This window comes from Rattus rattus, chromosome X, assembly GCF_011064425.1.
Source record: "Rattus rattus isolate New Zealand chromosome X, Rrattus_CSIRO_v1, whole genome shotgun sequence".
Taxonomy (NCBI): Eukaryota; Metazoa; Chordata; class Mammalia; order Rodentia; family Muridae; genus Rattus; species Rattus rattus.
This window is the reverse complement of record NC_046172.1, coordinates 51560432-51681656: the sequence shown is the minus strand read 5'-3', so window position 1 is coordinate 51681656 and position 121225 is coordinate 51560432. Positions and strand designations below refer to the sequence as shown.

Sequence of the window (121225 nt, the reverse complement as noted above, 5' to 3'; positions counted from 1 at the left end):
CAAACCTTTGAATGGTCTGAGAGACACAAGTTATTTCTGGCCCTTGTTTCTCCAAATGGGATGGAGACTTTCAGATGACTGGAGAACTATGTGGGGCCACTGTTCCCTAATCATATGCAGGGAATGAGCAGGTCCAGTCAAGGGTTTAGAGCTAATCTCTTAGGTACAAATAGAATTTCCTGATTATCGTAGTAAAGACAGACAGACAGACAGACAGCACGGCGGCTTGACTGAATGAAGGCCTTAACATGTAACTGGTGGGCAAAGCCCAGCACCTCCAGTGACAGAAACATCCTCTGTTTTCAGAGGTTTTGGGAACAAGCATTATGGAGGGTGGCAGGGGACAACTGATGAAGAAAGGTACCCATCTTTCCCCTTTGTGTCGGGGTCAAACTACCTCCCTGCTCGCCTGAAGATCATTGGTGACTATTGCAAACCAAAACTGTGAGGCTAAGCCAACTTGGAGCCTCCTTGTTCCTGGCAGAAGTCTGTAAAGTGCTCATGAAAGACGGGGTTGCTGGGAACCCAGCCTGGGAGAAAGAAAGTTTTTTTTTTCGTAGTCAAGATCCTCCCGGAGCATCACTCTCCAGAGGCCAGGGCTACCATTCTTCTACTCTATTGGTTTGATCTCAGCCTCCCACCATACACCCAGGACAAATTGTGTATGTATGCCTTCCACTTAAGCCAGTTGACACTTGTGGCAGTGCAGGGACAAGGAGAGCAACTGAGCAAATGAAGAAGAGGAGGAGAGGGTCATAGAGAGAAGAAAGAAAGCTAAAAACATCTACTGTCTTAAGCCACTTCAGGTTGTGAGTGTGGAGACTCTGTGTTGAAGTCTTTTTAGAAAGTTCTGACTCCACGATCCAGGGCAAATCAGATAGGTCCACTTTTACCTAAGTCTTGCTCTGAGGCAGAGAGTGTAGAGTTAATGTATCAGGTGAATATAATTTTGCAGGCCCTATACACCTTCCTGACAGGTGCCACATATATGACTCATCAGAGAGTGCCACCTTCGCAGCTGTGAATGATGGAAAATGACCAACATCAGAACCATCCCAGGTACAAACAACACTTAAGTGGTTTTAAATCTTCTCAGTTTCCAAGGGCACCTCCTTACCTTCCCAAAGCCATGAGTTTTCCACAAAGAAATGGGGCAGACTCTGCTTTGGCCTTTCTTGACCAAGTTCTTCCCAGCCCTGACCCGGGTTTTACCTCCCCGCCCCCACATACCTGGGAGGAGCCATGACTACTCTTTGTGTGAGTTCTTCAGGCAATTCTCACAGTCAAGGGCGAGTTAGGGATCAAATGACAGCATAAAGTGTGCTACAAGCTTGGAGAAGTAAGAAGAAAAGGAACAAAAGCAAGGGAAAGGGTTCTTTTCCCTCCAGGAAGGGAAAGAAGAAAAATAGGGAACCCATTCCCTAAGGTTGGTAATGGGAAGCTGGAAAAAAATGACACTAGAGTTGGTGAGTACGGGAGGACCGGTATTAGCAATTCTCATATTCCCCCACCCCGGGAAACCAAGTGCAGACTCTTCACATAAATAAAAGGGGTGTAGTTGTAATGTGGTAGTAACACTGTATGGCCCATGTCTGCCAAGAAACTTCATTGCCAGGATAACCCAGAGGCAAAGGTAAACCAGCCCTGTGAGGGACACAGTGTGGCTTCGAACATGCGGTGGGTGCGGAAGTCGCCATTCTATGACCTAGGCAACAACGTTACACTGGTGGATTGTGGCTACAGGAAGAACATGGCTTATTTCCCCTCAGTCTTCAGGACTTATTTTAATGCCCAGTCCTACTGCACAGATGAGACTGGTTTTCAAGCAGCAGCTCCAGTCCTGTCCTAACCACCTGATGGATGGATGGAAGGAAGGAAGGAAGGAAGGAAGGAAGGAAGGAAGGAAGGAAGGAAGGAAATGATAAGCAAGCCCATTAGGCACTTTTAAAAACTTCTCCTCTTCTCTAGTTTTCTGTTGTGTCACTGCAGTGTGTCTGGGGACAAAGCCATAAGAACAGCCTATCTACTTAAAATTCTGTTGTACATATAAGACGAAGGCTCGTCTGGATTCAAGAATGACCTTATGCCCAAGCATTTGCTCTGGTGCTGAATAGTGCAAACTACTGGAATCACCCCACCCCCACCACGGAAACTCCGAAACCCTCTTCCCCTGATCCAAATGGACCACAGTATTCCCAACTTGTTTATAAATAAAGGGACGCAGAGTCACACTTTGGTCGCCTTGTTTATTGTGTGTTGCTGTATTCCTACCTAGGGGTTCAAGCTGAATGTGCAGAATGCATTCGTTGTAGCAGTTGTCCTGGGCCACTGCCTGCCCAGCTGTGGCTTCAGCACTTGGAAGGCTCACCCCTTGCTTTCTGCTGAATGGAGCCAAGTCTTGGAGTTGCCAAAGGACTGGCATCTTTATTTACAAGATAGGGACAGACCCACGTGAGGGAAGGTCAGGGCTGAGTGTAGGTCTCAGCACTCATTGGCCTTGTGATCTTGATCAAACCACACTTTACTTCTCTAGCCTTGGTGTTTGTTCAAAATGAGGTGGGGATGAGGCAGTAACTTCTGTGGTCTCCCTTACCAATAAAGCACTGTGGATTTCTGAGGCAGCCTACACTGTCCCGCAGCTTCTCCAAGCTACCATGCTGATCAGGAGAAAAGGCTCACTTCTCACAAAGTAGAAAGCCTCCTGGGACCCCCATAATCTATAGCGTTGGTTGATGATCTCGCCTCCACATTTGCAGCATGGAGATAAAAGGCTCTCAGGTTCCATCTACTGTTATTATCTTGCTATTTTTCTTTAATTTTTAAAATTAGCATAAAATGGGTTTCATTATAGCACTTCTTATTTTGTGTGGATGTGTATGTTCACACACACACACACACACACACACACACACACACACACACACACACACGCATGCATGCAAGTGGATGCCTGCGGTTAACCGGTGTTTCTCAGGCACCATCCACATTGTTTTAGAGGCAGGGTCTCTCAATGCTCTGGACCACACCAGTAGACGTAGGCTGCCTGCCTTTGCTTCCCCAGTGCTGGGGTTACGAGTACCACATGTGTTCTTTGTTGTTCTACTGTCCCGTCTTCCCAGCTCCTCACATGGCAATTTTATACATATATGCAATTATATGTTGTCCTTACTGTCCCCAACCCTGCCCTCCTAATGTCCCTCCCACTCTTACCAGGTCCCTTCTTCCAACTCCTGTGCTCAAATCAGCTCTCATTCCCATGCACTCCACTGCCCTTTCTTATCTCTTCTCCCTTTTCTAGCTTTTACCCCGTGTGAGCTCCATGATCAATGAGAGATCCTGCCTCAAAAAAAGAAGGTGGAGAGCAAGCAACTGAGGGAGACACCCAATGCCAACCTTTGGTCTCCATACACATGCTACACACACACACACACATAGATGTACATTTAAATATAGACTCTGTATATGAAAAGGAACACATGATGTTTGGGAGAGAACTTAAAAAATATCAAACACCAAACTCCTAGTCATTCAACCGATTAATGGGCTAATGAATTAACTGGACAGTTCCCGAAAAAAAAAACGTAAGTAGCCATGAAGTGTTTGAAAAAGTGTCCAATGTCTTTGGCCACAGGTGACACGCAAATGAAAACTTCTTTGAGATACCATTTCACTTCAATAGGAATGGCTACCGTTAAGAAAAACAACCAATGCTGGTGACGGTGTGGGGAGATGAGAACCTTCCCTCACTGTTGGTACAAGCACTATGGGAATCAGTATGGCGGCCTCTTGGAAACTCAAAGTAGAATGCTTCTCAAGGACTGCTAGGCTTTGGCAAGTGGCCAATTCAACTCTTTTCTATCTTTATTCAACTGGGAGCACATAGATGGAGGCAGAGACACTGAATCACGATTCCAAGTGTCAACACTGAAGGGAGTTTTCATGCACGCAGTTGCCCTGCCCAATTCAGGAGCTCTGATTAACTCCATCTAGAACTGGTTAGCTCTCCGAAATGACTGTGGTGCTGGGACTAAGGGTGTGCACCACCACCAGGACCATCCAGTGACACTCTTCAAACTCTACCACAATTCACATACATCAAAGTATACCCAGTGAACAGATTCCTCAAGAAACCACCTAACACTAGAAAGTGGTCGCCCTGAATCTTCCCACCTCCATCAAGAGTTAGGATCACAAACATGCACTGCTATGCTAACCCCTGCATCTTTTGTCTGGTTAGAAACAATAAGCAGAGTGATTTTCTTTTTAACATTTGCTACTAGTGACGACCTTGCTTAATTAAATGTCTCTTGAGTCTTGATGTCCACAATGACGAGTGAATGAACCAGGTATAAAGGGAGATGTCTTGGCCCAATGAGTTGCCCGTAAACATTTAGGTGGATCACTACATTTTGGGGTCACAAAAGTTCAAAGGCATACAGTCTTTGCTTGTGGTTTGTCAACTTGTTTCTCCTGTCCATCCTTACCTTTAAGTATTAATGCAGTCTGAGAGAAAAGTCCATGCTTGGAGCTACAGAAGCCTTTGATTTATGCACTCCTGTCATCCTCAAACACGAGAGCCTAGCAGAAGGCCTGCTACAAATTTGAGGCCAGCCTGAGCTAGCAAGCAGGCACCAGGCCAGCCTGGGCTGCATGGCGTGAACCTATCTCCAAAGGAACCTATGAAAATCCGTTCTGATTCTGCTGAGTAACAGCTTAGAATTACCTTGCCCGTACTGACTGTAACCGTGTCCTTGGGATAGAGTACTCTACCTGGACATGGCCAGAAGTTCCAATTCTCACTCAGAGTGGGGAAAATGAAAAAACTAACATTTCAAAACACTTCCTATTTGAACCCATTTTTAAAGAATGTTGAAAAGAAGAGACTGGCAATATTACAGCTAGTCCCATAAATAGTAGAAAGGGCAGAATGAGCTCCTGAACTTTTTGTTGACATACACTCTTTCCTCGAAGACCTTGGCAAGTAGGCCTAGGCTTCTCTGAGAATAGATCAAACTCTCTTATGGATGAAATGCCCATCCTAGGTCTTACCCTAGATTTTTTTAATCACAGAGTGTCTAAAAGGCTCCCCTCAACTGAATAACAGGGCATTCATTTACCTTTACAAATTGTTATTTCATTACCAGTTTTAGGAAGAGCAGTTTTCATATGGAAGCTCCACTCCAATTGTGCTAAGGTAACAATAATTATCCCTAACTTTAGAAAACATGACAGCAGCTTATTAAGCTGTTAAAAGAATTGTTAAGAAGCCGGAGAGAGGGCTCAGTACTTAATTGCACTTGGTGCTCTTCCAAAGGACTGAAGTTTGGTTCCCAGCAACCATGTTAGGTGGCTCAGGGCCACCTGTAACTGCAGCTAAAGGGGGTGTTGATGCCCTCTTCTGGCCTCCCCAGGAACCTGCTCACATATGGCGCACACTCACTCACACATGCGTACATTTAAAAAGTAAACATTTTAAAAATGTCCAACATCTAGTACAGCTGTTGAGATTATTAATGAGTTTATTTTTATTGAGGACCAACAAATTCTGCTTGGATAAAATGTCAGGGAATAGTGACTGAGTAATGTTAGCCTTCCTTAGAGTTCTATGCACAGAACGAAGCTACAAAGCCACAGAGTCCCAAACCCAAGTAGACAACACCTTTTCTCTCTTTTAGTTTTTCAATCACCTGTTAAACAGAGCATCAGTAAAGTTGCTGTGCCCGGGAGGTGGGTTTGCCGCAAACATTCTAGCCACTCTCAAAGGCCACTCTATAATCTGCACTGTCAGCAGTGTGTAATGCTTGAGACTCACCTTGGGGAACTGGCCCAGTGAGTCTGGAGGAAAGGCTAGGCCTCAGAGATTCTGACACGGAACCAGGTCAGGGAATCCCAGGAACCTGGACAGAGCTGCTTTACACGGGTGCCTGCTCTGTGGCACAGGTAGCAGGGCTGAGACTTGTTCTGTTGCAAGGTGACAACAGGAAAAAAAATTGAGTATTATTTTGCTATTTCCCTATCTAAAGAGAGCCTGTTATTCTGATGATGCCATCAGTTCTCAGAGAGGGAAAGAACAGACCAGCATTTGGAAATGACGGTTGCCATCAAGCACCTAGGCCAGTGACAGGGTAAAGTAGGTGCTTAATATTGTTTCTTCAAATTCAATAGAAGAAAAAAGCTGTAGACGGTTATTTGTCGCCACTAGCCACAGGCGGCTACATTTTAAAGGTAGTTAAAATTTAAAAATGCTTGTCAGTTGCTCTAGCCATATTTGAACTGTTGAGGTGTCCAGTGTCGACCGCAGCTGACAGCACAGGCGTAGAACGAGAACCACATCAATGCGCTGTTTGAGTGGTGGGGCACTGTTCCCAGAGGGCAGCCCCTTCTACACAATGCTTTATGATTTATTCATGTGATCAAAGTGTTGATCTATGTGTTGTTATGAAGTGAGTATCTGAAAACATTTCCAGCAGATAATCACTTGCGAGCATGCATTATGAAGTCATTTGAAGGATTTGGAAATGAAGGACAAGGAATTAAAAACCCAGCCACTGTGGCATACAGCCCTGCAGCAGCTTCATGGAGGACACAACTCACGGAAGGACACAACCTCGTGTGGTAGAGTCTCTGCGAGTCTGAACTCTACTCACTTTTATGAATGCCAAACGAAGACAGTAGCGGCTACCACAAGGATGTAGTTCCCAAGCCATGAATGACTCCTAGTACAATGGCTGACTGCTTGGTAAAATACAGATGGAAAATTCTGAAACCAAAACTCACTTCTAAGGCAGAACAGGTAGCATGAGAGTAGTTGGTTTTTATTTGGTGTTTGTTTTTATTTGGTGTTTGGAGACAGGATCCCTTATAGCTCAGGCTGACTGAATTCCCTATGCCGTTGAGGATTACCTTCGACTCTCGCCTTTACCCACCAAGTGCTGGGATTACAGAGGTGTGCCACCATTCCTGGCTTAAGTAACGGATTATTGATCGCTTGGCCTTTTTTTTTTTTAAAGTACCATAAAACATCAGACTTGGTAAGGGCCTAAGAACCCCTGTAGTCCATAATTGTATAGAGAGAAAACAATAGCTCAGTTTACAGGACTAACTGGGAACATCATGAGTCAGCTACAAGGTTTGTCCCAAATCCTCAGGACTGTTGGTTTCTAGCAATTAGCACACTACAGTGGCTTATGTGCCCTTCGTGTTACATCTGAACACAGCATCCCTTCACTACTGACTCCTTAGTATGCGTGACACACTGTTAAGTAAAATAAAGGTTCCATTTTTTTTTCTCTAGGAAGCACACAGTTGCACCTAAATCTATTTGGGGGCAACAGTGTCGCTGCTTCCACAGAAAAATGGCCCTTTAATTGAAGTCTCCGAGTCATCTTCAGACACTCCCAAGTTTACACTCTGAAAAATCACACTCCTGAAGCATTTATTAATATTCTGAGCCTTTAACCCCAGGAGATCTGAGTCAAGAGAACTGAGGGAAAACTCGGGGCTGCATATTTAATCATTTCAGGTAGTTCTGGGGCAGGTGGTTTGCCCAGAACAATCAAGTTTATACCTGTTTACATAGTCCACAGCATAATAGTGTGCCTTTCAGCCAAAAGTGTCCTGACTGGACATTATATGGCCCACTGAACTCCAAACATTAACTATTTAGAAAGATGTCACAGAATCAATTTACTGCTATGCATTTCCGGTATTTTACTCATAGGATGGATATTCCCTAAAATGTGATCTCAATGTTCTCTGCTCCAGGGAACCCAAATAATTGATGTTCCCCCCTCTAATCAATCAAAAGACCTTGTCAGGGCCCTTGTGCATCCCAGGCAACTTGCAAAAGAGCATGCTGCGGCTCATGGGTTCAATTTGAGAAACAGAAGGCAAAGTTTATCTACGCGACGGTGATGAGAACACAGACCAGAGAGCACAGAAAACAGCACACTAATGAGCTGTGAAGAAGAACTGCCATTTTATTGTTCTGGTTACTAGGGTACAGAAGTGCCTGTGTGCGGCAGGATCGGGCTGCTTATGACAAACAACAGATTGCTTAGCAACTCATGAGGAGCACGGTCCGAGCCACACACGTCTCAGTGGTGTTTTTCCAACAGTCACAACACACCTCTCTCCGTAGAACGCAGAGTGACAAATGACCCCATCTAGTCATTCTTCATTCATGACAGCATAACGTAACGGGGCTGAACTTCATTTTACAAACTCCAAGGTTGCTCGGGAACTGTGAATGTGTGTGTACATTCATCACTATAATTTAAGTCAACAGAGGCACAGAGTGAATCAGCTCAGACTTGTACTTATGGGTACAAACTCTGAAACTAACATTCATTTCATGTGTAAGTTAATATTTGTTTCTTATCAAAGCAGCAATTATTCCATGTAGACAACCCTAATAAGTCAAGGAGTTACAAAGAGAACTTGGCAAAGCACTGAAGTTTTTACTCACACCTCTCTTGCATAGCCCAAGTGCCTTCTAGGCACTCCGAAGTTGTGCTCTAAGCATGGGAAACGGTTCCATTTCAAGCACTTGGGTGGGAACTTGTAAGAGCAAATGCTCTGCTTATAAACCTTAAGCAGCAATGATGACTTCAAATCATGTTAAAGCACAAAGTCAGCAGAGACTGGGGCTAGTCATCCCTTTCTTCTAATAGTATCATTGTCCAGGACTGACTCAGGCACAACTTGAGAGAAGCATCTGGAACAATGAACAGAAGGAACAAGGTGGAGACAATAGGACCTAATTCCTGTAACAATTCACAGCAAGTTGTTTCCTGTTTTCAACACTAGGGGTAGGAACTAGGCCTCCACACAGGCCAGAAAAGTGCTCGGCCACTGAGCTACATCCCCAGCCCAGTTCCTCGAACATCTGAAATCACTGTTTTATAGATTAGAGTCAAGATACACTTATTTGTCTCACAAATGTCTATCAGTCTAAATAATGTCTCAGCTCTAAGAGGAACGTTTGTTTTTTTGCAATTGATTTTTGTGTATAGCCATGGCTGTCCTGGATCTCACTTTGTAGACCAGGCTGGCCTCGAACTCAGAGATCCACCTGCCTGTCTCCCAAGTGCTGGGATTAAAGGTGTGACAACCCCCCCTCACCCTCTCCCACCCCCAGCATAAGAGGAGCTTTTTGATATGAAAAGAAACCAATTGACTTGGTGATGTTTCCCTGGGAAGTTATATAAACTGGGTGCAGCAAGAAAGGGAACAGACATTGTTGGCCCTTCTATTTTCCTTTTCATGCGGGATAAACAGTTGGGAAAACTCTGCCTTCTGAAAGGACTTGCCAAGCAAGGCAGCAAGAGCCAGCCTGGTCCCTTTAGAGTAGCAGGAGTCTCAAGTCTTCATAGCCTTGTAAGTTACAGGCTTCAGTTGCCAATACATTCAAAAATCCTAATTAACACGTGGGATATTAAGCTCAACATTTAAGATACAAGTCATACGGCAGTTCTTCCTTTAATTAAAATAAAGGTTAAAGCTTCTCAAAATGGCTCAAATGACAAAAAAGAAAATAGAAGTTATGTGAAAGGGTTCCACAATGTAAACAATATCACATTGGAATCTTGCCCTGAGTTCACAAACACTGGACACGACATTTCAGCATGGCTAAATGGTGACTGTCACTGATGCTGTCATGGTTAACTTTCACAATCTCCTTGTGACTAGCATGCCTCAATACCTGAGAGATGCTCACACTGAATGCTAAGGTTGATCTTTTTTTTTTTTTTCTCTCTCTCTCTCAAGAAGAATCCGAAGGTGAGATCACTTTAAACATGAGGCTGTTCTGGTAATATGAATTCTATTGGAATTGTGTCAATTTCAATCAATTTGTGGTGTCAGGCTGAGCTGGAGTGCAATTAGACCAGTCCCACCCGCCAGACTCCGGCACCATTTACTGAACAAACTGCAGGGCAGCATTGTTCAGTTAGCGTACATATGGATCTTTGCCGTTTGCAAAAGTTATCCAGAGCATTTACATTAATAGGCCACTTTTAAAGGAAGTCAGGATTGCTTAAATGGGATGTTCTTCTGGGTGAAAGTTCACATCTCAAAAGGAGCCAGTTCCGATCACCGAAAAGCCACTAAATGGTCAAACAGAACCCAACTGAAGGGGGTCTCTCTGAAAATCTCAGGGGGCTTTAGACCTCTGTCTCTGTCCCACACAAAGGAAATCTGGGCATCAATTCTTGTGAAAAGGACAGGTTCAGGTTTCCTGGGTAAGCTTACACCGCTGAGATGGCAATGCCTTTGAAAGTCTCACTGTAAAACTTAGGCAAGTACCAAATCTGAGCATAACAGTTCCAGATCTTATCAGAGCCCATTCCCTGAGACAGGCAAGGGGAGAGAAAAGTCTCCACTCAAGAAGAAATAGCATCTAAAATCAATTTGATCTATGTTTTATCTTTTTTTTCCTCTTAAGTGAACACTTGCTGCAAAGGCACGCCTGGGTTGAATGCTTTCATACACTCGTTCCCCTGATACTTCACTTAAAGCCACCGTTTGGTAAAGAAATAAAAACATTAGCTCTCATCACTTCCACAAACGAGGTGGAATCCTAAGAGAATTCGTTGGAAGGAAACTGTAATTCAGTTTTGCAAACTATAATAGGCAGAAGTTAGAGCAAGCCTAATGGAAGCCTGGAGTGATTAGAACTTTTAAAGAATGCAAGTATAATTTGGTACTTTTGAAAATCAGAACGTAAAAAACAAATCCAAGATACCTCTCTATGTAAATTAAAGCTCAAGCCATGGTATTCAAAAGGAAAATGATTTACATAATCTACTATACTCCATTTTTTTTTAGTAATTAACCTTCCTGAGGCTGATTTTGTTCTCCTGTTTGCTTAGCTAAAATGCTTAATAAAATTTCTACAGAATATATTACCCTCTCCATAGATGAATATTATTTTGAACTACAATCTGACAAAAACCTAACTACGTTTAATTATGCTTGATTAATCCAAATGTCACTGAGAGATTTATATAAGTATTTTTCAGGTGAAGTTCATACTCCTTTCTTTACTGTACTCATCCCTGTCTGCTCTTCCACAGGTTAACTATCTCAACTCTCTAGTCAGTTTGAAAAGCCTCAGCTAAAACCCAACAGTCCTAACTGGATCAGAGACTGCACACATAGCTTTATTTCTTTTCACTTCCACGGGATTTGAGGACAGACCTCCATCCAAGGCTGTCACCACTTTGAATTGGTTGGTACTGTGCCTGTAGTCACCCACACTTAAGGAGCAAGCATGTTGAGAACTGACGTCAGTTCTGCACCTTGGGTAAAATTGTTTTTGTACAGTAAAATGCACATACAGGAGATCTTGACCTAGTTAAAATACCAAAGGATATTGGGAGACAAGGAGTGCACTTCTTTAATATAGGTATGTACCTGTCAAATGTTGGGAGACTTTCAGTACTGACATTCCAAGGTTTACGTTTATGTAAAAGCAGGCAGTTTAAAGGGCGAGAAGTTGGGTCTACCTATGGACACTATTAAACACGTTCCATGCCCTTCTCCAACCAGTTAAAGCTCCTACTCAGATCTGCTCCAAGGAGTCAGGGGGATGGGTCTGGAGAAGGGTAAGTGCAGCCTGTGGCTTTTCCCTTTGAGGGAGAGTGAATCCCTGTCAGGGAGCCGAGGGTGGCACACAGGAAGTAACAGCCCATGTTCTGGCCACTTCAAACTGTGTCATGTGGATAATGGGTAATCCATGCCCCTTCTTCAGAGAAAGATGGAAACAGAGGAGGGCAGTTTTCTCCAGACTTCTGTGGCTGGGGCACTGCCTTCATTGTGTTAAGTGACTACAGCTGGTATCAACTGGTAGACTTCGGAGGGAAGACCTGTTGGTCTTCCACTAAAAGGAGCTCAAGTGTTAAATAGGGTCTCCTGATAGGCAGCAACTTCAACTCTAGCCTCACTACCCCGGTACTTCTAAACTGTGGATTAAAACATTACTTAGATGTGCGTGTGCATATGTCACAGCATATGAGCAGAGGTTAGCTGACCACACGCAGAAATTGGCTCATTCCTTCCAATGTGGGCCATGGAGACTGAGCTCCATTGTCAGTCTCTGGGCCTTTACCAGCTCAGCCATCTCACTGGCCCTTAAATGATTGTTTCTGAAGTCCTAAAAAGATGTATCAGAATCCATGCTGACTTTCTGTTACAAAGAATCCCTTTTTATTCCATGAGATTTGACTGTGAAAGCTGGCCCCTCTAAGCAGACCACTGCTCCCTGTTAGCCAGGGAGACAATGGCTGGAATGGGCCCAGTCCTGTTACCTATGGAAGCTATAGAACAAGGGACCCTGCAGAATCCAGTGAGGAGCCCAGCACAAAAGACAGACTTTCACAATTCACACTGATAGATTAAAAGGAGAAACCTGGGAAATCCTCAGTATGTCCCTCTCTGAAGAAATTTAAACCTCTCATGTCCCCTGACAGTACCTGTTTCCCAAGTGAACCACAAAGTTACTCTATCTTGTCCCCATTAGAAGGGAAGCTCATGAGGCAGGGATTTCACTCTACTTTGGTCACTGTCACATGTCCAGCAGTGAGTATAGTTTCTAGCAAGTGGTAACATAACTGAAATCAAAGATTGGACTTCATTTTCCTTCCCATGACTCCTGTCTGCCACCTTCACTTGCAGTCTTCCTCAGTTGAGGACACCTGTGCTCCATCATCTACTTCATACCACACAACCCAAGGCAAAGGCTGGCCTTGGGGAAATGCCCTGCTGTACGCACAGTTCGGTGGATCCTGCAAAGCTACCATTTGTGGTCCTTGGTCATTGAATGGGAACTCTACAAGTGATGAAGTTCACTGCTGGCTGTCAACTAGAATGTTCCAGCTACCGAGGGAAGGAAGTTTTAATCCTATAAGCATTCCAAATAAGCCTTTGCCTCATGATCTACCTGCAAATACTCTTTCAAAACAGTATCCCAAGTTCTTCTATGGTAGGCCGTGGACCTACAAACTATTTGGATGTGTATTCATATTTACCAGGCATGAGGCACGACAAAGACTCCACACCCCTTTCCTTATATCCCTCACCCTTTGTTCTTCTTTCCCTCCGTTTTCTTCTCCGCTACTGTCCTTTCACATGCGCTCTCACTTCCTACTCTAGACTAGCCTCACAGTTGTTCCCGCTCTCACCTCCTGCATGCTGGGGTTACAGGGGCACATCATCAGGACCAACAGAGTTAGAATATTGCTTAATGAACCACATTTAAAATTGTTGGTTGAACAGAAAACACGTCACAGCGAAGCTCGTAAAGTGGCCAACACCAGACATCAGCAAGACTGTCTGCAAACTGCTAATAAAACAGGCTTAGACTTCCTGATAACTGATTGTGTCCACCTAGTTTGAAGTATTCTACCATATTTAATTAACTAATTAATCACTGTCAGTGGCTGATAACTTCTCAAGTTCATTAAAATTTCACATGCCCCCTGTTTTCAAGCCAGGAGGTACTGATATCTCTAATCAGTGTGACAGGAACTGGAGTTAAAAGTTATCTTTTCACCCAGAACAGCAAACAAAAATCCTGCATTGATTAAATAGTTAATGGCGCTTTCCTGCTGTCAATATTGGTTCCTTCTGTTTGCTAACATATAGATTATGAAGGACATTATCTTTAAAGTCAATGTTTAAGCATCTGGACAACCGGGAAAGGCGGCAGAATAAACGTATGTTTGTATAAGTGTTCTCTCCCTCCTGGCCAGCACACATGTCTGAAAAATAAGCAAAAAGTCATCTATGATGAAATTAATAAAAGCCAGAATCCCATACCATGGACTCCAGGAGTGTGCCTGACACATTAAGCAAAAGATACACAAATCCATTCTGGAAAAAGAATGATTTCAGAGACCATAAATTTAGACCAAAAGGCTTAGTCCTCAAAGAAATATGGCATCAGAGAGTAATAACATAATGAGCCAAGAGAAGTAATTACAAAATAAGGTCATGACAGAAGTGAAAGCAAGCCACAAGGCCTAGGAGAAACAGTAGGGAAAACCAGTTGGTGAAATGGGGGAAAAGACTCAAGGGTGGAAAAATCACCCACAAAGGAAGACATGGAGATGGAAACCATGAAGGGAGAGAAATGTGAAAGACTGATAATACAACTCGGGTAGCAGTGCAAAATGATCCAAAATGTAATAAGGCCTGATATGAGACTAGCTAAGGCTTACTATGTGCCAGGAAAGGCCGTGGGCAACTGCCAACTAAAATGAAATTACAAAATACCAAGAACAAACATGAGACCATGCCAGGCAAGCAGGTTGTCTGCAAAACCAAAGGAAAAGCATCCGTCTGTACTCATGGACCTCAGAGCCCAGCTACAGACCATAAAATCCCCAAAGATCCAAGGCTCTGACAGCTTGCCCGGCTGTTAGAAGTAATGGCAAAAGAAAGAACGTGCAAGAGCATGTAATCGAAGCTGTAACTGAGTCTACACAAACCCATCAACTTCCAAACGTACAAGTTTATACAAAAAGGCTGGCAACGAGCTCTGAACTCATTCAAATATAAACTCGAGTCATGGACCCACACTGGTGTAAAGTTCTGTTTCATGAGGCAAAAGCTGCCTGGTCCACTTGTCTCCTCTAAATAAGCCAGAATGGAAAAACACCAAAGAAAATCGTTCCTGAGTTAACGGTCTTGCATACAGAAAACTTTAGACTTTGAGATTATCTTTGAGGATTAATATGCCCAAGAAGTTCCTCTTAAGAGATCACCCTAAGCACTTGACATATTGTTCAGAGCACTGGTCCAGGAACAGGAAGACCCAAGCCACAGAACACAGTTCTGCTACTCCGTGGCTCCTCAGAAAGCCACTTAACTGCTTTGGAATTCACATGAAAAATAAAAGCTACTTTGCACAGTCCACCTCCTGGCATTGTAAGGATCACATGGGGTGCTGAATGTTGAGTTCTTTGGAAACCCTAAGGAAGCTGTAAAACCATGTCACAAGATAGAAAGAAGCCCTTGTATAATGAATCTGAAACCAGATATTCATAGACAAAGAATCAGATGGCTCTGGGAGATCCATTGCTGATTCCTGTCACTTCTCCACATTTTTTAAAGCTATCTCTTAGCACTATAAAAAGAAATTCAGTACTGCTACAGCTCTTGAAGTGAATCATTACCAATTTCAAGTCAGGAATATCTGAAGAACTCAGAAAGATGTTTCCATACCAGCAATTGTAAATTAGTTTTCACCCTTTGACGGAACACATACATATTAAGTACCTACTGTGTGCCAGGTACTGTTTCAAATAGTACACACGGCTCCCAAAATACTTAAGATAGAAGGGAAGTATAAACAGAGGGGCATTACAGAGAGATGGAGAAGAATGCAGCTGAAAGGTAGTCAATATCAATTTGTAATATATGCAGAAATTCATAAAGAGCTCAAAGCTCATGTGATGCCAGCAGAGACGATACATAAGTTAGTCAAGGGGAGAATAAACATTGAGAATGCAGGATGTTCCTGAAACTCTATGACTGCTTTGGGGCTGAGGTTAAATTATTGATGACACGAAGACAGGAATGGCTGGAATGCATCAGGCTTAGATGGACATGAGTTAAGCCCAAGAATATTAGAGAAGGACTGTAGATTAAATCCTTAAGACCTTTAAACAGAAGCTGGCTTTTCAAAAGGACACAGAATATAACAAGGTTTTTCTACACCATGCCCAACCCTTCTGTGGCATCTGTTGTGGAAGAATGGCAATCAATAGTCAATCCTTAAACAATAAAAACGGTGCTGAAGCCAGGCAACAAATGCCGTAATATGAATCTGCTGTCTCCTTTGTCCCATAGTCAAACTTGCAAGGGTAAAGGAAGATGGTTGGAAACTGAAACTCAGGAAGATATGGACATACCATCTAGTATTTACAAGGTATCCAAGGTCTTTAAACTGGAAGTCTTTTCACAGCTTTTCCATCATAGGAAATGGTCACAGAGCTTAACCTTCATTCAAGACACCGACTTAGACGACTTAGACTTGTGACCCATGAGTCTCTCCTTGAAGTTTATCAACATTTTTTTGGTTTGGCTCATTATGTGCCAGCTTTGCACTGAGGTCTTTAGAAAGAGCCACCAGGGACTGAGGTAATACAAGGAAATGGAAGAAAATCAGATGCTGTGTGATTCAAAGACACCTACAACTGAGCCAAGTGTGGCTAAGTCAGTGCAAACTCCGAGGCAAAAGCCTTCACTGTGGAGGCCGTGGGTAGGGGGACTACATTGCTGCGGCAGTAAAGATAAAGGAGTAATGATAAACACATGTTCAAACTTTCCTGAGAAGAGTCTTGGTACATAGCCCAGGCTATGATCATGATCCTCCTGTCTCAACACCTGGAGAACTGAGATCGCAGGTATGTGCTACCATCTGGCTACAAACTAAATCTAGGTTCAACATTGAGAAACTGGACATAAACATTCATGCATGTAGTAAATGATACCAATAGTCAGCATAGGTGACATACATATATGGGGAAAATAGAGCAAAGAGAGAAACACACAGCAGGGAGCTGATAAGCTAGGTTTGAATCCAGACTCTCAGACAGTATTAGGGATAAATATCACAGCAGGTCTCTTCTCTTACCAGAAGACCTCTGCTAACAACTTTTAACAAAAGCAATTATAAAAATCAGATTGAAAGCCAGATGGTAGTGGAGCATGCATTTAATCCCAGCAGTCAGGAGGCAGAAGCCTCTGTGTTCAAGGCCAACCTGGTCTACAGAGTGAGTTACAGGACAGCCAGGGCTACACAGGCAAAACAAATGAAGAAAAAGTCAGACTGAGTGGATAGTTCTAAAACTGGTGAAAAGTGATGACGATGAAAATTAAGGTTTATAACATTTTTGAAAATAATGGGACAATCTCTGTTACAGCGATTCGAGTCCATGACACAGGGACTTGTAGTTCCTAAGATGACTACAAGAGAAATTTCACATGGCAAACGAACATGGCGGAGCTTTCATGGGAACATGACCTGCACTGCCCTCGTTCTTTACAAGGCTGAACAGGTTAGCAGGTGCGTTTTCACTTCAAATCTTTCAATCCAAGGTGTTAAGTGAGAAATTCCAAGACAACGTTTAGAGTGCTTTAATCAATGGAAAAGAAGTAAGCCAATGAATGGTAAAGTAAAATTCATACAGATGAATAGGTTCTAACACCCAAGTACCACACCTCCCAATGAGAATCCGGTCAGACGGAAGGGGGCAAAGGTCCAAATCAGAGAATGAAGGGAGATGTCTATGGGACAGGAAGAACCCTGGGACTGAATTGTGAAGATGAGCTCCACTGATACCTCCCACTTTTAGATTCCTCAAGCCCTAGCTGGAGATTTGGTCATGAACAGCAACAGTAGGACCTGCTGGATCTGGAATGAGGAAGGAGCTCAGAATCCTGGGAAGACTTCAGACACTAAACTCCATAACAAGATACAGAGTATAGGGTACAAGAGCGCTAGGAGGCTCTGTGCTGTGTTGTGATGGGTGCTAATGATGCCACAGCATGAAAAATTGCTCAAGCTACACCTCTAGTGGAAGATACAATGGGACTAACTATAGGGAGGGCTCCATGGACATACTCAGCCAATATACAGGAAGCAACTAAGCATTGGGAATAACAATAGTGCCACAGTTAAGAGTTGGTAGAAATACGGGTCTCTGGTTGACTTGCAGAAGGTAATCTTTCTTCAGAGATGACCACAGCACTCAGTTTTCTAGAAAGTTTTATTACTCTTGATCTTGTCCCTATAAAGAAAAGAATCCAGAGAGCTCATGAGTATAGTCTCCTTTATTTTAACCAAAACTTAGACATTTACAGTAATAATTCTAAAACCTTTGCCTTAACTCAGAATTATTTTCTATAGCTACTACAGAAAAAGTAGCATTCTATTATTTATGTAAACTTTACAACAGTTTTTTACTCTCAATTAAGAACCAGAAGTCAGGTGTGGTGGCATATGCCTTTAATCCCAGCATGCAGGAGGCAGAGACAGCTGGATCTTTGTTGAGTTAGAGGCCATCCTGGAATAACATAGTGAGATTCAGACAGCCAGGAATACATAGAGAAACCATGTTTCAAAACACAAAAGAAAAACTTCCTTCGAACTATAAACTGGCTACTAATGCATACGGGCTTTCTTCTTTGCCTGACAAAGTCCCAGTTTGGAACAGTGGTGAGAGTTGTAAACGTTGACTATACCCCAACAACTTATCTGTGTGCTTCAAAAGAGCAAACTGTGTGCTATGAGAATCATATCTCAATAAAACCGATGCTTTAAAAACTAGCTAAAGAATCCATCTTTTACACCTCCTTACATACAAGCCCCAACTCTGTCCCATTTGTGTGCCTTTCCTGAGCCATTCCCCAGGCATTCAACTGTTATTCTATTTATAGAACTTAACAATTTTAAATTGCCAATCTAACTACTTGAGGGTTTGATTTTTGTGAAATTTGTTTGAAAACAACATGCTGGAAATGAGGACTGATCTTTAATTAGCATCCAATACATTAAGCTGTTTACTATGGGTCTCACTATGTAACTCTACTTGTCCTGGAACTTGCTAAGTAGAGCAGGGTAGCCTAAAAGTCACAGATCCATCTGCCTCTGACTCCCACTGATATCCAACAAGATATTTGGCTTACATACAGACTGAAAATGGGATTGGAGTAAACTGATCTGATACAGGCTTTCAAGCTAACCACCGGCTGAGAATGGGGTGTGTGTGTGTGTGTGTGTGTGTGTGTGTGTGTGTGTGTGTGTCCTCAGGAGAAAGAGACACAATCAAGCCTTGTGTAGCTGGTCAGAGCACATCTCTTCCTTGGGAAAAAATATTTACCCACTGTGGGGACAGCAGGGATAACTCTCCTGATACTATCAGATGACTGAGGGTGAATGACTTAATCCCTTTAAATTTCCTGTTCTGAGATGAGCTGCATGGAGATCCACCATGTATTTCTACAGGAATTATTAAACAGCAGCACTGATACCTTTTACTCTTTATGCCACTCATTAGAAAACACCAGCATTTACTATAATGGTATAAAATTGCAAGGGCATATTAAGTACATTTGCCCATAAATGTTTCTGTTCCGTTCTGTTAAAAGATTTTTAAGAATCAAGGTGTTTATGTTAAGAAGTATATAAAAAACTGTATATACATAGAAAAATATATATGTATATAAGAAAAACATTACAGAGAAATAATCAATGTTAAAAATAGAATGAAACTATTAATATGAACTTAGGTATATGCATATACACATGTATGTGTGTGTTCAGAACCTCTGTCCAAAAAGGGGGCTTAGAAGAGGTGTAATGAGCACCCTTACCCTATAAGATTAGGCTCTCAAATATCAGTTAAAAAGAACTCTAAAACGACTGAGTCCAGGATAGGAGCACAGAAGATGACCTTTGGAGGATGGATATGCATTTTTAAAGTAGGACAACTTTAAAAATTAACACACCTTGGTCAGTGGAATGCAGAAAATCAAGTTCAAAACAACTCCCACTATCTAAAAGTGTGCCATTTTAAGCAACAAAAAGGACAGTGACAGCCACATGCAATAACATGAATGGATTTCACAGTGGGCAAAGATGACAAGGGGACATATTTACATGTGGTTTTGTTCTATGTTTCACAAACTACCTCTAGTGATGGTCAGAAAACATCTTCTATGGTAGAGAAAAGAGGACAACAATCTGGCTAGAAATGAGTCTTCCAGGGTATCAGAAATAGAGATGTAAAAGTGTGTCGATCCAGAGACTTAAGATTTGTAGACATTCCTACTATATATTATGTACTTCAATAAAAAAGTGCTGAGTATAATGTATAAAATAATAAAACACTTTTAAATCTACAATGCTTAAAAACACAAGGCAAGAAACTTATGTCCCATCCTTTAAGGCAGAGGTTCTCAAGCCATAGGTTACAACCCCCAGGGTATTAAATGACCCTTTCACAGGGGTCACCTAAGATCATCAAAAAACACAGATATTTATGTTTCATAAAACTAGCAAAATACAGTTATGAAATATAAACAAATGTCATTTTACGGGTTGAGGTCACCAAACACGAGGAACTATATTAAAGGGTTACAGAACTAGGAAAGTTGAGAACCACTGCCTTAGAGGGACCAGCCATCACCTAAATTATGAGCCACTCATAGCATCATCACTAATGGACCAAGCAGAAATCATGACTCTACACATATAATTCTGCAAGAGTACTGAGAGAGTATTCCAGAAAAAAAATACAAAAAAGCTCCACTGAGAGCCTTTGTAACAACATCTTAATTCTACCAAATATGGTAATAAGGAATAAACTAAATGATGTTTCAGAAAAAAAATAACTAAACAAATCAAGGTGGGGATGTTTTCTGACATGGTCTTCCAATCACAGCACTTTCTATATTGAAAGCAACTTGAGAGATGGCTCAGCGGTTAAGAGGACTGACTGCTCTTCCAGAGGTCCTGAGTTCAATTCCCAGCAACCACATAGTGGCTCACAACCATCTGTAATGAGATCTGATGCCCTCTTCTGGTGTGTCTGAAGACAGCTACATTCTACTAATATATAGTAAATAAAGAAATCTTTTTTTAAAAAAACAAAAAAAAGAAAGTGACCTCAAGATTCTCATTTTTAAAGACTGAATAATGTTTCACTGTGTGAATTAACTACAATTTGATTAATTTTAGCTTCACTTTCAGTTTTAACCCACAAAAATTCTCACCATATTTCGGTCGATTTCTAAGACTGCCAATAAACTGAAAACTTATTGTTTTTAAAACAACATTCACAGTAGAATAAGCCCTTCTTCACTGTCAATACCTCGGAAGTGCAAGGATTCCTAGGACCTAGGGAATTCCATTTAAATGATGATTCTAGCTACCCAATTCTTGTTCTCCTTTTCAGCATAAAAGTCTTTCTCCAAGCTTTCTTTTTGCTAAGGATCACTTTGCTTTTCCAATGATAAAACCACAGAGAATGTGTGGTGTAAAATACTGTTCAATTGTCTGCCTGGTACTTTCTGGAGACAAATCAGATATTTTATAATGGAAATCGAAGTGGTTTCTTACTGTTTAGCCTTGTATTTTGATGCATCCCTTGGTTCGCTGCTGGGATTGCTCCAGTCATCAGCTTCAGGAGTGGTCTTGTAATGGCGCCATGCAGACTTATTGAAAACTGGCAGCCTCTCAAAGGATTCACTTGAAAGGGCCTATTACAAAAAATACATACACCAAAGATCTAGTAACTATTTTTCTTACATGAAACTCATGAATTTTACTCCTTTAAACACCAGTAGTTATATGTTTATTTTTGAAATATTAACATTTATTTTATAGATTTACTTAGACTAGCCAGGAAAAATATCCTGAACCCTTTGTAAATGAGTGAAATCATTTGCTCACTTGCTCAAAATCAATACTGAAACAATATGACAGGAACAAAATATATTGTAGTTCAGTTAATACTGCTTTGAGATACTCAATACTGTTGACAGTATGTGTTAAGATCAATCATTTGTTCAAGAGGCATTTGCTGCCCAAAAAAAGAGCCCAAGAAGAAATAAAGTCTTCTTCATAAGACTTATAAACATTTGCCATCAAGTGACATTAAACAACACATCACTTATAGGCTGGGAATGTAGCTCAGTGGTAGAGAGCAAGCCTAGGAACACGCAGGAGGCTCTGCTTCATCTTCAACGCCAAAGCAAGCAAGCAAACTCCATCATTGAGATATACATCAAAATGCCTAGTCTAACTATGATCTCATTTCCAGTAATCAACTGTGCTCAGATAAAAAGAATGAGCCAGTTCTACATGACTCAATGTGGAAAGTTCTGCAGGAAACATTCCAAACTTAGGAAACAAAACTAAGCTGCTGAAATGTCGTCTCTCACATTAGATTTCAAATCTATTTTATAAGTGCAGAATGAACTCTATCAGATTTTTGATGTTGTTAAGTTTTTGAGACAGGGACTCACTATGTATCCCTGGCTAGCCTGGAACTTTCTACACAGACCAGGCTAGCCTGCCTGTCTGTCCTCCAAGTGCTGAGCTTAAGGGTGTGCGCTGGCATGCTCAGCTCCTATATTAGATTTCTGTTTGTTTGTTTTGCCTTTGTGATACTAGGAATGGAACCCAAAGCCTTGCATATGTTAGGCACGATCTATATGACTGAGTTACATCCCTAGCCCCTATAAATATAGAATCAACTCTAGGAGGATCCATAAGAAACAAAACCCAGTACCTCTTGAAGAGAAGTATGGCTTAGTGCCAGCACTGAAAACATTTAATTTTCCCTCTGAAGCGTTTAAATGTTACTGTATGCCTCTATTACCTATTAAAATAATATAGCAAGATTCTAGAATTCAGAAATAAAGTCTAACACCAACAAATGAGAAAAACTGAGTTATACAGACCTTAGTTACTAGATAAACATTTTAAATGGATATTATGATTTTATTGATTTAAAAATTAATGTACATGGTCCCATTAAGGATACATATATATATATATATATATATATATATATGGCGTGTTTTTTGCTGATTCCCCTCCCCTCCAGATCTTCTCTTCCATCCCCACATCTGTCCCCCTGCATATCCTCCTTTCAACTCTAGTAGTTTCTGCTTTTACGTGCTATTCTCTCATCTTCCTCCTCCATACGCAAAAATCTTTCTTTTATCTCATGGAACTCTATATAGTTTTGTGACCTGTCTTGATGCTCATTTCCACATATGTTCATATATACACAAATTAAAAGCTAAGGTCTGATTCTCCCCCCCCACCTCTGTCAAACCTGAGGATCCTGAACCATACAGACAAGCTTCCCTTCTTTACCTGTCTCCGCTGAGCCCTCTGAGACACCCAAGCTGCCCTGAACAGGCTACTAAACCCAGCGGACCTCCATTCTCCCACCACCTTCACCATACCTGTGAACCATACGGACTTGCTGATCCAGAACCAGGCAGCCCAAGGATACCCATCAGAGGCCTGCCACACAAGGACTAATTTTTGTACCTACTATGACCATCCAGGGACCAAAATTATCCAGATGGCTACAGGCCCTCGATAGAACACAATTAACAAAAGCCAGGGCAATATGACACCTCCAAAGCACAGCTATCCTACTACAGCAAACCCTGGATATCCTACCACAACCAAAGCACAAGAAATGACCTTACATCCAATCATATAAAGACAATACAGGCCTTCAAAGAGGGAACAAATAAATCCCTTAAGGAAATACAGGAAAATACAATAAAAAGATAGAGGTCTTTAAAGAAACAAATAAATTCCTTAGAGACATACAGGAAAACACAATTAAACAGGTGAAGGAAATAAATATAACTGGGAAAGACCTGAAAGTGGAAATAGAAGTAATAAAGAAAACACAAACCGAGGGAACCCTGGAGAATCTAGGTAAGCGAACAGGAACTACAGGTGCAAGCATCACCGACAGAATACAAGAAATGGAAGAGAGAATGTCAGGTGTGGAAGATACAATAGAAGAAACTGATATATCAGCCAAGGAAAATGTTAAAGCTAAAAGAGTCCTGACACAAAACATCAGGGAAATCTGGGACACTATAAAAAGACCCAACTTAAGAATAAAAGTAATAGAAGGTTAAGAGTCCCAGATCCAAGGGCCAGAAAATATTCTCAACAAAATCATAAAAGAAAATGTTCCCAACCTAGAGAAAGAGATGCCTATAAACATACAAGGAGCTTACAGAACACCAGTCAGACTGGACCAGAAAAGAAAATCCTCCTTGCACATAATAATTAAAACAGACTATTATGTTTTCTATAGGACAAAGAAAAAAATATTAAAAGCTACAAGGGAAAGAGGCCAGGTAACATACAAAGGAAGACCTATTAGAATTACACCTGATTTCTCAACAGAGACTCTAAAAGGTAGAAGAACCTGGTTAAATACCATGTAACCTCTAAAAAAAATAAAAACCACCAACCTAGACTACTATACACAACAAAATTCTAAATATTCATAGATGGAGAAAACAAGATATGTCAAGACAAATCCAAATTCAAACAATATCTATCCACAAATCCAGCCCCACTTAAAATACAAGAAGGAAAACTCCAACCCAAGAAGGATAACTACATCCAAGAAATACAAGAAATAAGTAATTACCTCCCACTAAAAACAAGGGAAGCATGTGTGCGAGCATCCCCACCCCCACACCTGCAAAACACGGCACCAAAATAACAATAACAGGAAATAACAACCACTGGTCATTAATATCTCTCAACATCAATGGAGTCAATTTCCCAATAAAAAGACACAGGCTAACAGAAAACAGAATGGATGCAAAAATAGGATCCATCATCCTGCTGCATACAAGATACACACTTCAACAATAAACGTAGGCATTACCCCAGAGTAAAAGGCTGGAAAAAAGTTTTCTAAGCAAACAAGCTGGAGTAGCCATTCTAATATCGAATAAAATACACTTCCAACCAAAATTAATCCAAATAGACAGGGAAGGACACTTCATACTCAAAGAACCCCACACATTAATATTGGGAAACTAGACTTCAACACCCAACTCTCACCAACTGACAGGTCATCTAGACAAAACCTAAACAGAGAAATAATGAAACTAACAGAAGTTATGAAGCAAATGGACCTAACAGACATCTATAGACTATTTCACCCAGACACAAAATAATATAACTTCTTCTCAGCACCTCATGGATCCTTCTCCAAAATTGACCATATAGTTTGTCACAAAACAGGCCTCAACAGATACAAGAAAATTGAAATAATGCCTTGTATCTTATCAGACCACTATATATTAAAGATGGACTTCAACAACAGCAGAAATACCAGAAAGTCTACAGACTCATGGAAACTGAACAACTCTCTACTCAGTGATCTCTGGGTCAGGGAAGAAATAAAGAAATTAAAGACTTTCTAGAACTTAATGAAAATGAAGGACAACATACCCAAATTTATGGGACACAATGAAAGCAGTGCTAAGAGGAAAGCGCCTCTATAAAGAGATTAGAAAGTTCTCATACCAATTTAAAAGCACACCTGAAAGCTCTAGAGGAAAAAAAAAGAAGCAAGCACACCAAAAAGGAGTACAAGGCAGAAATAATCAAAATTATGGCTAAAATCAATCAGTTGGAAACAAAGAAAACAATACAAAGAATCAACTAAACCAAGACTTGGTTCTTAAGAGAAAATCAACAAGAGACAAACCCTTAGTCAAACTAAACAAAAGGCAGAGAGACAGTATCCAAATAAACAAAATCAGAAATGAAAAGGGAGACACAACAGACACTGAGGAAACTCAAAGTATCATTAGGTCTTATTTCAAAAGCTTCTACTCCACAAAATTTGGAAATCTTAATGAAATGAACAATTTTCTAGACAGGTTCCATTTACCAAAGTTAAATAAAGATAAGGTAAATTGTATAAACAGCCTAAAGAAATGAAAGCATCAAAAGTTTCACACCAAAAAAAGCTCAGGGCCAGATGGTTTTGGTATAGAATTCTACCAGACTTTCAAAGAAGAGCCAATTTCCCTCAAACTATTCCACAAAACAGAAACAGAAGGAATATTACCAAACTCATTCTATGAGGCCATACTATATCTGATAACTATATCACACAGAGACTCAGACTGAAAGAGAACTTCAGACCAATTTCCCTTGTGAACATTGATACAAAAACTTTCTTGGTATAACTCTAACTGAACAAGTGAAAAATCCATATGACAAGACCAAGTACCTGAAGAAAGGAACTGAAGATCTCAGAAGTTGGAAAGATCTCCCATGCTCATGGATTGGCAGGATTAATATAGTAAAAATGGCCATCTTACCAAAAGCAATTTACAGATTCAATGCAATTCCCATTAAATTCCAACACAATTCTTCATAGCGTTAGAAAGAACAATTTGCAAATTTATTTGGAATAACAAAAAACCCAAGATAGTGAAAACTATCCTCAACGATAAAAGAACATCTGGGAACTATCACTGAACTCAAGCAGTATTACAGAGCAATAGTGATAAAAACTGCACGGTATTGGCACAGAGACAGGCAGGTGGATCAGTAGAATAGAATTGAAGACCCAAGAATGAACCTACACACCTATGGTCAGTTAATCCTTGACAAAGGAGCTAAAACCATACAGTGGAAAAAAGAGAGCATTTTCAATGTGCTGATTTGACTGGCGGTCAGCATGTAGAAGAAAGAAAATCGATCCATTCTTATCTCCTTGTACAAAGCTTTAGTCCAAGTGGATCAAGGACCTCGACATAAAACTAGATACACTCAAACTAATAGAACAAAAAGTGGAGAAGAGCCTCAAACACATGGGCACTGGGGAAAATTTCCTGAACAGAACACTAATAGCTCAGGCTCTAAGATCAAGGATTGATAAATGGGACCCCATGAAACTGTAAAGCTTCTATAAGGTAAAGGACACTGTCAATAGGACAAAACAGCAGCCTACAAATTGGGACAGGATCTTCACCAACCTGACATCTGACAGAGAGATAATATCCAAAAAATACAATAAACTCAAGAAGTTAGATTCCAATAAAGAGAGAATTCTCAACAGAGGAATCTCAAATAACCAAGAAGCACTTAAAGAATTGTCCAAAGGCCTTCGTCATCAGAGAAATACAAATGGAAACAACTGTGAGACTCCATCTTATACCCGTCAGAAAGGCTAAGATCAAAACTCAAGTGACAGCACCTGCTGATAAGGATGGAGAAGTAAGGAAACACTCTTTCACTGCAGGTTGGAATGCAAACTTGTACAACCACTTTGGAAATCAATTTGGTAGTTACTCTGTAAACTGGGAATACCTCTACGTCAAGACTCAGCTATACAACTCCTGGATATATACATAAAAGATGCCCCACTATACCACAGGGACACTTGCTCAACTATGTTCATAGGAGCTTTATTTGTAATAGCCAGAAACCAGAAACCACCTAGATGTCTCTCAACTCTGAAGAATGGATAAAGAAAATGTGGTACACCTACAAAATGGGATACTACTCAGCTATTAAGAAAGAGGACACCCCGAATTTTGCAGGCAAATGGATGGAACTACAAAATATCATCCTGAGTGAGGTAACTCAGACCCAAAAGGACATGCATGGTATGTACTCATTTATAAGTGGATATTAGCCATAAAGTACAGGATACTCACTCCACAGACCCAAAGAAGCTAAACAAGAAGGAAACACAAGCAAAGATGCTTGAATCTCACTTAGAAGGGGGAATAAAATAGTCAGAAGAGGCAGATGGAGGGACAGGGGATGGGGAGGGGAATGGAGGTTTCAGGATCAGCTGTGGGGAGGGACAGGAGTGATGGCCAGATGGCCATGAGAATGAATGGTAATCTGCAACTGGCATGGGTTGGGGGAGGTTAGGGTGCATATAGAATAAGTGCCAGAGACTTTGCATAGGGGAGGCTCCTCAGAATTAATGAGGGTAACCTTACCTGAGATTCACAGCAGTTGGGAGGTAGAACCTGAAGAGGCCACTTCCTATAGCCAGGCAGGAACCTCAGTAAGGGATAGGGGCACCCACCTAACCACAAAACTTTTGACCTAAAATTCACACTGCCTACAAGAAATGCAGGCATGGGGGATGGAACAGAGACTGAAGGAAAGACCAACTAATAACCGGCCCAATTACATACCCATCCCATGGGCAAGCACCAATCTCTGACACTATTAATGATGCTCTGTTATACTTGCAGACAGGAGTATAGAATGGCTGTCTTCTGAGCGGTTCTACTCACCAACTGACTCAGACAGGGGCAGACACCAATAGCTAGTGCACAGAACTTGTGGGGACTCTTATAGAAGACTAGAGGGAAGGATTTCAGGTCCCAAAGGGGACAGGAACTCCACAGGAAGACCAACAGAGTCAAGTAACCTGGATTCCTGGGGCTCTGAGACTGAACCAACAACCAAAGAGCATACACAGCCTAGACCTAGGTCTCACCGCACATACGTAGCAGATGTACAGCTCTGTCTTCATGTGGGTCCCAAACAACTGGAGCAGGGGCTATCCCAAAAGCTACTGTGTACCTGTAGGGTATGTTCTTCTAGCTGGGCTGCCTGTCTGCCCTCAGCTGGAGAAGACGTGTGTAGCCCTGCAGAGAGCTGACGGTGGGAGGGAACCTGGGGGCCCCACCCTTTCAGAGGAGACTGGGACACGGGTGAGTGAATTTAAGAAAAAGCTAAGATCTGCATGAGAGCAAGCATTTGGTATTTGTCTGATCCTGGATTACCTCATTTGGTTTAAGATCTATGGATAATTTTATATAAGCATATTATCATTACTGAAGTCTTACAACTTAAGAAAATAAAGCAAAAGACAAGAAGACTTTAGATTATTGGTAGTCTATCTCCCTTTAAACTAGGTTTTTTAGTGGATATATAATTTTGAAAAACTAGATTTATGGTTGTAAAAATAAAAAGTTTAAGTTTATATTTCCATGCTACCTATTTTGTTATGTCTAGTCATAAAATCAGGGTGAGGCATACTATGGTTTCATAAGTGTGATGTCAAGGTGAGAGAGGATACAGTGCTCTTCTTGACTGCTTATGGGTACTTCCAGTCTTATAAAGTCAAGAGGCCTTTACACTAACAGAAACAAAACATAGTACCTTCAAATAAATGACAGCATCGGTACCCACTCCTTCCATGGAATACAGTTTTAGATCTCCCTGAAAATATCTGGCATACAGTCGAGAAATTGGCAAGCCATAACCAAATCCAGCCTATTAAGAAAAGAAAATTAATAGAATAAGACCAGTACAAATGCTTCATAGGGGACCACTTACAGAAGATTAAAATGAATTCCTGATTTGAATTTAAATCAAATGAATTAGTAACTCAATGTTTATAATGCCACATCTATAGTCTATAACCAAAATTCCCTATTTTCCCCCTTCCAAAAACAAAACAAACAAACAAACAAACAAACCAAAAAAAAAAACCCAAAAACCCAACAACAGAAAACAAAAAACACTTGTCAAGTTTAGACACAAGAAATCAACGGCCATTTTAAAATATTTAGCATTTTAAATTAAAAGTTTAGCTATGTATGAGCATAAAACCAGGCTAACTTTTTTTTGAGACAGTTTCATGTACCTAGGCTGGCCCTGAACTAACTCGTTATGTATCTAAGATTGACCTTGAGCTCCTGATCTTCTTGTGTCCACCTCCTAAGTACTGGGATTCCAGGCCTAGAACCACCATGCCTGGTTTATGCAATGCTGGGGATTAGAATCCAGAGCTTAAAGCACGCCAGGCAAAGACTCCACCAGCTGAACAATACCCTGAGTTCCAAGTGTTACTTTTTAAGTGTATACTTCTATCTGCAGATAAATGCAGCTCTCGCCCCCTAAAAAGAGACTTCCTTTTGCGGCACAGACCATTATGGGAAGCTACACTGGTCAAGATACAGAGAACAATTGCCCATAGTGTGCCTGTCCTCAGTTGACACACCTGTAACAACATTCCTATACTTAAGGCTCAGGGAGCATCTTGGAAAGTGGGCAGAAGGACTGTTGAGAGATCAGGATGCCTGCTGCAAGACAGTAGCTTTCTTTTTCTTAAAAAAAAGGGATATAAAATGGGAAGTGAAGGGGAAGTGAATAAATAGGAGGTAGATCTGTGGGGAGCAGTGGTGAGTGAATATGATCAAACTACAAAGTATGTTGAATCGAATTCTCAAAGACTAAAAATAGTATATTAAAAAGCAAACATTCATCAAGTGGAATTTGATCTGATGACAACACAAAACCACATGCACTTTCAAGTTTCATTATCAGATTTCCCTCATGTCTGAAGTAAGAATTAATAGCACAGAAGTTGAAATTTTTTGCAAGACAGGGTCTCTCTGTGTAGCCCTGGCTGTCCTCAAATTCACAAAGATTTACCTGCCTTTGCATCCTGAGTGCTGGGATTAAAGGTGTGCCAGGCAAGAGTTGAAATTTACCAATAACAAGACTAAACCACTGAAAAAGTTTCTTAGAGGTTCTTCCTAAGGATCTGGAAAAGCTACAGTATATTGATATAGTGAATGGGTATTTTTAGAAACAAATGAATACCTTCCTATATTTCAATGTTATCAAACTGACAGACAATAAATATTTTTTAAAGATTTATTTATTTATTTATTTATTTATTCATTTATTATATATAAGTACACTGTAGCTGTCTTCAGACACACCAGAAGAGGGCATCAGATCTCATTACAGATGGTTGTGAGCCACCATGTGGTTGCTGGGAATTGAACTCAGGACCTCTGGAAGAGCTGTCAGTCCTCTTAACCACTCAGCCATCTCTCCAGCCCAACAAAAAATATTTTTAAAGAGATATTTTTAAAGACAAGAATAAAACAATGGTACTAAAGTCAGTGACTTTGTGGTTGGCCACAGGTGGTTATGGAGAGAGATGCTATCCAGTAAGTTTTAGCACTTTGGATTAAATCTGAACCAGTAATAGGGCCTTAAGGAAAGAGGGCCATAGTTGCATAGGCCTTTGACTCTGAAGTCTATATTTTTGTGTGACTAAGCAGGTCATTCAACTTCTTTAAGACTTTTCTCACCATGAAATGGAAAGCTCACCTGTGAGCTGATAAAAATTTCATGATATCATAGTAAATGCCATGTCTATGCAGTATCTACAATGCAGTCAAACTTAGTAGGATGGTTCGATTTGCTGACAAACAGAAGACCTGAGGTCAATATCTGAGGTGCACATAATGAAGAAGTGATAATTGACTCCGCAGAGTTGTCTTCTGACCGTCTAAAGTATGCGTTAACAGGCATAGTAGATACCCCCCCCCAAAAAAAAAGGAAATTTGGATATATGGAGATGAGGCTGAGCCTCATCTAAGTAATTTCCTACTGTGTAAAACAGTGGCTTTCAGGCTGTACCTCGTCATGGAAAAGTATCATTTGGTTCTACTGCATAGATATAGAGGCCGGCTGGATGGCTGCTTACCTTAGAGTGCACACAGACATCATATGTCCAGTATCATGAATAGGACAGACTAGTACTTTTTACATTTCAATGTAAAAAGGTACCAGCTATCAACTAAGTAAACTGGGGGCATATAACTCCATGGGTATATTAAGATCATTTCAGATACTGGGGATATAGCTTGGTGGGTAGAGTGCCAGCTGAGCACACCAGAGATCCTCAATTTGATTCCCCAGCACCTCCTAAACAGAGGAGGCACACGTCTATTCTCCAAGCAGGAAGATCAAGAGTTCAAGGTCATCCATCGTAGCTTCAGCCAGCCATCAGCCTACCCAGATGACATCAGACTCTGTCTCAAAGCCACCACCACAGAATAGATCTTGTGCTGGTGAGATGGTGGAGTGGGTCAAAATACTTGGTTCAATCCTTGGACCAACAAAAAGGTAAAGAGACAGGATTCAACTTCATAAAACTGTGCATGCGCACACACGCATGCATACATACACACACATACACACGCATACACACACACACAGACACACACACACACACACACTCACTCTCCTCTCACACAAATAGTTAAAATTGTTTAAATCTGTCATTAGGGCTAGAAAGATGGCTTAGCCGTTAAGTGCACTTGTTGCTCTTGCAGAAGACCCAGGTTCAGTTCCCAGCACCCATGTGATCACAGCCATGTGTAACTCCTGTTGCTCTCCACTGGGACTAGGCATGCAATGATGTGCAAACATACATAGAGGCACACAAAATACTTATACATGTAAAACAGTTTAAAATTTGTTCAATAAAAATGTATGAAGGAAGGCCCAGATTTGTAAAACTTTAAGCCATTTGCAAAGGAAACTGTTTCTGGTCCTGCACAGCTGTGTACCCACTTTAAAGTTGAGGACAGTTTATTAAATGGGAGCGATGTGGAGGGAAGCATTTCTTCAAAAGCAGCCATAATAGCATACCAGAAAGCTCACAGACTGCTTTACCATTCATTTACTTTGACCCCTTTTTCCTCATGGGAAGGCGGATAAATACCAGTCTCTTGGAGTCCTATGTTCCACAGAGAAAAACATGGCAGAAAGAGCTACCCTCAGGATGCTCTTTGAAAAAGACATGCCACAGACAATCCATACTCTTTTAAACAACTGAGGAAGATGCAAATTTGTACCAGACCCCGGTCAAGGTAATACTATTCCAAATTGATCTTCTATGAATTTTCTTGAATCCTGTATAAATGACTTCCTCAGTTTTCCACATGCTGAGTTAACAAACTCTGCCTCAAATAACAATGTAAAGTGTTTGATTTTATTCATACAAATAAAATATAATCTTATGTGCTTATCAGTCAGGTAGGACTTTAAAATGAAACTTAATTTATACCCTGAGCCATTTTGCAGACTGGTAGATACATTGCTGTGTTTAATAACAAAGGGTTCAATTGTTGTTTGTCAATTAGAAACACTCAGCAGGGGAAGAAAGTGTGGCCCTACCAGGAATAAATGCTACCATGGTAACCAGAGGCTTTTCTCACTGCCTGAATTAAGGCCCAAGGTTATTTCTAGAGCGCTACAGAGAGACCTCTGAAAATACATACATCATCTATATATTTTGTGCTTACATTATTCAATATGAAAATTCCAATGTTTTTATAATTAAATATTTTAATTATATAAACAAATTTGACAGTGGTGACCCAAAAGCTGTAAGTGACTCAGGCCTATAAGGGAGGGCAGCACTAAAATCTCTCCCACAAAGTTGAAGCCACACGTTCTATACCGTCCCTTTGCTCACCCATGGGTAATGTCCAGCTCTCTGAGGGAGGTGCATAATGTAAGTGGCTCTCCAGCAGCAGTCTTACCACAGAGAAAAGCTTTTTCACACTGTATCTGGGAGTGAAACACTCAGCTTGGAGTGTTTCTTGGATAAATTAGAAAAACACTCTCAGTCCAAAAAACTCGCAGATTAAATAGCTAAGGCAGAAAGGTGCCTCTGCTCCCAACTACGCCAGAAACATCCTCATTTAGGCAAGGCTAGTACAACCACCTGAGGAGATGGGCAGTTCCTGTGCCGGTATTAAAGACCATTTCTTCTGCAGCCGTTCGTTCGCCATGCTTACCAAGGGAGCAGCTCTTGTGGGCTCCAGGCTGGGACGAGGAGCAGTTGAGTACATGTAGTTAAAAAGACGGTCTATTTTTCGAAGTGGGACTCCACCACCTAGGTCACTTATCTGCAGTGCACAACATGTTAAAAATAAAAAGGGAATCAATCTGTGCTTAAGAAGGAGAGAGATCATTAAATAAAGTACATGCTTAGAAGGCTCTAAAATGAGTAAGGGCTTTGAACTCCCACTGAAAAGTGGTTCCTTTGGGGCCATCGTAAACAAAGAAGACAGAGTAGTACAGCAAAATTTGATAGGCTTGGGACTGAAGTCCTACTCATGAATATACAATGAAGTAACTTCAGCCAAAAATCCAGCACAATATAGTCATGTTTCCATAAATGACAGTGACACTCTGAGAAATGTGCCATTAGGCAGTCATCACAAAAATATCATAGAAGGTGCTTATACAGAACAAGACAAGCACAATGTCACTAGACAATAGCATCTTATGGGACCGCCACTATATATGTGGTCAGTTCATTGCTGAGGAAGCACTAATATGAAGCTTTACTTACAAATAACACTCAAGAAGTGCCAGTTTCCTTTCTTCCCCTCTCGTACTATTAAATCAACTGATGATTAAGGTAAAAACGCAAAAGATTACCTTAATGGACAAGTCTTCTTTACCCAGAGTAACAAGAGTTTTAACAGCTGGGTAGCCTTCTTTTTTATCTTCATATAGTTCAACTGTTGCTCTCATCGAGTTCTAAAACAACAAGTCCTTTCTGAAAAACCATGCTGCTGACTTGCAAAGTATAATTGCATTAAAGGTACTGATTCTTTCTGGTGCTGCGAGTGGAACCTAGAGCCACACACAGGCTAAGCATCATCTACGCCACCGCTGCGCTACACCCCTAGCCCTGAAAACCACAATTTCAAAAAAGAAACAAGCACGAGATTACTTATATATAATAATTGCTTTGCATAGCTACTATTAATGAGATTTCTGTGTATTTTTCCTCTATCTATGGATTCCTATCAAAGAAAAATTTCCTGATGTTCTATTTTGCATTTAATTGTAGCCCCATCCCACATGTTAACTAGATTTCTGTCCTTTGCGGGGGGAGGGTTTAGGGAATTGTTTTGTGTGAGGAGGAGAGTAGTTGGGACAGGGTCTTACTATGAAGATTGGGCTGGCCTTGAATTCATAGGGATACAGCTGTCTTTACCTGCCCACTGGTGGGATTAAAGGCATGTGCCATCATGCCAGGTGGCTTTAAGGTTTTAAAACTATTCATCTCAACCCAGAAGAATGTTTTTATCACATGTAATGTGGAGACAGAAGGTGGTTTGTGCATTTTAAATGCTATTTACCACTTGCATTTATGAAGCACCTATCCTTTAATATGTAGGCAGAAAAGCTGAAGGGATTCATATTTCTCATAAAAATTAATCACTGGACTGAAAAAAAGGATAACATCCATCAGAAAGAAATTCTGGAAAGTTCTACCTGACAATGAGAGCTCCCACAACTGCATGCCCAGCCTAGTGTTATACCAGTAGGATATTCTTGGGAAGAAACCAGCATAACTGGTTCTTTAGATGTTCAATTTAGTGTTTTATACATTAAAGGGATGAAATGTTAGCTCAAATATCCTGTACTTATAACACTGCTACTGGAAATATCACTGGCGACTGGGTAACAAAAGCAACAGCTTAGGCTATAGAGAGTCTGAAAAAGGTTTTGTTTTCTTTCCTTTTATGCCCAGATTCCACAGTTTTCCTCCCCTGTCTCTATCAGGTCTTCTGAAATGATGCAAATTATAAAATGGTTACAGGATCTCTCAGGACCAGACCGACTAATGCATTAGCACAGTTAATGCTCCAGAATCATAGCTATACAGAAACAGGGTTTTATTTTGGTCTGGTAATCACCAATAAAACCTCTGCTAGGTTTGAAAATCTAAAAAGCATCTCTAACCTCCTAACTGAAAGAAAAACAGTATGGATTTGATGTGAAGTCGCCAAAGTATAATTAAGTTTCGAAATCAATATGTACTAATATTCACAGAACTATACTGTACACAGCAATTTTTCATCTCACAGTGTACAGATTATAAAGCCCACAGGATATCAGAAATAGACTTTTTAAAATGGTTATGCAAAATCTTTTTCTTATGCTAATCTAATGAATCCATTATGCCCAGAATCAAAGCCATTTAAAATGAAGACTTCTTCCCATGTTTTAAAATTCCACTTACCTTGAACAACTCAAATAGCATGTGAAACAGATGTGACGGCACATAAACTACCTGAATAGGTTTGTTTGGTGCTTTGGCTGAAAACAGAGACAAAACCATCAATGAATAAGGACCTAAAGTAGGAGAAAGTCAAAAAATGATGCTTCTATTCTATTTTCCAAGTACATCAAACAAATCTCCATAAAACACAAATAATACAGATTCCCATATGAACAACAACATAACTGAGCCAAGCTTTTGCAGTGACTAACTCCACTTCCTTCACTGCAGCTTTGGACCCTGAGTAAATAGGCCAAACTCTTTCAAACTTTGTTGATCAAATGCTATCACCTGTGCCATGGTATTCTGAGTAGCACACAAGGACCTACAAACATCACTTGGAATTTTTCAAATTAGGAGGCTAGATCTGCCATCAACCGCAGTAGTCATTTGTGAGAGGAGAGCCAAATGAAAGGGGTGGTAAATTTGGACTCAATAGCACTACTGTTTGAATCTCAACTATTCACTGAAATCCTCATGTTAAAGGCTCGACTAGCTGCCAGATGCTAGGCTCCAGGGAAATGAATGAAACAAGAAGCCTCTGACACATGAATGTTTAATCCACAGACAGATTCATAATTTAACAACAATATTGAGAAATGGTAGAAAATATCAGGTGGGGCCTGCTTGGAGTAGGTTCTTGGAGCATGTCCTTGAAGAAGGTATCTTGACACTGGCCTGTTCCTTGTTCTTTCCTGGCTGCTGTGAGGGGAACAGCTTCATCTGCCACATTCTCCTGCTGCCATGACGGCTTGCCTTGCCTCAAGTCCAAAGCAATGGAACCCTTTCAAATTGTGAGCCTAAAGCAACCCTTATTACAGAGACAAAAGTAATTATCATGTGTTATATTATGATAAACAGGACATGGTGTAGACTAGACTATGAGGTTCATGAAACTTTTTACTACAATGAAACCTTTGAGTATCTATAGTATTCTCCTTGAACCAGGGATATTCTCAGGAACATCAAAGAAACTGAACCTCGTGCAAAGCACGAAGCACAGTATGTGGAAGAGAGACGTTAGGCAGGGAAAGCCCTTCTTCCTCAGGCCATGCAATCAGTTAACAACAAACTTGCTCAACTAGAACAGACACCTTATAACTTAGTATTGCCTCTAATAAAGTAATTAACAATAATATAAATTAGAGGTAATAATCATTGGTTCTAAGTAACTTATTATGAGCTTCTCTATTCACCATGAAATTGTATCTGTATGATAATCGATAGTAATCATGGAATAGGTGCTATCAGTTACAGATAAGCAAACAAGCTTTGGACAGCTGATATGACCATGGTAACAGAAGTGATGCTGAAATCGAACACGCAGTGCTGTTGGTTTGCATCTCATGTGTCACCAAAGGCCATATGTTAAAGACATGGTTGCCAGTCTATGGTACTAATAGGAGGTGTTAGAACCATGAGGAGGTAAAGCCTAGTGTGGAGAAGACAGGTCAGGGAAGGCATGCCTCCAAAAATCAATCTTGGTTGACTCCAGCTCTTTGTTTCTCTTGCTTCCTGGTTCCCATGAGGTAAACAACTTTAGCTCATCATGTTCTCCCTGCCATGATGCTGCATCCTGCAGCAGGTCCTACAGACATGTCCAACAGTTTGACAATGTAGCACCTACAAATATTAGGTGACTTAACCAACACACAGACACAGACACACATACACAAACACACACACACATACACAAACACACACACTAAATGTTTTAAGCAGTTTATGGTTTTGCATTGAGCTACACACATAGCTACTCTAAATTGTGGTCAGACTCACATCTGTAACAATGGAGCCAAACTATCAAGGATGTAAACCTCTAAAGCCATTTATTAAAGCAAATCTCTCCTCTTTTAGGGTGTTATCTCAGATATTTTATCATGGCAACATACTGTAGCGAATTGGCCTAAGAACATGTTTGGCACGTAGGGGGATCAGACCTAGAGCCTCGTGGACCTTAAAAAAGTACTCTACCAAGGAGTTATGCTTCCAGATCCCAATTCCTTTGATGATATTTGAAATATTTAGTGATATATCTAAAAGGCTGAAAATCTTCTAAAAACAGAAAGCCAAAGTCCTTTTACCCTTTCCCGTCTCTGCCCTCTGCATTTCTGCTGTGGTCTTTTAAAGGATATTTGCATTCTGTTCTGTAAATTTAATTAACCATTTTATCTGCTCCCTATAGACTCTGTGAAGAAAGTTAAAAATCAGTAATGCTGGTATGTAAGAACTGCAGAACAGCCACCAAAGTGCTATTTCCTTCCCCATGAGTAATGGCATGTTTCATGTGTTACTTGGAGGATACTTTTAGTCTTACAGTGAAATGGATTCTGTATAATCTTCCACCTTCTCATCATCACATCATCCCTTTTAGAAGGTATCGCATACAGTCTGGAGGTTTGAATCAGAAACATTCCCTAAAAGCTCATGCATTTGGACACTTGGTCCTCCACTGGCGACACTATTTACGGAGGCTATGGGATATTTAAGAGGTGAAGCTTTGCTGGAGAAGTATTTTATTTTATTTATTTTATTTTTATTTTTATTTTATTTCCTGCTGGCTTTTATCCTTCTTGCTCTATCTCTTCTCCACGTGCTAATGAAAATGTGATCTGCCAGTTTCCTTCTCTTGCTGCCATGACATACCTTCCCCACCATGAAGGACACTATTCTTCTGGAACTATAAGCCCAAGCGAAGTCTTTCCTCCTTAAGTTGCTTTTGGTCATGGTATCTTATGACACAGAGGTAACCACTGCACAGTGCATGTCTGTCTCACATGCTATGCATTTTCCTCTCATGTCTAGTTATATATATTTACATCTCTATTATACAGCCCATTGACCTAGTTATATAACCTACCTTACAAAAGTGCACAAGGGAGGACACATCTCTCAATCCTGATAACCCTGTCTCAGTTGAGGATTTGGCTAGACACAGAAACTGGAGTTTAAAATCATTCTTCCTCAGAGTTTAATAAAGACAGGCATGTTCTCGCAGCAACAGAGCAGCAGAGAAGTCCAATGGCAGTTCGGTGTTATTCATGCTACTGACTTTTGCCAAAGTCTCACCTACCATGGTTGGGATTCTGTTTAGGAATTCAGTTTAGAACGAAGTTTATCGCTTGAGGTAGCTAGTGTTCCTTTCCCTCTGGACATTGCCCATAGGGAAAAGGTTGACTTGGAGTTTTAGAAATCGAATCAAGACTCCATTGGCTTTAGAATAAGCTTTCAGTAAGTCTGGGATGATAACCCAGAGAGCACTTCAAATGTTAAAATGATGGTTTTACTTTGCAGTAACGTTATTCACATATCCCATCTGACTGACAAGTTGCTCTTGGACAGCATACACTCATGTTACCGTTGGTAGCAGAGCCCAGACAGTGTAAATCTACTCTGTGCTGCCATCTCTCCAGGCTTCCCTTAGACCAGCTTTCAGCAAACTAATCCCAATCCTCTGGCTTCCCTCCTGTACCACTCAGCTTTGCTCCCACGGTCCCTCTCCTGGATAACTAGAAACGACGGTTGCCATGTCTGCAGCAGCCTACTCCTTTTTGTCCTGCCCTGGTCTATCACTCGGCACACTTCTGTCTGGCTGTAGTCTTCTACAAGTTGGTCCTAATGAGTTGCCATGTGCTCTGTGTCTGTGTCCTCAATTCATACCTCGAAACTTAATTTCTAAAATGATGGAGTTCATTAGTTCATGAGAGTGGCATCTTACGAATTGGATTAGCACTCTTATAAAAGACACCCCAACCCCAGAGAGCTCCTTGACCCTTGACTACATGTGAGAAAATGGGCCCTCACCAGACACCGAATCTGTTAGCACCATGATTCCTCAGCTTCTAGACCCATGAGAAACAAATGTCCGTTATTTAATCCTCCCAGTCTTTGATAGTTTTGTTTAGCAGTCTGAAGGGACTAATACAGTGGTCCACTTATAAGCCTCCTTGGCTTCCTTTGCTGTTTTTATGGGATTCTTTTATTGTGGCTGTAATGGGGCCTGAGAAGCAAGCTGAGTGCTTAGTTTATCTTGTGGCAAACAGCATCATTAGTTATATAAACAGCCTCAGAATTCAATTCAACCTTTTCAGTCCAAATTTCAAGGAAATGAAAAACATTTTACAGTTTGTTTTCTTCTTTTAAGTTTAAACAACATTCTCTAGGAGTCATCTAAAGGCTTGCTCAATTATGTGTACTTTTCTTTGGGAATATTACAGTTGACATTTCTTTTCTTCCTTTTAGAACCATGTAAAATGTGTTTGGCTATGATTCTTCCCTTATCCTGGGCCTAGTGGCTCTAGTGGATGATTACTAGATGCTTGTTGGCTTTCTAAAATAAGATGAACAGAATATGAATATTCCCTCTAATAGTACATTTTTAAAAGTCAATGAAAAATAGTGGTCTGGGTTTTTTATGCTTGAGATTCAAGAAATAATAAAGTCTATTTTGCACAGTCATTGCCTGAAACACCATTAGTTGAAGCAGCACTTAATAAATGTCAACAGAATTCTATACAGACATAAGGAATTTTACTTTCAGATAGCTTTCCTGTAAAGACGAAAAGCAGAAACTGGAGGCTAAGCAGAAAAAAACACATATAAACGGAAAGGAGGCAACATAAGATTAACCCCCAGTGTGAGTGGAAAAGGCTACTAATGAGCACAGGGTACACTGCACATTCCTTTTCAAAAGAGACATTACATTCCCAGGTGACTAAGTGTATATGAACCACTTTGAAATGACATAAAGAGAGCAAGGCAGCCCCAATTTAGGATCTCTCAGAAAGACAGCTTGGATATCATTAGTATTTAAGTCCCCTTTGTACTTAACACTAAAATCCTTTTTCTGGCTATGGCTATACCACCCTGACCCAGCCTGATCTCATCTACACAGCTTTGTCTTTTACCATTGAATTCTTCAACCTCCAGTTCTGGAGCTACCAGGTAATACTGTTCACAAAGCATCTTGGCTGTTTCATATGCATCTGTTAAGAAAGAAAAATTTAATTGTTGCATTAATGACAGATATAAACAAGTGGATGTATACACAGAAATAAAGAATTTCTCTGAAGGGACTTCAAATGAATCAAATACTATCTTTTTTTTTTTTTTTTTTTTTTTTTTTTTCGGAGCTGGGGACCGAACCCAGGGCCTTGTTGCTTCCTAGGCAAGCGCTCTACCCCTGAGCTAAATCCCCAACCCCAAATACTATCTTTTAAAACAATCCTTTGGTTTCAATACATTACTATGACTAAAAAATTTCTTTTTTCTATGTGTTTTTTTCTATCTTTATGTTTTAACAACCATAGCCATATCAGAATCATAAATTAGTAATAATAAAGTTAGGTTTATGCCAAGCACACAACTGTTTGAACTTTTAAATACTGGTAAAAGATACTTTTCATGGAAATTTATAAACCCATGACTATACTTCTATACACTACAGAATCTGATTAAATTGTAGCAAAACAATACTTTCTGTAATTTAGAATATCGACAGCCGCCAGCCAGACCCCGAGAGCCGGCTCAGCAGTTTAGAGTCCTGTTTTCTCTTGGGAGGTTCCAGGTTCAATTTCCAGCATCCATACAGTGGCTCACAGCCACCATAACTGAAGTTCCGGGAGATTTGATGCCCTCTATGGCCTCTGTGGGCACTAGGCATATATATGGTATACATATATACATGAAGGCAAAATATTCATACACATAAATTAATTTAAAAATTGGCAACAGTTGTGATCTTTCAGTTACTAGCAAATGAAACCCCAATAATAACTTTAGTAAACAGGTTTTCATGAAGTGCAGAATTTACATTATTGAACCACCCATTGTCTTTAAACTGTTAAGCTGGTTAAGAATAACAGCTTACAAGCTTATATAAAGTTTAAGGTATAAGAGCCTGCTTTTCAATGGGGGAAAATAGACATCAAGTAAAAAAATCAAGGCCATTACAAAAATAGCTAGAAGACAACTGTAGAAAGTTTAAAAGGTGGGGAATAAATTAAGAAAGTAAAGATGACTCATGACATATTAACTTTTCTCTTGAACCGTAAACCATTTTTAAAAAAGAAAAGAACACTGAAAAGCAATCTGAAGAAAGCATCTGCAGCATCCATTTACTTTATAATGTTATATAGAACGTAGTTTAGTGCCTGTCTAGGTGGCCAACTGCTATTCCTTGGCTTGATATCATAGGCCTTTTGGTAAGTCACTTTAAAGACTTTACTGACACATAATTTTCATCCAAGTCACCCATTTAGAGTGAACATGCAATTCAGTGGTATCCCTGCCATGATGGAATCTAACCTGGAATTTAGAGACAAAAACCCTTTCTCCCCGAGTTGTCTTGTGGGGACATTTTATTGTAGCAATAGTAAAAGAAACTAAACAGTGTTTTCAAGGGTCATCTGTGTTGTAACCAGTAGTCATTCCATATATTTAAGTTTCATAGTATAAAAACATTTTTAAGTAATAGCCACTGTAAAAGCATATATCACATTTTCTTCATCCAGTTATTAGCTGATGGACATTTGAATTGTTTCTATTGTTTGGTTATTATGAATAATACTGCTATGAATAATCATGATTAAGCTTTTGTGTGAACATACTTTTGTTTCTTATATACCTAGGAACACAATGAACTATAAGGTAATTCCATGTAAACACATGAGAACTACAAGATTATTTATCAGAAGACGACTTTTCAGTTTCACCTTTACAATTTCAAATTATGTTTTAAGCGTTTCACGGGCAGGTGCAATGTCTTCAGGTTTGCATCGGGTTTATGATGAATCAACACTGTGTATGGAGAATGTACCTACTTAAGATTCGAGGTGACAGAAGGAAAGATAGAAAGGAAGAGAAATAAGCTCCGGAGAATTTAAATGTTAAAATTTGACAGTAAACACCTTAAAATAATACAAAGGTAAGAGCAGGGTATGTTCAGACTCTTAAGTTCATTTACCTTGCATTGCTACCAAATTAGCATTTCATATTCTAATCCTCTAATATTATCTGTCCACACATTAAAAAAAATCACATCTCTTTAAACCTTTAGAATTAAGTACCAGAGACATCAGACTAATTCAGAGAATATACAACAAACAGAAAACAAAAAGCAAATAGCAGTAAGAACGGAAAATAACTTTAAAAATTAGAAGTGTGAAAACAGACATTAAAGTAGGGTTGAATTTTTACTCTAAAAAAAGAATTTTAAACTACACTAAATTTACAAATTTTCCCTAGGACATAATTAACCTCAATTACATGTAAAAATTCTTATGTCTTGAGAGAGAGAGAGAGAGAGAGAGAGAGAGAGAGAGAGAGAGAGAATGAGAGCAGACATCAGCTCTTTCGCTTTGGCTAGTCCACCAAACAATGCTACATCTCCACCTAGTGACGTGATAGCACAAAAGCTGACCATGAACTTTTAAGACCCCAAATACTGAAATTTATAATGCTTCACTATCTATATACAAAGTAAGCAAGCCACAACTCCTCCAGATATATAATAGTGTTTAAGTATTGAACTTCTTTTAGTATAAAATAGTGACAGAAACTAAACCTGGTAAGTGTTAGAATTATCCACAGCATTAGCTCTGCCATTACTATGGGTATAGTACAGACACACTGAAAACATGCTAGGCATATACAGTGTGTGGAGGACAGCCAACTTCAAACTTAATATGGCTCCTAAGACCATATATGAAAGAAAATACTTTTAGTTTCATTATACTATGTAGTGGATCAGTGCTTAATTAAGCATCATTTCACTATTCTTGTAAATCTCAAGACATTGCAATGTAGACTCACACATCAGCCAATCAACAGATATTGGGAGTATTACTAATAAAAATGTATATTAATATGCATAAATTCTAATAGGATACTAAAAGCTTTGGATAAAATACATACATAATAAGCATCTGACAAACACTACAAAAGCAAAAAATAAAGCATGTGCTAAATGGAACAATCCCCTGGCCAATGATACAGTTTTCACTATTCGGTCAATTATGCTAACAGAAGGCATTTCTTTAGTTAGACTGGAGGTTAGAGTCCGAGACTAGTAACAAAGGATTAGCAAAGTGATTACCTATTAGCCTTTTGGGTGAGGCCAAGTGTAAAAAGAGTTCAGGTTGTAAAATAAACCCCTGGCAATTCCAAAGTGATATTTCTGTTTTGAGGTCTAGGGACAGACTCAAAAAGAATCAGCAAGTACACCACCATATGGCTTTAATCTCAGTACTCAGGAGTAGAAGGCGGAAACAGGTGGATCCATCTCTGAGTTTGGGGCCAGCCTGGTCTACATAGTGAGTTCCAGACTAGCCATGTAATTATGGAGAAAATCTAGATTTAGTGACCCCTTGCTTGAAAATTCAAGGCTATGTTAGACATTTCTGCACTCTCTCCCGTGACATAAATGAACATGGAACTACTAGATGTTCGGCAGCATTGAAACGGCACATTCTTTTCCTAAGTAAAGTGATTTAACATAAATTACAACCACTTTAAAAAAATCCCAACAACCAAAACACAGCTCTTGGTCTGGACATGTTGGTTACACCTACAGTTTTGGTAAGCTCACTTTATAGTAAGTTCTCTAATAAAAACTTTCTATTTTAAAAATAGAAATCAGATTTTGAAAAGCTATTGCCAAACTGTTTTTACCTATACTATATTTCAGTCAGTATTCATAGCTAATCTTGAAAAGAAAACATGGGGAATTATTATTATTGCCAGTAAGCATAAGTGATAGTCTCTGCATTACAAACGGTTGCAATGGTAATAGGTATTTTCAGAAGATCCATCTTTAGCCATGAAGTCGTTTTCAGAAATATCGTACAGGAATGTTAACAGATTATGGAGGTTATTTGATTAGACTTCTCTACTCCAAATCTATCATAGCAGTCTCCCAGATTTTATGCCTAACCCAATCATTTACAGACATAAGGAGCTAGAACTGGAGTACTGGAAATTTTTAAATAAACATGTCAGAGACAATAACTTTAAGTTTTACAGAATAAAGAAAAATCTTAGAAACTCAAGTTTAAAACTCCTGTCAGAACAAAGTACACATGAATAGCCATAAAAGATTACAAAGTCATGAAAAGACATTTTTATTCATCTTTTACGTGTGGTTGTTCAAGTGTGTGTGCATGCTTCTGTGTGTGAGAGCAAACACACATGCCTCACTACACAGTAAAGTCTGAGGACAATCTCACGGGTCAGTCCTTGCCTTCCACCTTGTTTGAGACAGATGCTTTACATAGGATCTGGGAACAGTGAACTTAGGGTCTTCAATACTTATATGGCAAGCACTTTTATAACTGCAATCTCTCGAGCTCTGCCTTTTTATTTATTATTTTATGTGAATGGGTGTTTTGCATGTGTACTGTTTGCCTGCAGTGCCCACAGGAGCCAGAAGAGGGCATCAGCTCCCCGAAACTGGCTTTATAAATGGTTGTTGCTACCATGTGGGTGCTGGCTGAATCCAGCGGGACCTCTGGAAGAGCACTTGGTGCTTTAAAATTGCTGAGCCACCTCTCCAGACTCAAGATTTCTTTTTCTTTTTCTTTCTTTTTAACAAAACAACACCACACCATTATTTCTGTGTGATAATAATATAAGGGTAAGTAAAACAACAAAAGCAGGTGTTTTCAAACTACCCTGACAAACCAAAGACACCTAAAACGTCCAATTTCCTTGTTAACTGCTGCTCTTCTAGAATTCCTAGCACCCACATAGCAGCTCATCACCATCTGTAACTTCAGTTCTAGGAGATCTAACTCTCTCTTCTGGTCTCTGTGGGTACCAGGCACAGAAATATAAAATATACCCACACACATAAAAGAAAATAATAATTTACACATTTAAAATGAATTTGCTCTCTATGCTCCCATATGAGGAGTGGTGGGCTATAGCTGGAATCCCAGCATTTAGAAAGTGAAGAAAAAGGGATCAGGAGTTGAAGATTATCCTAGGCTATATGAAATTTAAGGCTAGCCTGGGCTACATGAGATCCTTTCTTGAAAATCCTAAATAAAGAACAAAATAAACACAATTTGGCCCTCCTCCTGCATATACGCACTTGTTCACTGAGCCACACCTGAGCTAGAACCTACTTTGTAGTAACTTAGGATGAGGCTGATGTGTTAGCTATACCCTCACCACCTGTACTTTTTTGATCCTGGCCACCTATGGTGAATGTTTACAATAAATCACAATGACCCATGTGCCCCCTTAGAAAGCAATTTCCAGAACCAATATGCTACTTTTTAGAAACCCCTTAAATTACAAAGAAATATAAAGCAATACTACTCAAAATCCATCCTAAATGGAATCCACTAGTTTTCCAAAGCAGTAGATCCTCCAACCTTATAAACAGTGAGCTGGGGAAGTACAGACAAAACATCTAACAGAATGAATCCCCAGGCTACCCTCAGCCAGAGTATTAAAACTTGTCACAAGTAAAAAAAAAAAAAAGATGAACTGAAGTTAAGAAAATCTACTTTTTGGAAACTCAAGATGACACATTCAGGATGACCATAAGTCAAAAGGGCACCGAGAAGTATCATGATGTAGGAAGGCTTAGTGTGCTTGGCATTGTCTTAAGTGGGTTCAAGTTAACCAGAGCATACAAAAAAAGGGGGAGGCAAGACAGAGGCCATCATTTAATTTGGCAACTTCAGTTTCAAGATACCTAAGAAAAGAATCTGGTATTTTTGTTTCCCAGTCCCAGTATCTGTATCTCTGACCATAAAGTGTTTCATGTCCTAACCAAAGGACCTACTCAGTTATTTTAATAAACTATTTCTGGAACTAGAGTGAGTCTGTTACTTGCAATCTAAGGAGGCCAAATTGAGAGCATAGGATATTATTTCTAATCTATAATAATAGCATGCACTCAGGAGGTCATTTGTATGCTATCATGCTAAGCAATGATGACATATAAAATGACACAGAAAACTTAGCAAGACTGCAAAAGTCAACTTTTGTACCAAAGCAAAGCTTTAAGTTGGCATCTTTAAAATACTCTCGTCATAGGACTGCCCATTAGATTGTCTGCTTTCTTACAACAAAAGGACAAAGAAGGAACAACGCAGAAGGTCCCCTCCAAAGGATGACAGGAGTTGCCTTACAATACTAACTCTAGCATTCACTCCTGGTGGTGTAATTTACAGATCTTTAAAGGTAGAAATCAATGTGCTGACTAAGTGATGAGGAGGCATACACAGAGAGGTCTGAATATTCGGTTGAGATTTTGCTGGGTGAACCCCTACTTCTATATTTATACAACTGTCCAGTCAAAAATAAAAATTGTGTTCCTATCCTTCTACATAAAAATTTTCTGTACTCTGTCTCAAAGGGCTTAAGTATGGAATTGGTTTTTATAGACTTGTGAAGGCTATAAAACACATGTGTGCACACAGGAGGACATGAATATACATGTACACAGGGTCATTTGGGATGGACATTTCATTATGCTTAAACCATGCAAACTCTTCACAGCTAAGGAAGCAAAAAAAAAAGTATTTTGGTGGTGCAGGCTTCCAATACCAGCTACTCTGGAGGCACAGGCAGAAGGTCAAGTTCAAGCTCCGCCTGGGCTACAGAGTTGAGTGCAGAGCAAGTCTGGCAACTTAACAAGACCTTGTTCTAAAATAAAAAATGAAAAGAGGATCAGAAGATAGTTCACTTGTGGAGCGTTTGCACGTGAGACTCTGGGTTCAATCTCCAGTATTATAAAAACAAAGTTGTATAAATGTAGACCCTTGTAAAGCACTTTGATCTGAAGGGAGGTTGCCATACAGTTCATTGTGTAGACTTGGCTTTGCAGCAATGTACCCTCTGGGATCTGAAATCGCCCTCTAATGCCATTTAACTTAAGAGACTACTAAAAGAGGAATACTACTGAAAGATACACAGAACAGAGACTGCCAGTCTCCCTGCCTCTCCTCATAAGTATGGTGGTAGGGTGTGTGGGGGGGGGGTGTGCGCGCGCGCACGCTTTACTGGGGAAAGTAGAATGACAAAGGAGTATAGGGAGTCACAGTCACAACATAGACCTTCACCAAGGATCTAGGCTTTAGTTATGCTTCTTCCCAAATCACACAATTGAATATAGTAAACTTATTTGCAATATACTAGGCAGAAAGTTAAAGGGAGTGGCAGATGTCCTGGATGGACAGGAACCCAAGGTTAGATAGCTTAGAGACCTAAAACTGACTGGCAAAACAAAACAAAACAAAACAAAAACAATGAAATTACTCCTAATGATATTGTTATATCCATAGATCGATGCCTAGAGACCCACAGCCAAATACTAGGTGGAGCTGGCATGATTCTGTGGAAGAGCAGGGAGAAACTGTAAAAGCCAGAGAGGTCGGGGACACCATGAGAACAAGTCCCACAGAATCATCTAAGCAGGGCTCACAGAGGCTCAGAGCCTGCATGGGTCTGACCTAGGTCTTCTGCATATATGCGATGGTTCTACAGCTTGCTGTTTTAGGGGGCTCCTTATAGTGGGAGTAGATGCTGTCTCTGACTCCTTGTGGGTTGCTTTATCCAGCCTTGATAAGGATTTGTGCCTAGTCCCATTGTAACCTGATAGCCATGTTCCCTTGATAACTCTGGGAGGGCTGCTCTTTTCTAAAGGGCAATGGAGGAGGACAGGATCTGGGGGAGAGAGGAGGTGTGGGATCACTGGGAGGAGTGGAAGGAGGGGAAACTGAGGTCGGGATGTGAGAAAAGAATTCTTTTTGAAAAGAGCAAAGATCTTAAAGCTCTGAGTGGGCTGTGCATGGTGGTGTAGGCCTATAATCTCAGCTACTAAGAAAGCCAAGGCAGAAGGAATGCAACAAGTTCTGTAGTCCATGTAGAGTGAGTTCAAGGCCAGCCTGGTAGACGTGGTGAAACCCTGTATTGAAATAAAAAGTATAAAGAAGGCTGGGAATGATGCTCAAGGGTAAGGTGCTTGCCCTCCGTGTCTAAGGCCCCACAGTTCTACCCTAGCATAACAAAGATAAGCTGTGAGTACTGGAACAATGAAGAAAAAGAGACGGGAGCTATAAATAAAATAAAGAAAACTGATAGTTTACATTGTCGAATCCTAAACGTCCCCTGAAGGACATTAAATGGCCTCTCGCTTGTGGTGCTATTGGAAAGAACCTAGGAGGGAAAAGAGAGTGAGGAAGTTAGGTCATATTGGGACTCTGGCCCCTTTCTCGTTTTGTTTTCCAGCTTTGCTCTGGTAAACATTCACAGCCATGATATTACACATTGTCACAGGCCCACAATGATGGGGCCAAGCAAGAGTGCACTGAAACTTTGGGAACTGAACCAACACAAATATTTTCTCCTATAAGTGGATTGATTTCCTCAAGTATTTTCTTCACAGCAATAGAAAGCTGGCTGGCAGAGTGAGACTAGGAGACTCAGGAATAAACTTTCAGGCCTTTCACTTCCCTTCAAACATGTGTTGCACTATTCTGAAAATTCTTCCAGTTAGTTTTTGGCATAAAAGTCACTAGGAATAATGCAGTTTGTGGCATAGATTGATTAGAGATCATATAACAATAGTAATAGTTAATACATATTAAATAACGGAAAAATGTTGACGGTAACAGTCATAGAACACAAGTTCTTTCAACTTTAAGCAACAAGTCACAGGAGAAGTCCTCCTTGAATGACACAAGCACTTTAACAATGCTTAATCTTTCTGTATGGTACAAATTGTTAAGTTTCATAAAACTCCTAATACTTATCAAATTCCACTGGTCCTCACATATATCCTCCCTAAAGCTTAGTCAAAGACTTTAGATTGTAAAGAAAAGCATGAGATAATAAAAATGAGTGCTTTTCAAAACTCTATCATGAAGAATTTCAAATGTATCAAAGTGCAAACCACAGTATATAATGAGCCACCACATTCTTCACATAGGCCCAGTCTTTTCTCTTCCCCATCTTCTCTCATGGTATTCCATACATGTACATCCATGTACAGACATTTGAAAGTATCCCTTGAAGCTCTAGCTCTAAAGCTATGACTAAAATATCACCACCATATCAATATCACACCTATGAAAGTAGACTTTGGGGCTAGTTAATTCCAGTGTGTACTATTTTTTTATTTAAAATTATCTTTATTTTTAAAAATTTATTTATTCTTATTCCATGTGCATTGCTGTTTTGTCTGCATGTATGTCTGTGCAAGGATGTTGGATCCCTGGAACTGGAGTTATAGCTTGTGAGCTGACATGTGGTTGCTAGGAATTGAACCTGGGTCCTCTGGAAGACTGAATGCTCTGAACCACTGAGCCATCTCTCCAGCCCCCTACATATTCTTAAATATTTTTTACCTGTAGTTCATGTGTGAGTGTTTTGCCTGCATGGATGTCTATGCACATACATACTTATGGTCAGAAGAGGAAGTCAGAAAAAGGCACTGAAACTAGACAGTTGTGAGCTACTATGTGGGTGCTGGGAAGAAAAATCTGGGTCCTCTGCAAGAACAGTAAATACTCTTAACAGCTGAGCTGTCTCTTCAGCCAACTTTTGGTTTGTTTGGGCTTTTTGTTGTGGTGGTGATGGTAGTGTTTGTTTGTTTGTTTGTTTGGTTGGTTGGTTGGTTATTCCAGTCAGGGTTTCTTTGTGTAACTTTGTCTGTCCTGGAACTCTGCAGACCAGGCTGACCTCAAACTCAAAGAGATCCATCTGCCTCTGCCTCCCTGAGTGCTGGGATTAAAGATGTGTGCCACCATAACCAAGCACCCAAATTTTTAATAATAAAATTTATTTAACAACTTTGAATGTCTAAAATTTATCAAGCCACAGAATATTTACAGATTTTCTATTTCTACAGATACTCCAAGGTTCTATAAAAGTTATCAAACAAGACATATCCCCTGGCCTTGCATCAATTACAGCTCAAGAGAAAAGGCACATATGTATCAGCTGGACCTAGTTGCCTTAAAACGGAAATGATGTAAGGAAATGTCTTCTGGCTGAACACAGACGCAGGCAGCACCTGGAAAATATACTGCACGGGCTGTCCTAGCAATGCTTGCTACAGAACAACCCCGGTCCCTGATGAAAAGCAGGACGAAGGATGAGCATGCCAACGTGCCACCTGAGGGGTTAAGGCCTGATGAGAGCAGAGGAGGAAATGCAATCTGGGGAAGGAGACAGGTTGGGAACATGAGTCTGCACAGTCTAAACTGACAAGTGCTGGAACCTGCTGGGTCACGGGCAGCCGAGCTTTCCTGACACAGCATTCAGCATTTATTTTAAATGAATGATGAGAACTGGATACTCAAACTCAAAGTCCCCAGTGTACCAGGGATTTATGAGTACTTGGCCTCTTGTACCCTGGGGATCCTGACATAGTGTCCATCCAGGTCAGCCCACTTGCTGTACAGATTATAAGACCAGGAGTATGTAAGAGAAAGACACGTACATGTGGCAAATATAAATGCAGACTCATTTTAGAACAAGAGAATAATTAAAATGGTGGCAAGTCAAATCTAGAACTTCCTGAAATGCTTATTATTTAAGAAATACAAGTACAACCCTGACCAATGAAATAAAAACTGGTGCATGAGCATTAGAAATTATTTGTTCTTCCCTGATCTAGAAATATTTCATATTTGGATTAACTGGTTTAGGCCTAATATGGTCTGACAAATCACAGAGTACACAGCAACATGACCCCACAACTGAGCTGCCTCAAATAAACCCCAATGGTATTTCTGCCATGGTCAGTGCCACTGGGCTGGCTCCTTACCTTTCACCACGTCAGCTACATTACAAGTGGGATCGATACTCCCTATATGTTTCGGATGAGCGGGGTTAGTGTCACCACCAAACAGAAGGGCTAAATCAACACAAAAGAGAAGGAAAGGGATTAATACACGGCAAGCTGATATGGTCAAGCACAGAAATAAGTTTCCGTCACAATGATCCTCTTAGAATCATTTTGGCACCCACAATGACTTGGAGTAATGCAATACAGCTGATTGGGGGGGGGATACATCAGGGAAAAGGGGGAAGGGATGTACTTTAAGTCCCATCAGTCATGGGTAGTAGATCCTATAGCAGCAGGGCATGTCAGGGGCCCAATCCTTTCTTCTTCTGCCGATGATAACTAGATCAAGACACTTCCATGCTTGGCCAGTTACCTCCCTGGGGGCTCAACCCTTGCAGCCATTTATTGCATCACTAAATATTTCCAACATGCAGCGTGGGCCATTTGCGAGGGAGCCTGACTGGCAGCACTGCCTGTGATGCCTCCATCACAGAGGATCTTTTTCAATTCTGTGTACACAAACAGTATTTGTGCAAATAGTTTTAGAAAAATATTCCATTTTACTCTACGCAATAGCTACAGAGTTTTATTCCCCAATAAAAGCCTAAAGAAGCTGAAAGGAATAAAAGCGACACAAGCCAACATTTTATAGGTATACTTTATATTAAATCAATCAAAACTTGGGAATAACTTAGACTCCACAAAAGGAGAATAAATACCTAAACAAAATAGGAATGACTTGAGATTATGAAAAATGGTAAATACTGGTGTGTGCCAGTACATAAAGTTCAAACTTACTAAAAATAGGGAAAAGAGAAATGCGTGAGTTTGACCAACAATAAAACATATGCATTACTGATGTGAACTCAAATATGCTTTGATAAGGAAACTGCCACTATCTAGTAAACTAGCTGGCTTGGATTTAGTTTTTTTTCTATAAATTGTCATACATGTTTCTAAAAATATATATAAATATGTTCTTTGGTTTTGTTTTTTTAAGACAGGGTTTCCCTGTGTATTGACATGGCTCTTTTGAAACTTACTCTCTAGACCTAGGGCTCGCCTGTCTCTTGCCACTCGAGTACTCAGATTAAGATATGTGCTGCCACTGCCTGGCTATAAGTACGTATTAATAGTTCTATAACATTTGCTTATCTAAATAAGTCAAATGAATTAAAAATGCTTTGTCCACTCTGATTTAGCAAGGATAACTCCAAATATGTGCATGCTTTTTCTTAGAATTAAGAAAATCAACCAAGGTGAAAGTACTGGAAATTAGTCAGGAAGTTTGTTGTGCCAAAGAATTTTAGATATTCTCCCTGACCCCACATCTATATTCTCCCTGACCCCACATCTATTACCATGGAGAGTATACTAAAACTCTCAGTGTGGCATCATGGACTAATTAAAAATCAAGAGTTTACCTATCACTGTGGAATAAAAGAAAAATACTCCCATACAAATTAAATTATTGAGAAATTAATGTGGCTACATTCAAGCCAGTCCCTTGACTCCATAGAAATGTAACAGCAGAGCCTTTGAAAGGCAGCCGGTGGCCCCACCTATAATATAAGCATCATAAATGCCTTCCAAGGACAACTTTGAATCAAGAATATTGACTAACAGATTTTTGTAATAGGAAGGATTCACTTAAGAAAAACTGAACTAGAAATGAAATTTCTACAGCCAAAAGTCTAAGTCAGTAAACTAAAAGTGAAGCAAAAGGAAGTTTTCAGAAAAATCAATATGGTTACCTATTCAAAACTAGACCCAAAACAACCCAACTTACTGTGCTGGTTAATAAGCATGCGGAAAGAAATGCGGTTGGTATAAAACCGATCCAGGAAATATTGAATGTTACTGCTAATGAATGGATCAAACCCGAACTTTTCCTTGTACTCAATCACGCCTTGGGCCATTGTAGGAACAACATCATTGTGTCTGTTTCTGATATTTATCAAAACGTGGAGAAAGCTGTGTGGGAAGGAAATACAATATGGTTAAGTTCATATTCCATGGGCTGGAACCCACCCCCCCACCTCTGTCTAGTTACCTGCTGGTACTCTATAAGTAGAAACATTCCTCTCACTAGATAGTAAAAGGAAGTAACCATAAATGCTAAAACCTAGCCCAAGCTTTAAGCTTGAAATTTACAACTGAAATTAAGAGCTAGATGAAGTAAAAGGTTCTAGTAAAGTTTAAAAAACAAGTTCAAATACATTTTTAGGAATGTACTGACATTTGGGGGTTCTATAAATTTTTTTGACTAAAAAAATGTAAATCAGTAAGGAAATAATTGAACTGATTGGGCCAGAGGGCTAACAATTTAAACCATATATACCAATTTCAAGCCTTAAGCTCCAAGAGAATGAGAAATGTAAGAATAGTGAGGAGCTGATTGGGGAATGGTGAAGTGGTGAAGATCTGTAGCCACATATAAGCCAGGTCTGGCAGCTCATCTTTATAACCCCGGAGCCAGGGGAGTAGACATCGGTGGATCCCAGGGGACTGCTGGTTAGCCAGTCTGGTCAAAACAGCAAGTTCCCTGCTTAGTGAGAGAGCCTATCTGAAAAAATCAGGTGAGAGTGATCCAGGAAAATACCCGGTGTCAACCTCTGACTTCTACATGAAAATGCACACACACGCATCCACATCCACATCAATGCACACAGTACAGACACATGTACACATAAGCCATTTAAACCATACACAAGGGGCAGGGAGAAAAAAATAAACCATACACAAAAATTAATTTCTTTTTAAAAATGTAAAAATGTTAAGAGTGAAATCACAGAAATAATAAAAGAAAATCAGCTGAATTAAGTATATAACTTTGGGATAAAGGACGCTGTTCTCAGCTTATTACCAAGGACAGAAACACACAATGAAAAGAAACAAAGAACATAACTGCAGAATTGCAGAAGCCTACATTATGAGTAAAAGAAGAAATCAAAGTCCATATACTTAGTTAAGATGAACATCCTATTGGAAAACTAGGAAAAGGATCTTAGTGGGAAAAATCTATGAAAAAGCATGCACAGTGCCAATCAATTTACCAGCACAAAAGCAAAGTAAAACATTCTTTATTAGAATGGCAAATAACAACCAGTGAAGGCTGTGTGTGGGCGCTGAATGGAACATTTTCTCAGGGCAATTTAACCAAATACATCTGAAGTCCAAAGAAGATAATTCCACTTCTAAGATCAACACTAGGGAAACAACTGGACAAGGTAAATAGCTGTTTTTAAAAACTGCTTTTCACACACGTATACTCATATACACAGAGAATTGGGGGGGGGGTGCGAGAAAGAGAAAACAAATGCTGTTTTTAGAGCAATTTGTGCCAGCAAGATGATTTGGTGCATAAACGCACATGCTGTGTGAGCTTGCTGACCAGAGTTTGGATCCCTGGAACCCGGTACATGGAAGGCAAAGACCAGCACCCAAGGCTGTCATCTGATCTCCTCATCCACGACATGACACACACATATTCTCAGATACAAATACCTATGCAATGTATCATATTCGCATACACATGAGAAGGTATTAAAAACTACAAAGCAGGATAAAACCCAACATTAGTGGGTCAAATGGTGTGACCTATCTGTAGAAGAATTAATAGTATAGGTAAATGCCAGGTGGTGGTGGCACATGCCTTTAATCCCAGCACTCAGGAGGCAGAGGCAGGTAGTTCTGAGTTTGAGGCCAGCCTGGTTTACAGAGTGAGTTCCAAGAGACCCAGGGCTACACAGAAACCCTGTATTGAAATCAAACAAGGCAATTTGCGTGTGTGTGTTTGTGTGTGTGTGTGTGTGTGTGTGTGTGTGTGTGTGTGTGTGTGTGTGTGTGTGTGTACTGACAGCTACATGCTACACAATAACATTTTCATGAAATACTGCACACAATAGTGTCCCCAAAAGATTATGTCACTTGGTAATGTCGTAGTCCTCTTATGTCTCTGTGAGGAACTCTACAGTGTTCACATCAACAATGTTTCCTCATGAAGCATTTCTCTAAAGTATCTGTCATTGAATGATCCATGACTGTATTATGAAACTATTGGCTCTATTAAGAACTATATTGTAAACAATTATAAAATTGCTGAGCAGTGGTGGACACCTTTAAATCCCAGCACTTGGGAGGCAGAGGCAAATGGATCTTTGTGAGTTGGAGGCCAGCCTGGCTTACAGAGAGAGTTACAGGTCAGCGAGGACTTCATAGAGAACCCTTGTCTCAAAAAAACAAAAAGCTTCACACTTATACAATATGAATGCTTAGGGGAAAATAAAGGCACAAGAAAACCTTAGCTGAGGTTGTCTTCTAGTAATGAAAATCTGGAATAAGTTTCTTTTACTTATCTGAAGTCTTACTTTTCTCAATGAAAAATTTCTGTAACAAATATATTCATACAATGAAAGCAAAGACGAATAAACTCTGAAACTAGAAGTTCACAATTAGCCAGGCTTGGTGGCGCACACCTTTAACTGCAGCCCTCAGGAAGCATAGGCAGGCGGATCTCTAAGAGTGCAAAGCCAGCCTGATCCACAGGTGAAACCCTGTCTTCAAAACAAAACAAAAAAGTCCAAGCTCACAATTATTCACCAGAAATTTTACAATGGATAAATGTTCATGTACCTCTTCCCAATGTATTTATAAATTAAGTATTGGTCTGCCGCACACTGCATAGTTGAGCTGCATTTGTCGGGACTCCATAGAGAGCAATCTACCAAAAACCTTCTGTAAAAATCTGCAGTTTCTTACACTTCCTGCTTCTGTGGACTTGGGCAGATGATGTCAGCTGAGACAGGCACACGTACTGAGGCAAGACCCTTGGAGGCCCCGTGATGTTTGGAGGTTGTGTAAAAAGGACTCAATGGACAGCAATGGAGGCTGAGCTTGCTGAACAACACTTGTGGGCCTCCAGTTCGCTTCCCTGAGAGAGGCACAGCCAAGAACTCCTAGTGTTTCTGTCTATCCCTCCTGCTGAATTGAGTTGAAGCTGAAGCCTGGCTGTCTCTGCTAGGTCGTGTCACCACTGTTGCTAACCAGACTCTACCGAACTGGCTTGTTGGTATTTCTATAAGGTGTTTGCCAGTGGATCAAGCTGCCGCTGCCTGCTGACCTGTGAACTGAACTGCCGATTTCCAGAAAACACAGATGGGGAGTTGTTCTAAAGAACCTTTCTAAGCAGGTCCACTTCCCCTGTATACATTCTTTCCCACTACCTCTAGTGGGTGTTGAGCTACAAGGGAGGTTAAAGCATTTAAGGACCATCATTAAAAAAGGGGCTTGGAAAAATTAAAGTTACAGACAGCAGTGGCTACTATCAAGGAAAAAACTATGAATGGCTCTAACCCAATGCTTGTACTTTTCGCATTCACAGATCCATTACATAAAATACCACTAAACCTGAGCATCTTTCTCCTGGCTGGAAGCAGCATTTTTGGCTGTACATGGTACACTGCAAGGAACCAGCATACTATGGAAAAGGAACAATGACTCAGGGGTCTAGCTCTGCTATGCAGTGTCACAGCCTTGAACACATTCTTCCATACCTCTGATGTCCATATTTCCTTATTTGTGAATTCACATGTCTGGGTTAAAACTCTCCAAGGTGTTTTGTGTGGTATAATGTTTCTCTAGTTCTCTTCACGAAGAACATCCAAGTCAAGTATTTGTCTTATGATTATGTGGATTAATCTATACTTACAATAAGAAAAAAGTCCTCAGCACAGTGGGACTACCATGAGTATTCATTGTGTATACTATGAACAGGAAGAAATTAGGGTAAAGGAGATAGTTTGTCTTGGGGGAAAAAACCCCTACTTACAGCTGGGGTTATGGTTTGCTGGGGAACAAAATTAGAAAACAGAAATATTTTCTGGTAACATGAGAATTCAGCAGTCTTTGTACACAATGACAGCAATAGAATTCAGATAGTTGTATATATTTAAAAAAACACTCTTTCACATTTCTCCAAAACAAAATCACTACAATCTTCTGAGCTCAACAGTAATACTTTGGAAAGTATTTTTAAGTTGATGGATTAGGTAGATAATTCATGTATATATGGAGGCCACTGCAATCTTAAAACTACCACTAGATGGAACATTCCCAACAATGCTTACATTAAGCTGCTGCCCAGTCCACCTTGACTACATATATTAACAACTGGGTCATGAAGTAGTAACTGAAGTTTCATTGTTCTTTGTGCCTTCTGCTAAATTCTTAAGTCAAGTTAAAAAAAAAACATCAATGTTATTACCCACAAGAAAATGAAAACTTTTGTCTGAATTCTAGTTATTTGTGTTCTCAAATGTGTGTGTAGTATATGCGGGAGTATTCGTGTTAGAATGTGCATACACAAACGTACACGCACACATGAGGATGCCAGGTTAGTATCAGCTGTCTTCCTCATCTACTCTCTACCTCATTTATCAAAACAGGGTCTCTCATTTGAATCTAGAGCTTGCTCGGGTCCTTTAGCTAGGCGGCTTCTCTGAGGATCCCCAGTGTGACTCCCAAGCGCTCACTAGGATTACGGGCAGGATGTCACGCACGCCCAGTGCTCACTTCACTATTGCAGATCCAAACTAAGGCCCGCATGCTTGTGCATGCAGGAAGCACTTTAACAACTGAGCCATCTCGTAGCCCTGAATTCTAATTCTTTAGTCTTAAAAACATGAGTTCATTTACTGAAATGTTCTCTTGCCGAGATACTTTTACTTTCAGGTAACTGGCATCATACTTACTTATCTAAAACGCGTGGATCTTCTGGGCTCTTGTTTTCATATTCTAAAAGTTCAAGGAAGCTCTGCATGTACCTAAAAAGGAAGAGTCAACACGTGAGCTACTCCTCTAACATCCTTTCCCTGATTACTCAGACTCTACCCCACTCCTAGTGCAGCTTACGGGCTTCAGGCTAATATGATTCCTCTAGAAAAATGTAGGCAGCCCCACCTTTCTCTAGGAGATCCCTTCTCTCTCATCAATAATTTCTCTTTTTTTTTTTCTGTTTTCTCTTTTTTTAAATCTTTATTAACTTGGGTATTCCTTATTTACATTTTGTTTATTATTCCCTTTCCCGGTTTCCGGGCCAACATCCCCCTAACCCTTCCCCCTCCTCTTCTATATGGGCTTCCCCTCCCCATCCTCCCCCCATTACCACCCTCCCCACAACAATCATGTTCACTGGGGGTTCAGTCTTGGCAGGACCAAGGGCTTCCCCTTCCACTGGTGCTCTTACTAGGCTATTCATTGCTACCTATGCGATTGGAGTTCAGGGTCAGTCCATGTATAGTCTTTGGGTAGTGGCTTAGTCCCTGGAAGCTCTGGTTGGTTGGCATTGTTGTTCATATGGGGTCTCAAGCCCCTTCAAGCTCTTTCAGTCCTTTCTAAGATTCCTTCAACGGGGGGTCCCATATTACTCTTTAATCCCACAGTCCATAGCTAAGACTATGAACCAAGTGCATCCCTGAATCCAGGCATTGACTGAGGAACAGGTCTAGGGCTTCAATTCAAGCTGAAAGAAATATACAGAAGACTTGCGGGAGGTTCTGAGAAACATACTGACTTCTCTGCTTTTGAACAATGTGTTACATAACTATGAAACCTGTAACTTCTACAGCCAGTCTGCCACCTGGAAGGAAGCTCACATGAAAACAAAGCCAACACTATCAAAACATGTAGCTCTGATAGCTCCACGTGTCTCCAATGCAAACCAATAGGAAGAACTCCAATGACTGGCCCTTCCAGTTGTAGCGGCCAGTTTCAGCTGAACGGTCTGTTATTACAAATGCATCCTAACACTCCAAGTCTTAATTTGATTACTCAAAAAGTACATAAATTTTTCTTGAAACAGGGTCTCATTAGATAGTCATGGCTGGCCTAGAACTCATTACGTGGACCAGGATTACCTTACACTCATAGAAATCTGTTACTAACTCCTGAATTCAGTAATTAAAGGCATACACCACCACATTTGGCGAAAAGAACAGAAAATTTTAAGAAGCACCCTGGTTTGATCCTGAAGCATACACTAAGAATACAAGAAGGCTCTTTCTTAGAGTAAAATTAACCTCATCAATATGTACTAGAGGAAATGTGTGTCAGAAAAAGATTCTAAATTGATCATGGTAGTTCTCAAAAATGGCCAATAGAAGAAAAAGGTTTATTATAAAATCCTTGAGTCTTAATAAGATGTGCCACCCATGAACAAGTTAGGTGGGCCTCCTGCCTGTTCTCAGAGGGGTAATCCTGTGAAGAGAAAAGTGAGAAATGCAGAAGAATCTAAGATCACACTAAGATTCATAGCATGCGAAGAAAGCAGGAAGACTACAGGGGCTGAGAGAACAGTGGAGTTGCTGTTTCCCATGTAGGAATACACAAATACATGGTCCTAAGCTGGATTCTTAATCAAAACGGAATTTTTTAAAAAGATTCAGGAACATTATTAAGACAATTAGTAAAATAATAACAAGCACTACCTATTAGGAAATATCACTATGTCAATGATAAACTTAGAAATGTGAAAATTATATCATGGTTTTCTAAGAATTACCCCCAGAGATTCGTGTTAAAGTTATTTGGATGCAAAGGAGCATAGTATCAACATCAATCCAAATGTTTCAGGAAAAGCAATGACTTTGTATATGATGTCAACCAATAAAAGGAACAATCTGAAGTATATCCAAACACTACAGATATTTATTAGGAAAGAGCCTTTCAATGAGAAAGCACATGCTACAGGAAGCCATGGCTATGTTCAAAAGGGCACCTCCTTGTAGATTCTGTCACTAAAATCTCTCCTGTGTCAACATGCTTCTTTTTCCACTCCCTTTTCCAGCTTTTCCTTTCTTTTCTAATGGTTCTTTGTTAAACAGGGACGTTGTTTTATTCATCTTGCTTCCTCTTTAATACCTAAGACAAGGTTAGTAATATATGATTAAAGAAAGAAAAAAATAGGTCCAAGGCAAGGGGACTCCTAGAGAAAAAATGATCACACCAGATATTTGAAATCAAGAACTATTGATCCTAATGATTAATACCAAGGGTAGAATGCAGTGGAGGATGAAGAGTTGCTGGCCAGATGGCCTTACAGAAGTAATTTTGTTGCACAAGTATGAACTTCTAGATCCAGAATCTTGTGCTAGTCACTAATAGGTAACCATGCAAAAAAAATTTTCCTTAGTAACTCCCTGGTGCTACCAATTCCATTTTGAGCCTGACAATGTTTACATTTCTTTCATGCACATGTATGTCATATTATATACACATACACATATATATTCATATTCTCTCTCCCCATTCAAGGTGGGAAAGAAAACACAAGCATGAATTATGAAAGAGCAAATATAGCCAAATGTTATTGGTGAAGCTAGATGAAGGTATATAGCAATTCTTTCCACTAGTCTTACAATTCTTAAGTGGGAAATTATTTTTTCAAAATAGAATGTGCATGAACAAAAAGAAATGGCACGCGTTTCTGAATAGAAGTAGACACGAACAATGGAGAGGATACAAAAGAAGGTTTAGCACAGCAATCAGAGTCTATACCTCACTTTGCCAGTGTATATGTATAATACGAAAAGAAGTTTGGTATTTACTCCTGGTTCCCGGTACAGTTGCTAAGTCTTCAACGTTCTAGAATGACAGGGGTATCTTTTGTTACTCATAAGAAGTACCTATTGCTCTCATTTGAGTTATTCTAATGCTGTCACTTAGGGTGGGGCTCTAGACAGTGTCAATGTGATCTGGATCAAACAATGAACAAGTGACTAGAGAGCTCAAAGTTTTAGTCTACTCCCCAACCTCTGTGGAGGCACGAGGCCTGAAAATGAAGGTCTATAAAAATTCCAGAATTAGGAGATGCTGAAGGCTTTGTACTGACCCACTGGAGGTACCAATGGAACACACTCAGAGAGGGTATGTATGCTACAAAGCCACACCAACACCTTGTCTGATAGATTTCTTACACTTTGCTCTTTCTGAGTTGGATCTTTTCCAATCCACCTAAATATAAACAAAACGCCTTCCAGAGCTCTGTGATCTACACTGGCGAATTATCAAACCTATGAAGAGGGTCATGGAAACTCAATGTGCAGCCAGTCAGTCAAAGGCATGGATAATCCAGGGCTTGCAGTTGGCATTGATGTCAGTGTTTGGGAAATGAACTCTTACATTGTGGGGTCTGTGCTGACTTCAGATACTTAGTATCGGGACTGAACAGAGTGGCTGAACACTCGGCTGGTGTCTGGAACGTCAGAGAACTGGAGAATGTTGGAAAACAGTTCAGGCAGTAATTTACTTCGGAGTTCCTGAAGTAACTGCTGCATAAGCGATGGAAACTGGTTAACTGCTACAACCTACTGGATCAAAAGACATGACTTTGCCAATCGAGGATCCTCAACATAGTGGTCCCTGACAGTGACTTGTATTATCTACAAATTTTCAATGATGGTCTTGAAGCAATAAAGAAGTCTCATGCAAACAAGAATTTGTTGTTCCTTCCTTCTAAAACAAGTTATGAATATCCAGAGAAGAGTGCAACTGTAATGTCAAATGTGTAGCCATTGTTTCTCTGATCTTTCCTGCAACCTACAGACTCTGCACCTCATAGGAGCTTCTTGTTGCTCTTCTGGAAAGTGGATTACACAGTGAACCTCTAAGACTATCTACAATTGTGGGTAGTAGAGGAAGTCCTGCGTGAATGTATGGTGTTGACAGGAGCATAGCCTTTTGAGGATGCCAATGCCTCAGACCCATTGGAATGGCAAAGCCATGCCCTGGTCCCTGTGTGGATGTTCATGGTGTGTACAGAAAATATCCACTCAAATTTCCTCCTCCTAGATACAGCCTGAGACTGTTTGCTTATAAAAACTCCCTACCTAAAACAGCCAAACTTGCCACCTTATTCACGTATATACCATAAACCTGCCTCCTTAATTCAGGTCTCATGTTGGTGCAAGTCGATCAGAATGTACAGCTCATATGACTCCAGCTTTTCTGTATGTGTGCTATCATTTCTTCATTCCCTGTTATCTGAGTTAGGTCAATCCCTAATTCATGCAAGGTTATTGCATAAAACAGTGCTTTTCACAAGAACATATTCTTGAGGAATAGCCATGGAATGTTCATTCTTTATCAGAAGCCAGGTCACCACAAACTCTCTGAATTTGAGTTAGTTTTCAAAAAAAAAAATATATATATATATATATATATATGTATATATATAATTGGATATTTTTTATTTACATTTCAAATGTTATTCCCTTTTCTGGTTTCCCATCCCCCTCCCCTTCTTCTAGGAGGGTGTTCCCGGACCCACATACCCACCCCTTCCCGTCTCCCCACCCTGACATTTCCCTACACTGGGGCATCGAGTCTTGGCAGGACCAAGGGCTTCTCCTCCCATTGGTGCCCAACAAGGCCATCCTCTGCTACATATGCAGCTGGAGCCATGGAATCCATGTGTACTCTTTGGGTAGTGGTTTAGTCCCTGGGAGCTCTGGTTAATTGGTACTGTTGTTCTTATGGGGTTGCAAACCCCTTCAGCTCCTTCAGTCCTTTTTCTAATTCCTCCAATAGGGACCCCATTCTCAGTTCAATGGTTTGCAGCTAGCATTCGCCTCTGTATTTGTCATGCTCTGGCTGAGCCTCTCAGGAAACAGCTATATCAGGCTCCTGTCAGCATGCACTTCTTGGCTTCATCAATATTATCTAGTTTTGGTGGCTGTACATATGGGCTGGATCCCCACTGAGTTAGTTTTCTTAAGCTGGTGATTTCTTAAGCTGGTGCTCTACACCAGTCAACTCCACCCACCCATCAAGGAACAGTACAAGACCACAGCCAGCATTTTCTGCTCCTTTTTTGTTCTCAACACTGTTTCTGCTTAGCAATATGTGTGCCACCTGGTCCTTACAGTCCTCCAGGTTTCTCCACATACTGCCACCAGGCTTTGTATAGCAGAGTAGACCAAACATGCAAATCCCTGTCTAAAAACATGCCACCTTTTCTTACAGCCTCCCACTCGGTGGTCTCACTGGGCGGGGGATCACAGACTCCACTCCGTTAGAGAATACACGCTTTACAATCAGAGCTATAACCCATTTAACTTTGCTTTAACTTAAGACCTTTCATAGAGCAGATGCAACACATTGTGGAGCTGATTATTTTTTCCATGTGAGGTTCCCCTATAAATGACTTGAAAGATCTTTAAAACAAAACTAAAAGAGGCAAGGTTGAGACTCACTAAAAAGTGGAAAAACATTTATCCAAAGTAGGGCAAATAAGCTAGGCACATAGCTCAATTTGGGGTGCTTGCCTCGCCTCTGTTGTCTAAGCCCTGCTTCAATCCCTAGGAACTGGTCATGGTAGCACACGTGTGTACTCCCAGCACTCAGGAGGCAAGAGGATCAGACTGCAAAGATCACCTAGGCTACAAATCGAATTCAAGGCTAGTCTGGGATACAAGAGACAATGCCTCAACTTCTTTTTTTAAATGAAAGTAGGTCCTCTGATACTAGTCACTGCAACGCCATTCCTTTATTTTATTCTCTAATTTTTTTCAATGTGCAATCATGTCTATAACAAGAAAAAAAATAAAAGATTAAGAAAGTGTCCTATGGTTCAAAATTCTTTCATTAAAAAATTTAAATAGTTAAAAGAAAAGCTTGTAAAAACCCAGCTATCCTGAATGCCTCATTCCCAGACAGAATGAATGTACACTTCTGTGCAAAATGCTTTCAGTGCTGAAATGTTCCAGCAATTTACTTTCAACTCTAACTCAAATCTAACTTATGGGCGGTTCAACTAAGTTATCCGCAAAAGATTAACCTCTCTCATGGTATTAGCCAGTCGCACAGGAAGCTCCTTGCGCAGAAACATGTATGAAGTTTTTTCACATGCATTATCCCTTCCTATTAAGAGATGAAAAAGTTCCATAAAATTAACATCTAGAGACATAAAATGCTCTCATGTTCACAGAATTACCACTGGTCAGGAAAAGAAAATTAAGTAATATAATGATGTCTAGTTAAATTTTCATTCTCTGAAATAGTAAGCTTAAGAAAACGGCTTAATTAGAAGAGAAAAAGAACATTTATTCTAAGGGGCAACTTTGAAAGCAGTTTTTTTTTTCTTAACCCAAAATAGGTACCTAGTATTGACCGGCCACAACATAAAAGTGACCTGGGATATAATTTGAGTTTGCTTTCAAATAAACACTGTGTGGAAATTGCCAAGTACAGAACAGTACAATGTGGAAATGCACTATTGCTCATAGTGGTTTTCTGGGAGGCGACATGACCCGTTCATTCTGTAAACATGCCTACTGTGTACCAACCATTTGTTAGGAGTTGTCTTCCAATGTAAAGAAACATATTGCTCTGCCATCCTGGAGGCAGAAGCTCTGATTCCAAACAAGTGGCTCTAAGCCACACAACTAGTATGTCTCAAAAAACAGACAAACAAACAAACAAACAAACAAACAGCTCACAATGTATTCCTAGAGAATGACCCACTGTGACAAGTCCAAGAAGGAAAAAATCTATCATAGAAGGTCAGTGAATTAAGGCAGGCATAGAAATTGGGAAGCACGTGAGCTGGTATGTGGAACAGCAGTAATTGACACTAGAATAATGGCTTCTAGAGCTTGGGGACAGTGGGGATGGGATGGGGTTTTATCAACAGCTCCTACCTAAGGTTAGAAGTTCTGGTGTAATGCTGTACAATATGGCTAACAACTCTATACCATATTTTTTAAAGATTTATTTATTATATATAAGTACACTGCAGCTGTCTTCCCACACACCAGAAGAGGGCACCAGACCTGATTACAGATGGTTGTGAGCCACCGTGTGGTTGCTGGGATTTGAACTCAGGACCTCTGGAAGAGCAGTCCGTGCTCTTAACCACTGAGCCATCTCTCCAGCCCTATACCATATTTTTTAAAAACCTAGAAGGAAATTGAAAGTTTGACACAGAGAAAGGACCAAACGTTTAACAAGACAAATATGTTTAATCTGATGTAAAATTATGAAACTATATTATGCACTGAACATTTTATACCACTCCATTATAATTAATATAAACAGATTAGGTGGTCACCTATCAGATTTTTTCCAAAGTAAAAGACAAGACATGGTTGAGGAAGTCTGGAGATGGGGTTGGGGATTTAGCTCAGTGGTAGAGCGCTTGCCTAGGAAGCGCAAGGCCCTGGGTTCGGTCCCCAGCTCCGGAAAAAAAAAAAAAAAAAAGCAAGTCTGGAGATGGGTGTGCATTCACATAAACAACAGGATGAGAGAAAATGCATCTAGATACCTAAGTGGAGACACCGGAGCCCCTTTCCCAACTGTTTTGTGGCCAGAACAGTTCCCTAAACCTACTACAATCATATGGCTGGGGATAGGTGTGAGATAAAGTATATGAGCTTTGGGGAGAGAAACACCCTCTGGACCTAAGTCAGCCATTGTGGGCTTATGAAACATTTGCTAAGGCTTACCACGCCTCTGAACTTTAGCTACCCTAATCTTTAAGGCAGGGGTCAAAGTAAAAGGCAACATGTATCCACTCAAAACCGAGGTCCTCCACTCAGTGATACTCATGGGTCTATCCTATCCCCCAGCCCTGGCTAGGCTTCCTTGATGCTCCGTACTCCCTGGAAGCTGCTCTGGACTGAGCCAAGACCAGACGAAAGGGAGGGAAGCAGTGCTTTCTAAACACCTCCCCTCCTCCGAACTCTCCTCTAAGTTTTCCCTGTATAAAAAAGACAGCAACTGAGCAGTTTACACACATGGTATTTTCTAATGCTTTCACCCACTTTCTGATTTCTCCCTTTCCTTTCTACAAAATAAAGCTTGGGAAGGTCATCTGTGGATCTTTTCTTCCTCACAAACCTGGACCCCATTTCCGTATTTAAACAAATTAGAATGAAACATTGCTCTCAAACCACTGTTTCCTTCATTCTACATGAGTATACTGACAGTCTTTGGTAGGTAAATCCCTAATGATTTTTTCACTTACCCTTAGCACTCTGATGCATATACACTAGTTCCCATGTAAGAAGGGAAGGGGTGTAATATTCCAGAAATGAACAGCCAACAGCTAGTTTACAGAGGTGATTTTGGTAGTTTTGCTTCAGAAATACATTGTTCCCATTGATCCATATAATTTTAATTTTATATGCACAAAGACACTGGTGTTGTCATAGTTAATTGTATTGGATCTACTATCTAAGTCAAAATATAAATCTGGATTCTTACAGAACAGAAGAAATACTCTAGATTCTGGTAAAAAAAATACACTGTCAAAAGCACTTGTTAAAGCAGAAAAGGTTGTCATTGTGGGCTAATGAAGATCAGCCTTCAATCAAACTGTACAAACAACTTTCTTTGAATAGCCCAATCATACCTCTATATCGACTTGCTTACAACAGTTTTAACAGAATCTTTGCATGCCATTTAGCAAAGTCTTCTGCCCTTGGTTTTGGTTTCCCTTAGTAATAATCCAAATTCTACTCCTCCTGGGTATCTAAACATTCTAGACAGTTTTCAGCAGGAGTCTAGCTGATCTAGTAAGAGACTCCCCATGCACTGATCCCTCTTAGTAATTTTCTGCCTGGGGGCCCTTCCACCAAGCACACACATACACTGCTCCTGAACTCTAAATCCCCACTTGTCCATGGTGCATTAAGAGCCGAGCTCAATCTCTCTCCCCTACTATATAATCTCGCTGCAGTGGTCACTCTCGAATAGAGTTCCCCTACCATCTGTCTTAGTTTTGCATTGCTGTGATAAAAATGGCATGACCAAAGCAACTTCTAAATGAAACCATTTAATTTGGGGCTTATGGTTTAAAAGGTTTTGAGTCTGTGACCATCACAGAAGTGAATATAGCAGCAGGCACACATGGCACTGGAATAGATGCTGATGTGATGTGGTATGCTACACAGACACAATATAGCTACAGTGAAATATATGAACATTTACATTAAGTCCAGTAAAGTCTACTATTTCAAGTCAGTTCAAATCAGAGTCTACCAAAGAATAAGTGGGGCACTAAAACTTAAAATTCTATTTTTAAAACATTTGGACTTCATGATTCAGATAAAAGTGTATGGCCCTACAGAACAGCAATAATGGATGAAGTCTGAATCTTCAGAGCTCACAGACTTCTTCAGTCTTCTCTATCTCATATATATTTCAACCATCTATATTTTAACCACCCATAAAATAAAAGCACCTTCTTCATAGAGGTTTAGTGGAGGCTGGTGTTTAACACTGAACATTGAATTGAAGCATTCCTTAATCTTAGAAGTAGAGCTCATTAAAGGACAACCAATAATGTCTGGTGATGACCAAGCGAGACAGTTCAAAAGCCATAGGGCAGCAACATGGAACTGTCTGCTACATACACCATCAGTCCTCAGAGCATGACTCTATTCTAGACTGGTGTGATCCTCAGCTCATTCGACAACTCTACATTACCTGAAAAACCACGAAGGTGTGTTCAGTGTCCCTAGCACTCACTAATTTAAAAGTCCTAGATGGTATGGTAGTCAACTCTGCACTATCTAGAAACCTCAACCTTTAGGCACAATCTAAGAGAACCAGTGTCAGAAACTATTTGACTCTGGTGGAACTGGATTATCAGACTGTTAAAAACTTACAGAGAGAAATTTGTCTTCCTATCCCCCATAGCAGCTTTCCCATCACCTTGCCTATTATAGCTGCTCAATGACTTTTTGGAAGATGCGATCATGCTTTCAAAGGTTTATATTTTTAATGCAGAATAGCTAAAAATTCCCAGGTTTTTTCCTCCTACATTCCAATTTAACTCCAAGAACAAATTCTTTGTACTTAGCTACCTTAATTATATGTCAGCTTAAACAGGAGCATAAGTCTTTTTAGTTAATTAGTCGACCTAAAAATAAATGTCTGATTTTTTACAACTTTTCTGTGGCTCTCTTCATATACATTAAAGATATTTTATACTGGATGTTGAATACTTAGCTTAAATCAAGGGGTTCTAGCAACCATTTTTATAATAAATGTATGAGAAACCCCTTGGTTTTTAATAACTGTCTGCTCAAAGGAGTGTCTTTCACAGGTCTTTTCCAGACATTGTTTCCAGTTCTTTGACTCCATTTCTCCCCCTCCTCCCCATACACTTGGCCTCTCTACATTCCCTAATTTGTATTTTCTATTTATGTACAACAGTATTCTACATTTCTCTATATGCTTTCTCCTATTTGAACCTGCCAGTTAAAAGTTTTCCTAATATCCATTTAGAAAGATAACAAAGGAAACGTGGGGAGGCTTGGAGAAATTGACTCAACAAACCTAAGTCCACTAAGTCCCACGAGCTTTAAACATGTTCCAGGGTTTGCTTTCTCCTGGTTTCATGCCCTTTGAGTCTCTTGTTCCGACGTTTCAATGCTGGGGATTTAAAGGTAGGATTGTGCCCTCCTCTCCTGCTCCATCTCTTTTTGTTTGTCTCTGTCCTGTCACTGGAAAGTTAGAGAATGCTATTCATGTGCAGAAAGTCCTATGGTTTGTCTGGTGTAGGATGGCTCCATATAGCTTTATATTTGCCAAGACATAGGAAAAATAGGCATAAAAATTAAAATTTTGGGGAGTCCTCTTGTGGAGGAACCAAGAAGTAACCAGAACTCTCTGTCTAGCCACCTGAGAGCAAGAGTTCCCAGACAAGATTTTTCCATAGTAGCTGGTGTCTTTAAGCCTGCTTTCAAATAATTTACAGGAGGGAGAAAAAAGTATTCTGATAATGAAATGGCCTGATGATGAACATTTTATAATTGAAGAAGAATGCTGAGGACTCTTCCATGATTTGTCTCGCTGTGAATAGAGTCGATGCCCCCGAAATATAATTTCCAGTGGATTCTTAAAGGCTATCTCCGCCTCCATCTTTCCACTGTAACACTTGGTGTGGGTTGGTTACAGAATAGCAGGGGGAGGGAAAAGTGAGTGAAAAGGGAGAACAACAAAGGGGAAAGGACTAGCGAGGCTGAACCCCAACAGAATGATCCTGCTCAACCACGAAAGGTTGTGTTTTCATAGCACTGTCTAGTAAATGTTGAAATTTACAATGTATTTTTCCCATTAACCATGTTAAATTGGATAAATTTTAACAGGATATAATTTTAGGGTAGCTCTTTGACCTGCTTTTATTCTCTAGTATTTATAAGACTTTAATCTTGGAATATGGTAACACACACTTGCAATCCAAGCACAGGAGGCAGGGGCCACGCTGATGAGCAAAATAAAATGGATGGCACCTGAGTAACAACAGCCTGAAGCTGTCTTCTGACCTCTGCACTTATGGACACACATGTATGCACAAGTACAGAACTACCAGATGACCTAGTAACCCTCTTCTGAATAATAAATAGTGGCAATAAGGCAACATGCTGCATCAGATACATCAGAGAGTATGAAGAAGTATGGATGCATACAGAATGTATACCAGAGAGCTGTGATCAGCTAGATTCTAGTGGTTCTCAGCCTTCCTAATGCTTTAATACAGTTCCTCATGTTGTGATGTCTCCCACTCATAAAATTATTTTTGTTGGCCTGCGCCCAGAGCTGACCCAGTGCCTCAGCTCTCTGTACCTAGATCCCGCTGGGAGAAAGTAGATCTCCAGTCATGCTGACAAACAGGCTTACAGGAGGGTCAAGCCACTGTCAGAGACAGCATGACCAGCTATCACCAAAGATAAGCAAATAATGAGAGGCAAGGGCGAGAACCTAAGAAACCGAAACCAAGGCCACTTGGCATCATCAGAACCCAGTTCCCCAACCACAGCAAGCCCTGGATACTCTAATACACCAGAAAAGCAAGATTCTGATTTAAAATCATATCTCATGATGATGTTAGAGGACTTTAAGGACATAAATAACTCCCTTAAAGAAATACAGGGGTGGCACATCCTGTCATCCAGAGGATGAGACCAGAGGGTTCCTAGTTCAAAGCCAGGTTGGTCTGCATCAGGTGACTAGAGCACAAACAAATTAAGTTTGAGATATGTTGCAGCCCAGGTTTCCTAATAGGGCAATTGTACGATGGCTATGACGAGGAGTATGGCTGCCCCATCCTAGATGAGGACAGGGTTGTGGACGAGTTAGAGCCTCAGATGACAGAGGGCGGCGTGATCGTTGATTACCACGGTTGTGATTTCTTTCCTGAACGCTGGTTCCATATAGTGTTCGTGTTGAGGACAGACAATGGTATATTGTACAAACGACTTGAAACAAGGGGTTATCACGAGAAGAAACTACAAGATAATATTCAGTGTGAGATTTTCCAAGTTCTCTATGAAGAAGCCATGGCATCTTACAAAGAAGAAATTGTGCATCAGCTGCCCAGTAACGAGCCAGAACAGCTAGAGGACAATATCAACCAAATCTCAAAGTGGATCGAGCAGTGGGTGAAGGCCACAACCCTTTAGCCAGAAGGCGGGCAGCTGGGCAGCCAGGCCACATGATCCACCTTTAGTCTCAGATCTTAGGAGGCAGCAACCCGGTCTGCACAGTGAGTTTAGGCAGCGAGGGCTGCACAGTAAGAGCTCTGTTTCATAGAAAGAAGACCTGGCTGATCACTCGGTCCCACAGTACAAATGCCTAAGGATGAGCAAGAAAAAACTTGGTTGTCTAGCTGCTGCCTAGTTTCTTTTCTCCATGAGAAAGCTTAAAACAATCTCAGATATGAATATAAACTATTAAAATTGCCTTCAAATTGAATTGATAATAAATCTGATTAATGGGTACATATCTCTTAAATTTAATCACTAGAATGTAGGTGATCGCTTAAAATAAAAATGGAAAATTAAAGATAAAAAAAAAAAAAGAAATACAGGACAACACAAGTAAACAAGTAGAAAGTCCTTAAAAAGAAACACAAAATTCCCTTAAAAAATTATAGGAAAGAAAACCACAACCAAACAGGTAAAAGGAATTGAACAAAACCATCCAGGATTTAAAAATAGAGAAGATAAAACAATAAAAGAAATCACCAGAGGAGGCAACCCTGGAGATAGAAAACCTAAAGGAAGAGATCAGGGAGTCATAGATCTGGCGAACATCACCAACAGAATACAAAGGTAGAAGAGAGAGAATCTCAGGGCAGAAGATATATAGAAAAAACATTGACACACAACAGTCAAGATAATATAAAAAACACAAAAGCTCTAACCCAAAACATCCAGAAATCCAGGACACAATGAGAAAAATCAAACATAAGGATAATAGGTATAAGAAGAAGGCTCCCCGGCTCAAAGGACCAAAAAATATCTTCAACAAAAATCATAGAAGAAAACTTCCCTAACCTAAAAAAAAGAATGACCATAAACATAAAAAAGAAGCCTACAGAACTCCAAATGGGTTGGACCAGAAAAAAGCTCCTCCAGACACATAATAGTCAAAACACCAAATGCATAAAACAAAGAATATTAAAAGCTGTAAGGGAAAAAGGTCAAGTAACATATAAAGGCAGACCTATCAGAATTTCACCAGACTTCTCAACAGAGACTGTGAAAGCCAGAAGATCCTAGGCAGATGTCGCACAAACCCTAAGAGAACACAAATGACAGCCCAAGTTACCATACAATATTGTGGATGCCAAGAAGTGCATGCTGACAGGATCCTGATATAGCTCTCTCCTGAGAGGCTCTGCCAGAACATGACAAATACAGAGGCAGATGCTCGCAGCCAACCATTGAACCTAGAATGGAGTCCCCATTGGAGGAGTGAGAGAAAGGATTGAAGGACCTGAAGGGGTTTGCAACCCCATAAGAACAACAATATCAACCAACCAGAGCTCCCAGGGACTAAACCACCATCCAACGAGTACACATGGACAGACCCATGGCTCCAGCTGCATATGTAGCAGGCGATGGCCTTTGTTGGGCAGCAATGTGGGGAGAAGCTCTTTGTCCTGCCAAGGCTGGACCCCCAATGTAGGGTATTGTTGGGGGTGGGGGGGAGGGGGGGGTGGTTGGGGAGGGGAACACCCTCATAGAAGAAGGGAGAGGGAATAGGATAGAGGTTTAGGGATGAGAAACTGGGGAAGGGGATAACATATGAAATGTAAATAAAAAATATCCAATAAAATTATCTTCATTGCCACCTCATAACTATAGTTCTTACCTCCTGAAGAATGTTATAATCACCCATTTAACTCAAAGTACCAGCACCCAGACACCTCTCTGAGAGACTGAATATTAAGTGGCTTAGGTGGGGGAACACTGTCAGCTCACAGGAACTCCCATGAACCATAAGCTGCATCTAATCACGTACAACTAAGTGAGGAAATGTAAATCAAAGACTTCCTCAGGTTCAAATGGCAGACATGGAGCATTCAAAATCATTCTGACTACCTACACATTTAGTCTTTATTTTCAGGTTTGTACATTTTTTCCCCAGCCCCGTAGAAGACTGACCACAGATACCTTCAAACTGCATGCCTCTTTTTTGTCCCCTTTCTCTATTAGATGATCCCAAATGGAGAGTATGAAAGCTGAACAAATTCATTAGGAAATTAGCTGTGCCGACAATGTGGAATGTGGTAATGTCTGACAAGGAGGGACCCGTGCATTGAAGTTCCTTTTTTCGATCATGTACTCCATTCTCAGCTATAAAGAGTAGTAGGATGAGCAGATAGGCAAACAGCTCTCCCCTGCATGTAAGTCTCTCTCCCGTTTTTCTCTAATTTGTAAAGTGGGTACAGATACTGAAACCACCGGTACTCCATGTTACTTAAGGTTGGGTAAGTATTCTCGTGTTAAGTGGCATCAACGAGTCTTTTCAACTGCGAAAGCCTAATTTCCTTCTAGAATAGTTCAGAAGACCCCAAACACGCATGCTGAGAAATTCTAGACATTACAATGTAAAAGAGCACTAGCCAACAAGTGATGTCAGAGGACAATTTCCAGAAATAGGGAATTCAGTGTGAAGGAAGCAGCCTCCTCCAGAAGGGGTTACTCCAAAAAAGTCTCTCCTTCAGCACACTATGTGACAAGTATAGGAATAGTAACAGAACAATGACCACTTCACTTGCTATTTAACTGGCAGAATTAGGGAAAATTAACCTGTGTAAAACCAGGTATCAAGAAATATCTGCTACCAATCTTAAGGAAACATTTGATACTACTAGAGCACATCCAAGAAAGAGTTCATACAGAGTGTGGTGGCACACCCCTTTAATCCCTACACTCACACAGGAGCGTGTGCGTGCTCATGTCTCCAATGTTATTAGAGAAAGATAGGTATGCCATAAAAGGCCCTATTGTTTTCTAATTCCATGTGGGACAGTACTAAACTTCATGGTATGGAGAAACATTGATTGAAGAACTGATCATTTATAGTGAGACTACTATACACTGACCTCCAAAGACATTACAGGTGCAAAGCAAATGCTATGGCTAAATCCCAGATCAACTCTAAGAATCAAAGTAAACTGTCACTGCCAGAACGTTGTTTAGGGAAATAAAGCACCACTGGGTTAGAACCAAAGTGTTCAATCGGAGAGAATATATCAATATTGACCTGTGTAACATAATTGCTTATTACAATTGTATGTCATTCATTATGGCAGAAGATACAATCTTGGAGAGAAGATGAACCAATGATCAGGAGCAGAGTTCTCAGAGATATGATGGCACACATCTATAATCCCAGCACTTGGGAGGCAAAGCCAGGCGGATCTCTCTAAGTTTAAGGCCAGTCTAGTCTACAAAATAAGTTCCATGATAGCGGGCCGTTACTGCAGAGAAACCGCAAACAAAGGAGATTTGAAGGATACCCAAAATGAGCCATGACCAAATTCTGTTCTGCCAGGAAAAGAAATGTAAAGGGGAATTAGCCCTTTCTGCCCTAAAAGCATATAAAAAGATACTTTAATGGTAGTTTCAGTGCCAACTTACATGACAAAGATAAAAAGCCTTCAAATACCAGGTGGCCCACCCATAGTCCATTGACATATACCGACATTCACGGTGAGTCGACATGTTCTTCACTAACTACCAACTACACATACAAAGGAATTTATGCAAGTGATTGAAATGCCAGATTTCAGGTACTAAATGTTCAAAGACACTTTATGCAGAACAAAACTGCAGGCAATATACCTAATCAGTCAAAACACACACACACACACACACACACACACACACACACACACAAAACACACACAAACACACCAAAAAAACCCACAAAAAAACCTTGTAGTTCCTATGTTAGGCATTACAATTAAAATCACAAAGCCTCATTTTGGCACTCCTGTAGAGACAAGTACACTTAAATTTGCTGTCAGTTTTGTAAATTGAACCTATAAAATCTTTCAAAGCCATTCATACAGAAATCCTGTCAGAAACAAGACACTCCATAAGTAAATACCAGATTATCCAGGAAAAGTCTAAGCCACCCAATGAATCACATTCCAGATAAGCAGGTGCTGGTGTTAGCAGGAGACAGACAACTTTATTACTTACTGCAACTTAAGAGCAATAGTGCTCACTCTTTAAACAGAGAACACAACGGCCTTAGATCAGGGGTTGAAACGAACTTGTTTTAGAGAACCAGACAATGAGCACTTTTGGCTTTTTGAACCATACTACAGTTTCTGGCAACAACTCAACTCTGCTGTTGGGGAGAAAACCAAAGTTACAAACTGTCTGTAACAAAGGAGCACGCATATGTCCCAGTAAAGCATTATTTGTAGGAATCAAAACTCAGAGTACGGGTTGGGGATTTAGCTCAGTGGTAGAGCGCTTGCCTAGGAAGCGCAAGGCCCCTGGGTTCGGTCCCCAGCTCCGAGAATTAACAAAACTCAGAGTACACGCGAAGAATGATTTTCTAGTATAAACAATGGACTTTTGGTGCTGATGATGGTTTCTCAGTTGCAACAATGGTTACTGGCGCTCCTCAAGGTCCCATACCAGTACAGGATGCTGAAGGCTGCTTAGGCTGTGTGTTTGGGAGGTACAAGGGAACTCTCTGTTCTTTCTGCATTTGCAGAATTTTGCTGTGCATCTAAAGATACTCTTAGACATCCACTAATTTAAAACATGAGAAAAAGCACAGGCTCTGACCAGAGACATTGTTAGACAAAGGTATTCCCCACCAAAACGGGAGAGAGATCTATCCAACTCTAAGACAGTACTATCACTGAAGTACAATTTAATTGTGTATACAATATAAAAAATGAAAGTGGTAATACTTTGTAATTGTATCCAGCAAGAAAGCTAAGGTTTCCCAAATCTTGCCAACAGTCTGATCAATTTCCCAAAAGCTTACCAGGAGGAAACCAGCCAGCCATCAACAAGGTCAGTAAGTAACACCATGTCTGCTTCAAAGAGTTCTTATTCACTGCTAATGGGTGTTCAAAGGAGGCCAACCACCATGATAAACAGCATGGAAGTGCCTCAAAAAGGGAAAATCAAATTAGCATATAACCTAGCTAGTCCACTCCTGGGTATAGCCAAAGAATCTCAAGTCCACAGAAATAGCTGCACTGTTAAAAACAGTCAAAGAAGAAGGGGATGAGACATCAAAAAGTAATGGATAAATAAATGTATGCATACACAAATGAATTTTAATCAGCCATAAAAAATTAGATCATGATATTTGTAAGAAATGGATGGAACTGGAAATGATGTTAAGCAAAAAAAGAAAAACCCACATTTTCTTTGTATGCAGATGCTAGGGGTGTGTGTGTTACACATGTGTTAGTCATGAAACTAGAAAGGTGACCGTGAGAAGGAAGGACATGTTAATGGAGAGCAGAGAAAAGATGGGTAACAGAACAGGTGTGGCATGAAAACAGATGGGAAGAGAGCATTTGCTACCAGGAGAAGGGCAGTGGGAAGAGGAGGAGGACTAGCAGGAGGAGGGCAGTGGGAAAAGGAGGAGGGCTAGCAAGGGAGGAGGGGCAGTGGGAAGAGGAGGAGGGCTAGCAAGGGGAGGGCAGTGGGAGAGGAGAAGGGCTAGCAAGAGGGGAGGGCAGTGGGAGGGAGGGCTAGCAGGAGGAGGCGGTGTGGGAGAGAGGGAGGAGGGCTAGCAGGAGGAGGAGCAGTGGGAAGAGGAGGGAGGGCTAGCCAGGAGGAGGGCAGTGGGAAAGAGGAGGAGGGCAGTGGGAAGAGGAGGAGGGCAGTGGGAAGAGGAGGAGGGCAGGGGGAAGAGGAGGAGGGCAGAGGGTAGAGGAGGAGGGCAGTGGGAAGAGGAGGAGGGCTAGCAGGAGGAGGGCAGTGGGAAGAGGAGGAGGGCTAGCAGGAGGAGGGCAGTGGGAAGAGGAGGAGGGCAGTGGGAAGAGGAGGAGGGCAGTGGGAAGAGGAGGAGGGCAGTGGGAAGAGGAGGAGGGCAACACACAGTATATATATGAAAATGCTACAATGAAATTTAACTTGTATAATGATGATGATGATAAAATTAACAAAGCACATGAAAGACACTCAAGTGCTATAAAAGGAACAGAGCCAAAACTCCAACTTTAGATGCCTCAAGTTGACCCAGAGGCCAATAAATGAGTTCCATGGAAACCCAGCCATATCAGGTGATAAAGGCTTAAAAGGTAGTTTTCTTTACTGACCAAGATGCAAGAAGCGAAGTACAATATTCAGACCCTAAACTGAATTGTTCTCTCCCCCCTTTAATTCTAAATAGTTGCCTTCTGTCTCTAAACAGGTTGGTCTAATTCTTGGCAATCCCTCACAACACTGGATCTTTTCTACTCAGAAGAGATCTGTTGTGCACATGTAAAGTAAGCAGGATAAATATACTCAGAAAGAAGGATGAGACTGGTCCCCTTGCCTAACAACGATCTTTGAATAAAACCTTTCAACTTCTCCAGGAGTGAAATCACTGTTCTATCCACTGGTAATCAAGCATTGAAGAAGATGACTTAAAAACCTGAGACTTTGCAGAGAGCAAGCATTTGGCACTGAAGTCAATGTCTCAGTGGGTAATGGAGTCTTAAAATATTTGCAAAAACAAAACTGAAGGCGGTTAAGCCCTTAAACCTCAAGAATAGCGAGAACAAGGGAACTGGCTGCTGCCTCTAACAGCTAACACCTGTAAGATTCACAGAGCCAGCATGTTGAGGGTAGAAATCAAAGCACGGAGTTCTGTGAAAAGACAGAGGTTTGTACAACAGTCTGCTTTCCGGCGACTTTATTTGGGAGACGCTATATTTTGGTGCAAGTTTAAACATCTTTAAGTGACTAAAGCGAGTAATGTGTAATGACCTCCATGGCATTCTCACCGAGCAGAAGAAACGGAGCTGAGGAGCCACACTCTGGAGAGAGAAGTTAGGGTGGAATAAAGAGAAGGAACGAGAATATCCCGTGAGGATTGTAAATGAGAAATAAACAAATAGGAAGGGACAAAGGTGACTAATGAGAGGACCAGAAACAGGCAGTGAGGCTAAAAGAAAAAGCAAGTACTGATGAAAATGTGAACTGTTTCCCACCTACTCACTCAACATGCACAAGCATGTATCCTTAATTACTGCATAATCCAAGTTGGCCTTAATCAGAAGACAAAAGTCAGTGAGAATTATTGACTCAAAGAAACAATACTTAAGGGACAGAACTGAAGGGTTGTCCAAATGGTACAAGGACCACCATAATGTTAACAGCTATTCAAAGACAAAATATTAGTCCAAAATACAGACTCTACAAAAAAGAAAACAGGACAAGGCATGCAAGAGCTGCATTAGGAAATAAAGTCAGTAAGTTTCTTCTGTACATAAAATTTCTTAGTGTTTCCACTAAGAAATTACTATTTGAAGCCACACTGAATATGTCAATGGAATATGAACTACATATAATTTGTAATTTCTTAGTCACATTAGCAAAAATGATGACATTTTTAATATTTTGTTTATTCTGACATGTGTAAAATATCATTTTAATATACAATCAATATGAAAGATACTAGAGCACTGGCTTACTACATACAAAGCTCTAGATTCAATCCTCACCACCTCAAAAAAGTGAAAAGATATTTTACTGGTTTTATATTAATTCCTTGTTATCTGCTATGTATCATACATGTACAACACATCACAATTTAAAAGCTGTATTTGTCTTAAAGAAATGGCCTATAATTAGGTTCCATAAAGTTAGAGTTGTTAAGGCAAATTCTTATTTCTCAAATTATTTTAAACACATTTAAAATTAACTGAGGAATGCAGAGAACTGAGGAATGCAGAGATAAGTCAGTGAGTAAACATCCTTGCCTCTCAAACATGAGAACCTGAGTTCCATCCCCAGAACAGAGATAAACACGTAAGCCAGCCAGCTGGACGGAGGTGACTCATACCTTGAAGACCAGCGCTCGAGGGCAGAGGCAGGTAGATCCCTTTGAGATCAAGGCCAGCCTGGTCTACAAAGCAAATTCCAGGACAGCCAGAGCTACACAGAGAAATCCTGTCTCAAAAAAGCAAACAACAAAAGTCAGGCATGCTGGCTTAGACTTATAACTCTCATGCTGGTGGAGCAGAGACAAATCAGATCAATGTGGCTCTCTGATCTATTTGATGAGTCCAAGGCAAGTGAAAAATTTATCAAAAAAAAAAAAAAAAAACAAAACAAAAAACAAAAAACAACAAAACAACAACAACAACAACAACAACAAAACAAAGTAGACAGTTCCCTAAGGAAGGACAGCCAAGTTATCTTTTGGCCCATACCATATACAACAGGCATCTGAATACCCACATGTAACAATTTTAAATGAACTGAATCAAATCTGGTTTGAATTTAGAGTTAAAGCAATTCAGTTCTCAGCCACTATAGCCACATTTCTACTGCTCAAGAGCCCATGAGGCTAGCAAGGAAGTGACCCTAATTAGACCAAGGAAGGTCTAAAGAAATAAGGTGGGGCTGGATGACTTGGAAGTTAAGAGGAACTGTTCTTCTTTCAGAGGAACCCATTTTCCATTTCCAGCCTTTGCACAGTGGCTCCCAACCTAACTTAACTCCAGTCCCAGGGGATCTGACCCCTCATCTGACCTCTGAGGGCACTAAGTGCACACACAATGCACAGGCATGCAAGCAAAGTACTTATACACATAAATAAAAATACCTCTAAAAGTTATTGAAAGGAAGTCAGAATTATAACAAATGAAATCAAAATTCAAATCTAAGCATTAATTAAAATGAATATGGTAAAATAAAGCAATAAATTATGTGACAAGGAGAAAAATTAAAGCATTAACAATAAAAGGGGAAAATTATACATGCTTACCATTATGTATGACAGATCAATTGATTTATACCAATAAGTATATTTAGGCTAAACCTTCCATATAAAAGAAAACAATTATTACAGAGCAAAACCAGCTTTACATTTAGAGAAATATTTAAATCAAAGTAATACAGAAAAACTGAAAATAAGAAAGCCAATGAGAAGATAGGATATGGGTCTCAACATCAAATAAGGCTAAATTCAGACCAAAAAGCATTAAACTAGTAATGTTAAAGGCTACAACTCACCATGAAGACATGACAGTTAATAAGTATCAAGGGTCACATTGACAATCGTGACAAAAAGTAGAGACATATGAAAAAACAGAATCGTATTAAAAGACTTTAACATCTCTCATGCTTGATCCACAACCAATTAACTGGATCTTAGCAAGGTATAAAGACAGGTATAGCAACAATACGGTATGTATAATTCTGTAACCTGAGAAGAGCAAGCAGCCTCCTTTCTGCTGCTCAAGAACACGCATAGGAAATAATCACATACAAAGACAAACATCAATAAGTCAGAGAATTTAAAGAACATTCTGTGCTCATGCAACAAAACTAAAGATAAATAATATACATGATAAACCTACAGCACTCTCAAGCTAACCTTAATTCATAAAAGAATAAACATCTTCCAGGATATGGTAGAGATGGGGTTAAGGGTCAAATATACCTATCAACTGCTAAAGCAATGATCAGAGGCATAGCTAATAGCCTTAAAACTGAAATAAAGGGGTGGGAGACATGGCTCAGCAGTTAAGGGTACTCCTTACACTTCCAGAGGACCTGGGTTCAATTCCCAGCACCTACATGGTAGCTCATGACAGTCTGTAACTGCTGTTCTGGGAGATCTGACTTCCTCTTCTGGCGTCTGCATGTACCAGGCAAGCAAGTGGTCAACAGAAATATATACAGGACAAACATCTATATACATAAAATAAAATTAAATTAAAACAATAGAAAAACATGAAATAAAAGGAAAACATGAAAAAAAGAAATCATTATCTAACTTAAAAAAGAAAATTGTTCTAAAGGTATCAGAAAGACTCAAGGGTCAAGGTAGCCCAACTAGAGATAAAAGCTATAAAAACTAAAAGAAATCAACTTAGCAAATAAACCATTCCTAAACTGAATCAAGATGCAGAAGCTAGGTCTGATGCCTCAGGCCTGTAATTCCAGCACCCAAACAGTTGAGACTGAAGGATCACTAAGAGTTCAAAGCCAGTTTGGTCTACACAGTGTTCCAGTGCAGAATAAACCCTATCTAAAATAACAGTTAGAGGTAGAATAAGAACAAAAAAACTGAAAAATAAAGAAAAAAAGACTGTTAAGACCCTACTATCAAAGCTGCATGTATTGGTGCATACCTCTAATCCTAGCATTCAGAGCATTCTATGGCTCATGTCCTTAATTCTAGCACTGAGGAGACAGAGGCAAGCAGATCTCTGAGTTTGAGGCCAGCTTGGTCTACAGAGGGTTTTCTAGACCCTGTTTCAGTAAATAAGAAGGTGCTACCAAGCTCCAATCCAATGGTCACACAGATAGCTCTGGTTAAATTAAATAGATCATAAAATCAAACCCAAAGCCAGGATTCTAGGAAAGGGTGTGTGGGGTGGGGTGGGGTGGGGATTGGGATGGGAGATGGATGGGAGGAATACGAGAGACAATAAGTTAAGAATGGATTGTAAAGGGGTTGATTTAGTTCAGTAGTGCGCTTGCCTTTGAAGCGTACAAGGGCCCTTTTGGTTTTGGTCCCCTCAGCCCAAATTAAAAAAAAAAAAAAAAAAAAAAAGAAAAAGAATGGATTATAGCAGAAAAAAACTAGTCAAAAGACAAGCAAATTCTTTTAAGCACAAAATAAAAAGTGAGTGCCTAAATGGAAAAAGAGATGGGGGAGATGGGAATCTAACCAAATTTGCCACACACACACACAAAAAAAATCAATGAAAATCAGGACTTTGTAGAAAAAAATATATCCAAATGGGCTCCAGATGACACAGAAAAATCTACACAGACCAAGACCATAGAATACAGAAACTTGTGGAAGGTTTCTTATAAGTGTTATACCAAATCTTTAAAAAACAGTCAACTCAAAAGAATAAATCAGTGTTAATGCAGAGAAAAGTGTCTTTCTGAAACAAGCCTAACTTTCACACAAAGAAAACCAAGCCTAACAGCCTGCATGTGCAACTGTCTTCAAACAGCACAGGGCTGTTAGTATAATGACCCAAGAGTCATCAACCTATCCCTTCCACTGTTATACAATTTTCCAAAATAAAAAGAAAGATAAAGCTTACTTGAAAAAAAAACCCATTTCTGTATAAACATGAAACACGTATCAAAAGTGACTGACAAACATGTAGTAAAAAGTACAGAAAAAGCAGGCACTTGTCTCAGAAACTTCCAATGGGTGGGTAAGTACATACCTCCTATGGAAAGGAATTTGTTAACAATTCTCAAAATTACAAATGTGCATTCTCCTTGATGGAGCAAGGTCACCTTTAAAATTTGTCCTATCCACACCCAGACATGCGTGAAATTACAGTGTACGCAATACTTCACTGCAGTACTGTGTCATAGCAAAGTCTACAAACATCCCACTAGCTGTCACTCGTGAGACGTCTAATTACACTATATCCACTATATCTGAGCAGTCAGAAAAAGGAAAAGTTTACAAGTACATATAAAGTAAGTTCTTTCATATTACGCTTAAAAAGCAAGATACAAATAAAACTATGTGGTGTAACTTATGCAAAGAGACTAGTCAACAGAAGTAGGAAACAGGCATTTTCTACCTAGGTCCTTTAGCAGCTTTTGAATTTGGAGCCATGTAACTGCCGTCTTGAGCTCTGGCAGTTTTTATGTTGTTTTTTGAATCTTGCCCTCGGGAATGGTATTACAGTAGTATCTTTGTAAACTGATACTCCACTTAGAATACTTATTATTCTTGCAGACTGAAATTCCAGTAAAGATGATTCAAGAAACTCTTATTTTTTAAGGGCTTAAATACTCTACGCCGAAAAAAGGGAGGCAGCAGATTAGCCAGAAGTATACCTACTTAATGGTTTTTTAACCCTGATGATGCTCCAGAATGACCCTGGGGTCTTCTAAAAATACCAGTGCCCTACACTCCATGCATATACTACTAATACAGAAATACAGGGCATGAGGCCCTGCCCCCAAACCACTGATCTCAATGCTTTAAAATAGTGAACATTTGTTTCTAGATACTCATACACTAGATTACCACCATAACAATAACCTTGTTAGTTTCCTATTCAAATAACACTGGCCTACTGACATGGGAGACATACCATAGAAGCAAAGGCTAACTGAAATTTTTAGGCATACTAGTCAAACTTTCACAAACTTGGAGGGTGGGGGTGAGCAAGGTTTCCTTTGTTCTTTTAACTGAGAATTTGTCTGTTTACCCTAACAAAAAGTTCTTATGTTCACAGTAATCTCTAGCCCTAAGATAGGAAAGCAGGCCAGGAGGAGAGACCCAATTCCCACAAGTTGTCTTCTGACTTCTACACACCATGATACATGTGTAGCCACACAAATTCATGCATAGATAAAATGTTTAAGAATAAATACATCAATTGCCAGAGGGAGTAGAGCCCAACTACTGAAATGCTTTTGAAACTGAAACTTAAGATGCAAAGGCCAAAAACTTCTCCCTCATCTTAGATTTTCATCATCTCTCTTTGGCAACCGGCTTCTAAAACTTAAGTGGACATCAGCTTAAACCTCTAACCTATACCTCTTTCCATCCCGTTTGTTTCTCCCCCAAATATAGACAACATCGCATTTTGCATATCTGATCTTCCCAGAAAGTTCTACCTATTTTGCATTTTTATATCCAACTGACACCATCCCATGACATTTAAGTCAAATGAATTCAACAGATCTAGGTTTTGAGAGCCTAAGTCATCTTGAGTTTCCTTTGGGGATGCTGAGTTCCATTTTTGTTTTATTTCAGGTGTTTCACAACTGCATTCGGCCTGCTGGAGTTGGAATGACATCCTCTGGGGAAACATGATTGATCAGTTAAAGGAAGGTGGCAGAATCTACTTCCATCCAACTAGGCCTCAGGCTTTATTGAAAGGGTCCTCTCCCTTCCCACCCCAATCCATGAAAAATGAAGGACTAGCCCAGCTGCCAACAGGGTGCATGGGACATCAAGGAAAGGTGCTCACACTTAGGCTGGAGTTGTCCTAGAACCCCTGCTTTGTAGCCAGGAGCCCACCGGTCAGCTCTTACCCAGCATGTAAGGCATTTGCAGCCCAAGACTATGACTGCTTTGAAGTCCTAATCATAATGAAGGCATTCAGGTCCTGCCACTCAAGGCTACTCAACACCTCACAGCAGAAAAGGAACAAAACGCCACTACGTGATTTACTCAATCTCAAGGTGTTTCTAAACACGTCTTACACAACCATTAGAAACATCTGAAAACAAAAACGTTTATGAGTTCTCTTTCTGAAGTTTTAAGGAGAGTGCGGTTTGAGTGCTCATAATGAATAGCTGGGGAGTTCTGACAGGGATGAGGGTCGTTGGACGAAGCTGGGCATGGGGGGTGTCAGGCCCTGCCTCTCCACCTCCCTAAACCCGAAACCTAAGCCCCAGGAGGGCTCTCAGCATGCTTCCCCATCACGGAAGGTTCTCACGGACTTTGCCCTGAAGCTGAAGAGCCTCAGCTGCAGGCAGGACAAGGATGGCGGCTCCCTCACTCCCCTGGGCCTTGGAGGTAGCTCCAAGGAGTCACACTTACCGAAGTCCAGGAACTGTTTGATAGAGAGCGGCGACGGAGAGAAGCGGGAGTAGCGCTCGATCTGCTTGGGGACCGGCTGCTTGAGCAGCCGGTAGAAGAGCCGCATCCTTACCGGTGGAGTGTGCAGATCCGCCAAGCCGTCCCGGACTGGAGCAGAGGCCGCCGCCGCCGAGCCACAAGGAGGAGGCGGCGCCGGCGGGGCTTTACCTTCACCTGGGGTTCGGCCTTGGCGCCAGTAGCCGGTCGCCGCCGCGGCACCTACCCAAGCACCGGGCAGTAGTTAGGCGGCCGTGGCCGGCTGCCCGCGGGTTCTCAAGCCCCGCCTAGAAAAGGCGGGACCTGCCGCCGCACGTACGCGGCGCGCGTGGGATGTGAGGGGCGCTAGGGGTACGCGGCTGCACGCGCGCGCTGCTGATTGGCTGCCTCCGCCGCCAAAGCTTCCTTAAAGCCCCGGTAACACGCACAAACCTCCCGCCCTCGCTCGTGGGTCTCAGCCTGGCACCAGCCAGCCTAGTTGCTACGGGTCCCGCCCCGGGTCAGGTCTTGAGAAGTGCTCCGAGACTTGAAGGACACTGGGAGCCCACGCCTGCGATATCGTTAGGACTGCTCTAGACCTTCCCAACCCTAGGCCCCTCTTCCGGAAGGCCCTCCTCAGATCTGCTGAGTCCTCAGCTTTAAGTTGTTCCTTGCAGTCCTATGCTCTTTCTTAACTACACGGTTTGTTTCATCCTCTCCAACAATTAATTACAGAATTAAATGGAAGCTACTGGCCCTCCTACCCCCCACCCCCGGGCCACGCGACAGGATTCAGTGTATCATCAATTAACCTGGCCACAGGGCCTCTGCTCACTGACTGCCCACCTTCGCTCTGGTGAATACCTTTGGACAGGATTGTTACAAAACAGGATTGTTACGTCACTGGGTGCGGTTCCTGGCCTTACACTCCTCGCTACCAACTGGGCCAAGAACAGCATCTTTAGATCACTTTTTGATGCTTCTTTCACCACTACCACCTTTGAAGGAATCCATTACAAATGAAGGTCATTAACACTTGGTTTCCATGCTTCCTAGATCCCCTTGCTCCCAGTTTGTTGGGATTAATCACAGTTATTTCATTGCCCAAACATACATAACATCTGTTGGAAAGGCTCAAATTAGAGCCACTGACCAGTCTCTTTCACAACCCCTCACCGTCACAGAACCCTGACTCAGTTTCACCACTACTACCACTTTGGTGCAGGAGTCTATGTTTACATTGTGCTAGATTTTTTGCATGACAGTAAGCTTAAATTCATGACTCAATATATGAAATCAGCATTTGATAATGTGGATATATGAACTACTGCTTGCTTTTCACCATTACTATGAAACATTAATTTTTGTTACTGTGTAAAACATCAACTAGAAAAAAGGTAAGAATTCTCCTTGGTCTGATTATTAGTGGAAAGTTTCATGCCTTCATTTGGTTATGTACTCACTTTTTGCTTTATAAAATTGTTGCACTTCTACTCGTTGAATTTAAAGGGAAAAAAGGCACGTGCATTCAGAGATAAAAATTCAGATTTTTAAGTACAACATATGATACGTGGACTACTTTGCCTTTTCCATTCGAAGCAAAGCCTTAAGAGACTTAGCAACAACCTCTGTAAAGGGCAGATTTACCAACAGAGCAGAACACTGACTGCAGTTGGGAGTGCTCGGGCAGACAAGGAGTGGCCTATGGTTGTCTACTCACTTTCTTGGGTGCTGCCAACAGGTGGAGTTTTACTAATAGCAGTTCTGGATGAAGATCACTGAGAAGGGAAAAGTTGTGTGTTGGTGGGGAGAGAGGTTTTTCCACCTATGTGACACAGTACTGCTGAACCTTCTGAACTCACCCATCAACTTTTTCATAATTTCCCTTTTCTGCTGCACAAAACTGCTACTTAAATTATTTTATTCTGATGTTTTTTAATTCCTTAAAATGATTATGCTTAATTTTATGCTTCCCTGAAAATTGGCACAGTTCTAAAAGTTGAGGAAATATGAAAGAAGCCTGTATAATGGAAACTTGTGCTGGTCCACAGCTAAATGACCCAGCTCTAAACTTGACCCTATCATTAGCAAGCTGTGTGACCTAAGTCTAGTCTAGTATCGTCTCTGTGTCCCAGTTATTTTAATGTCAGCTGGAGATGTATGACTTCTCTTCCTTTATTTGTGGCAATTAAATAAAATAAATATATCTAATATAAATATAAGGCAATATTTGGTCCTATTCTGTAACGTGATAATGATTAATCTTAGAAATTAAAGCCGTTGATTTCAGTAGTAGTTATTATTGATCTCTTGAGCTAAATCTCAAAATTTTTCCAGCTTGTTATGCACATAAGGTTTTACACAGGCCTCTTTGTGCTTCTTGAATTCTTGTGGTGTTCCGAATGAAAATGGTCTCCTTAAGGCTCACAAAGAGTGACACTATTAGGAGGTGTGGTCTTGTTGGAGGAAGTGTGTTATTGGGGGTGGGCTTGGAGGATTCAGATGGTCAAGCCAGGCTCAGTAGCTCACTGTCTTTTCCTGCTGCCTGTGGATCCACATGTAGAACTCTTGGCTCCTCCGGCACCATGTCTGTTTGCATACTGCCATGCTTCCCTGCCAAGGATGACAGTTGACTAAACCCCTCTGAAACTATAAGCCAGCCCCCAGTGAAATGTTTTCCTTTATAAGAGTTGCATTGGTCATGGTGTCTCTTCACAGAAATAGAACCCTAAGATAAATCTCTAGCCCATTCAGAGAAGCAGTACCTGGAAGCTTGTTAGAAATGCAAACTCTTAGATTGTACTACAGTCTTACTAAAACCAACACTTTGTAGTTAGGACCCAAGGACTTGACCACAAATTCTTTTATAGTCCTGTCTTCAAAAGCTACAGCTTAATTCCCCTCCTGCTGAATATGGGTTAGCTTTAGCATTGGCTTCTAACAAATAGATTATGGTCACAAGTGATGAAATTACATTCAGAGGTTAGTTTAGAAAGCTACTATGTCTCGAAATAACCTGAGCAGAATCCCTCCAAACTATCAAGGCCATTAAAAGCCAAGAAACCAGAGAGGCTTGCACAGAGAAACCCAAAAGATATAACAACTTAATATAACGTACTCTCCTAGATGGGATTCTGGGGCAGAAAAAAATATTAGGTTTAAAAACTAAGGTATTTTGGACTTTGGACCAAATGTACCAACACCCTTTCCCCACCCCTTCTTTTCCTTCTCCCATCTCCTTCCCACTTTTCCTCCTTCTCCTTCTCCCTCTCTGGTTTTTCCTCTTCCCACTACTCCTTTTTCTCCTCACCCTTAAAGCTTAGAAGCAGATCCTCCCACCTTATAAACTGGAGGCAACATGGCTTTGGCCTGAGGCCTTGATTCAAGCCTCCCTGTAATTTCTGAAAGACAAACCACTTAGCCAAGGGAGATATGTTTGGACTCTTAACACTCCCAAATCCTCAGAGTTTGTTGCCATAAATGCTCATTATTTCCAGCTTCTAAGCTGGTGATGATGGATGATGCAAAAAAAGTTAACTCATATGCAAGCCTTCCAAGATTCTGATGTATGAAACACTATCTACTCTGACTCCACATCTCTCCTACCTAATGCCTCAGATTGCAATTTAAACACTTAAACATGAACGGAAGCCTTCTCTGTCTTAGAAGTCCGTCCATTGTCCCTGCTACACGATTTCCTAGTAAGCAATACTTCCAAGTAACCTTCCTAACACTGTGCTCTACAATGATTAATGTCCCCTTCTACACTAGACAGTGTTCTGCATAAATACCTATCACTATTTAAAGTCACAACAAATATGCATCAATAAAAACGAACAAAACTGGAGCTGGAGAGATGGTTCAGTGGTTAAGAGCACTTTTCTGGGGGGGGGGGTGGAGAGATGGCTCAGTGGTTAAGAACACTGGTCTTCAGAGGTACTGAGTTCAATTCCCAGCAACCCCATGGTGGCTCACAAACATCTGTAATGAGATCTGATGCCCTCTTCTGTTATGTCTGAGGATAACAACGGTGTTCTCATATACATAAAATAAATCAAATCTTTAAAAATATATTTAAAAAAAAGAGCACTACCTGATCTTCCAGAGGACCCAATTTCAACTCCCACTACCCACATCAGAGGGCCCACAAACATCTGTAACTCCAACTCCAAAGGGTTAGATGCCCTCTCCTGGCCTCTTGAGTATCTATACACACATTTTGATAATCTCTATAAAAATTATTCTCTTTTATTGCTAACTATTCCCACTTTTGTTCACTTCTCCATGAATTGTGTTCGTGCTTTGGAGAGAAAATAGCCCACATTAGTTGCAATAATGAGAAATATGGGCCAATTTGAAAAATGGTGAGCTTCAGTCTGATTCTTTGCAATAGTTCTTGGTTCAAGATGAGACATTGTATGGGGTGCCCACCAGAGAAGACCATGTAGACACAGTCTATCTAGCCAGTTGTGGTTTTGTTCTGTTTTGTTTTGTTTTGTTGTTTGTTGTTTTTTGTTTGCTTGGTTTTTTTTTTTAAGACCTGGTTTCTCTGTGTAGCCTTGGCTGTCCTGGAACTCAGTCATAGACCAAGCTGGCTTTGAACACAGAGATCCACATGCCTCTGCCTGCCAAAATGTTGAGACTTAAGGTGCACCATCACACCTAGATAGAATAAGGGCTTTAAAGCAAAACCATATCCTAGTATCTTTATTGGCAGCTGCAGGTGGTTCTGTGCAAACAAGCAGGTTAACAGAAGCTAAGCAGTTAGCTGGAGTGGGTTGGGAGGTCTGTACAAGCAGGCAGTTTAACAGAAGCTTAGACAAGCAGTTAGCTAGAGTGGGTTGGTGTTCTGCACAAGCAAGTTGTTTAACAGAAGCCAAGATGAATTAGGCTGGGGCATCTCTACCTCAGGTTGTAAGTTTTGAGGCTTCCCACAAGGAGATCAAATTCTAGTTAAACTAAAATGCCCTCAACAAGGATAGAAGATGGAGGACCTCTGTATCTCTTGCCCGTCACAACATCTAATAAAAGCTGCTTCAATGGGAAAAGGGGGATATTTTTCAAGGCCTCAACTTGAAATAATCCTCTTAACTTCCAGTCTCCCTTTTGTACTTTCTCCCATATGAGGGCCAACAAAGAAGCAAGTACTAGCAGTTTGCAATAATCTTGAGATTAGAAGGAAGCTGATGTTCCAGAAAATAGAACAGAAACAGGAAGGAAAAAAAAAAACGTCCAAAATGATGATTTGAGGCTACTATCAAATCAAATCCCATGCCTTCTCTGACCTTTCAGCTACAAAGGCCAGTCCATTTCCTTTATGATTTAGGCAATCTTGAGTAAATGTGTATTATTACTTCAAAAGTGTCATAACTCTCATGCCAAGAAGTCTCCAGATACTGTGTTAGGTACTGCCACTGCTCCTATCCCTGACCAATAACACCATTTAAATTGAACTGTAGACAGGTCAGTGTTGAAGCACACCTTTAATACCAGCACTCGGGAGGCCAAGGCAGGCAGATCTCTGAATGAGGCCAGTCTGGTTATAGAGTGAATATCAGGACAGCTAGGGCTACATAGAGAAAACCTGCCTCAAACAAACAAAAATCACAAAAACAAACAAACAAAAAAACAAAAACAAAAAAAGAAAGAAACTGAACTTGACCTAGATGAATTTCCAAGTCTCTCTGATTTCCATCAAGGAGGGTCACGTGGATACCAGGAAGGTCTCAGGAGACTGGAGACTTATTGTCACTCTCATTTCTTTTCTCCATGCTGACCCCTCCACTTACTCTAATTTTCTGGATATTTGAAATTTTTAAAGAAAAGAAAGTCATTCTGCTCAATAAATCTTGTAATTCCTATTGTAGAATAATCTGTCCTTTGTATTGTGAAACAACTATCTGTTAATGATATTAATGGAACAGGACCAGGGCTGAGTCATTCCCAGTTTGACGTGGGATATAAAATAGACCATAAAGGGCCAGATTTCAAAAACGTAAGGAGATTTTAAAAGTTGTTAGAATGCTATGGCTGTTCTGTTCAATACAAGAACACCCATATAGGGGGTTTTGAAATGAGGCTATCAAAATGAGACGTAAGTTGTATGTGTAACTGTCACACTGGTTCTAAAGACTTAGTAGGAAAAAGAAAGGAAACAATAAGACACTTCGTGTTAATTTTTATGTCAGCTATATGTGAAAATGAAAGAGCTTTTGGATATATTAGTTTTAGCAAATATGCTATTAAACTGATTTCATCTGTTTCTTTTACACTTTTAAGTGTGGGGCTTCTAGGAAATGTCAAATTATATCTGTGATTCACATTAGGGGCACATTAGAGTTCTATGGGACAGTGCTACACTAAATGTGCCAAAATGTACTAACTGTTATTGTATGAAATAGGAAAACTGGCATTGTACTGGACTTTGTTGAGGATATGTTAGTATGCTTTTTAATCCTTAAAGTAACAATAAATTCAACATGGTCTCAGCTGCTACAAGGCTTTTCCAAGTGCTGTGAATGATCTGGAGACTTACGTAAGGAGGGGGAGAGAGTGCCAAACCAAGTGGAAAAAGAAAGAATGGGCATGTTCTATAGAATCCTAATGTCTTTGTACAGATGAGCCTCATGGGAAAATTATAACTCCAGCGCCCTCATCCTTGATGCTGAGTTTACAAGCACAGAACTGGTGGCAAGCAACATGGTATTATTTTCCTATTATCTAACTTACCTTAGGATTTCAGAGTGAGTGCTGTGGAAAACCCTGACTCCCCACTCAAGAAAGATTCCCGAGCTAGGCATGAAGATGTACACCTATAATTCCTGCACTTGGGAGGTAGAGGTAGGTGGACCAAGAATTCATGGCTAACCTTAGATATGTAAATCCTATCTTTTAAAAACAAGAAGAAGGAGGTGGAAGCAGCAGAAGAGGAAACGAAGATAGTTTATGGTATTGGCTTTTGGAAACAGGGTTTCTGTGTGTAGTCCTGGCTGGCCTGGAACTTGCTCTGTAGACCAAGCTGGCCTGGAACTTAAAGATCTGCTTGTCTCTGCCTCCCAAGGCCAGGATTAAAGGTGTGCACCACCAGCATCTGGCTAAAGATGTTACTTGTCTTAGTTTTATATGACTGAAGGAATGTTTGTCGGCTAACCTTTAATTTTTCCCTCAAAGGATGGCTTGATAGTCGGACATTTCAGGACCTCGAATTGTGGACAGAATTTGGAGCTTCAGAGTAATCGTGAAGGTTAAAGAAGAAATGAGGGCTGTGCTATAAGAATGGTTCTAGTAGAAGACAAAAGAGCCAGGCAGTACAAGAGCTTATAAGAATACCATACTGAGGGGTTGGGGATTTAGCTCAGTGGTAGAGCGCTTGTCTAGCAAGCACAAGGCCCTGGGTTCGGTCCCCAGCTCCAAAAAAAAGAAAAAAGAAAAAAAATACCATACTGTGTGTGCTTTGTGTTGTGTGCTCTGAGATTTGGAGAGAGTGGAAAAAGGCAAATGAGTGAGATTGGGGTGGGATACTTTCACCTTAGTCCATCAAGGTCACCAAGGACCCCTAGCTAACATTTCGAATTGTACTGAATTGTTGGTAAAAAGCCATTATTTCTCTTTTTTGCATGTGTACATGTGTGTGTGCACATGTGGGGACCAAAGGTTGTCATCAGTCTTCTATGATCCATTCCTACTTTATATCATGAGTCAGAGTCTCTCCCTTGTACTCAGAGCTCACCAATGTGATACAATTAGTCTAGCTCGGCAGCCTTTGTGTCTACCTCCTGAGCTTTAGCTTTACAGGCAGGCTACCACATGTGGCCAACATTTATATGTGTGCTAGGGGTCTGAACTATGATGCCTCACATTTGCATGGCAAACACTATGCTCACCGAGCCATGGCACCAGCACTGAGCTTCAATTTTAAATACGTAGTACTGACTCGTTAGTTTGCCTGGAGCTCCATGTGTAAAGATGGAAAATGTCATCATTGGGATCTGAGATGGGAGAAAGTGCCTTGGCTTTCCCCTGAAGCAGATTTATAAGTTTAGATAAGTGGTCTCCATAAGCCCAAATAGTAAAGACCAACCCCAGTCTGTAGCATTATTGGGGCGTGGTGAAACCTTTCAGAAGTAAGGTCTGGGGGTGGGGGTGGTTAGGTAACAAGCAGGTGAGTCCTCACAGGGGACTGGAAGATACTGGTCTTTTCCTTTGTTTACTTCACGCTTAGCTATGAGTGAGGTCTCCTTCACCATACACTACTACCAAGGCCTTGATGTACTGCTTCACCACAGGTCCACAAGTAACAGGTCAACTGACCATAAACTGACCACTCCATAATTGTGAGCCTAAATAATCTTTTCCTGAGCTAGGGATATAGCTCAATGGTAAGTGTCCACTTAGCAAACACAATTCCCTGGCTTTAAATCTGCCTCCCCCACCCCTGATATAAGCCTTCCTTCTTTTATTCTTTGATCATTTTTATGGGGTGGGGAATTAAACCCGGAGCCTTGTACCCCACCGTGGATCTCTATCGCCAGAAAACCCTTCTCTCTTTCAGTCAATTCATTCAGCTATCAATGGTTTATATCTGTATAAGCTCCCATAGGTAGCTAGAACTTCATCCTTTGGGGTAACTTGGAATATCATATCCCACCTGAGAGGACAGGTCCTTGAAGAGGAAGGCAATTCCCAAGCATTTCTGGCCTGTTGGGGTCACTGCCCTGAATTTTGCCCTTTCTTTAAATTTTATGCAATACAATTTTGTAACACATACACACACACACACACACACACACACACACACACACACACACACACACCCACACACACCACACACACACACACACACACACATATATATATATATATATATATATATGATTATATAACTTGATTTCAAGTAATTGGACTGGATAAGTGAAGGTCATGATAGTTTGTATATGCCTGACCCAGGGAGTGGCACTATTTGGAGGCGTGGACCTGTTGGAGTAGGTGTGTCATTGTTGGTGTGAGTTTTACGACCCTCATCCTAACTGTCTGGAAGTCAATATTCTGCTAGCAGCCTTCAGATGAAGATGTAGAACTCTCACCTCTGCCTGAATCATGCCTACCTGGATGCTGCCATGTCCCTGCCTTGATGATAATGGACTGAATCTCTGAACCTGTAAGCCAGCCCCAATTAAATGTTCTCCTTGTAAGACTTGCCTTGGTCATGGTGTCTGCTCACAGCAGTAAAACCCTAAGACAGCCATGGTACAGGCCTACAATTATAGCTACTCCAGGAGGAAAGATAACACATCCAAGGCCTGCTCTGCCTAAAGAATGAGTTTGATACCAATCTGAGCAACTTAGTGAAACCTTGTCACAAAATAATAAATTTTAACAGGGTGCTTGCCTTTAATTGCAGCATTAGAAAGGCAGAGGCAAGCAGATTTCTGTGACTTCAATGTCAGCTTGGTCTATGTAGCAAGTCCCATGCCAACCAAGGCTACATAGTGAGAACCTGTCTCAAAGAATAAAACCAAGTGGCTAGGAATATGGCTCAGTAGTAGAGCTCTTGCCTAGCATGTACAGGGTTCTAGGTTCAATCTCCAGTGCTGCCACACACACAGGAGTACTGTCAGGAGACTTGAAACTAGCTTTTGCACTCAGTATTACAAAAGGTCCATGTTAGCTGTGTATATACAGGCTCATTTAGTTTGTTTCTGGTTTAGTTCTCTCTCCCTTTTTACTTTTCTCCCTCTCTCCTTCCCTTCATTTCTTTCTTCTTCCATCCTTTTTTATCTACCCATCTTCTGTCCTTTACTACTACAAATAGTAGACGGTGGTACCATGAATATTGTTTCTAAAGAAATGGAATGGTTAGATCAAAAGATATGAAAATGTTTCTACAAATTTGTCAGACTACCTTCTTCTGAGATCGATATGAGATTTCATTAATCTGTTTGTATCCTGTTTATCAAGCCTTGATGTTGTCAGGATGCTTCATCAAATGCCTTTATCTCTTGGTTAGATGTTGGTTTCATGGGTATTCATACTTATTCATATTTATCTTATTCTGAGATGGGGGTCTCACTATGTAGCCCTGGCTGGCCTAGAACTCACTATATAGACTAGGCTGAATCTCATAGGGATCTGTCTGCCTCTGCCTCTCCAGTGCTAGGTTAAAATCAGGCACCACCATACCTGGTTACATTCATTTATTTTAAAAGCAGGCACTGGAGACATGGGTTTGCAGTTAAGAGCACTTGTTGCTCTTACAGAGAACCAGAGTTTGGTTCCTATATTAGGTATCTCATGACCTCCTTTAACCCCAGTTCCAGGGCATCCAACACCTTCTGCCTCTAAGCGTATACCACCACCACTACCACACATTACAGGTCAGGCATGGACCTGTGTATCCCCCAAGTCAAGATTATTATGGAAATCACTGTTTTTATTATTTTTTATTTTATTTTTTTATATATTTATTTTTATTATTTTTTTTTTTTTATTAACTTGAGTATTTCTTATTTACATTTTGAGTGTTATTCCTTTCCTGGTTCCGCAAACATCCCCTAATCCCCTCCCTCTCCCTTCGTTATGGGTGTTCCCTCCCCATCCTCCCCCATTGCCGCCTCCCCCAACAATCACGTTCACTGGGGGTTCAGTCTTAGCAGGACCAAGGGCTTCCTTCCACTGGTGCTCTTACTTAGGCTATTCATTGCCACCTATGAGGTTGGAGCCAGGGTCAGTCCATGAAGTCTTTTGGGTAGTGGCTAGTCCCCTGGAAGCTCTGGTTGCTTGGCATTGTTGGTACATATGGGGGTCTCAAGCCCCTTCAAGCTCTTCCAGTTCTTTTCTGATTCCTTCAACGGGGTCCCTGTTCTCAGTTCAGTGGTTTGCTGCTGGCATTACGCCTCTGTATTTGCTGTATTCAAGCTGCCCCTCAGGAGCGATCTACATCCGCTCCTGTCGGCCTGCACTTCTTTGCTTCATCCATCTTGTCTAATGGGGTGGCTGTATATGTATGGGCCACATGTGGGGTGGCTCTGAATGGGTGTTCCTTCTGTGTCTGTTTTAATCTTTGGCTCTCTATTCCCTGCAAAGGGTATTTCTTGTTCCCCCTTTAAAGAAGGAGGAAGCATTCACATTTTGATCATCTGTCTTGAGTTCATTTGTTCTAGGCATCTAGGGTAATTCAAGCATTTGGGCTATTAGCCACTTATCAATGAGTGCATACCATGTGTGTTTTCCTGTGATTGGGTTTGCTCACTCAGGATGATATTTTCCAGTTCCAACCATTTGCCTACAAATTTCATAAACTCGTTGTTTTTGATAGCTGAGTAATATTCCATTGTGTAGATGTACCACATTTTTCTGTATCCATTCCTCTGTTGAAGGGCATCTGGGTTCTTTCCAGCTTCTGGCTATTATAAATAAGGCTACGATGAACATAGTGGAGCACGTGTCTTTTTTATATGTCGGGGCATCTTTTGGGTATATGCCCAAGAGAGGTATAAGTGGATCCTCAGGCAGTTCAATGTCCAATTTTCTGAGGATCCTCCAGACTGATTTCCAGAATGGTTGTACCAGTCTGCAATCCCACCAACAATGGAGGAGTGTTCCTCTTTCTCCGCATCCTCGCCAGCATTTGCTGTTACCTGAGTTTTTGATCTTAGCCATTCTCACTGGTGTGAGGTGAAATCTCAGGGTTGTTTTGATTTGCATTTCCCTGATGACTAAAGATGTTGAACATTTCTTTAGGTGTTTCTCAGCCATTCTGCATTCCTCAGCTGTGAATTCTTTGTTTAGCTCTGAATCCCATTTTAATAGGGTTGTTTGTCTCCCTCAAGTGGTCTAACTTTTTGAGTTCTTTTTGTATATTTTGGATATAAGGCCTCTATCTGTTGTGGGATTGATATAGATCTTTTCCCAATCTGTTGGTTGCCGCTTTTGTCTAACCACAGTGTCCTTTGCCTTTACAGAAGCTTTTGCAGTTTTTTTATGAGATCCACTTCTATTCAGCTGTTGCCTCATTTCCCAATAAATAGTCACAGCATAGTGATCCAGGTTTATGAATGCATACTGATCAAGTTTCCAAAGCATCACAGCCCAATGAAGATGCAGATCCACACACTCTACAGACAATGTGAACTTCAGGTATGTTCCTCAAGTGTTACCCACAAGTTATTTTCACTTGTCTAAAACTCACCAAATAGGCTAGGCTAACTGGGCAGCAATCTCCAGAGACACAGCTGTTTCCACTTCCCCAGTGCTGGATTCCAAAAAGTGTGAATCACCACACCAGGCTCTGTTATAAATTCTGGGGATCAACTCAGGTCCCTCATCCAAGGCAAGTTCTTTACTGGACTGAGCTATCTCCCCAGCCCTCATTCTATAAACAACTCTGAGCTGGACAGTATGTATTTTCTTTGTAGAATTTCATTCTCCAGAGATCCAGCCCCATTCTCTACCTGATTAGTATCATCCTATTGAGCCATTCAATTGCTTCTGATAATTTCCTTTCCTACTGCTCAAAAATAGACAACTTTTCAGTGCCCCATTGTCACAGGCTTAGTTCTTTTCTAGCAGTGACTCTGTGCACAACTGTTAGCACTCCAAGAAAGAAATCAGGTCGATCATTTTGATTGGTGGACCTTTTGGCCATGCCATAGGCCACCAGTGAGTCCCACTGATGATGAGTAGGACAAGCCCTAGATACACACAATCCCTACTTGGTCAACCTACAAAGTTAGGCAGTTCTACCATTTACTAATAATGTGGCAACAGATGGGTTATCTAACGTCTCTGAGCCTTGACTTTCTCATCTGGAAATGGGATATTGGAGAAATGAATCCTTTATTAGGAGCTTAGTGTCAGCTGTCAGCCAGATTTCATATCCAAGCAGCATTCCATCGTGTAGACAAACATCTGACTTTGATGTGCCCCTTTGAGATCTGCCACCCTGGCTATGAGTTTGGGACAGTTCCTCCATCTTTCCTCACTTGTAAAGTGAGAAGGTTGAACTTCAACTGACCTCTGAAGAGAAGACCATGGGTCTCTTAGCAGGGAATTGACTGGAATAATAAATTATTTACCGGTGCCAGTGGTGTCGTCACCTGAGGCTACTGTTCCTTAGGCAATAACTTATTCAACAGATCCACAGGGAAGAGTTAGGTAATGTCCAAGGGAATAAGAAGTCATTTTATTTTATTTGAGGGACTAATTTACAAACACAAAGGAGAAAGAAAATAGTGAGAAGGAAGTAAAATACCTTCTCCAAAATGTACAAAGAAAAGCTACGTTCGTATTGAAGATCTTATTCCAAGCTGAGTCTGGAACTTTAACATTACTCTGCAATTACTCTAGTTCTTTTCCACCGAACAAAGCCGCCTTATGATAGATACATCAGGCTGGTGTTCTGTTTCTCCTTGTGTAGCCTGTTGTTTAGACCCTTTCTTCCTTTCTTCTGAGCACTTTTGTTGTTACTGGTTCCAGTGGGAAAGTCACTTTAGTACATTTTGTTTGGCATCATAACCCAAGCTGAACCTGCTCCCCTTCTAACTTTATGCCATCTCTAGCATAGAAAAGTTTTAATCCTGTATTTCACATGCATAGTTTGGACCAAGCACAAGCTGAATTTCAGTGGGAAAAAACCCTCAACACTATTTCCCTTAACCTTTAACCCAGGACTTCCTGACAGCCTTCTTGGTTTCTCACAGGTAGGAGGCTTACCTTTACTACACTTCTGCATGAACTTGCCTGCCTAACATCTTATTGTCCTTTGTCTGCCCAGGTGTGGCCATGTTCCCACTGAATAGCTGAGGTATTTTCCCTGCTCAAGAAATTTTATTACCTCAGACTCCCTGGAGACACAGTCTCTCCACCAAGAACAAGAGGATGAGAAGAGAACGGCAAAGGAGCAAGTAAGTTCACAGTACAGCTTAGAATAACCAAGACATGGCAGACGTGGCAGCATGAGGAGTAGAGAGCCTAGAAAAACCAGAGATGGTCTGGAAAAGACAAGTAAATAGGGAGGCACGGTGCTATGGTCTGAAAATTTGTGCCTTTTCCCCAGTACATAAGCTGAAGTCTCCACCTGCAGTCTGATGCAGTCTGAATTCTCATGATTGAAATTAGTGCTCATGTAAAAGAGACTCTAGACAGTTACTATTTCCCTTTCATCATGAGTGAACCCAGCAGGAAGACTCTGTCTGTGAAAAATCAGGGCCTCCCCAAACACCAGATCTGCTGGTACCTTGATCTTGGGTTTAAAGAAATTTTAATCCAGCAACGTGGCTACCCTGGCAAGGGATCACATCCAAAGGTCTAGGTCTGATATAGACAAACTCTTAGTAAAGACTTTTAATTGCCCTGGATGAAGTATAGACACACCTTCAGTACACTTTAATCCCAAACAATGATGTCTAATTGAGAGACACACAAAGTGACAGATCAGAGAAAGATTTGACAGAATGAGTCAGAGATAGGGTATGCCCAACTCTCACGAGAACAGAAAGGAAAGAGAGGCTATTTAAGAGCAGTACAAGAAGAGAGGGAAGTTGAGTTCAGTTGAGTTTCATGCAATTCCATTCAGTTCGTGCAGTCAGTGGGGTCAGAGCAGTTCAGTTTGTGGAGATCAGAGGTAGTCTTTCTAAGCAGGACAATTCAGTCAAAGGCCCAGAGAGAAGCCAGATTAAACCAGATTAGAGAGAAGTTTGAGTGAGCCCAAACAGCTGAGTTGAACTAGTCAGCCAGAGTTCAGAAAGAGCTAGAAAGAGTGAACTTATTCAGTAGTGTCAGAGACTGAAACATTCTAGGCCTAAGTTAGGCAGACAGAGGCTGGAAACCAGCCTTTGAGGTCCTATCTTGAAAAAGATTATATTGTTCAGAGGCTAGAAGCTTCCAGACCTAGACCTACGGATAGTTAGAACATAGAAAGAAATGTGCTCAAGACCAGCTCTTATCTTATCCCTTCATCTGAGGAAATAAAAGACACATCTACATTTGGCTTGTAACCTCCAGAACTATGAGAAGTGAATGTCTGTGGTTTATAAGCCATGCAGTCAAGAGTATTCTGTCACGATAGCCCAAGTTGGGGGGAGAGAGAGAGAGAGAGAGAGAGAGAGAGAGAGAGAGGAGAGAGAGAGAGAGAGAGAGAGATGACAGAGACAGACAGAGATACAGAGAGATGAGATGAGAGAGAATGTTCTTGATGGGGACACATGTGCAGTCCTTCCCCAGTTGTGCTGCTTTTCCTGTAGACATTACAGACACCATGACCAAGGCAAGTCTTATAAAGACATTTAATTGGGGCTGGCTTACAGGTTCAGAGGTTCAGTCCAGTATCATCATGGCAGAAAGCATGGAAGGGTCCAGGCAGACATGGTGCTGAAAGAGTTCTGCATATTAATCAGAAGGCAGCCAAGAGGGGACTGTTTTCTCTAGGCAGTTAGGAGAAGGCTCTCTACACTGGGCAGAAATGAGCTTTAAATACCAGTAAACCTCAAACCTACCCCTATTAGTGGTATGATTCCTCCAACAAAGACCTCCTCTGATAAGGCCACATCTAATAGTGACACTTCCCATGGGCCAAGCGGATTCAAACCACCACAGACACCATTCACTAATGTCTGCCAGATGGGCTGAAGATGGTAGTTTTACTCCCATTGTACTTACTTTTCTCACTGCTACGACAATACCTGACAAAATCAACATAAGAGAAGAAAGGGTTATTTTGACTCAGTCTGAAGCAATGGTTCTCAACCCCTTAGGGAAATCTCACAAGCACCTGATTGAACTGGGTCTCCCTCTAATTCCTTTCATAGCACGATATATCCCTCCTCTCCAGCACATCAGGACCTTCAAGGGAATAGTCTTTTGGCTTAGTGTCAGTCTTCCTCTCATGGGTTCCATACTGGAAGAGCTCATGCCCATTTGCTCACCAGTTAGTTGTCAGTCCTAGGAACACTTCCAGCCAATAGTAGGAAAGTGGCTGACTCTTTGAACACTTATACCAATCATCCATAGTGGTCTCATGAAGCCATGCCTGTTTAGTTGGAACCATTTTTTACTCCTCCTGTCTTAGTTTCTGATAGCTGCTATAACACATGCCCACGAACTTGATAACTTTTATAAATCAAGACATTTGGGAGGAAGTATGAGATGGGGAACAGTCAGAGGGCAGACTGGGAGGGAGATAAAGACTGGAATGTAAAAAAGGATTAAAGAATAAAACAAATAAAATATAATAATATTTTCTAATACATACATACATACATACATACATACATACATACATACATACATAACATTTACTATCTCACAGTCAGTTCTGGAGGTCAAAAGACCTAAAATCAAAGGCTGTGAACAGGCAAAGGAAAAATGGTCAATTGGCATACAGTATTAGTGCCATAGTGGAGGTATATTCTGATGGTCTACTGCATAGCACAGTGGGCATAGATAACAATAATAATGATAATAATAATAATAATGCATTTTACATTTCAAAGGAGCTAAAGGGGACAGATTGTTTCAGGTACTATGGAGGTTGAGATAAGAAGCTCACTTGAATCCAGGAGTTCTAGGCTGGAGGACACTATGTCAATCGAGTGTCAGCACTATGTTTGGCATCCTGATGGTAACCTCCTGGGGAGGGGGAGGTTGCCTAAAGGGGTTGTGAACTAGCCCAGGTCAGAAATGGAGCAACTTAAAATAGATAAATATTTTGAGAGAATATTTTGAATGTTTTAACTAGAAAAATATTAAATTTCTGATTTGATCATTTCATGGTGTATATACATACCAAAACATCACACTGTATCTATAATACACATAATTACGGTTAAATAAAAATAAAATAAACTTAAAAAGTATATCAAGGAATACAAAGGACCTTATTCATTCTAGAAGCTCTGGGGGGAATGTCTTAGTTAGGCTTTCTATTGCAGTAATAAAAAAAACATGACCGAAAGCAAATTGGAAAAGGAGGGATTTAGTTCAGCTTACAACTATGTCACTATAGGAAGCCAGGACAGGAATTCAAACAAGGCAAGGACCTGGAGGCCACAGACGGGTGTTGCTTACTGGCTTCATGCTTGTGGCTCTTCAGCCTGCTTTCTTATACAAACGGACTAAGGTCCCAGTCCAGAAAATGCCCTCAGGCTTGCCTATAGGCCAATCTGATGGAGGCATTTTCTCAGCTGAGATTGTTTCCTCTCAGATGGTTCTAGTTTGTGTCATGTTGACAACTAAACAGTACAGGAAGGATCCACCTTTATGACCGCAGACCTCTTTCCCTTATTTTTTTTAGAACTTTACTTCAACATAACTGTACATAAGAAATGCATTCATGTTAGTTCATACAATGCAATTATGTTTAAGTTATTCTACACAATTTTGGCCAGAAACTTGGTACATGGTTTACTTTTTTTTTCTTTTCTTTTTTTTAAAAAAAAAAGCTTTTTACTTTTATCTATCACAGGTGTGTAAAAATTCCTCCATCAAATGCTGCTGAAGAGAGCGGCAGAACCTTAAAACTGCAGCCTTCTTGAGGCTGCCTGTGTTCCTTTCAGACCAGCAGCACTCCAACAGCTACCACTATTGTCACAGCTCTCATCCTTGCTTTTCTTCCTCCCACTTATAAGGATGTAGAGTCCCTCCACGTGATCCAGGAAAATCTTCCCATCTCCAGATCACCAACTTAATACCTGCCAAGTCTCCTGTCTCCTTAAGAGAATGCAGTGCCAGGTTTGCAGCATTAGAAAATGGATAGCTGGGAGGATTGCTGTGGCCTGAATGTTCCCATAGCCCACAGGCCAGTTCTTGGCTCGGAAATTTCATCTTCAGTACAATGGTGTTGCAAAGGATGGGCTCCGGGAAGTTCTTTGCCTCCAGTCCTGTGAATGGACTAACAATGTCAACATAATGGAAGTGAGTGTACTCTCTTCCACTCTTCTGCCACGTCAGCACATTGTTTCTTTTTTCATCTTTCACCTTCTGCCACAGGAGAACTCAGCTCAGCAACTTGGCTATTGTTTGCATAAGAAGTGCCCACCCCCCAAAGGCTCAAGCGTTGAAGACTTGGTTCCTAGGTTGATAAGTCCAGTCACTGACACAGCCATGAACTCTGCCTTCATCAGTGGATAAATCCATAGATGTATTCTCTACTTGATGGCATTATGGGAGAGCATGAAAACTAGGAGCTGAGCCCGGGGTGGAAGATGCAGATTGTTGGCAGTGTGTCTTAGGAGCTAGAGCTCGCCTCACATCCCTCATCCAGAATTTGCTTCCTAGATGCTATGATGTGAGCAGCTATCCTCTCTCATGACATTGCCGCTCTGTCTCAGGTCTGCAGCAAAGAAGGATTAGCATACAGGCTGTCACCAGGAGCCAGACACCAGTGCTTTAATATTAGACTTCTCAGCCTCCAGAACTATAAAGAATACATTTCTATTATTTATCCATTATCTGTTCCCACGTAATTTATTACAGCAGCACATAATAGATTAAGGTGGAAGAGAGACATTATTTAGTCTGTGACACACTCCATGTTCCACAGTGTAGATTCTTTCCGTTTTCTGGAATATTTTCTGAATTTAGCTGCCATGTGTACTTCATATGCATAATGGTGTTGATTTACAACTGTCTTTTAGGCTCTCTTGTATGTTCTTTCCATTAGTCCTTCCTTGAAAGTATACGTATGCTCTACATGACCACATCAATACAGCCTTCAGGTATAATCAGAACATCCTTGCAGACTGGTGCCCTCTTAACCACGCAGTGCTATGGGGTTGCTGTAGTCTGTCCCCTTCAAAACTCATGTTGAAATGTGCTCAATAACAAGCACTGAGAGGTGGTGGGGTAATTCTTATGGGATTGAATCCCAGTCTTAAAGAACTGGACTAGTTATCTGGAGAGTGGGCTGCTATAAACCAAGGATGTCCTTGTTTTGCCTTTTCCTCAGGTACACATGCCCTTGTCCTTTCGCCTTCCACTGTGTTACGATGCGGCACACCAGATACCAAACAGACGTCAGCACCACGTTCTTGCATGCTCCAGCTTCCAGCACAGTAAGCAGATTCGACTTCCATTCTTTCTAATTTACCCAGGCTTGGCTATTTTCTCATTGCAGCAGAAAATGAAATAAAACAGGAAGACAGGCACAGAAGGGGAATGAGATCCAGTCAGGCAACTGAAGTGACCTTCTCGTGCACCTTTATAGCCCTGAGTTTCCCCTCCGAACTGTCATTTTCTCAGGGAGAAAAAACTGCCAAGGGTCTTAGGCTGCTGGATTTTTACCAAGAAACTGTAGTTGAACCATTTTAGATGGTTACTCTCTGATTCTTAAAGTGCTACCTATAGGCCAAAATGTGCATCCACCTCAAATTAGCCTGAATGGGAACAGTCAGGCTTAGGAATACTCTTGCTTCATGCCACAACCGCTGTTACACTTTCCTGACACTTCTCAAAATCAAATAGAAGGCACCACTTCTGATAACACTGAATATACTGACTGGGAACAACTCTTGTTCCCAACAGGCACACTCTAGACATTTGTAGAGGCAGAGACAGATGTGTCTTTCATTGCATACCCTCTCCTTCCAGTAACCAACTCTCAATGCCTTAACACTTGCTCTCCTCAAGAAGATATCCTGAGCTTTACCTACCTGGTGAATATTTTACCCACAAAAGATTTTCTATGGGGAGAGAAAAAGTGGAATTATTTTCTACTCTCCTCCTATCTATAATTATTAAAGTAAAAACATTACTCTCAAGGAAAACCCCAGATAGGGTGTTTTGAGTCCTCTAATACAGAGAGGGGAATACCTATACTGTAATCTACTTTTGGCAGTTTAGACCTCAGGAGGGAGTTGGAGAGCCGCTCGTCTGCCTTCTCCCTTTGTAGATGATGACGAAATAGAAACTTGTGCTGCTGAGTGCACACATTAGGGCTGGTGCCAGCCTAGGTAGATCATAAAAAGTACTATCAAGAGTATGCCTATCCAGCCAGTGAGAATTACACAGAATAGACATATCCCTCACTCTCTTAAGGTTTTGGGATTACTTGGCCTAAGCTAACCAAAGTTTATTTGAAACCCTCCTAGAAAGAAAAGTTTGTCAAACGTTGTTTTTTTTAAAAAAAAAAGTTTATGCTCAAGGACTACACAATCAAATTACAAAAAAAAAAAAAGTAAAAAGGGGAGTGGAAAGATGGCTCAGTGGTTAAGGGAACTGGATGCTCTTCCATTTGCCTAGCTTTGATTCCCAGCACACAGAGGCGCTGTCACTGCACTTCCAGGGATTCTGGATTCTGCCACAGGTTTCTGACTTCTGTGGGCAATGCACATACATTTTGCATAGATTTACATGTAGGTAAAACACCCATATATAATAATAAAATAAATATGTAAAATATAAAACATAAAACCAGAGGCCAGATTTAATGTTGCATGTCTTTAATTTCAGCATCCTAGAGCAGAGGCAGGTGGATCTCTGTGAGTTCAAAGCCAGCCTGGTCTACAGGGTGAGTTCAAGGCCAGCCAGGGCAACATAGACACTATCTCACCCCACTCCACCCCCAAATAAAAATAAAAATTAAAAAATAGGCTGGGCATGGTGGTATATGCCTTTAATCCCAGCACTCAGAAGGCAGAAGCAGAAGGATCTCTGTGAGTTTGAGGCCAGCCTGGTCTACATAGGGAATTCAAGACATGGAGCTAGAGAGAGAGAGAGAGAGAGAGAGAGAGAGAGAGAGAGAGACTCTGCATCAAAACAAAACAACACAACAAAATATAGACACCAAGTATCTTTTAAAAATTAAATAAATAAAATAAAAGTTCAGTGATAGTTCATCTTGGTTGCCAAGTTGATGGGATCCAGAATCACCTAGGAGACAAATCTCTGGGCAAGCTTATGAAGGATTTTCTCAATTATGTCAATTGAGGTGGGAAGACTCACTTTAACTGTAGGAGACAGAATTTCATGGGCTGGGGTTCTGAACTGCATAAAAAAGAGAAAGCTAGATGGGCATCAACATTCATTGCTCTCTGCTTCCTGACTGTAGATGCATTTGTGACCAGCCATCTCCTGTTCTTGCCATTACCCCTTCCCTGCTTCCATAATAGTGCATCCCCTGCACTGTACATCAAAATAAGCCTTTCTCCCTTAAGTTGTGTTTGTCAGGTATTTTGCCACAGCAGGGAGACAAATAACTAATCCAATCTCTTAATGTTTTAGGCAAGTTTCCAAAGTAAAATGTTTAAAGGTCATTTGCCTTTATATTCAACCATTTTGATTCTTTTTGAGATGGGGTCTTGCTACATAGCCTAGGGTGGTCCTATGTCACCCAGACTGACCACAAACATTCAGCAATCCTCCTGCCTCACCCTGTGAATACAGAGATTATGGGCATATATTACCACATCTGGCATTCTTCTGATTATAAAATAAACTCTTAAAACAGACATTGTAAAATTTAACCTAGAATCATCTTGTTAAATACCTAATCCTTGTTATATACTTTCAATTTAAATTAAATTAATTTAAAAATTAATCTTCAGGTTTTTCATTGCTCTGGCCCGATCATGACTTTTACTAACTCAGAATTAACTGGAGAGTTCCCCAGAAGTCAGAAATTGTGTGTGAGGCTGCCTGCCAGACTACTACTGCCTTCAGCCTCTAGGGAATCTTGGATACTTATGCTTTGATTAATGAGAAAGCAGGTGGTTTACAAATATTTTCCATACAAGAACTGTTATGGCTTTTGTTTGTTTTACTTAGTGTGTGTGTGTATCCATCTGTCTGCTGTCTATCTGTCTTTCTGTTTATGATGTATGTGTGAACACATCTCAGGAGTCAGTTATTTCCGTCTACTTTGCTTTGGAGGAAGGACATCTCTGAACCTCTGTGTCACAGGTTTGCTGTCCTGCAAGCCTCTCATCTCAAAACCCGCCTGCTAATTCCATATGACTGGGGGCCTCTGGTTTGCAGTTGTGAGGGGTGTTATGGATAGAAAGGGCCACCAGAGAACGATGGAAGCACTGGAAACAACAGCTACTTTGCAATCTTGCCGAAGGTCAACCCTGTGTGTTTATTACAGGTTTTCTCACTGATGGTACACTTTTCTTTTTGACTGTGTTGACAACATGATCTGTAGGTTCATATTTGAAACTAGCTCAAACTACATATTTACTTTTTGTTATTGTATGCATCCCAGTAACTGCTTCTTTTCCTGCTGAGATGTTTAATGCCAGTGTGTGACTTAGCACTAAATAGGTGTGCTAGTTAATGCTTGCTTTCAAGTTCCTCCACGGAAAACTCTAAACCCAAGGCAACTTGGATTCTCTTCATTTGGAAATTCTTTTCAACATTTGATTCACTGCCTTTTTATGTTTTTTTAAGAGGGCATCAGACATTCCATAAAATGAACAGACAAGCTTTCAGCATTGGTATCATGAAAATGGATGCAACTGTTACTGTGGACCACAGATGGCAGAGACTAAGGCAGGGTTAAGCAATCTTTTTAGTCTTGAAGCCACGTGAATACGACAATCCCTCTTGTGTCACATAGTAGGCAGACAGAATAACTGCTTTGGGACTGGAAAAGATATCATATGCTAAGGCTTAGTTACTTAAAATAGCAGTCTACGGCCTGACAGTCTCTTTTTAATGTATTTAGTAACCTCTTGTACTACTTGAAATGAAATTTACAGGTGATACCAGATATCTCTGTACATAGTCGTAATAAATGGTATGATTCATAGAAAGGAGAAACAAAAGAAATGGCTAATAAAATGACATGCATTTCACAGTGCAAATCTTCAGGCGTGGCAACACCGGAGAACATAAGGAGGTATTCCAATGCTTTATCACAGCTTCACTATAAGTGACAGCCCACGATGTAGACAGATGCAGGTGGGCCTCTATGGCAAGGTTGATCACACAAACACTACTGCCCCTGGTACTGAGATTTCCTGACATACTGAACAACTCTTGGCAAATTCTAACCAGAAGGAAGTGCAGAGTACCCTTCAATTTGTATGGTGTAGAATACTGAGTAGGTGGAATATTTCACCTGTGTGAAAGTTTAGTAGGATGCTTTCCATTTTTAGACCTCACATTTTTTAAATGTCAATTTTTTTCTTCAGTTATTACTATTTTTAATCCCTTGCCTTTTATACCAGCATCTCCCAGAGATCCATTATGTACAGATCATATTTATATACATATAATATACATCATATATATATGGAGAGAGAGAGAGAGAGAGAGAGAGAGAGTCAGTCTACGCTAGCCTACACGCTCAGCCACTCCACACATACACTCTTCCAGGCTGACCACCTCAAGCTGCTCAGCCCCCAACAAGGTTCTAGGTTCAGCAGGCAGTGGCGAGGTTTTGCTTTTGCTTCAAAACCAAAACAAAATCAAAGGGCCAGATTCTGTGTGTATCCTTCCATTCCCCAAGACTCTAAAAACCCCTTCCCTAAAATATTCTAAATTTTTGTTTTCAGAGGTTTCTTCTCTGCTCTTCCAAGGCCTCAGTGGAGAATCCAGGCCTGTCCTGTGGCCTGGGTAGGTCCGTGAGAGAAAGGTCCAGGTGGGCCAAAAGGGTCCCAGCATGTCCACAGTGGTCCAGCTGCCCTGTGACCTCTGGATGGGCAGCATGGATAGCTATAGAGCCAAGGGCACCTGCCAGATAAGAAATGTGCTGTCTGTCTCTCTGCAAGGGGCTGGTCCTCCACTCAGTCCACCTGGAGTACTGCCAAAGTGACAGTAACCTTGTCCACCAGAGATGATAGCCACAGAGCAGATCTCCTTGTGGTGGGCATCACAGGCACAGGGCCGGCTCCAGACCCAGATGTCAGGGTCATTGGCCATTGTATAGATGGACCCATCCTCCTCACTATGTTCCAGAGCTGAGACATCAGCAGGTGCTGGCTCCCACAGAGACAGCAGGGGCCCAGGGAGGTGGGCCATGTGGAGCGCAAGCAGTATTGAAGCAGGATGCCTTTCTTGCGGGTCAACTCTTGAGCTGTGTGGCTGTCAGGCACAGGGACAGTTTCATGAGCCTGCCCATCTGTCTTGTCCTCCTCGGCCTGCAGTCCCTCAGCTCTTCCCGGTCACTCCGCAGGATGTCCGGGGGCCACAGCCAGGAAGGCCACAGGCCCACAGTGACCATTAAGAGACACTGTCCCTCTCCTTGTGATCTTGGGGATGCCCTCCAGTAGGGGCACGGGCAACAGGACAATGATACCCTGGTCAGTGCCTACCCACAGCAGACCGTGGCGGATGAGGAAGCTGGTGGCACACAGGTGCTTTTGACCTGGCAGGAGGAAGGTGGTCCTGGTGGCAATGTTGATCTGAAAATGCTCCAGAGTCTCGCTGTGGAGGAGGCGGGTGGAAGAGGCAGAGAAGGCCGTCCAGACCCCGCTACCCGCTCTCACCATGTGAGTGGCACTCACCGCTTCATCCTGGTGCGCCTCGAAGCTTTGCTAGGGCTGGTGTTGAGGCAACTCTAGGGGGTCCCAGGTCCACAAATAGTATAGCCGTAAGTTTGTATGTCTATGGCCTTGCAAATCTGGATCGAGGGTACAATCCGGTTATTACTTTTTTATGCTATCATAGATTTCTAAAATTCTTTCAAACTTGAATGGCATCACCTTTCATTTAGAAGCTACAATTTAAAGTTACGAAAGAAATTACAGCAGATGAGATGACCCAGGCCTATAAGTCCAGCCATGTGGGAGACAGAAGCAGGATTGAGTTTGAAGCCAGCCTGGGCTACATAGTGAGTCCTTGTCTCTCTGAGATTCTGCATGAATACATCACATGGTTCACAGATGACATGAATGTAGAGGTGCAAGTGTGTGAAGGAACAAAAGGAACAAAGGATAAGAGGGGGAAAAGGGGAGGATGGCAGGGCCTGGGATGGGGGTTGTTCAAAGTACATTACTTGCATGAAAAAAGTCCTATGTAACCTAGTAATAAAAGTAAAAATTGAAAGGTTTTAGGTTTTTGTTTTTATTTACAATTAACAAAAGCAACTTTATTTGTACAGGTCAAAAAATTGAAAACAACCAAAGCAATCCCAAAAGCTATACAAAATTGTTGTATCTACATCTTAATGGAATATGTTGCCTTTTTAAAATTCTTTTTGAGTTTCACATCATGCACACTAATCCCACTCATCTCCCTGTCCCTTCATATCCACCCTCAGCCCTTGCAAACCCCCCCCACAAAAATTAAAACAAAGCATAGGAAACATCTCATGATGGAAGGTACAGTATGTCAGTGTCTCACACTGTATCCTTCTGTCCACACATCTTTACTTGCAAAGGTTCATTGCAATGAGTCATTGATCTGTTTCAGGCCTCTGGCTACTCCTCTCAGATACCCTGTTGCCACCTGTGTCATGGAGATCCTGCAGCTTTGAATCTGCAGGACTGGCCATTTCACGTGCTCTAGCAGTTCATAGATGATGTAGATATTGAGCCAACTCAAGCTCTGCTTCTGGACCTGGGCGGTAGCTGAGTTAGCCAGCCTGCCAGTTCTCCCATGTACATACCACCAGGGCAAGCCCTGGCTAGCTCACCCAATGGTGCAGCCGGCAAGGGGCAGGACCAGCGCTCCTACTCTCATAGCCTCAGGGCCAGCTTACCTGCACCCATACCACCAGGACTAGCTCTTCTGTGCTGCCCAGTTGAGGTGCACTTTGCAGACAGCGGCAGCCAGTGAGGGACAGGAACAGCTCTCCAACCTGTCACCGGTGGCAAGGGGCAAGCGACAGGGAGGGTATCTCTCCCCTGTGACCACAACATCACCCAGCAGACAAGTGGCAGGGGTAGCTCTCCCACACCCCTGCTACCAGGGCCAGCCCTACTGTGCTGCTTAGGTGAGGTGCAGGGTCTGCTCTCCTGAGTGTTGCAGCTAATGAGGGGCGGGGTCAGCTCTGTATGATCCTTGGATATCAACATGGTCCCAGGTGGCAGCACAGACCAGGGATCCACAAGGTCTTTGGGGGTAATATGAGGAACCAGGTACACGGACACAGACCCCTGCTGCTGCATGGCCCAGGGCACAGACATGGCCCTCAGCAGCAGCACAGGCTGTGGCTTTACCATGGCCTCAGCTGGAAGGGCAGGCTACTCATAATGGACTGTTCCTCTCTGCCCTTGCCCCTCCAGTTCTCTCTCTTTGTAATTCCCAAACCACTCCACTTCTTTTTCTCTCCTGTCCACCACATACTTGCACATCATAGTGGTTCCCACTGCAGGCTGGCCATGCAGCAGGCAGGCAGGCCTCTGAGTGTCTTCACCTAACATGCTCTGTGTCATGGCGGTGGGCAAGTCTCTGGGTGTCTACTGCCCACTAGTGCCATGGGACAACTAGCTGGTCTCCAGGTGTTTTATGCTCACCTCTGTTGCTTGGAGTAGCAGTAGGCTGGCCTCTGGGTGACCTTCTTTCCCCCACACCCTCCGCCTCATTCTGTTTTTTGAGGTGGGAGTTCTCTGTATAGCCCTGTCTTTCCTGGAATTCCACCTTGAAAACTATGAGAGCCATCTGTCTCTGCTCTGCCTCACGAGTGTTGGAATTAAAGGCATGCACCACCACCACCCAGATGTAGCAAGTTTTTCTTTTATTTTTAGCTTCTGTGTATGTGGGAGAGGCATGTCCATGTGAGTGAATGGTGGCAGATGTCAGAGGGTTCAGATCTCCTTGGAGCAGGAATTACATGAAGCTGTTAAACCTTCTTAAATTGGGTGATGGGACTAGAACTTCAGTCCTGTAGAAATACAGTGAGCTGTCTTTACAACACTGTATTAAAGATAATTTTTGTAAAATTTTAAAACATATCATTGATAAAAGAATCCCTATTTGGGATTCACATTTCTTTGCATGTTTTTTTCATTTTATGTGTATGAGTGTTTTCCCTGCATGCCCATCTTGTACCACATGACTGCCTGATGCCTGCAGAGGCCAAAAGAAAGCACTGGATCCCTTGAAACTGGTGTCACAGATGGTTGGAAGTTGCCATGTGGGTGCTGGGCATTGAACCTGGGTTCGCTGTCAGAGGAACAATGTTCAGAACTGCTGAGCCGTCTCTCCAGTCCCATCCTTTGGATTAAGAAAATCACCTTTGATGTTACTGTCACACACACACACACACACACACACACACACACACACACACACACACACAAAAAAGAATCCCCCCAATATAAGTTTCTGTAGAATCATGGGGGCAATAAACAAAATTAAATAGCACTTTTTGTTGATAATAGTTCTTAATGTTTTAGACATTAAAAAGAATAGGTTAACAAATGAAGCAGGGAGAATACAACTTTGCATATTTAATTTAAAAAAATAATTTACTGAAAGAAGGTATCACACAGGGGTAGATGCTGACATTATTGTTTTGCTTTAACTTCACACTTACTCTGTTTAGTTGTAAGTTTCAAACATCTTTAATGCTCTGGAACTTTTTTTTTCTAATGTGGGATATGGGGCCTGGAGCTTGTACATACTGGGCAATTACTGTAGTACTGAACCACCTTTTTTGTACTGTTGTAACATTGCCTTGATTCCTCACTTGTCAGTGCTGTGTATCTCACCTTCCAGAGTCTAAGCTCCTCACACACAGGTGTCTGTTCATCTTCAGTCCCCTCGATGCCCTACACAGAGCAAGCACACACACACACACACACACACACACACACACACACACACACAAGTATGTATATGTATATAGTATATATCTGAAATATATATGGAATGTGTATGTGTATATATGGAAGCAAGGGATAAAACCATTATCTAAAGACAAATATTGAGAAAGAACAGTGAGGAAATATGCCGTAATACAAAATTATGCTAAGCTTTATTTATAATAGATATTAAGATAATGATATTGGAGCTAGAGAGTGCTCAGTAATTAAGAATTCAGGTCTTGCCCTTGCAGAGGACCCAGGCTTGGTTCCCAGCACCCACACAGTGACTCTAGTCACTAATTGTCTGTGATTCTAGTTCCAGGAGATCAAATGCCTTTTTATGACCTCTAAGGGCACCAGACACACATATGATACACATACATATATGTGGGCAAAACAGTCTCAAAAGAAAACAGCAGGAGAGGGAAGAAGGGAGGAAGAGGGAAAGAGGAAAGGAAGGGAATAGGGAGAAGGAGGAAGGAAGTAAATTCCAGCTAGTCATGACATACTCCTATAATCGCATACTCAGGAGGGTGGGCTAGGGAGGTAACAGATCTGAGGCCTCTGGTCTATAGTCAACTATCAGAAAAAAAAAATACCAGGGTTGGGACTTAGCTCAGTGGTAGAGCGCTGTTTGAAGCGCAAGGCCCTGGTTAGGTCCCCAACTCAAAAAAAAAAAAAAAAAAAAAAAAAAGAAAGGAAAAAAAAAGGAAAAAAAAGTACCAAGAGTCCAAATTAGAATCCTTCCTAATATATTTAAAGTATCTCACTACTGATATTTAAATTGTATTAAATATTTAGCAAATAGCCTGCAGTGGTGGCTTACACGAGAAATGTCCCCACAGTCTTGAGGAACACTTGGTCCTCGGTTGGTAGCTCTGTGTGGGGAGAGGTGTGCAACCTTGCTGTATATCACTGGTGGTAGACTCTGGGATCAAAGGGCTCATGCCACTTGTGCCCTGTTCTCCTGCTCTGGACACTATGATTGTCCACACTTCAACCATGCTTCCCCTCCAAGATAGACTTTAACCCTCTGGAACCACAACTCAAATCAACTCTTCCTCCTAGAAATCACCTTGGTCATGATGTTTTATCAAAACATCAGAAACGTGACAACTCACTTGCTGTATCATTCTGGTACCAGAGCAAACATCTAATATGATAAAAATCAGAGATCTGGGAAAGTTTCTTACAATACAAAAGAGTTTTAAAACTTTCTACCAAAGTTATGGAAGGGCCATATGTATGTTGAATGTTTTTGGTAATATGATATAATATTGACATCTACAAAGTTTATGCTAAAGAACCATGCAACTGAGCTACAAAAAATTCTTATAATGTTTAAATACATTTATACAACTTTTGTACTGGGCTCTCCTTGGTAGCATATGGCCCAAGAGCTGCTGGCTGGAGAACACCTGACTGGAAAGTTAGAGCCATTCAGCAAAGGAAGAGAATGGGTTTAAAACAATGGATAAACATCGGAGGATGTCTTAGCTTGAGTTCCTCTGGAAGTAAAAGCTGTAATAAACACCCGAGGGTGAGTAGTTTCTTTGGAAGAGGTTTGTAAATATTAGCAGGGCAGTGGGAGAGTGAGACAAGGAATAGAAGGGAAAGACACCACTTCAGTCACTTCCGTGTTTGTTGTCTTGTAAGCTACCACTCTGATCAAGTGCAGCTCACATTGGGAAGCTCCAGGTGACAAATTAGAACCATACCTAAGAAGAGAGTCCTTGTCTGAGGCCTGCTCCCTAGTGTCTACAGTCAATCAGGACTAGAAAGTTCGTTCCTTGATTGTTGGAGCTTGAGTTAGTCTGAACCAACATACTAAAGGTGTTAGTTTGAGGACAGGCCTTTTGGTCCTTGCTTTCCTTCCTCCTTTCTCTCTCTCTCTCTCTCTCTCTCTCTCTCTCTCTCCTCTCTCTCTCTCCTCTCTCCTTCTGATATCAAGTAAACAACCTTGGGTGTCATTCTTCAGGAGGCACCCATCTTGCTCTTCGAGATAAGGTCTCTCCCTGGTGCTCACAAGTCAGGCTCAGCAGGCTGGCCAGCGAGCAACAGAGATCCTCTTGCCTCTGCTTGCCCTGTGCTGGGATGGCGAGCATGTGCCACCACACCTAGCGTTTGCACATAGGGTCTGGGATTTGAACTCAGGTCCTTCTGTTTGCATTGCACGCACTTTATGAACTGAGCCCTGGTGCTTTTTTAAAAAAATCGTTTCCATGACTCATGTTTGAGATTGAACTTCCTTAAAGGTGACTGGTAGTGGCCAGTGCATGTAAAACTCAGGAGACCAGGGCTGGAAGACTGAGAATGCAGGTCAGCCTGGACTTCATAGTGAGACCCAGTGTCCAAAAAGCAAAGCAAACCAAAAGCTGTCTTTTTACTACAGTCCCCTCTTACACGGTACTCACTGTTCTTGCCTCTGTACACACAGAGGCTGGGCCTGTGCTACAGGCAACACAGGCTTCTCTTCAGCTTTTTCCTGGAGGTTACGCACAGCATCAGGGTGAGGCCATTAGTGACAAAGAAGCTTCTTCTGACTTGCCCTGGTAAGTGCCATTTGCAGTTCTGTCTGTGTATTTGTTGAGACAGACTGTTGTATGGCTTTGAACTTGGACTCACTGTATAACAAAAGATGATCTTGAACTTGAACCTCCTTACTCCACCTCCTGAATGCTGGAATTCTGGCCTGTATCCCCACCTTATGTTTTAATGGTATCTGTTCTTTGTGGTTGAGGATCAGGAAAAAAAGAAAATATGCCCTGAGCTGCTGTTATAGCAGGACTGTCTGGTGCCCTTATTTACTTTTCGTCTGTCTGTCTGTTTAGTTTAGTTTAGTTTAGTTTTGTTATGATACAGGGTTTTCCTGTACACTCCTGGCTGTACTGGAACTCACTTTGTAGACCAAGCTGTCCAGGAACTCATAACAATTAACCTGCTTCTGCCTCCTCAATGCTGGGATTAAGAGTGTGCACTGTTATCGGCCACTCAACATGCCTGGTACCTTCAGAATATTTCTAGAACAGTCCTGTCCAGTTTTATATTTGTTCAATGTGTTCCTTGGACAGGGAACAAAAGACTAAGTGCTGTTAGTCACTCTGGAATGGAAACTTGTGGTTTGTGTTCCCAGAGGACTTTGTCTCCTACTCTCGTCCCCCTCCCCTTCTCATGCTGCATCCTCTATTGCGATGAGGTTTTCTTTCCTATGCAATTTTCAAAGTCCAAGAGGTAATTGCTGAGTTCGTTGCGCACAGTTTATGGCATGCAAATGCTTGGCAAAGGAAACAGCCACAAAGTTGATGCCATCTTAGCCTTTCTGTGCGGTTTGGTAATAAGAGGTCAAACTACTGTCTCGTGTAGCGCTGGGAGAGCGTGGGCCAGCAGCTCTCTACACATCTGTCCCATCTGTGGCTTGGAAGGAATGGGAAGGTACACGCTCTGGGTGCCAGGAGGCTCTGACATGGGCTATTCTTCAGCCTTTCCTATCTGTCCCGTCACCTGGAACCGAGGCGTTCCGGTGAATCCTCATCAGTTTTTCTTTCGGTAAACAGGGCCGCACTAGGCAGTTCAGGTTGGCTTCAACCCCGTGATCTTCCTGTTTCAACTTTTCCAGTGCTGACATCACAGTCGTACACCACTGTGCTTGGCCTTATGAGGATTTTCAAAGGCAGCCCTTCCTCCAGGAACATACAGCCCAGTGACGGGGCCTCCAGATCGACATGAGTTAAATTTCAAGTGTCTGTGTGCAGGTCACACCTACATACTGCACACGGAGGCTTCTTGGGAGGTAAACGATCAAGTTAAACAAAAGAGAGGACCAGAGAAAAGTCTCAAGGTGAGGCACATGTTTTTCTTCCAGGGGACCCGGGTGCAAGTCTACATCAGGTGCCTTGCAATCACTTGTAACCCCATCTTCTGGGGTATCCCACACTTCTGCCTTCTGCAGACAAAATGCACTCACATGCACATACCAGCCCCCACCCTACTATGTATATGAACATAACTAAAAACATAGCTTAAGGGCAGAAGGATAGCCAGATCTGCATTAGTACAGAGAAGGTGTGTGGTTTGCACGGAAAGCCCAGGTGCCTTCTGGGTAGAAGGTAGGACAGACTCCTATTCTGCAATTCAGCTACCTAATACAGGGCTATAGATAAGGAGAGAAGATGACCCCTGTACTGGGTAGGGCTGTTGAGAAAGAGCTTGCCCATCTGGGCCTAGAACACAGCAGATAGACACTACACACAAGCTAAGTTTTCTTGATAGCAAATCTCCTCCCTCAGAAAGAAGTTGTGTAAGCAAATCAAGAACATGCTCTGTCACCATCTGGCTCCAGCATTACTGCCTGCAGATGTAATCTGGGGATGACACTGCTGTAACCATTGGCTTTGGAATTACTCAAGAGCTATTGTAACCTGTACTTACCAATGGAAGCTTCCTATCTTCACTCTTAGCCCACTTCAATAAACAGGTTTTGAATTCACCTCACACAACCACATATAATTGGTGGAACTTGAATTACACAGCTGCAGTGGAGTCTGGGAAATGTAGTTTTCTATTTCTGGACTCTGCTATGTACATCAAAGTACACTGTAAAGAGGTGAGAATAGTTACTGAACACTCATTTTTACCACGTTGCCAGTTAGAAATCTGCCTGTGACTGTCTATCTGGATAGCACTACTGAAGGACAAAGGTCTGGATCTAAGATACAGGAGACAGCAGCAATGATTTTTGCTGTGATTTAAACGTGGCTTGTCCCAATTTTCCCAATTTCAATACATCTCCGAAATGATTTTAGGGTTCCCATTTCTAAGTAGGGAATGTTTTGGGAGCCTTAAAGTCTGTGACTGATACCTTGCTCCTTAATAAAATCTCCATCTGACAGTGTGTGGACATTCTGATTTACTCCAAAGATTAGAACAGTACAAACTGCTGGGAGGAATAATTATCTCTTGAATGAGATAATATACTCCACCCCTGAGGAAGCCCACCCTCAGTGCAGCCTCTTACAGAGCTTCCATCACATAGCACTGAAGAGCCTGCCTGTTTTTCTCAGAAAAGCATAAAGTTCCCCTTTCATTACTTTCTATTCATTTCCCAACCCTGCCTCCCCTAGCTTTTAGCTTCCTCATTTTCCTCTGAAGCTGCCCCTCCTTTTGACCATGTGGCTGCTGGTCTACCTTGTGGCTACTGTCAAAGGAACTTGGCTTCCTCTCCTCCAAGATATACAGCTTGCCTGTCCTGTTGTTTTTTCTATTAAACTAAACAAAAATATATCCTCAATCTTCCTCATGAGTCTGCTTTTACACATTTCATTAATGAGACTGAGACCTGAAAGAGACAACTGGAATTTCCTTGTTAACATATTCCAGCCAGTGTGGGGCTTGGCCAGCTTTCTGGTAACAGCCAAGTGTTCATATTCAAGAAGCTTTTTTTCCAAGGGGTGGTGTTGAAGTGGTCGTGTATTTAAAGACAAGGCTTCTGAAAGTGATGAGATCATTGGGGGCACTACTCCTAGAAGAGACTAATGCTGGTCTTATGGAGTAAGTTAGTTTGGGGAAAGTTAGCTTTATTTCAAATAGAAAGAAGGAAATCCTGGACCTCAAATCACTCTCTGGTTTCCTGTGATTCCCCCCTTTACATATATTCGAATCATGATACTATCTGTGTACTATGCTTTGATACAGTAAGGCAAATCCTAGAACCAACCAGAAGTTCTTAGACCTTTAAAAGTGTGAGCTACAGCAACCTCTGTTCTTTATAAATTATTCAGTTTCAGGTATTTTGTTATACCAACAAAAAACAGGCCAATATACACCTTCTAAACTGTGACCTCTAGGTTCCCAGGTGAACTTGAAGATAACACAAAATCTTTGTAACCTCATTCCACTGTGGTCATTTTCTGTGGATTGAAAACAAAATGGCACCTTCTATGTAGAGAACGGCATGGCGAAACAAAGATGGCGCTGACATCCAGCCTTGTCTGGATGTCGACAACTTACTGCGCATGTGCAGGCTTGTCCCCTTGCTAGGGCGGCCATATGATAATGAGATCTAGGGCGCCCTCCAGTGGTGAACAACGGTACTGCACATGTGCGGTTTTTGCACCAGGTGTCAGTTGACCATTAATATGCTAATGAGGGGCGGTACCATGCTAATGGGGTGATTCATTCTCCGCCAATCCCTGGAGGACAAGTAGTGGGGTGATAGTGGGGTATTCCATGCCCCACCAATCCCTGAGAGATAATTAGCATACTGTTGTGTATATAAGTCGAGCGACTTTGCCGCTCGGGGTCCCTGTCTAAGAGAGCTGTAACACTAAGAGAGCTATAACACTACAAAGGCTTGTTTGCAGAAGAATCCTGTTGCCGCGCGTCGTTCTTGCTGGTGGGACATTGGGCGCGCGACACTTCTACATGTGTTTCTAGTATGTTGTCTATCTTTCGAACATGGAAGCAATTATGATCAAAAATACAAATCATGGTTATAGAGAGATAACTCAGAGATTAAGGGAATTTGCTCTTGCAGAGGACCTGGATTTGGTTCTCAGCATTCCTGTAGCAGCTCACGACCATCTGTAACTAGCTTCCATGGGCACCAGGCACATACCTAATACACATACATACATGCAGACAAAATACTCAGCATATATAAAAGCAATATTAAAATAAATATTTAAAACTACAAATCACTTTTTAAAACCTTCCTTAGACCCAGCTTGTCACCCACAAACTCCTCTATTCTGCCACTATGAGAATTCTGTCTCCTTCCCCTCTGGCTCATCCCTACTCCTCCTATGCCAGAAGTCCCATGACCTGAAGTGGGGGAAGGATTATTCTCTGTGGTGACTTCAAGTTAGCAGAGAGAACTCTTTTCTAATCCCTTGCAATATCTTGGGAAGTTATCACAAGGATAATACCATAACATGAATGAAAGCTAACTTTTAGGGGCTTACTTTGTGCCAGGCGTTATGAGGTGCACACATTTTACAGAGGCAGGCGCTGGGGCATAGAAAGGTTGTTTAACCCATCTGGGATCACTTTCTAGACAGCAGTCTAGTTTCAAACTCCATGTTCATAGTCAACACTCATTCTTCTCACCTTGTTACTGCACTGCTCACCATCTATCCATGTTGATTTATACTTATATTTTTAATTTAATTGTGCATCTGTTTTTTTTCTCCATAAATGACAAATGTCTTTGTGTGGTGCTAAAATAAAAAGAAGTTTTCCTCCCTACTCAGCACATTAAGAATTCTGGGACTAAACTTTTCGAATTCTGGGACCAATCTTTCCTTCTCTCATCCTCTACTGTCTGTTAACATGGGGATGATTTTCTCCTTCAACAGAGAATACTAGACTAAATTACAGAGCAGGCTAAGAAATTGCTACCCTCAGCTCCCTTCTTTGCCTGTTTTCTCTAAAATAGGTTCTTTCTGTTGGTTATATAAATATAAGACAGAACCCACCAGTGCTTTGATATCACGTGGGGGAAATGTATCATCAACTTTGAGCTCTGCTGGAGCAGAACTGCTGGCCAGGATCCACTGGCATGCCTTGTGAGAAGATGGGGCTTCTGGAAATTCCAGCTCATGTATCAGAATTCCCATGAGAACTCCCAGGAGAACACTGAGGAGTACTTGATCATTTCCTGGTAATCAGGAGGTAAGCCCTGTGTCTCTGTCTTCATTGCTTATTACTCTCACACACTTTTGTCCATGTTTCCTGTGTTTTGGTGCCCCCAGAGGCTCTACTTTTATGTGCTAAGTGCATCACTGGTATACTAGCTAACCGAACACTCTATTGGGTGTTACACTCACATCCTGGACATCCTTTCAAAGGTTTGCGTTCTCTGTAGGACATACCGGACAGGTATTCGACTTTCATGACTCACTGTTGTTTTAAAACAACTTAATTCTTATTAAGCTAAATGGCACAGGGATGTGCTTACAACATCACTGTGCAGGCCTTATAAGGAAAACAAAACAAACAATGCATGGGTCATACTAATGTTATGGAGTCACTGAGACGTGATATTTAACACTCAGCTAATGTTAGCATTGAGCAACATCCCAGCAAGAAAACAAGAGTCTAAGTTGGAATCACTTGGGTATTTAAAAGAATCTTGATGCCCATTATTTTATAGAAGGCTAACTCAACATCTCTAGAGTGGGTCCAGGCATGATTATATTTTTAGGTCTCTAAGGATTTCAACATGCCACTACCTTGGGAATGATCACTAGTTTTGAACACCTGGCCTTTGTTTACAACTGCTTAGCTGGCCCTCTATTCCAATCTTTGTCAGATTGGGCTGTGGAATACCACTAGTTGCCTGGAACAAACCCTCAACCAGACCAGCACAATTCCACCCTCCCTTTGCCTCTCAGTTATTGAAACTATGTACAAGGTAAGGTTGACACTCAGGTGGACCTCACAGCAGGGCATTGAAAGCAAGAGAGTTGAGGCACAGAGCACAGAGAGATCTTGATTCACATTCAGTGCTAAGCTGTGTCATAGCCACTGGCCCTGCTCCAAAAATGTCAGATAGTAGATTCGCCAATCTGATACATTGTCAACTGATGCTCAAATGAAAAAATTCCTGGTAAGCAGGGGCCTGAAAATCCAGCTGTGTTGTTTCTGGAGCTGGGTGCTCATAACATGGTATGGCCACTTTATGAGGTATGGCCACCCACACATTTAGGAAGGATGTGCTTGCCCATATTTTACTAAAAAGTTTTTCTTTTATTTTGTGTATGTGTGTTTTGCCTGCATGTTTGTCTGTGTAACACACGCAAATAATCCCCATGGAGGGGCACGACATATCCCCATATTACATTAATCATTTTAGATGGAAAGTACACAAAGTGACAAATTGGATGTCAGGCATTTGCTAATATTTGTTTGCTTGTGGCCAATAGGCAGAACGTAGTAAAAATAGCCTTGCTGAGATACATCATAAGCCACAGCATTCACCTACCTATAATATATGACTTGCTCTTTTCTTAGTATCTTCATAGAGTTGAGCAACCCCTCACCATAATCCAATTTTAGAACATATTTATCACTCCAAAGAGAATCTGTTGTGTTGATTATTAGTTACCTCATTCTCCCAACTCTCTATCCCCTGATGGCCACTAATTTACTCTCTGTCTCTGTCTAATCTGGATATAACGGATTATAACTTATTCACTCATCCTCTCCCACTGAAATCCTTTCCATGAACT

At 41.2% G+C, this 121225-nt stretch overlaps 2 protein-coding genes across 2 annotated transcripts; one reads left to right on the top strand and one right to left on the bottom strand.

Annotated features, from left to right (window-relative positions):
- Window positions 1-17126: 17126 nt before the first annotated feature.
- On the bottom strand, window positions 17127-84648 carry Pdk3 (pyruvate dehydrogenase kinase 3). The gene is given in 13 exon segments (XM_032889613.1): window positions 17127-17795; window positions 21128-21267; window positions 28721-28834; window positions 33172-33282; window positions 33821-33922; window positions 35418-35494; window positions 40364-40441; window positions 51241-51330; window positions 53051-53235; window positions 58014-58085; window positions 59169-59177; window positions 64047-64179; window positions 84301-84648. Coding segments are annotated over 13 exon segments (1248 nt in total). The 5' UTR covers window positions 84407-84648; the 3' UTR covers window positions 17127-17764.
- LOC116888916 (adenylate kinase isoenzyme 6-like) lies at window positions 68633-70727 on the top strand. The gene is made up of 2 exons (XM_032890166.1): window positions 68633-68711; window positions 70330-70727. Exons 1-2 carry the CDS (start codon window positions 68633-68635, stop codon window positions 70725-70727), a joined length of 477 nt encoding a protein of 158 aa, XP_032746057.1.
- Window positions 84649-121225: the final 36577 nt, after the last annotated feature.

Coding starts and splice junctions, on each gene's coding strand:
- LOC116888916 (XM_032890166.1), top strand. CDS start 68,633: ATGTTCCAGGGTTTGCTTTCTCCTGGTTTCATGCCCTTTGAGTCTCTT. Junction 68,712..70,329: donor TCAATGCTGGGGATTTAAAG/GTAGGATTGTGC, acceptor GTTTCCTAATAG/GGCAATTGTACGATGGCTAT.